The sequence below is a fragment of the Cyprinus carpio genome, chromosome B20 (genome assembly GCF_018340385.1).
Source record: "Cyprinus carpio isolate SPL01 chromosome B20, ASM1834038v1, whole genome shotgun sequence".
NCBI lineage: Eukaryota > Metazoa > Chordata > Actinopteri > Cypriniformes > Cyprinidae > Cyprinus > Cyprinus carpio.
This window is the reverse complement of record NC_056616.1, coordinates 28122881-28250318: the sequence shown is the minus strand read 5'-3', so window position 1 is coordinate 28250318 and position 127438 is coordinate 28122881. Positions and strand designations below refer to the sequence as shown.

General features: G+C 35.8%; 6 protein-coding genes, 1 long non-coding RNA gene and 2 pseudogenes across 9 annotated transcripts in view; 3 read left to right on the top strand and 6 right to left on the bottom strand.

Moving 5' to 3' along the window:
* Positions 1-22851: 22851 nt before the first annotated feature.
* On the bottom strand, positions 22852-26186 carry LOC109113609 (gap junction alpha-1 protein). 3 transcript variants are annotated; one of them, XM_019126424.2, is made up of 2 exons: positions 26034-26186; positions 22852-24066 (listed from the first exon to the last, which is right to left on the bottom strand). In XM_019126424.2, the coding sequence occupies exon 2, from the start codon at positions 24048-24050 to the stop codon at positions 22908-22910; it is 1143 nt and encodes a 380-aa protein (XP_018981969.2). In that variant the 5' UTR covers positions 24051-24066; positions 26034-26186; the 3' UTR covers positions 22852-22907. The 3 variants fall into 3 exon arrangements, with proteins under 3 accessions (XP_018981969.2, XP_018981970.2, XP_018981971.2); XM_019126425.2 differs by having other exon boundaries at positions 22852-24062; positions 26034-26183; XM_019126426.2 differs by having other exon boundaries at positions 26075-26180.
* Positions 26187-26756: 570 nt separating this feature from the next.
* On the bottom strand, positions 26757-29096 carry LOC109113610 (gap junction Cx32.2 protein-like). The gene is made up of 3 exons (XM_019126427.2): positions 28849-29096; positions 28287-28344; positions 26757-27914 (listed from the first exon to the last, which is right to left on the bottom strand). The coding sequence occupies exon 3, from the start codon at positions 27883-27885 to the stop codon at positions 27049-27051; it is 837 nt and encodes a 278-aa protein (XP_018981972.1). The 5' UTR covers positions 27886-27914; positions 28287-28344; positions 28849-29096; the 3' UTR covers positions 26757-27048.
* A 3185-nt stretch (positions 29097-32281) lies between these two features.
* LOC109113614 (gap junction Cx32.2 protein-like) lies at positions 32282-35663 on the top strand. Its single transcript, XM_042747091.1, has 2 exons — positions 32282-32487; positions 34069-35663. The coding sequence occupies exon 2, from the start codon at positions 34075-34077 to the stop codon at positions 34810-34812; it is 738 nt and encodes a 245-aa protein (XP_042603025.1). The 5' UTR covers positions 32282-32487; positions 34069-34074; the 3' UTR covers positions 34813-35663.
* Positions 35664-36816: 1153 nt separating this feature from the next.
* On the bottom strand, positions 36817-39902 carry LOC109113613 (gap junction Cx32.2 protein-like). The gene is made up of 2 exons (XM_019126432.2): positions 39766-39902; positions 36817-38243 (listed from the first exon to the last, which is right to left on the bottom strand). The coding sequence occupies exon 2, from the start codon at positions 38207-38209 to the stop codon at positions 37472-37474; it is 738 nt and encodes a 245-aa protein (XP_018981977.1). The 5' UTR covers positions 38210-38243; positions 39766-39902; the 3' UTR covers positions 36817-37471.
* Positions 39903-40721: 819 nt separating this feature from the next.
* On the bottom strand, positions 40722-42958 carry LOC109113615 (gap junction Cx32.2 protein-like). The gene is made up of 2 exons (XM_042747000.1): positions 42814-42958; positions 40722-42066 (listed from the first exon to the last, which is right to left on the bottom strand). The coding sequence occupies exon 2, from the start codon at positions 42042-42044 to the stop codon at positions 41178-41180; it is 867 nt and encodes a 288-aa protein (XP_042602934.1). The 5' UTR covers positions 42045-42066; positions 42814-42958; the 3' UTR covers positions 40722-41177.
* Positions 42959-43643: 685 nt separating this feature from the next.
* LOC109113616 lies at positions 43644-45227 on the bottom strand (annotated as a pseudogene).
* Positions 45228-47327: 2100 nt separating this feature from the next.
* LOC109113617 (inactive hydroxysteroid dehydrogenase-like protein 1) lies at positions 47328-49565 on the bottom strand. The gene is made up of 4 exons (XM_019126436.2): positions 49174-49565; positions 48597-49042; positions 47677-47895; positions 47328-47589 (listed from the first exon to the last, which is right to left on the bottom strand). The coding sequence occupies exons 1-4, from the start codon at positions 49391-49393 to the stop codon at positions 47518-47520; spliced, it is 957 nt and encodes a 318-aa protein (XP_018981981.1). The 5' UTR covers positions 49394-49565; the 3' UTR covers positions 47328-47517.
* A 36-nt stretch (positions 49566-49601) lies between these two features.
* Positions 49602-87042, top strand: LOC109044947 (annotated as a pseudogene).
* A 31352-nt stretch (positions 87043-118394) lies between these two features.
* Positions 118395-127438, top strand: part of LOC109075926 — a 9084-nt gene continuing 40 nt past the window's right edge. Inside the window, exons 1-4 of the long non-coding RNA XR_002015296.2 lie at positions 118395-118677; positions 118943-119062; positions 122967-123110; positions 126047-127438. The exon at positions 126047-127438 is cut by the window's right edge and continues 40 nt beyond it. This is a non-coding gene — a long non-coding RNA (uncharacterized LOC109075926). The remainder of the gene's footprint in view (positions 118678-118942; positions 119063-122966; positions 123111-126046) is intronic.

Below are 127438 nucleotides of genomic sequence, written 5' to 3'. Positions count from 1 at the left end.
CAGTTGAGAGTGGACACCAGCCGGCTGGGAACAATCAGCCCAAGCGGTCACCAGCACGTTTTTTTTTTTTTTTTTTTTTTTTTTTTTTCTGGGAATAATTGCCAAAGGTTAGTGTCCAGTGTGTATTGTGGTTGTTCAAGGGGCTTGACCCCTCAACCACAACAGAAAAATCTCAACCACAACAGCTGTTCGCCTCAAATGGCCCTTCATTCCTCCATTCCATAGCGAATGTACACAAGCACCAACATCAATGTTCTGCATTTCAGGATAGACAGATCATCTTTTTATCCTAAGTACAAGAAAAATGTTGAGCTTTCTCTCACCTTTTTCGAAAATACAAAGCTGTAGAATGGGCTTTTCAAAAGAGTTTTGAGGAATAACATGCACATTTTCCACTTACAGTTCTTTGTATCCTTGTCCTGTAAACATGGCAAAAATAAGCCTTTGATTTTAGGTTCAAAGTGAGAGCCGTACTGGACAAAGTCTCTCAGCACCCACCTCAAGCCCACAAGCCTTGGCATTGACTATAAAGGGAATCTACTCATAGCTATAAAGTTCAAATTTAAAATTTTACAGTAAAAGAGAACAGAAATACACAATCTGACATTCCCAATTGGATCACATGTTAATTAGTTTGGATTTGCTTAACTTCAAATGAACTTCGGCTCTCTTTCTGTGTTTCAGTTCAAAAAAGCTTGTGAGGAGTTCTTTAAAGAACAGAAGATTTAGTGTCAGTTCATTTCTGAGGATTAAAGCACCTCCTTCTGTACTCCCATCCCCCTCAGATACACTTTCAGACCGGCCGAGTGTCCACTGAACTGTTTCTTTTAAGAGGACAGAAGTGGCTTCTATTGCATGCATGGAAAAATACAGCAGCATGCCTGAAGCATTGATTGTTTAAAACTAATAAGCCTATAGAAAAGACAATATTTGTGTGAACCAAATCAGTTGATAATATGTTTATTGCTGAACTGTTTTGAACACTGAATGAGACATGATGAGTTTTTGAGAGGAAATATGTTTGGTGCTTAAGAAAGGTTAATTTTTTTAAACTATTATTATCAGTGTTGAAGACAGTTGTACTGCTTAATATGAATTTGGATACCATTATGCATTTTATTTTATTTTTTAATGAATAGAATGTTCAAAGGAACAGCATTGTAAAATTATTGTGAAAATGAAAAGTCTTTGCTGTCATTATCATTTTAATGCATCCTTGCCAAACAAGTGTATTAATTTATTTAAAAAAAAGCCACTTTACAGTACTTAAAGCCTTTATAATAGTATAATTCATTATAAAGGGTTATTAAAGGGTATAATGCATTATAATTATTCATAATGCCTATTGTAATACATTAAATCTTGTCGTGAATAATTAACCAAATTTAAAATGCATAGTGTAACAATGAATTGACAAGTGTTATAATGTATTATCTGTGATTACGATTATTCATGAGATTGTACAATGCATTATAAGGCGCATTACAAGTCATAATTAATGCATTAAAACTACTTTTATAATTCATTATATATAAAGGCTTTAAGTAAAGTGTTGCTAAAAAAACAAAAAAAAACAAAAAAAAACCTTTGAATGCTAGTTGAATGCTAATTTTATTACTTATCTCATATTATATTCATATTTAATAGTGGAATATGTACAAACCAAATTATACAGCATTTAGATCCATTAGTCCTATTAGCATTTCAAGAATACTGTCAAATATAAGAATACTGTCACTGTCAAAGTGATTAATCAATCTGATTCACTGAGAAAGAAACGGCATTTATGAGCATGCCGTTTAACAAAAACATTGATTCTGGAATCAAACCAGTGACTGTAATTGATGTAGTTGTTTTTGTTGAGTGAGTCATTAAATGACTGACTTTATGGAAATTTTCTTTTTTTTCTTCTTTTTTTTTTTTTTTTTTTTTTTTTTTTTTTTTTTTTTTTTTTTTTGTTGAAAACAGTGATTCATTTAGGAACAAAACATTACCATAAAAGTTCTGCTGTGTTTATGCGTGGAACTATTCTCAACGTCACAGCATAAAGAGACAAAGTAACTGTTGATACCTTGTCTAAAAAGTCACTCAGTATTAACTTATTTAATGAACTGTTCTCTAAAAGCAATATCACATACCAAATAATCACACACCTAACAGAAATATTTGATTATCATTGGTCAGTCACAGCATTCTGTGGTCAAATATTTTTGTGATGATGTTTTTAACGTGACCAATTTCCTAGTCACTTTGAATGGTCCTAAACACCCTGTCTATGACTTTACATTTTCTCTCCCATATTTGTAACCCAACAAGACCAAAAAATGCTGCGTTTGGATGATTCAGCAGCCAGAACTTTAAAGGTTTCATAGCTAACATGATACTCCTCAGGATGTCAACATTTAGCCCTCTCTCCCTCTTTTTTCTTCTCTTTTTTTTCTCTCTTTCAAGCACAGAACCACTAGAAGGAGGATCACAGCCAATCCAAATTCTTTTTTTTCTGCTTGAACCACTGCCTCCTGTTTTTTGTGACCAATTTCATCAAGGCTGGATCAGCACATGTCCAATTTGGCACCCGCTTGCTTGGTCTCGCATGTGAGGACATACTGAACAAACACGACTCTATGCCCAATTATAAGGCCACCTTTATTAAAGGATGCTTCTGAATGGTATGAGAAAAGACCTTTAAAACCCCACTTATGTCATCATCTGGGACCCTGGAGGTTTTTTGAAGTATGCATTTGGAGTTGTGAGTAGTGAAGTCATGAGGAAGGGTACTTTTAATTGTTCGTGGTCATTCACCACAGTCACAGCCAGGCCTGTTAGCCGTCCTCTTTTTATTGTGCAGAAACGCTGGCCTATTGTTTGTCTCCAAGCTCTGGAAATTTCTGATCAGTTTAGATGAATAAGCACCGAGCAGCTCTCGTTCCCTATTGATTGTCGCATAAGCCAAAGGCAGTTAAAAAGAAATCCCTGGTGAACCAAATGAGGTGCAATTTGTTTGTTTCTCTTGAAGCTTGTAAAGTGGAACCATGTGAAACAGACTTATATCTCTGAAGACTTTGCAAATAATTGGAAGTCTCAATTCCTGGTTACCACGTTTCAAACATAATTACAAGTTGCAGGCATAGTTTGTTTTGTCTGATGTGGTTCTTTCATTTGCTTGCTGCTGTTTTCAGCCCCAAAATCAGCATCAATAAATTCAGTTTTTCATGTTTTATTTATTTACCCAACGTAGTGCTATGGCATAAAACTAAAGACCAAACAAAAGCAATCTTTACTAGCTCACATAGCTTACAACACACTCTTGAAATGCATGATTGCACTTTAGTATATGGTTCGCCAAAGAGTCTTTTGGTTGCCTGCATTCATACCGTGAGAACCATTAGAGAGTGAAATGCTGCACACAGAATTGCTTTCTGATTTGGTGTTTGAGCAGAAAATAGTGTGATCAGGTGGTCAGTGCTGACAGCAGTTGGGATGTAATGATGCAGAAGACCTGGGGTGGATGTTCTCCTCTTGACATGAACGCTGTCCAACAACACACACTAACCCACACAGACAATGTGATCCTTACTAAATCATCCAATGCTCCAGATGTATTTATCTGTATGACTGCATTTGGACAACACAGTCTTAATCAAATTATGGATTATGGATAGACATCTGATTCATAAAAAGAAGTAAATTGATAGAATAGAATATAATATAATAGAATAGAATAGAATAGAATAGAATACTGAATGGTAAATAAAACTGCAACTTTGCAATAGAATAGAATAATGGTTAATACATGAAACGTCATAATACAATAGAAAACAATAATAGTATTTTATTATTAATGTTGAATGTATGATGTCTAGCGGTTAAAGGGGTCATATGATGCAATTTCAAGTTTTCCTTTCTCTTTGGAGTGTTAAAAGCTGCTCATGCATAGATAAGATCCATAAAGTTGCAAAGACTAAAGTCTTGAACCTAAAGAGATATTCTTTATAAAAGTTAAGACTCATCCACACCCTCCTAAAACGCCTTGTTTAAACACGCCCCACATGTCTACGTCACTGTGTGGGAAGATTTGCATAACACCACTGAAATGTACGTGCAAAGAAAGAAGGCGTAACTTTGATTCTCGCTTTAGTATTGTTGCCGCTGCCGCCATGTTGTGGAGATGCAATGTTTCATTGCGAAAGCGAAACTACTTTGTTTGGCCTTCCAAAAGAGGACACAGCTAGAAATCAGTGGTTAGGTTGTATCTACAACACTCTTCCAGAACAGTTCAAGGAAAAAATTAGGATTTGTTGGTTGAGTTTTATTTAGGACTGTTTCCTGAACCTGTGAGAGTAGCCTACAATGCCGGCTGTTCTGACTCACATCCTGTAAGTACTTTTTCATATTTAAAGAATTTGCCACTGACAATTCAAATGCTAGTTTTGAGCACTGTAGCGTAGCACTTGTTGTTTTTCGTTTCTCCAATCACAAATGCAGACATGGTTTTATGTTTATAAGGCACGATCCAACGCAGCATGTAAAAAGACAGTATAAGTCGTTATAATCAGTAATTATGTTCCCACTGGATGCAACAAATGCCTGGTTTGTCATGTGTTTTTATTGTTTTTGTCTCGTTGCGCAACGCCGGGACACGGCATCACACTATGGTAAGGGGTGTAACATTTCCGTCACACGCTTGAGGTATTTGGCCAATCACAACGCACTGGTTAGCTGGCCAATCAGCGTACACCTCGCTTTTCAGAACAATGAGCTTTTTAAAAAAACGACGTGTTTCAGAAAGCCGGGGCATAGAGGAGAAACAATAATGTACAGTATGTGGAAAATAATGTTTTTTAACTTTAAACCGCAAAAACACATTTCATTACACCAAATACACAAAATAATGCTCTTTTTTAGCAACGTCATGTGACCCCTTTAAAGAGATTCAACCAAAATTTTGTCGTCATTTACTCACCCTCAAGTTGTTACAAACCTGCATGAGTTTCTTTCTTCTGTTGAACACAATAGAAGATATTTTTAAGAATGTTGGTAACTAAACAGTTGATGGTAGCTATAGAGTTCCATAGTATATATTTCCATACTATGGCAGTCAATGGCTATGAAATTTTGCCTTGGTAGCTAGTTAATATAAAATAAGTTTTTTGTATTTTATTTCAATTAATGTTTATTTCAAATAACAAAAATAATTTTTTTTATGGTTTTAGTAAACTATAATGACCCTATTATATATAATATTAGTGTATATATATATATATATATATATATATATATATATATATATATATATATATATATATATATTTATGTATATATAAAATACCCCCCTTTATGTCAGAATCAGTAAAAATGCATAGTTACTTGTAGCAACAGTAGCTGGTTAGTGAAATATCATCATTCCTTAGCAATAATGCTAAAGAATTCAAATTAATGCTATTTAAGGTTCTAAAAATGTTCATCAGCATTCACCAGGTGACTGCAGGCTTAAGATAAACGCCCCTGACAGGCTGATGGATGGTGTCTTTTTTCCTAAGAGGTCTCCCTCAACACAGGAAGAGGGTAATGGTGTGTGCAGCAGCCAGCAGCACTTACTGAAACTGATTATTTTCTTTGTTTCAGCTCCATAATGACTGCATGCAGGACAAACAGAGATCAGCTCTATTAAACAACCTCAAGACCTTTTAGGAAGGTGTTCTGCATGAAACTCTGAAACACAGCGATAGGCATCGGCCACAGCAGGCGCCGAAACATTATCCATCTCTGTCCTGAAACTGGTGGCTTACTGGATATCTCAGATCTGTACACTCAAAAGAGCTCGCTAAGAACAAGAACAGCTTTACCTGGCTCCTTCTAGGAGTTCTTTAAATCAGCTCACTGGGGACAAAGCAAAGATATTGGGATTTTTCTGTTGTCTGCAACATTAGCAGAGATTGCGTGTAATAAGGCCATGGATGGCTCTGACAATCAGGGCCTGATTGCTTTGGCTGGTCATAAGAGTGCCAGCGCTGTTTGATGTGCTGACCAAAAAGGCCAGGGCTGCTCTCTGATGCCTTGCCTCATCACGATATGAGCGTTCAGCAATGTAGAAGTAATGGGGAGCTCTTGTCTACCAGGCCTCCAAAAGATAGAAACCAAAAAAAAAAAAACACAACAGGAAAAAGTGACTTCTACATAATTTTTAGCTGCATTTTTATGTTGTTGTTGAAGGCATTTAGGCATGTCTTCTGAGAAACTGTATGAGAGAAAGATCTTACTGGTGCATACAACTAATTAAAAGTGTCAGGCTATATAGAGAAAATGTTTATTTCCTTTATGTAAATAAGGGATATTGGGGATATTGGAATGAAAGAAATGGAGCTTGAGGAGATTGAGGTAAATGTGTAACTGAAAACAGATATTTTTCTCTGTGGCATCAATCAAACGGTCTGCACATATCCATGAGAATAGAATAGAATAGAATAGAATAGAATAGAATAGAATAGAATAGAATTCTATAAAATTTCAGGGTAACATTTTACAATAAGGTCTTATTTGTTATTTTTGCTCTTAAAAACTTATTACCAAAAATTTAAATAAGGAATACTGTAGTTCACCCAAAAATGAAAATTTGCTGAAGGTTTACTCACTCTCAGGCCATCCAAGATGTAGATGAGTTTGTTTCTTCTTTTGAATAGATTTGGAGAAAATAAGCATTACATCACTTAAAACAAATAAACAAGACATTTTTTTTTTCACTGGATAAAGCAATATTATGGATATTTTGGATTACTTGTAGATTATTGTGATGTTTTTTATTAGCGGTTTGGACTCTCATTCTGACAGCACAATAAAAAGAGAAGTAATGCTAAATTTCTCTCAGTTTCCTGCTACTTCTTTTATTATAATGTTTTTGTTATGTAAATTTGTATTAGAAATTTTTAATTTACTGTAATTTTTTGTTTATATATTTGTATATATTTATAAGAAAATTGTTAATATAATGTTTATTTAATATTTTCTTAACACACACACACACATACACACATACACACACACATATGGCATGATATTATCATCATATATTGAGAAGTTGCAGTAAAACAGTTTTACAGTACAAAGTGAGTGTCGTCTCATGGGCTCCCGAGTGTCTATGGTTTCCAAGAAGAATGTCTACAACAAGCAGAAATGGCCCCTCAAAACACATAGTTCTTATTTAAAGGGCAGATCTCTTAGAATCACAAGGAAATGTATGTGTGCTGGCCCCAGTCCAGTTTACTTGAGTATCAAACATATTTAGAGTATAAATCTTTGAGAAAGTCTTTGTATCTTTGTGTGTGTTGATGGATTGTGAGAGACTTAGACTGCACTTTTTTTTTTTTTTAAATCAAGTGTCTCTCAAGCTTATTGTGTTGTGTTTCGAACAGACATGTCCTCACTCTCTGCTGACCACTAATTCACAACCACATAAATAATGCCTGTAACGTTTAATCAAGCACAAAACAACTGCATTTAAACAAAAGGCAAACTCACCCCATATATTTTGTAAGGATCCACTATTATAGCTGATTAACACATAGGCTTTTTCTGGCATATGTAACTATAGAGAGGCTGTTGTCGGGGGGTGTTTAGATTTAGTCATTAGTCATGTTCTTGACATCATAGTGCATAATATGCTATTATCCTGTATTGCATAATTATATGTTAGTATAGAAGCCAAACCAGGTAGACGTTACGATAACAGCTTTTAACTGTTTGTCTGGTGCCTCTGACTGCCCTGATTACCTGAATAACAGATGGGAGTGTAGGGGAGTGAGGTAAGCTGTGCCACTTTTTTTACATAAGTTCTCCTCTAGACAAAAAGAAAGCTGCCATGTCAAGGGAACAGCTGTGTTATATGTAAATAATTTTCATCTAATTCATCTAAAATACAAAAATGAACATAAATGAGTTCATGCCAAAACTATCCCAGTCGAACGTGTAATTTGGCTAGACATTATTTGCCTTTCCTTAAATGTTCCCAAACCAGCCAGGAAATGTTTTAAAATTCCAAAATGCGGTTACCGAAGAACATATTGGTTTTTGCAAACATAAAATCTTATGTAATTGTAACTTTATGTGTCCTGATTCTTAGAAAACAAATTAAGAATACAAATTTAGAGTTTTACTGGATTCAAACTAAGGTGCTATTTTTTCCACATTCTCACCAACAACGTTAAAGGGAAAAATGAAATGTTGATCCCTGTTTGCATTTCCCCCAACTGAGTGTGTCAATATATAATTTTGTGGGAAAAACATCCTTGGTTATTTTCTTTGAAAGTTGATTATTTTCTTTGAAAGGTGGGACTCTCTTCATCTGCTTATTTTTTTTTGGTACTTCAAAGTGATTAGGATTCAGTTTCAAGTTTTTTCAACGACACCCTTGTAATAGTAGCCACTGACACATTTTACCCAGATGCAGCTTTGACACCCTTTAGAAAAAAGAGAGAAAAAAAATTCATATGCAAGAAATTAGATTTTTCTTTATATATATATATATTGTGTGTGTGTGTGTGTGTGTGTGTGTGTGTGTGTGTGTGTGTGTGTGTGTGTGTGTGTGTGTGTGTGTGTGTGTGTATATATATATATATATATATGCACACACATACACAATTAGGATTTTTATGATCTGGAGTCTCTGTTGATTTTGAGATATGAACACAACCAATATTTATGTATAGATGGATTTGTTTTAGCAATTGTTTTAGCCACTGTTTACTTGCACATAAGCATTGTATTCTGTGTTTAAATTTTAGTTTTGAAACCCATTTCCTTTCACATAAATAACACGTGCAGACAATAGCATGCAAGACCACCGTTTTTAACAACCATCCGGTTTGCAAATGGTTTAGATTTTTCAAGTTACCAGTTGAACTTTCAGCCGTTCGCAGCTTTCTCTCCAGTTGATATTAATTTTACATTTCACACTTTATAGCCATTTTATGCAGGCTAATTCTGCAACAGCTGCACAGTTAACTGTTCAATCATTCGTGCTGTTCGGTGCAATAAAAAGAGCTGTGAGGTGAGACGCGCCTGAGGGTGACACACGGGAAGACCCACTGTGGGCTGACGGAGTGGCTTTCAGTGCTCCCAGGCTTGTTTCTGGCTGGCCGCTTTTCCAAAGCCCAGCTTTCCCAGCAGGTGATTTGGGTAGCTACTGTTTATTAAGCTGTTTTGTGGGCAGTAAAATGCAAGAAGTGGCCTATTAGGCCCTGTCCATGTCTGACAGACTGTGGCCAAGCAGTTCACTAATTACTGCTTATAAACGATTTAATTTCATTACTTATCGCTGAGCCCAGCAAAAAGGAAAGACATTATTTGTTCAAATCGACCAATACCAGTCATGTAAATCACAGATTACTCTCCTTCCATTTGTCCAATTAGGTGCTTCTGGCTTGTGCTCAAATGACAAGCTCAGATGCACGTTTGCCTGCTAACCTGTGTTAACTCGCAAAACTAAATGAAAGTCCCATTCTTTCATAAAGATTTCTTTTCCATGATGTGATAGCATGAGGCATCAACTGTTATTTTTAGTAAATGCATGGGAACAGCCAGCTGACATGCTAATGCATGTGTATGCCTTTAGACCCATTTAAATGTGTTTTCGTCAAAACACGGAACACCCAGAAAGTCACATATCATATAATTTAGGAATTATAACTCATTTAATTTTGTCTGGGTTTAAGTGATTTCACTTATTTTTTATAATTATAGCACAATAGCACATTACTATAAATCAGAAGCAAATGATGTGGTTATTTGAGGGTTAGACATCAGCAAATCTCCAGAACCCGCAAGGTTTCATATGGCATATTATATTCCAATTATTACTGTTGAAGTGTGAGGAACTTAATCTCCTTTGTGTGCCAGACTGTTCTTGGTTGACTGAAACCAGATCATGCTTCAAACTGGTTTCCTTTCATTTTCATATTTATTGGGTTGCGGTTCAAACCATAACCACAATTTTTTTGACTGACAAAGTCATATTAACCACATTTTATGATGTAGAAGGGAATTCATGAAATTAATCATAATTATTCTGTTCAAACTGACAGTCATGGTTATTAGTGGTATAGAAAAATCACATTTAATATTTTTCTCACACAGTATAACTGGGACTTCATACATGGTCATATTGTTTTCATTAGATTTTAGGAAATTGTATGTCATCGCATAATATTAAAAGCAAACTATTGAAATTCTCTGCAGTCATATGCAAGATTGCACCTTTGTAAAAAAAAAAAAAACATGGATACAGGAAACATGAATGTAGCGGTGGTTTAGATTTTCAGACCGATATACAACGTTGGATTGAACGGAAACGAATGTTATAAAATCCCTGAAGCCTGCTATTGACCAATCAGAGTTAAGTATTATGGAGCAGTGTAATAAGAGCATGCGAAAATGTTTTCTGAATGTACGAAAAGTCATACTGAAAAATTCGACAATGATGTGAATTACTTAAAATACTTATATAAAGCTTATTTAATATCTGGTTAAGCTGCAATGTTCTGGTTATGCTGCAGATTTTTGCCTATTTCATATGCCATAAAATAAGTGTGTAATATGGTCCTATGGTGATTTGTCAAACCAAAAAAGACAAACTGGTGTCCAGATTTCCAAATACAGAATGTCATATAAAAGTATTTGACTTTGAAGAGATCCACACAAAGATTTTTACAGACAGGAAGGAAGGAAATAACATTGGAAGTAAAGGAAGAGCCAAATTAAACACTTGTCTGGTGCTGTTGGATTTTGCTATGGTAACGATTCCAATGGCTTTGGGACCATATCCACAAAAATGGGAGCTTTATTAGCAAAAGAGAAACTGTACACAGTACATTCAGACTTAACTCAGACAATAAGCGTGTTTCTTCATGGGAATCTGTTTATCCAGCCCTGTAGACCAGGGTTATTCAAATCTTACCCTCGAAGGCCAGTGCACTGCAGAGTTTAGCTCCAACCCTGATCAAACACACCTGAGCATGCTAATCAGTGTCTTTAGGATCATTAGAAAATCACAGGTAGGTGAGTTTGATCAGGGTTGGAGCTAAACTCTGCAGTGCACTGGCCCTCAAGGGTAAGATTTGAATAACCCTGCTGTAGACCATCATCTCATTGGAGGTTCTTCATTATTAAAAACATTCTCCCAGGTGAGCTCATGGCTTCAAATGATCATGACTCAAACACAACACTTCAGGCATCGGCAATTAAATGATGTCAGCTTCATCTGAACATCGAGCAAACTTCATTGCTTCTGGGTTGCCTGTCTAATAGCCTCTTTAGCAGAAATAATTGCAATACAAATAGGCTGTGCTGATGAAATACATACTTTTGCATTTAAAGGTGTTTCTTTTAAAGGTTTCATAAAAGCATCCAGAGCTTGGCACTCCGTTTAAGTACGTGTCAAACTCTTTGTTGCCAGTATTAGAGAGCCAGACTCAGAGACGTGCAAAGCAGAATTGGGTTGCATAGGAACTGAATTCCTCCCACGGACTCATGTGGTGAAAATTTGAAAAAGCGTTTAGTTGTGTGGGTTGGAGAGCGTGTCTTTTTGATGTTTTTCTCTTTGTCTTGTGTTGTGCAGCATTTAAAATGGGAACACTGTGTATATGCTCGCGATATAGACACATTTCATTTGTCTACTAGAACCTTTTTAAATTTGCTGCTTTCTCCAAATGCACAAGTTCACCACCAGAACAGTGACTCCAGTTTAGCTTGTATAGTTTGATTATTGGAGGTTTATCACTATTGCTCTCATTCAGGCACATATGAGATTTTAGACATTCATTATGGGCTATGAACCTTGTGATCAAATGAGGGGGCAGTTGAGGGCAGCGCTGTACTGAAGGATTTTTCTTTCAGCTGTTTGAGCCCATTACCCTGTCCTCGACACAACCCCGTGCAAGCATTTGCATCAAACCTTAATCCAATGTGTGCTGCTCGAGAAGCTAAGAGTGCTTCAAATAGCACCTCTTTTCTGCTATTTTAGGTGGGAAAAATGTTGGAATTATCTGTTCTGGCTTGGATCATTAGCTTAGCATTCATCTTAACATTTTTTTGCGCTTTTTGTTGGTTAGAAGCTCTTAAACGTTGTGGGAATTGCAGATTAAAAACAAAAAGCTGTGGGGATATCAAAGTCCGCTCCGCTTAGCTCGATGTTGTGCCATGTCCAAGCTCCTACTAAGAGCAGATCGTTCCGCTGTGAGCTGATTGCTAATTAGCACCCTGTTCATTTTGTTTGTTGTTTTTGCTTGGCATGGTTACTGTGAGTTCTTTCTGCTTTGATGATGCAGAAACTTTTCCCAAATTCTCGTTTGATTGCACTTAAATGTTTAAATGTAGTCTGTGTATATAACATTTTTGCATCCTTCTCATCATTTTCAATTTGAAATTGTGTTAAGGGATTTTTGTACATGGGGCTTCCAGGAACTGATAAGTTTAACAACCCGAGGCACCTTTTTTGTTGACTTGGACAAAACCAATCCAGACTCTATATTGTGAAATAATTCCATTCATAACTGACTTTCTTTTTCATTTCCTCAGTGATACATATCTTTTATCAATCTCTTTTTTTATCCCCTGTCTTTAATGTAGAAGCCCCTCTTCTTTTTTCCTCCCCTGTATAAGTTGGCATTTGGCCCAAATTTTTGCAATCATGTTAAAAAATAAATAAATAAATAATAATAAAAAAATTTATTAAATTAATTTAAAATAATACATACATAAATTAAAGAACATGTAGTCAATTTATCATCATTTGATTTAACTGAACCTTAATTCAAATTTGAGATTATACGTTCTGTTGAGTCAGTTTACTTTACCAGGGTCCCTGGAGGTCTTTAAACTCAGGTCTTAAATTCAGTTCAGCTCAATCAAGATCAAATTTAAGGCCATACATGTATTAAATATCTTTTATTTAATACTTTTGGGAACCAAAATCACAATATCAAAGTCAAAACATGGATTTGTTGGTTATTGCATTTCTTTAAACGTAAATATTGTCAACCTTTAATTTTTATGCATTGATGTATTAGCACATAAACCAATTTCAATACTGTAATGTATATACTGAATAAAAATATATCTTGAGCATTTTAAACTTGCAGTTACCCTTTCATCTTTATATTAAGTGTCCCTAATACCTGTTTACTTACACAGTAACGAGATGTGTACGTAGGATGTAAGTACACATTGGTACATAGTATCTAGAGCTGTAATATTTCTGTAACTACATATATAACTACATTTTGTAACAACAATATGTATAAGATTAATTAGAACAATTTGATCCAGGGCGTGGAGATGGGTAGGATTAGGGATATGTAAAGTAGGAGGAGCTGAATCTCAAGTTGGTGGATTTGGTGCACCACAGTAATACCAGTGTACTTACATGGTAACTCCTCAGGAACTGTCCACTTAATATAAAGTGTAAAATTCTGGACACCAACACAATTTATATGTAAAGCCTAACTTACTGGCCACTGTTTACACTTGTTTCTCTGCAAACAATTACAGTTTTTAATCAGCGATTCTGAAAAGTAGCAGCAGTGCCATCTGAGATTTGAATCAGTTTATCATTTCTTTTTTGATTCAGTTCATTTACATGAACAGTTCAAATGAACTGATTCGCTATGCTAATCAGGCTAGCCCATGCTACATATAAGAGTATTCTGGAACAGCATGCTCAATTTTTGTGATGTGATAAGAACATTCAAATATAGTAGGTAAGTTTGTTTAGAGATCAGCTTCTGAATCAGGAGAAAAGGGAAACTATTTCCTCTCAGGTGAGCAACAGTGGCCCCTGCCTAAAGACAATCTGTAAATCTGAAGAAGAGCAATGTGATCTGCAGATGGAGCAAATGTGCACCTGTGTACAGAGACAGTTTGGATGTGAGATTACACAGACGTTTAGAAGACATCCGAGGAAACTGTGATTAATAATGAGCTTAGCAAGCTGCTGTGTTACATAAATGAGGAAACTCTCTGTCAGTGAATTGCAACCATCCTCTGTGCTCAAACAGCCATTCATCAAAGCCATTTTATATTACAATGCACATTTTGATATATAATCAAATGCACAGTCAACATTGTCTGTTTTTACAATCACACTGGTTTGAGAACCTTGTATGCACTAGCAGGGAAAATTAAACGAGAACAGTTTAGGACGTTTGTGGATATGTACTTACGTTTGTTTGTTGAATGTGTCTATAGCAGTTAAACGAGTGCTATGTCATCCTCCCCAAGTACTATTTTTTTTTCTGTCTTCGCATCCGCATAGGCCTGAGGAACACGCATTTCTGCTGATTTGCAATTCTGCTGAGTTCCTCAGCATCCGAGAGCCACTACTGCCTTGCCAAGTGTGCAGCCAGCAAAAGCGAACATACAAAGCCTTGTTTTTAACAAGGTTATTAGCTGCTTTAGCATTCCTGATGCGATTGTAAACATGCTTGTGAATTTTTCTGGAGATGGAAACCCAGTGCAGTGGAGGTACAGTATGATCGAAGGCCATATAGCTTAGAAGGAAACCCCAAAAGAGATAGATTCTCACAGGGCTCAAATGTCCTGAACATAGTGCAGCATGTCAGATAACAAGAATAACATTATTCTGAGTCCTTAAGTTTTCACAAATAAGAGGGAAGATCCCTCATGTGTGCATGGTCTAAATTTTAAGTGCAGTTTGAATTTCGTTATATTTTGAAAATTCTCAATTTGCATTAGCATAACAAATTTGGCATGGAGCAAATTTTTCAACACTACTGTATGTTCAGATTAGAATACTACCAACAAAGCTCTGCATAAAAAAATAGACTACATTGGAACTTAAAATTTTTTTTTTTTAATAAATCAATATTATTTGGATTTTCATTCCACTTTTAGTTAAAATATTTTTTTATTTTGCATTTATATTCCAATTTGTAATACAATTACAAAATTATTAAAATTTAAATAAAACCGTGAAGTAATAATATAAATTATTTTATTTATATAAATAAAAAAATTAATACTTCATTAAAGTTATGGGAAAAGGTTGGGTTTAGTCTGTCTAAATAAGAAGTTGTACAAGAGCTGTTCTGTAGCTCAAACAGTAGAGCATCGTGAGTTCATTTTCTAGGGAGTGAGCACTGATACTTTAAAATGCACTTTGAAGAAAAAAAAAGTGTCTAGAAATGCATAAATTATGAACATTCTTGGTTGATATAACTTTAATTTATTGTGTCACTCCAGAAATGGAAGGTTTAGTTGAGCACATTGGCAGAAACTTTTGCATTTGCACATTTATGCATTTGGCAGACATTTTTATCTAGCACAACTTATATTGCATTCAAGGTGTACTATTTTTTCAGTTCATGCATTCCCTGAGAATCATAACTAGTGCAAAACAGTTTCTCAATAGTAATAATATTAATATTAATAATAATAAATTCATTCATTATCCAGTAATGTAGATTATTATGAAAATGCTATAAAATAAATATATGTAAAAAGACATAAAAAATGTGAGAGACAAAATAATGATGATAACAACAATAAAAAATGAAAATTAATTCATTACTTTTTAATGCAGATTATTATGAACAAGCAATAAAATATAGTTTTGTTGTTGTTTTTTGTTATTTTAGCATACACAGATTCTCATTGCTAAGGGTTAATGCTATTAATGGCATTTTATGGAGAGGTCTGCTTTAGCCTGACCCACTGACTCCTGTAAATCCCCCTTGTTGCAGATGCTCAGATGTTACACTATGTTCTTTCTCGCTTAGCAGCTGTTTAAGCATCTACAGCCCTCTAAAAATTATAGCTATGGCAAATGCATATTGCCAAAAGAGCAGCGCTGAAAGTGATTCAGACTGCTGCATTCTTTGAATAGATGCTGGTTACTGTCAGGCGAATGAAATATATCTTATTCCCCATTCTTAGAATACTCCTGGCTTGATTTTCCCGATTTGGACCTCTCAGTGGAAAACCGGGGCGCATCTGGCTAAATTTAGAGTAATGATCATAGTCGACATATTGGACGTTTTGCCGTAAGTGAGAGCTGGTGTGGAAGTGAGGGGAAAAAACGCAGAGCGCTGTTTCGGGGTGAAGCATGGAAATATTTTGCTTATGCCAGTCAACCCGCTATTGACTTTGGATGCGGGCTGCATAGTTTCTTCTCTCCTGACCTCTCCGTAACCGATGACAAGTCTCGTAATCTTAGCTTCGTTATGGACCCAGCGAGCCCTTCTTTCCAAACCCCATCCACCTCAATTAGAGGGATCTTGCAGAGTCCCGGTGAACTTTGAAGTCTCTCGTTGAGTCTCGCAGGAGCCGGCCACATTAACAATTTAATGGCCTTGACACTTGGACGGGGGAGCCATAGTGCTAGTGCTATCAAAACAAAGGTGGCGCTGAGTGGACAGTGGCTGGACCGCCGCATAATGCATCCCACATGGCCGACATCCTGCTCCAACAGCGACACACAAGGCAGAACCTCATGTTCCTTAAAAAAGAGACTCTGTATCCGTTCTTTCATCAAGGTCTTTGCTGATTCACTCCGGACAGACAGGAATATGCTGCATGTGCGCATACGTCATGCAATATTGTTGCTCTTTCCTGCTGCTCATGTTCTGGATTTGCACTTCTTTCTTCCTAATTCTCTTCATCTGCCTCATTTAATTTGCATGCATTCCAGTGCACATTTGTCTGCTTTCTGAAGTCGTGCTCTGTTCTAGATATCTTTACTGAGAATATCAGCTACTCTTCTGTGTGTCTGATATTTAGTGCTTGTGCTCATTTCCTGTCTTCCATTTCCTTTTGTGTTTCTGTCTGTTTTGAGTCAGTCTCTGGTCTTTTCCTCTGTCTGTGCTATTGAGGGAGCTGAGTCTGTCTCTCTCTGACTTTAAATGTCTGCAAGACAGCTTTTAACAATAAGCGGTTTATGCGCCCTGAAATGAAGGAACATAAAATTATGGCTCTCTCTGTGTGTGTGTGTGTGTGTGTGTGTGTGTGTGTGTGTGTGTGTGTGTGTGTGTGTGTGTGTGTTGAGTGAGAGCAAAAGTATACAGATGAAATATGGCCTGTTGGAGAACCAAATTGCTTGCAAGCAATCAGCAGTCAGTATTTATATACTGTTATTTATTTATTTATTATTATTATTATTATTAAATTTTCTGAAGACGATAGAAACTGTGAACAGCTGTGGGTGGTTGTTTAGGTGTTCAGCTTGTTGCTATGTGAGTGGTTGCTAGGGATTTAAGGGTCAGTACCAGGGTATTGCTGTGTGGTTTATAAGGTGTTCTAAGAGATGTTTAGTGTGTTGCTGTAGAATTGTCAGTGTGTTCTGGGTGGTTGCTAGGGTGTTGCTGTGGTGTTTGTGTGCCAATGCATTGCTATGTGATTGCTAAGGTGTCCTAACTGGTTTTAGTGCTGGTTTTAGTGTTCTGCAGTTGCTCAGGTGTTTTCTTAACATGTTGCTGTGTGGTTGTTAGGGTGTTCTGAGTGGTTGCTAGGGCGTTGCTAGGGTTTTTGTGTGGTTGCCAGGACATTTCTATGTGGTTGCTAAGGTGTCCTAATTGGTTTAGTGCTATACAGTTTCAGAGTGTTCTGCAGTTGCTCAGTATTTTCTCAAAATAATGCTGTGTGGTCATTAGAGTGTTCTGAATGGTTGCTAGGGTGTTGGTAGTGAGTTTGGGTGGTTGTCAGTGCATTGCTATGTGGTTGCTAAGGTGTCCTTACTCCTTTTAGTGCTATACACTGTCAGAGTGTTATGCAGTTGCTCCGTGTTTTTTTTTTTACATGTTGCTGTGTTTAGGTGGTTTCCAGGGCATTTCTATGCAGTTGCTAAGGTGTTCTTATTGGTTTAGGTGCTGTACAGTTTCAGAGTGTTCTGCAGTTGTTTAGTCTTTCTTAACATGTTGTTGTGCAGTTTTTAGGGTGTTCTGAGCGGTTGCTAGGGTGTTGCTATGGTGTTTAGGTGGTTGCCAGGACATTTCTATGTTGTTGCTAAGCTGTTCTAACTATTTTAGTGCTATACAGTTTCAGGGTGTTCTGGGTGGCTGCTAGGGTGTTGCTAGGGTGTTAATTGGTTCCCAGGACATTGCTTTATGGTTGCTAAGGTGTTCTAATACGTTTTTAGCACATTGCCAGATAGTTGTCATGGTGTTCCAAATGGTTTCTAGGCTCCTGTGGATAATTGCCTGGACATTACTTTATAGTTACTAAGGTTTTCTAAATGCATTGCTGTAAAGATGTCAGGATGTTCTGTGTGGCTGCTAGGATGTTTATTTATTTGCCAGGGCATTGCTTGTGGTTTCTAAGTTATTCTAAATAATTTTAGCATGCTGTTATGTGGTTATCAAGGGGTTCTAGGTGGTTGCCAGGGATTTGAGTGTTTGTAGCACATTATTATGAAGTTACCAGGATGTTCTTGGTGATTGCTAACTGACCCAAGTCAGAAGTCTCTATAATATTTTACTGCCATTTTACAGGTCATAATTGTAATTCTAACAGCTTAGAAGAGTAAACATCTCTCCTCAATAAGTCACATGATATTTTAGCAAGATAATTTAGCAAACTCTAAAAATTATATAATATATTATACATATATATATATACGTTCTTATAGTGCTTGCATATCAGAAACTCATGGTAAAACTGTAAGCTTTAATACTTTGCATTGTTTTGCATTTAAGGAAATGGCAAAGCCTGGGGTCACATGCCTCAGGTCTTCCTGCAGACTTCCTGTTAGTACTACAGAGGCCTAACCTAGCAGGGAGGAGCTCACATGGGCCTACGGGAAACATGAATTCACTAGGAGAGAGTTAAATCCTCTTGCTGACAGAGAGAGTCTATTAGTGCTGAGTTCCTCTGACTCCGTGCATGTTCTCCAGCTTATTAGACATGTTTGGGAGCTGCTCTTCCATGTTTAATAAAACCACAGCTTTTCTCTCAGCAGTCTCGGTCCATCCAGCAGTGGAAAATTTCAAAGAAAAATGCGATGAGGACGAATCCAATTTCTAACCGCATGGAAAGCTGAGACACCATTTGGGATTGGCAGCTCTCGCCATTGTAAAATTGGAAGCATCCTATTGTTTTGCTTTGCTTATGCTTATATAAACAGCAGGGAATGGGCAGATCTCTCAGGAAACATGACTGTGCATGATATCCACTGCCTGGAGGTGCAACACGGACAGTCCGTGACTGTTGACCAGCTACAAAGTATTGCACATTTTTCACACCCTGTGCGTTTGATAGCCAGCATTCCATCGCTCTAGCTGAGCTCCAGGAAGACCTGGACCATTTGCGGGAATCACATGTGATGTTTTCATATACCTATACTCAAAACTGCTGCCATATAGCAGCAGGAGAGAGATGCATGCAGATATTTCATCAAAATGCTTTCAGGAATATAATCATCACAGAAAATATGCCTTTTAGAATTACGGCTAAAATTCACCATAATATTTATTGCAAATTTGCTCTGCATGGCTATAGAGGGGGAAATGGTTTATTTCAGATTGTGAAAGACGTGTCATTAAAAATAAAGTCAGGCGGGTTTCCAATTTAAGATGTTACAAGAGAAGCACAGCAGCTGTTTTTATCAAACATGGCCGACGTCATATTAAAACGTCCAATGGCCATTTTTAGTCAAACTTAGCAGCTTTAACATGGATTCCCAGCACCACCCAGGAGTTGTGGTCTGGGTGGCAGTATGCGCACAGGAAATGTAACTCACACATCGAGGTTTCTAGTAGTCTGTGGGCACAGGCCTGCTGTATGTGGATTTTGACTCTCTTTACTTACGTCCCCATCTTCCTCTATGAAAACAAAAAACAAAAACTGTACCTCAGACATGTTTACCCATCCCTTGAGCGGTTTCTCTGACGTCCATTCTGTTTTTATTGTTGAAATATTTTGTGGTACTAATGGTGACTCAGCATAAATTGTGTAAATGGAAAAAAAAAGAATATATATATATATATATATATATATATATATATATATATATATATATATATAGGGGATATATATATATATATATATATATATAGTTCTTGAAAAAAGAATATATATATATATAACAAAAAAAAAAGAATATACACACACACACACACACACACACATATAAGCTACCATTAATAAAAAAATGGGATCAGCAAGAATTTATTAATTCATTTAAATTAATACTTTTATTCAGCAAAGATGTATTACACTGATCAAAAGTAAAAGTAAAGGCATTTATAACATTACAAAAGTAATTTTAATTTTAAATAAATGCTGTTTGAACTTTCTATTCAATAAAGATTTTTTTTTTTTTTTTTTTTTTTTTTTTTTAATTATGGTGTCCACAAAAGTATTAAGCAGCACAGCTGTTTTCAACATAGATAATGATAAGATTAGAATGATTTCTGAAGAATCATATGACACTGAAGACTGGAGTATTGATGCTGGAAATTCAGCATTGCCATCACAGTAATAAATTACATTTTAAAATATATTAAAATACAAAACTGTTATTTAAAATTGTAATAATATATTTTACAATATTGCTATAATTTTTTAATAGTAATATATGTGTTTATAAGACACTGGGCTTATTTTTTTGCATCAGCTGATATTTTCTTTTATCTTGTCTTGATGAAAAACTGCAGAATTTATCAGTTCAGCCTCTGGTATATGCAAAAGCATTGTGTGATAAATCTGGTTTAAAAAGATCTGCATTAATTAGCACTAGATCAAAGTCTCCTGCTTTTTTTACGTTCTTCTGCTCTAGCCACATGTGGTCCACAGACTCGGCCCAGGCATATGGTTCTATTTAGCTTTGTGGAAAGGTTAAATAGGAAACTTGGATAAGAGAAAAGGCACTGAATCTTTTTATATGATGAAATTTTTAAAGTTTCTGGGGCATTTTAAAACATACATGTAAAAACTTATCAGTTTTTTGGTTTGCAAGTTGGTCTTGGCGTAGACGGATCTTGGCCGTTACACTGCGTTTGTCTCTATTGGCTGTTTAAACACGGTGGTTTGTGTAGGGCTAATTCTCTTGAACAAAAAGCCTGCACCAGACTCCTTTAGATACTGGCACCAGACAAATTGCAGTGCAGTTTTTTTGTTTTTTGTTTTTTTGATTATGAGCCTCTCGCTGGGTGTAAACAAAAATACTGAAATGAGTAAGTAGAAGTGTAAATGAAACAAAGTTTGAGGATTAAAAGGGATTGACTGAGACACACCAATACAAAATGACAAAGAAAAAAATCTTTATTGGTTAAATTGCTTTTTTTCACAGATTTTGATTAATGTCCGTTTTTGTTTGATTGCTCGGTTTTTTCCACTGTCATACGCAACATACAACAGCGGACTCCCATGGAATGACATTACATCAGTTTTGTTCTGATTTTAAAACCCAATTTGCACTATTTACCGGATGCAAAATCTTGCCTTAGCCACTCAACATCCCAAACCCAAGGATTCTGTGAGAGCACTGTTTGAGTGTAGTGATTTTACGCCTCGTAGTGTGTTGTAAAATAAATTAGTTACGTGCATAACAGAGAACTTTTCGTCATTTTTGCATCAAATAACACCCTAGCCAAAAATCTCAGTGCAAACACCATCGTAGCTGAAAAATCCATGAGCCTCTGCAAATGAGTACCAATATACTATGATGCACAATTTGAAAAATCAAAAGAAAGAATGTCCATAATGAAATTTTATCTACTATTGTCTGGTAGTTGTGGAGCTACGCTGGCATATATCTCTTAATATAACTGACTAAATATTAGTCCAGCTCTAAAAAGCAGTCTTCTACAAAAAAAAAACCTCACATTTGTGACATGGTTAGCTTGATTTACAGTACTAAAACTCTAAAAATCTCTCAAGCAGCAATGATTACATTGAGTTAGAAAGGTCATTCACTCCAAAGTTAAGACATTAATTCTACTCATTCTAATTCAAAACTAGTTCATTCCGTCTGCCCTCCAAAAAGAAACAAAAAGGAACTTAAAATGGCATTTAAAAAAAAAAAGAGAACAAAGCCTTTCTCTTGCACACTTTTAAAGACAATTTCAGTAAAAATCAAAATGCAGAAAAGAAAATGAAGCTGTGTAACAGTGGGTACAGCAGCTCAGTCCACAAATAGACATTTCTGTTTCATACCACCACCCAAAAAATCAACAAATATCATCAACTAACTAAAACCAACACCACATAAATTCAAAGTTTATCAGGAAAATGACAGTCCACTATGAGTATAAAAAAAAAAAAAAATTTCCTAATCTTTGCTGATGTGAAATTTGGATTATTGTCAATAAATATGCACTTGGATGGTATTAATTATGTAGACATGACCTTGAGTAGTAGTCAATCTTCATCTAGTGGTGGATATCCTGTTAATGGTTATGAATAAATAAATATTAATTCATGACTGCGAACACTCTGTTGGACAATGTGGATTTGAGGTCATGTGATGTAATACCTGGGATCGACTGTAGGGGGGTTAAAACACACAATCTACACCTACTGTAAGAGTGCAACTTGTTTAAAATGGAATCGTTGTGTGGCATTTTAATAAACCCAATACTAACAAGCACAACAAAATCAATTACATCACCCAAGGCATATTCTGGTGGGCAGAATTGAGAGATGCGCCAGGTTTGGCCCAGTTTGTGCCCCTTTGAGTCCCCCCTGGCTGTTCGGTTGTTAGGACATGTTAGCTCTGCTAGTTTCAATATCATTATTATTAATGAATAGTACCTCCAGCAGTGTGAGTAATTTTATGTCTCTGTATCGACTAGAGTCTAGAGTGAGGAACTTGTGCAGATGAAGCCCCACCCCCTCAGTACAGGAAATGCATGTTTCATTGCCTGGGTCAGTCCTCTAGTGTCGTGATGTGGCACCAAGTTGCACAGCTAGACGTCCAGGTCATCAGGCCTCGCTCGACTGCTCATTCGGCTGCTGGCACGGCTGCACGGCCGAGCGTCTATCAACGCCAGCGGCTGCAGCTCGTGGCCCGGTGTCAGTTTCTTGTGCTCGTGAGTGTCGTCAGGGTAGTCGAAGGCCTGAGCGTGCGAATTGGAGATGGTGCTGCCGTTCTGGCCCAGACGGTTCTGTTCCGTGCTGTAGTTGGCCCAGTTCTGCTCGTTGGCCTGCTTGTTGTAATTGCGACAAGAGTTGGTTCGCTCGCCGGTGGCTAGCTTGTAGCCCGGAGGCGACATTGGCGAGAGCGGCGCGGTCGGCGAGGAGCAGCCATTGTAGTAGGCATATTTGGTTGTGGACAGTTCCTTTGGCGTGGGGCTCAGGGTGCCGGTGGGGAACTGGTTTTGGCGGCCTTTCACGCGGTCCTTGATCCGTTTGAAGAGCACGTAGACGAGCTCGATGATGTTGAGCAAAAGTGACACGAGCGAAACCACCAGCATGAAGACAATGAAGATGGTCTTCTCCGTGGGGCGGGAGAGGAAACAGTCCACCCGATGTGGGCAAGGCGAACGCTCGCACGTGTACACGGCGGACAGGCTGAAGCCGTAGATGTACCACTGGAGCAACAGGAAGCCCACCTCAAAGATGGACTTGAAAAGGATGCTGACGATGTAGGTGCGCAGCAGGGCACCCTTCATCTTCACCTTGCCGTGCTCCTCCAGGCCATGCTTGAACTTCTTGAGCTCGATCTTCTTGAGATGGAGCTCGACGTCACCCCCGTCATTCTGCACAGCCTTCAGCTCCTCCTCCCTGCGGTTGAGCTTCTCCTCCTTGCGCATCAGATAGAAAACGTGCGCCAGGTACAGGAGCGTAGGCGTGGACACAAAGATGATCTGAAGCACCCAGAAGCGCACGTGCGAGATGGGGAACGATTTGTCGTAGCAGACATTCTCGCAACCGGGTTGCTGGGTATTGCACTTGAAAGCTGACTGCTCGTCACCCCAGGCCGACTCCACTGCCGTGCCCAGAACTAGGATCCGGAAGATGAAGAGCACGGAGAGCCAGATTTTCCCTCCGGCCGTGGAGTAGGCCTGCACCTTGTCAAGAAGTCTTCCCAACGCACTCCAGTCACCCATCTTGAGGGAGTTCTAGCTGAAAATAGAAAGCTGAGATGTAATAAAATGTATTAAGACACTTTTGGACACTTCAGTGACTCTTATGTGTCTGAAAATCATTGCATTAGATGCAAAATGCCAAAGTGACATGTCTGAACGGATAATACTTCACTTTGAATTTTTTGTCTGTCAGTTTTAATCAAACAGTTCATCACTTTTATTGGATGTCATATTAATATATACACACACACATTTGTTTCTGTGAATTAGGTGGACTTTCCATAGACTTCTTTTACTTTTATACTCACCAAACAATATTTTTTATCCACTAACCCTAAACCTACCACTTATAGAAAACATGTTTGCATTGCTGCACTTTCAGAGAAACATCATTTACTATTTTTAATCATTTTAGATAAACATTATTTACTATTAGTAGGCCGGTCCCCACAATGTCAAAAATTTCAGGTTTTACTATCCTTGTGGGGATATCTACATCCATTTGGTCCCCATAATGTAGCATAAACAAGTACACACACACACCTACATATAGTTATGTAAAGCAAAGCAATTTTGAAGTGTGGCTCAAGTGGCCACATGTAGTGTATTTTTCTGTACATAAAGCACATGATGAAAGTATTAGTTTCAGCACCTGCTGAGGATGTTATTATGAAAATAATCATGAAAGTGACCTCAAGATTATCATAATATAAACTACACCTGGTCTCAGATAGCTCAGATAACAAACATGTGGCTCACACACATAGGGGTTCGGTTTGGGGTTGTAAAGATAACTGCCAGGACATGCTGTCTTTTGCTTTGTGAAGTACAATTTCTCAAGCAAAGGCTACCATGACAAAAAGTGACTGCTGATTAAAACGCCTTAAATGCCATGAAGAAAACTTGACAAAGCAGCTAGGACAATGGAGAATATAAAGATCCTTGTTTATTTAGCAAGATGTCTGTCCTTCCAGTCACATCAGAGATGTTTAAATAATGAACAATAGCATTCACTTGAAATCTGAATAGAATTGGGCTTCAAGTCTTTGATTCAATCCTCTGCACAGCATGGAAAATCAAATATCATAAGGAACTGTTTAAAAAGTTCTAAAGAACTGCCTGATTCATGTGGTGCAGGCATGAAGCAGAGCATCCCTTCAATATCCTGGACAATTTGTGGCTCTCGTGGCACTAATAAAAAGTTTAAATGGGGTATGTGGACTGTAGGCTATATTATGACAGTGTTAAAAGTCCATAAAGACTTTAATTTGTGTCTGTAATAGCTCAATGTTGCATTCTACTGAATTTTTGATCGTTATATAGTACATAGAACAATAACCGTTTGTTGCATTTGTTTAAACATATAAAAATCAAACTTGTCATTACTTTGATTGCACAAAATAATGGAGGAATGTTTGGGAATTACAGGTTAAAGTCCTGCCACAGTCAAGCCGCTAAACATTGTATTGAGGGACTGAACAGCGCCCCCTACTCGGCGCTATTCTCGACGCAGGCAAAACAGGTCGGTTTTTTCACCAGAAAGTCGTATTAGAGTTCTAAAAACAAAGGAGCGCCCCCTACTCGGCGCTATTCTCGACGCAGGCAAAACAGGTCGGTTTTTTCACCATTCTTCAAATTAAAACTTTTTTTTCCAGACACAGTTTTTTTTTTAAATGTCTGTTATTTAATTTTTGTTTAAATTACTGAAATGCCTATTAAATGACATATTTTTCACCGATCGTGAACAAAATGGGAAAATATGATATATTGAACCTTGTGACTGTAATATATTTTCATAAGATTTCGATAATTTCATGAACTCCTAAACTCATTCAAATGTTAAGTTCAAATGTAACAAGACAAGAGGCATTTAAAACGTTACAATTATTTTAAAAGTAACTTTCCATTGTGTTTCTCAGTTCTGAATATCAGTGCCGCTATGAAAAAATAAATAAATAAATAAAAAAGTTTTGAAAAGTTGTAAGACTTTCTGTAAAAACTAACCTGGAGAGAAGTAAAGAGAGGAGAGCCCTGCAGGGACTTACTCCGTCACTCCGAAGATCAGTCACCAAATCCAAGTAAGCGACTATGGAGAAACTGAGGCACACTTGTCAAAACTTTGCCTGCTTATAAGAGACTCGGGAAGAAAGTGGAAAGCAGACGCACAAAGTTTGGCTACGTCACATGACTGGCTACGTCACAAGAAAGAGTTTTTGGGTCCTCCTCACGCACTCTTTCGCTTGGTGAGCTTCTTCAACTCGAACAAATGTTTCTCTTGAAAACTTGTTTTATTAACAATAACTGACAATCTTAATAAAAATAAATTGCATATTAATAAATATAACATAATATAATGCCATTTCTAACGTGATTGTACGTGCGTTATCTGTAAAGCAGTAGCTGTCATGAAGTTTTTATGATTATCCGAATAGAATAGTCCCTAAAATGAACGTTTGTTATCTTGAGGTATAGAATATAAATCTAAAAATTGTATTAATATCCTTATTTACCGCGGTTTTAATTTAACATATTCACTAAATATTAAAAGTCATTTTAGTGTTGAAATATTATAAATATTTAATATATAATATTATATTATAAATAAACTTATAGTGTTAAATGTTATAAAATCATGTGCGTGTGTATTTGCAGATTTTTTTTTTTTATTAATAATTTAATATCTTTGTCCCTGATGTCCCTTCTATATAAGAAAACAACGGATACATATTTATTTAATTATTTAGTTATGTTTATTCTTAGTGCACAAAAAGAAAAAGTTGGTTAAACACATGTCGGGTTGCATTGCTAAAATAACATTAAAAAGGAAAAACTGGCCTTGTAGTGACAGAAGTTAGGGGTTAGTGAGTACAAATCAAGAAGTTAACAGCGCCATCTAGTGTTCTTTTAAAATAAGTTACAATCAACTTTTTTTTTTTTTTTCCTCCATTGGCTGTGTTGATTACATAAAGTTGAATATATTAGTTATGTGCATTTCATGTTACCAAAATGACTTATTGCCCTATGGCTCAGGTTTGGCTTCATCAAGGCTGCCTTTGCTCTGAACCCATCTGTTCTGAAAGGCCATGTTTAACTCATTGTGTCTCATTCCATGAGCAGAATCAAGTTCCATTGGAAAAGGTGAAGGATAACGGGAATCGCCAGCATACATTACATTCCTATATTTCTTATTTCTTCCACTAATCCTCTTACAAAGCAAATAGAAGACTTCTAGAACATTTAAGGCCAGAGACACACATGCCACCACCAACATGAAGATAATGAAGATGGTTTTCTCTGTGGGTCTAGACACGAAACACTCTGTCACCACCGTACATGGCAACTGCTGACAGTGGAACTTACGCTCCATGATAAATCCAAACAGATAATACTGTCCAACGATGAAAGCCACCTCAAAAATGATTTTAATAAACAGCTGGGTCAAGTAACTACCCAGCATGCTTCCTTTGATTTCAACCTTCCCTTTTTCGTTTGTATATTTTGGAGACTTTGACATCGGGTTTATTTTCAGCTCCTCTCTCAGTTTGTTCTCTTTGTGGATGATGTGCACCACGTGGCCCAGATACACCAAAGTTGGAGTGGAAACGAAGATGATCTGCATAACCCAGAAGCGAATATGAGAGATGGGGAACTTCCAGTCATAGCACACGTTATCGCAACCAGGCGTGTTGGTGTTGCACACTAAGTTGGATCGCTCATCACCCCACACATTCTCAGCTCCTGCTCCCAGCACCAGGATCCTGAAGATGAAGAGGACGCTCATCCATATCTTGCCGATGACGGTGGAGTGGGACTGTACTTTGTCCAGTAAAGCTGAGAGGAATCCCCAATCTCCCATGATTGGTTGCTCAGTTGCTCAGGGCTTCCCTGGAGGATAAACAGGAGATTTACACTGAAGTGTCCACAATTGCTTTCTATATGAAACCATGGAGATCAAAAATATTTGGAGGAGGTCTTTTTTCCCAACTTTTTTAATGCCACGTTATGAGCGAACCAGGTTCTTGTTATAGTCAAAAAGACAAAGGAATATGGAAATTGTCACCTTAAGGCCACCATGAACATTACAGAGCAAAACAACAATACAAGCCTGATCAAATCTAGAAAAGCAGTTACAGAGATTTTTTTAATGGACTACTGCACAAGGAACATTTTGCTTGTGCTTTCACTTCCCAAATACATTTCTAGTTTATTGAAAGAGCTTGCACAGCATCTTATCTGCTATACAAGTTTCATACTCACCAAAAAATTTTATGGAGAAAAAATGCTGTCTTGTAATCTCAGAGTATTTGTTGCCACCCTATAAAAATATAAAATCATAATCACGGTTTAGAACAAAATCTCTCCGGATTCTTCTGAAATCAAAGTTTTGTGGTGTTTTGGTTTATTGACTGACTGAATGAACCTGACATCTTTGAAGAAAGTTACTTTTTAGTGATTCGTTTCTAAAATGTTTTCTGTAAGATTTGATAAAGATAAGATGGAGACTCCAGAAAAAAATAAATAAATAAAAACTCATTCCATTTAAGATATTAAAATAGTTTTAACTGTAAAATATTTTAAATATATTTAATTTAATAAAAAATAATTTTGTCTCAATTATTTAAATACATTTGATATATAAGACTCAATAATCTGAAGAAAAGTTACTTTTGAGTGATGTTTCTAAAATGTTTTATGTAAGCTTTAAAGATATAAAAGAATGCATATCTATATTCTTCTAAATTTATATAAAAATATATTTAAAGAATTTAAAGATAAGATTGGGACTGCAGTTAAAAAAAAAATCACAAAATATTCTTACCTGAACAAATAGATCCGAATGGTAATTTCCCGTAATGCTACAACTACTACTAATGATCCTAAAATTTATTTTAACATTATTCATAAGCATGTATTTAAATAAATATATTTCCTTATTCAGCTTCCTGAAATTTAAAGTCAACTCTAAAACAAAACTTTTCTATTGTTAAAATGTGAAATATCTCTCGGTTTCAATGAGGTCACAGACTCTCAGACAAGACTTGACCGTTTCAATCAATCAATCTTTTCTCCGTGAAATGTTATTTACCTAAATGTGAAGGGTCACTGAATGCTCCACCCATCTGTATGATAAGAAAACCAGTTAAAGCCAGACATTTCACTTCTCTATTTTTGTTCTTGTTCGAAGCAGGCAATTAGTCACTTCATGAGCCATGTTGCAGCACACTTTCACACACTTATGAAATTCAGCTAATTCAGCGGCTTTATGTCGCTAAGTGGAAGCAGCGTCTCTATGTGATGGTGCTGTGGTGTAATGGTTACAGATCAGGCCTGGTAAGGTTGCTGGGTTTGAGCCCCATGAGAAACAATCACTGTGGCCTTGAGAAGACACTTAACCAAAGTTTTTTTTTTTTTTTTTTTTTTTTTTTTTTTTCTCGGAGGGACTGTCCTGAAAAAAAGAAGTAAGGTTTCTGCTAAATTAATACAAATGAACAATATGTTCACACTTTTAAATTGACATGCTTGATTGAAAATTATGCAAAAGAAATTATACCTTGATTTTCTTAAGCTCTTCATTGACACTATTGACTCCTTGGGAAGTCGTGGCCTAATGTCTAGAGAGTTTGACTCCTAACCGTAAGGTTGTGGGTTTGAGTCTCAGGCCGGCAATACCACTACTGAGGTGCCCTTGAGCAAGGCACCAAACCCCCAACTGCTCCCCGGGTGCCGCAGCATAAATGGCTGCCCACTGCTCCGTGTGTGTGTGTGTGTGTGTGTGTGTGTGTGTGTGTGTGTGTTTTCACTGCTGTGTGTGTGCAATTTGGATGGGTTAAATGCAGAGCACAAATTCTGAGTATGGGTCACCATACTTGGCTGTATGTCACGTCACTTTATAAATATGTACACTGATTTTTTTCATTGTAAAAAAATTAATTAAAAAAAAAATAAGGTGATTTGACTTTTGAGAAAATCTGTGCCAAAATTGGTAATTGTGGTGAAACTGGAGTTACAACTGAGTAAGAGTCATAATTTGTGAAATATATATTTCACACAAACACACACACACAAGTGAACTGTTGTTCATCGGTTTGATCATTATAGCTTTAAATGACATATTTTATAAGGAAACCTTTAAATCTATTAGTTTTAATTAAATAATAATAACAATAATAATAATAATAATAATAATAAATCAACCTAACATTTAAAAGGCTTTTTTAATAAAAAGCACCAGTCATATTACTTTCCCTAATTTGAAACAAGCCTTTATGAATCCCAACATTTAATACATGAAATATGAAGGAAAACATATATTTATAATTTTCTGCACAAACCACTTGACCCTGACAACCTCTTTCAAGTAACAACTGTTTCAAGTAAATCCTTGTGTAATCTCCCAGTAAAAAGGAGTTTTATTTATCAAGAATTGGACTTCTTGTTTAATTTTGTGTAATTGTAGATGTGCAGATAGTCATCCTCACAATGAACTTTTAGCCTGTCTTGAGTCTCTGACTAATCTTATAAAACACTGACGTGAGATCCAGGGGACAACGAAGGGACATAACATATTTTTACACTCATGATCAAAAAAATCCATCCTAATTTGCCAATTTTGTCTGACAAACAAACCAGACCAGAGAGATTAATGTCAGTGAACTTGAAAAATGGTGTTTATTGACGTCTTTCTACAGTTAGATACCTTCTTATGTTCATTCATGTTTATTTCATGTTACAACTAGTATAGAGGAAGAGATGATCACTTCACGTGCTGCTTGAACTGAGGCGTGATCTATCACAACACATTAAATAGCCACAAAATGCCATTTATTGTTTGAATTTCTTAAAAAAAAATTACAAAATTTGAAAGCAGACACTTTGTTTGATACCAAGGCAACATTACTGTTTTTAATGTCACACTGCAGTCTGCATCAATGCCGAGCGGGTTGAAGTAATCACACACTCTCTGTATGCACTACTGGAAAGTCTGATTCATTCCAATGAATTGGTTCCTCTTTCTCTCTCGCTGGAAAGTAGGCCTAATTGAGTAGAGTCTAATTTATCGGTTCATCCGAAAAGGCCCACGCTCTTATATATGTAGTCTGATTCATTCTCTTGAATTGTTTCATTCTGACTTTTCTAACTATTTGTATTCTATTTGTATTCCCCACATATAAATGTATAATCTCAATTTATGTATAAATTAAGCATTATTCTAATATTTCCTTTACATTTAGCCTATTTAATGTAAATGTAGGATATTTATTTAAGTTTGAAGTTGTCACTAAATCATGAGTAGCTGGACTGACAAGTTACAGGTTCAAAGTAGCTTCTCCAACACATGGTTCTTTCAGAGGCACAGACTTTAGCAGTCAAAAATGGACGACAACAACAAAAGACACCTCTCATTTGAAATTAAAATCCCTGTAACCCATTCACAGTGACCATAGAGAAACATATAACCTCCGTGGAAAATTATGTGATTGTCTTCTTCAGTCTTCTTTTAGTAGTTTGCATCATAAGACTCCACTTGAGCAGGACAAGCAGTCGTTCAGTTATGATATTAAAGATGATCTGGGTGACCTATAAATGGGTGGTGAGGATGAGGAAATTGTTAGCACAAAATTTGTCTTTTCATGTGGTGTTTGTGTGTTTTTTCATTCAGTGGGAACAACCATATCTACACTGTACAACACCACTTTATAGAACTTCAAGAAAAAAATCTTGTCTTCCCATTTTCTCCCATAATTATGGTTTCTGTGGAGAAGGTAGGAAATAGTTGTGGTGTAACTGTACATGATAACTGGATAAAGTTCAGATGTGCATGTTACTTACATGTTTACAGTTGCATTTTACAGATGCTTTTGTATCACAGACACTTATATTAAAATGAATACTACAGAAATGTCATATCTGCGTATTTTTGAAACAGTACAATTGTATGACCCTATAACTGTACAAAGCAAAACCAGCATAACACATTGTAATGATCATGGGCTTGGAGTGCATCTTGAATGCTTTGTATTACATAAGATATTTTTACAAATAAACTTAGCAAAATGCAAACTGTCTCTCCCTGTAACACTGAGTTTATGTGTTTTCAGAAGGCACTTTCTATGGAAAGTGTTTCATCACATATTCTCATGATCATGTGGGAGGTGACTTTTAACAGTTCTTGGTTTCGTATATTGCAACATCTTGAGTCAAAGCTGGACAATGTAAAGGGTGGTGTGATGTAAATCTGTTTGCGTGATTTTGGACAGGGTGTGAGTACGTGCTCAATGACCTGAAGTGAAATGCAGAATTTTTTTTTTTGTGGGTGGACACTAAATTAAAGCTACACTTATAAAAATTACAAAACTCATTGAAGGTCAGATCTTGATAGACTGAAAGCTCTGATATAATCTTTTCATCTGCACACAAATAAAGAACAAGTGTCACTGGACCTGTCCTCATATAAAAGGTAGGTTAACTTTAAATATGGAATTACTTAAACTGTTTTGTTTATTGTGTATTGGAATTATTTTTTTATGACACAACAATTTGCTTTTAACTGATATATGTCAGATATTTTAATTATCCTGATGTTGTGCCATTTTTGTATCATATTGTATATTACTAGTAAAACCCATACATTTCCCATACAAGAGTAAAAGCTCATTTGCTTTTACTCTTAACTCAATTTTACATTTTAACGTATGAAATTATCAAAAAAAAAACAACAACAAAAAAACAACACAACAACAACAACAGTAAATCTTCAGCAGATTAAATCAAGATAATATGTTTTGTGTGTGTGTGTGTGTGTGTGTGTGTGTGTGTGTGTGTGTGTGTGTGTGTGTGTGTGTGTGTGTGACATGTGTGTGTGTGTGTGTGTGTGTGTGTGTGTGTGTGTGTGTGTGTGTGTGTTTGTGTGTATCAATGTAATGTATCTTAAAATATTAATTTCTTTCAAAAAAGAAAGAAAAAAATTACTGTCTCTACTCTTTTGAATGGAGGTATATATATATATATATTGTTACAGAAGATTTATATTTTAAATAAAAGCTGTGCTTTTTAATGTTTTATTCATCAAATCCTGAAAAAAAGTATCACAGGTCCCAAATAAAATAATAATAATAATAATAAGCAGGACAACTGTTTCCAGCATTGATGATAATCAGCATATTAGAATGATTTCTGAAGGATCATGTAACACTGAAAACTAGAGTAATGACTGATGAAAATTTAGCTTTGCATCACAGGATTAAATTACATTTTAATGTATATTTAAAAAAAAAAACATTATTTTAAATCACAATATTAGTGTTTTTTTTTTCTGTATTTCTGATTAAATAAATGTAGTCTTGAAGATCATCAGAGACTTATTTAAAAAGCACTATAAACCTTATTATCCCAAAATTTTAAATGGCAGTGTGTGTGTGTGTGTGTGTGTGTGTGTGTGTGTGTGTGTGTGTGTGTGTGTGTGTGTGTGTGTGTGTGTGTGTGTGTGTGTGTGTGTGTGTGTGTGTGTGTGTGTGTGTGTGCATATATAGTACATATATTTGGGGGAAGTTGTGGCCTAGTGTTTAGAGAGTTTGACTCCTAACCCTAAGGTTGTGGGTTCGAGTCTCAGGCCGGCATTACCACGACTGAGGTGCCCTTGAGCAAGGCACCGAACCCCCAACTGCTCCCCGGGTGCCGCAGCATAAATGGCTGCCCACTGCTCCGGGTGTGTGTTCACGGTGTGTGTGTGTTCACTGCTGTGTGTGTGCACTTTGGATGGTTTAAATGCAGAGCACCAATTCTGTGTATGGGACACCATACTTGGCTGTATGTCATGTCACGTCACTTATATAGTAATTCAAAATTTTAAATATAGAAATATTAAAAATTAGAAAATCAATATTTATATGGCTATATTTATGGTGTATATTTAAATAAATATATATTTAAGTTTTTTTTTTTTTTTTTTTTTCTATTTTCTATTTTACTAATTCTTAATATTCATGTAACTCCTGTTCTCCCATGTTATAGTTTTCTTTAAAAGTCTTTTCATTTCCAGATCAGCATGGGCGACTGGGGATTCCTCTCCAAGCTTTTAGACAAAGTGCAGTCTAACTCAACCAGTATTGGGAAAGTGTGGCTGACGGTTCTTCTGATCTTCAGAATAATGGTTCTTGGAGCTGGACTGGATAAAGTCTGGGGAGATGAACAGTCCAGTATGGTCTGCAACATCAAAACTCCTGGTTGCTTGAACGCGTGCTACGACCATGTCTTCCCCATTTCCCACATGCGATTCTGGGTGCTCCAAATCATCTTTGTGGCCACGCCAAATCTGGTCTACCTTGGCTATGTTCTGCACGTCATCCACAAGGAAAACAAACTGAGGCAGCATTTACAAAACCAGGAAGAGAAACGTGGGGTAAAACTGCCCAAATACACTGATGACAAAGGGAAGATTTATTACAAAGGGAGCCTGCTTTGTTGCTATATGTTGAGTCTCATTGTCACCATTTTGTTTGAAGCAGGGTTCATTGTGGCCCAGTACTATTTAATCGGCCTTTGGATGCCTGCACAGCTAGAATGTAAGGTAGATCCTTGCCCTGCAGTCGGTCTGCATTGTTTTACATCCCGCCCAACTGAAAAGACCGTCTTCATTGTCTTCATGCTTGTTGTGGCGTGTGTGTCTTTAGCTTTAAATCTAGGAGAGATATTCTATCTGATGGGTCGTAGAGGCGAACACAAGAGGAGGACATCTGCAGTGGCTGAGATGCAGAAATCAACCCCCACTGAGATATTTTGTTGAATGTAACTGTATGAAATGACATATATCCCTTAAAGCTTACTGTATCTACTAACTTTGCATTGTCAGCACTTTTTACTTGTTTAATAAACCATCATTTTATTTAAGTTTAAGGAAACAAATGATGCAAATGATTTTCTCTAATCCAATTTTATGTTTACATCTACTATAAAAATTATGCATATGTTTATACCTATAATACCAGGGGTTGTAGCAATTAATATAAACCCACACAAATACAAATTGCCACACATTCTGAGAGATTATTACTTTTCAAAGACCCCCGGATGTCTTCAGTCCCACTGTAACTGCAGGGTGGTACCTTTTCAGAAGGTAGGCTACACCTTTTTTTTTTTACCATATTATGCTATAAAATTCTATATTCTACCATATTTATCCATAAAGAGTGTGTTAAATGTTCATATTAGTATCTACACTCTTAAAAAATAAAGGTGCTTAAAAGGTTCTTAACATCGAGGCCATAGAAAGAACCATTCCGTCAAAGGCTTTTTAAAGAACCATCTCTTTCTTACCTTTTTATAATCTGAAGAACCTTCTTTCGCAAACAAAAAACCTTTTGTGAAACACAAAGGTTCTTCAGATGGTAAAGGTTCTTTATGGAACCATTTAGACAAAAAGGTTCTTCTATGGCATTGTGTAGCACCTTTACTTTTAAGAGTGTAAATGGTACGTTTTAGTACCTAAATGGTTCAGTATACCTTTTATAAGGTAGGCCTACCACCCAGTGACAGATTTTGTACTTTTTTTAATGAGAGGGCAGCAATTCAGCCATTATTGTAAACATATTTACTGTGAACATGTCGTGTGCAAATATAAATAAAACATCAACCAAACGTGTTGTTTATAAGGTGCAAGAGAATTTACATTTCCAAATAGTGCAAGTTGGGTAAATTGTCCTATAATAAACAGGAAAAGTCTTTCCATCTTTCCATCACAGGAGGGCGTATGAGGATTACAAATATTTTAAAACTCATGAAACTCAGACACCAGTGCATTTTCAAGGTTGTGGCTAGAAGGGACACAGCTCTGACTGGAAATCTTTCTACCTATAAGATTGTGTTTTATTAACATCTACACCTACCCCAACCCTAAACCTAAACGTAATTATTGTTGTACAGTTTGACAAAAATTACACTGTATTAATGTGTGCATGCCCAGTAGAGCCATATCCCGCATAAAACATAACACTACAGACAGATTAATAAAACATTTATAGCCGTGAAAAACTGTTGTGCCTAAAAAAACAAAGAAAAAAAAGACTTTATAACAATATATATTTTTTTTCAATTAAAAATATTTTTAGATAAATGTAATAATAAATAAATACTTAAAAGTGTAGCTACTCGATATAATGTGTTTTCATAGTTACAGTGCATTTTATTGATTCAAGTATCCCCATCAAGGAATAGTCCTTCAAAAAAAAAAAAAAAAAAAAAATATGTATATATATATATATATATATATATAATGAATAATACAACAATAACTAAAATAAATAAATAAATAAATAAAATAAAAAAACTGGTCATCAACATTAATATGGGTGCTGCCATATTTGCATATTTGTGAGTTAAAACCTTAAAATCGTGGCCTAATGGTTAGAGAGTTTGATTCCTAATCCTAGGGTTGTGGGTTTGAGTCTCGGGCCGGCAATACCACGACTGAGGTTTCCTTGAGCAAGGCACCGATCCCCCAACTGCTCCCCGGGCGCCGCAGCATAAATGGCTGCCCACTGCTCCGGGTGTGTGTTCACGGTGTGTGTATGTTCACTGCTGTGTGTGTGCACTTTGGATGGGTTAAATAAGAGCACAAATTCTGAGTATGGGTCACCATACTTGGCTGTATGTCATGTCAGAAATATGCGCATATTCAAATAGAACAAATTAGATTTCAACAGCACATGAGATGTGTGAAGTACGTGTATGATACCTTAATATCGTCGTTTCTGGAGGTGTGGATCAATGTATGAGTAAATGAGACAATTGATATGTTTGGATGCTCCTTTAATTTTTTGCTGAAATTAAGGAAACTAACAATTCCTGACCTACATGCCTATCCGCACATCATTAGCTGAGCAATACTTTAATATACCCTAACAAGAAAAAGCAAAGTAACGTTATTTACAAAGGTTTTAATACATTAGTTTTAACAAATGAAAACAGTTCATGATTAAAGCACAATGTGTAATTGCTAAAATTAGCATGATCTATGCTTTATGAAACAAATAATGTCATATACTAACACTGCTCTCATAAAGTTACATGTGGTTTGCTTTAACCAAACAGAGAGAGGAAAATATGAAAATGTGTAATGTTACAAAATGAACTAATTCTACTGTAAAACAAACAGAGCATCACAAATGTATATAAGAAGAGATAAATGATAAGTCATATGACAAGACATTACTTTAATAAAGGTTAAAGTTAAATAAAGTCCATATAAAATTACCTGAATTGCCCCGCAGATGTTCATCAACATTCATTCTGGTGCAAGCATTGTTCAAAATACATATAATCATTTCACATCAAAAAAAAAAAATGATCCCAATGAATTTGAATACCCAGACCCTACATTCATTTAGCTATGGACAAGCTTACAACATCAAACATGATATTTTCAGCCTTAAGGTAAACTTTAAAGTTCATGTAATGTACATCTTAGATCCGTTTAAACCTTGCGAGAACGTGCTCTTCTTTGTGCCACGATGTCTCTTTGACCTGCGGCATATCAGGTAGAACATCTCGATCACGTTCAGAAGCAGAGAGATACACGACACTACCAGCATGAAGATGATAAAGATGGTTTTCTCTGTGGGACGAGACATGTAACACTCAACCGTGTGAGGGCAAGGAGATTGGGAGCATTCTATCTTGGGGATCATTATGAAACCGTAAATATAATACTGGCCTGCGATAAACGCAGCCTCAAGCAAGATCTTAGCAAACAAGCTGGTTAGGTAACTACCTAACAACTGGCCCTTGATTATAACTTTGCCATGATCGTCAGTGTATTTGGGATGTTTGAGGCCTTGCTTTTCCTCATGGCTTTCAATCTTCTGTCTCAGTTTCTTTTCTTTGTGGAGGATATGCAGAACGTGGCCGAAGTATAGAAGCGTTGGCGTCGACACAAAGATAATCTGAAGTACCCAGAAGCGAATGTGGGAGATTGGAAAGGTGTGATCGTAACACACGTTCGTACAACCAGGTTGCTTAGTGTTGCAGATCATTTTTGATTGTTCGTCGCTCCACACCTTTTCAGCCCCGGCTCCGAGAACCATGATCCTGAAGACAAAGAGGACAGTGAGCCACACCTTCCCAATGACCGTGGAGTGAGACTGCACTTTGTCCAGCAGCTTGGAGAGAAAGCCCCACTCTCCCATGCTTGTGCCTTTAGTATCTTCTCTGCCTGGAAAACTAGGGGAGAAAGACAGCATTTTGAGTGGCTGGGTTTTGATCTTTTTGAAAAAAAAATAAAAAAAAATCAATTTGACCTAAAACTGGATTTATTATTTATTCACCATCAAACCCCATATGCAGTGCAAAAAAAATAATTTCTTATTCAGTATGTTCGTCTTGTTTTTCAGTACAACTGTCTAAACTTTCTTAAATTTAAACAAGAAAAGCAAAATGGCTTAAGATATTAAGTCTTATATTCAAGAAATTAAAATTAAGTCAGTTTATGCTTAAAAGAAGAAGAAAAAAAGATTGTCAATAGGTTAAGCGAAAATAAAGATTTTCTTAACCCATTTATATATATTTTTTTCTTGTTTCAAGCGTAAACATTTTTTTATTATTATTTTATTTTTCATTTTTAGACAAGTAAAGTAAATATATCTTAATTTAACAATTTTTAGATATTTGTAATGAAAAACAAGACAAAAATACTAAGAAAAAATGTCAAATTTTAGCAATGTATTAGTTTTCAGTAGATTGTTTTAATTTTTATTATTAGTTTTTATAAATTTTCGAGTAGAATTTTTATGCATTACACAACTCCAAAAAGGAGGGGGGAAAAACACCAAAAATGCTTGACACCACCATTTCAAACTTAAAAAATGTACTACACATAATGTGTTTTTATAGTCACATTGCATTTTGTTATTTTTTATGTATGTGGTTCAAGTATTCCTATCAGGATACCCATCAAGGAATAGGCTAGTTCAACAAAATTGAAATGTTTTCTTAACAGTGCATGGTTTTCTATTTTCTATAGGTGAAATTTTAGTGATTATTCAATGACCAATGCTTGCTGATTGCAATCAGTTACGTCACTAACTCAATAAAGTCATAAATATTTTTGAATCTGCAAACGGCCCACAGAGTTTCGGTATAAGGGCAAGATTATCAGAGAATAATTAGATAATTATGTAAACCCAAAAAAAAAAAAAAATCCCCCGAGTACATTTGTGGGCTGTGACAGCTATCTAATGTTCAGATGATAAGAGCGTTCAAGGTACGGTGTTACAATCTTAAATCACATTAAGCAAATAAAATATGAATTTGAATTGAACATCAAAACATTTACTTAGAAAGAAATTTGCACTTCAGTTGACAAAACCAAAACACAGCATTGATTGTTGTATATATTTATCCTCAAGGGGTCTTTGACAATAAACAGTTCTAGGCATTAAAGTAATTAAATTTGTGTTTTAATGACAAAAAAGAAAAGAATATAGAACTAATTAGCAAGCAGATGTTTCAACATCAGCTCTCAAGATACACAATGTTTTAACAATGTGAATGACTGACTTTTTCAATAGCATTCAGTTTGAAAGAGTAAATGGTTTACATTCAGCAATCACCAAAATCCGTCTGTATATCAGTACAGTTTAACATGATTAGACTATAATCAGTTTTGGTACCTATTTAAAATACACAAGATCACATATAAAAGAAACACAGAAGAATTTTAAATATGTAAATTGCATATTTTTACCTGTGACAACTTGCGCTTCAGTGCGGAGCTGATTGACTGTGTTGCTCAATGATTAAATGGGTTGTGTCAGGTGTAAAGATTGAACTTCAGTGCACTGGATTTCACAATGTCTTTTTTTTTTTTTTTTTTTTTTTTTTGGCTGCCACCTTCCTCCTAACGTCTGATTAAAGTTCCATGGCCATATTTAGGATAACAGGATGAAATTGAGCCCAAAGTTAATTATTAATCTTGTTAGAGAATCTAAGAGAAATACATACATGTGAGACAAGATCCTTGTACCTTTGTATTATCATGTACTCATGCGTATAAATAGATAAATATACAAGTGCAATTCATTCACAAGAGCTTGATTTGTCATCATTGTGATCCATGACATTACTGAAATTTCTGAACACAATGAAAACTGTGAAGTAAAAACTGCTCTGTATTGAATGTTTCATCATGAGAAAAGAGAACAAATATTCTCTTGGCATTCACAAGAGGAGCTTATATAACATAAAGAATCCTTGAGTTTTAGTGCTTTAGGGTATTAATCTTCTAACCTGTAGTTATTCTATGCTGAAGAACAGTGATAAAAATCAGCAGCGTGGTCATATTTGAGATATGCGAGAAAAACATATATCAACATAAAGATAATGCAACTTGCAGTGCAATACAAAGAGAAGAACTAAAAAAAAAAAAATGCCTTTTATGTGCATTTATATATGATTTTATACATGATTCTTAAATAAATGCACCAGCACTGCATTCATTGCTTGAATTTGTACAGAAATCTTAAAACATTATGTCTTTAAGGCAAAGAGCAATTACTAAGACAGTTATTAGATGTTAGCAATCTTTAATTATTCCAATTATTAGTCTAATTATGAAATTGTTATTTCCTAAATATTGTTATTTTCCACCACAAGGCAAAGATTTTTAAACAGGAGAAGATATTTTGCAGAAAAAAAGGAAACTTCTGTTGATTTAAAAATTTTATTTCAAAGAAGGACATTGTCATTATGCTCTCTAAACATCACTGACACCAGTTTACATTCAGAATACACATTTACACAAATTAGTTTCTTTGTAACGAAAAAATATGGCCAAATAAAATGACAACATCACACAAACAGACAGTGCTCAAGTCACTTACTGACTCTTAATACATATATTTACACACAATATATATATATACAATCATATAACAGTAAGTATTTATATCAAAACTATCCAATTAAAAGTCAAACATGCATTGTGCACAAAATTATCATAAAATAATTAAATAACACACTCCGTTTGAGGTGTATCAAACCAATACTTTCTTTTTCAAGTGTGTAAATAATGGATCATAAGCTAAGGGGTATGGAAATCAAATTGAAGATATGTTTCTCTAAAAACTTGGCAGATTGGAGAAATTTCAGAGATAAAGTCTAAATCGAATGGTCTTCCATCAATTGTTTTTCTTCTTTCGCCCCATCCAGGCTTCCTCCAAGACTCTGCCCGCTCTCGTACTGTTGGTTCATTTTGTTTTGCTTCAGCGCAACTTCAGAAGACATCCAGGATGATGGCAAACTTGCGGGGTTTTTAGCTGAAGTGATATTATGTGTCCGTGTCTTGCTGCTCCGGCATCCGACCCTGGTGCACAGCAGGTAAAACACCTCTATGACATTCAGTAGCAGAGACACACAGGCTACCACTAGCATAAAGATGATGAAGATGGTCTTCTCTGTTGGACGAGACATGAAACATTCTACAGTGTAAGGGCAAGGGGATTGGGAACATGAAAACTTGGCAATCATTACAAAGCCGTATAAATAATACTGTCCGACAATGAACGCAATCTCCAAAATGATTTTAAAAAACAACTGGGTTAGATAGCTGCCGAGCAGGTTTCCTTTAATTTTGATGTGACCACTTTCATCTGTGTATTTGGGGGCCTTCAACTTGTGGCCCTCGCCGAGTCTTTGTATCTTCTCCCTGAGTTTTTTCTCTTGGTGAATGACTTGCACTGCATGGCCCAGGTACAGCAAAGTAGGAGTGGATACAAATATGATCTGCAAGACCCAGAAGCGGATATGAGAGATGGGGAACTGCCAGTCGTAGCACACGTTCTCGCAACCGGGTTGCATCGTGTTGCAAACCAAATTAGATTGCTCATCACCCCAAACGCTCTCCGCCGCTGCTCCCAGCACCAAGATCCTGAAGATGAAAAGGACGCTCATCCATATCTTGCCGATGACGGTGGAGTGAGACTGTACTTTGTCTAATAATGCCGAGAGAAATCCCCAGTCTCCCATGTTTGCTGATGCTCAGACTTTCCTGTAAAAAAAAGACATAAGAAAGAAAAGGAAGATGAAATACAAAGTCCACTTTAGGCGTAACTTAATAAATAAGCCTTTAAATGATGGTCTACATTAATGGTATGCTCTTAATAGATTAATATACTTAATAAGTAATAATGCCTTCAAACAAGTTCAGTTACTGTGCCCATAAAGAAAAATTTTTATACAGGTAAAAGAGGTTTTATTAATAAATTGAATAAATTAATAATAATAATAAAAAAACTTCAAATAAAGTATATATTTTATGAAACTATATAAGTTGCATTAATGATTGTAATATGGTGCAGGCAACTAAATGTACAACAAATTTAATTTACAGAGGTTTTTACTGGATCACAGGGAAATAACTTATTAATAACTATTTCTGAATCTTATTCATTGACTAAACATCTGTGGCTACTGGTAAATCTAAAATACTTAAAAACTGATTTACATTAAATACATGCTCAAATCATCCTCTAAAACTTTACTCTGTCTTTAAAACATTTACTGTATTAAAAAATGCAATGTTTTTAAGGTAAAGAACAATTACTAAGATAACTAATTAGATATTAGTAATTAAGCGCTTAGCCTGATTAGTTGGATTCGAATGATCTGTATTTAATTCATTCTTAAATATTGTCTTTTCACTCCACAAGGCAAACAGCTTTTTTTATATGCTACCTTTAACAATCTATACTTGAACAAAAATGTACAAACAATGTAATATTGATTTCACACTTACCTTTAGTGAGTTGTACCTCTTCCTATTAGAATCTAAGCCGCATACCAAGTGATAGCTGACAATAGTTGAACCTTGATTTTTGGGCTTTGCTAAGATTGCGTAATAGCTGAAAGTGGCCTGCTGTCACGTTGTCCAACGGTAAAAGAACAAGATCTTGAATGCAAGTACGCAGGAGTGCCACATTAATGATTGAAAGGCTTTTGAATGATAAAATGTAATACTTAAGTCTCTAACCCACACAACTAATATTATACTGTATTCTAATTAAAAAAGTATCTATTCGTTATGTATATATTACTTTAATAAGTACTTTTATTCAGCAAGGATGCATTGAATTGATCAAAAGTTACATTAAAGACATTATATAATGTTACAAAACAGTTATATTTCAAATAAATGCTGAACGTTTGAACTTCCTATTTATCAAAGAATCCTGAAAGAAATCATGATTTCCACAAAAATATTAAGCAGCACAACTATTTTTAATATTGATAGTAATCAGAAATGTTTTTTGAGCACCAAAGCAGCATAATAAAATGATTTCTGAAGGATCATGTGACACTGAAGACTGGAGTAATGCCTACTAAATATTCAGGAATAAATCTTTATTTTTTAAGCCTTAAAAAAAACTTTTTTTCCCCCTAAATACAGAAACTGAGCAGAAAAAAAAATAAACAATGACACAGTTTGAAGCTTTACTTTTATTGAACCTTTCTACACAGTACAATTTCAGATTTAAATGAGAAAAAATAAGAAATAAAAAAACAGATAAGAATTTTTAGCAAAACATTATTGATTTGTTAAAGAGAGAGAGTCATAGCGTGCTTGAAGTTGGGGGTCTCGACCATGCACGAGTCACTTGGATCAGTGGCTGTTTGCTTAAGTTGACCGTGTGAAAGCCTTTGTGTACAGAGACCTGTTGATCAGATATGGACCTCTTGCATGTCAGCACTGTGGTTCTCTGAAGCCATGCTCTTGGTTGCCTCATTGCCAAGTTTTCTCCTCTGAAGCTCCAGCTCACCACCAGCTTGAACCAAATGACGATGGTTTTCTCAGTAGGCCTCGACAAGAAACAGTCAACCTTGTGAGGACATGGAAATCGGACACAGACGTATTGGGGATGAAGAGTGAAGCCATAAAGGTAGTACTGGCCTAAGATGAATCTCTAAAAGTATCTTGCAATGCAAACTCAGAATGTAGCTTCTCAAGAGACGCCCCTGAAGGTTGACCTTCCCATTGTCCCTGCTGTACTTGGGAAATTTGTAGCCTTTTATGAGAAACAGCTCATTCCGAAGCTCTTTCTTCATCATCTCTCTTACTTTCTTTTCGACATGGATGACATGGCCCAGGTAGGCTAGAGTAGGTGTGGACACCGAGATGATCTGCAGTACCCAGAAGTGGATGTGTGAGATGGGGAATGCCTGGTCTGTGTTGCAGATGAAGTCTGACTGCTCGTCCACCCACACTATCATGGCACAAGCGCAGAGGACTAGAAGCCTAAACACAAACAGGACAGTGAGCCAGATTTTTCCCACCATCGTTGAGTGCGCCTGTACTCTATCCAGCAGTCTTATGAGAAAGTCCCAATCACCCATCTTAAATGGTAATTAAATTCCTGATAGAAATGACAATATCGTTAATTGGACATAGCAGTTCGAATGCAATTTATATGCAGCTATGCTCATAATTAGTTTTCACATATTTTATGCAAGCACTATTTATGAATTGAGAACCCCCCCCCCCTTTTTTTGGGGGGAGGTGAAAGGTATGCATTTTCTTTTTTCATATGCATCTTTTTCTTCTTTTTGTTTTAATCATTTTTGCCATTCAAAGGTTTGGGGTTTAAACTCTTTCATGTTAGTGAAATAAGTCTTATAGTAACCAAGGCTGAATTTATCTGGTCAAGAATGCATTAAAACAGTAATACTATGAATATTGTAAGAATCTGAAATTACTGTTTTTCTAGATTTATATATTTTATAATTTATTTTTATATATTTAATAATTTATTTTATTTCTGTGATGGCAAAGATGAATTTTCAGCATTATTACTCCAGTCTTACATCTCACATGATCCTTCAGAAATCATGCTGATTTTCTGCTCAAGAAACTGACTATTATCCATGTTTAATTTTTTTTTTTCAGGATTCAGAATTGATTTAAAATAGAAATTTATTTGTGACATTATAAATGACTTTTCATTCAGAAAACCTGACCCAAACTTCTGAACAGTAGTGGAAACAAATAAAGAGAGAATATCATTAAGTAGGCATCAGTGATAAATAAATAATACTCTTTTCGCTTACCAAGTTTAAGAAGATGGAGATGAAGTTTCACCTGCTTAGTGAAGGCTCTGGGGAGATGTGTGTAACAGGTTTTCTCAAACCCTCCCTTTCATGAAGAGGCAGCTTTTGAAACAAAATAAAGATTATGACATTATCAGTGTGTCTACTCCTACCTTGTTTCAGCCTTGACATTTGGAATTGGAAGATTATGTTAGAGTATGTTCGAATAGGTTTCGTATGCAAGTTTATATGACATGCATTATATAATAGCTCTTGTTTTATATATTGTACTATGCGTCTTTACATTTCTGCACTACTCCAATCTGAATATAGAAAATATTTGTTTTCAAAAAGGTTTCCTAATCATACTCCATTGCTCGCCTAGTCTTTTCTGCCCCATGCAAGCTCAGGCCACTGGTTGCGAGTTGGGTATGTTTAGCTGTGAAAAGTGATTTTTAGATACACCTTTAATTCCGCCTATTTCTAAAATAATTTTATTCTCCATACCGTTCTTCAGTTTTGACTATTGTAAAAATCCATTGCTGAAAAAAACTCCTATTCATGGTGGTAATGGTAATTGTTGAATTTTTTTTAATGACCACTGAGAGTGTGTTGACCAATGGATTGTATAAACTCTAGTCATGCTGATAGCATATATAAATCTTGGACCTTTTATTTATTACAAAATAATTTGACAACATTGATTTGATCTATTACAAAATAATTTAACATTAAAAATCAAACACTTTCATGCAGTATTAAACTGCATTTCAGTTAATGAAGACTATATCAGAATCTTTAAATAAATAAAAAAATCGTCTTTTTGTAAACATTGGAGCTTTTTATTGATAAGTTCTTAGTTTGAACAACTAAATGAGATACACTGCAGGAACCAAACACTGGCTATACAATGATGCAGTGAAGATCTACTGTATTGAGTATAGCCAGTATACTCTCAAAAAAATTTGGATTAAAAATTAATTATTTATTTTAAAAAACTTTTTTTTTTTTTATAATTTTTTGATTTTGACTTTTGAAAATTGATTAAGAATCGATTAAAGAAAAAAGCAGTAGTAAATAAATATTATAGATTTGTTATCATGTTCCAACCATTCAAACAACTTGTACAGGTGCATCTCAATAAATTAGAATGTCAAAAGTTAATTACAGTAATTCAACTCAAATTGTGAACCTGGTGTATTAAATTCATTCAATGCACACAGACTGAAGTAGTTTAAGTCTTTGGTTATTTTAATTGTGATGATTTTGGCTCACATTTAACAAAAACCCACAAATTCACTATATAAGAATATGGTGACATGTCAATCAGCTAATCAACTCAAAACACCTGAAAAGGTTTCCTGAGCCTTCAAAATGGTCTCTCAGTTTGGTTCATTAGGCTACACAATCATGGGGAAGACTGCTGAACTGACAGTTGTCCTGAAGACAATCATTGACACCCTTCACAAGAAGGGTAAGCCACAAACATTCATTGCCAAAGAAGCTGGCTGTTCACAGAGTGCTGTATCCAAGCATGTTAACAGAAATTTGAGTGGAAGGAAAAACTGTGGAAGAAAAAGATGCACAACCAACCGAGAGAACCGCAGCCTTATGAGGATTGTCAAGCAAAATCGATTTAAGAATTTGAGTGAACTTCACAAGGAATGGACTGAGGCTGGGGTCAAGGCATCAAGATCCACCACACACAGGCGTGTCAAGGAATTTGGCTACAGTTGTCGTATTCCTCGTTAAGCCACTCCTGAACCACAGACAACGTCAGAGGCATCTTACCTGGGCTAAGGAGAAGAAGAACTGGACTGTTGCCCAGTGGTCCAAAGTCCTCTTTTCAAATGAGAGCAAGTTTTGTATTTCATTTGGAAACCAAGGTCCTAGAGCACCAAAAAGTTGGTTATATGACCATGGTGTTGGTGTGCTTGACTGGCCAGCAAACTCACCAGATCTGAACCCCATAGAGAATCTGTGGGGCATTGTCAAGAGGAAAATGAGAAACAAGAGACCAAAAAATGCAGATGAACTGAAGGCCACTGTCAAAGAAACCTGGGCTTCCATACCACCTCAGCAGTGCCACAAACTGATCACTCCCATGCCACGCTGAATTGAAGCAGTAATTTAAGCAAAAGGAGCCCCTACCAAGTATTGAGTACACGTACAGTAAATGAACATACTTTCCAGAAGGCCAACAATTCACTAAAAAAAAAAAGTTTTTTTTTCTATTGGTCTTATGAAGTATTCTAATTTGTTGAGATACTGAATTGGTGGGTTTTTGTTAAATGTGAGCCAAAATCATCACAATTAAAAGAACCAAAGACTTAAACTACTTCAGTTAGTTTGGTCAAAATAAACTCTGCAACATCAATTTCAAGAACTAGGTCTTTCACATGGATGGGAAACATCCCTGTCAGGTGGCCCTCGTGAATATACGTGATCTCAGCATCCATACCCACTCTGGCATGCACTGCGCCAGTCGAAACTAGAAAAATAAAAGCATAGAAATACTAAATTCACACATACCTTGTTTTATTTATATATATAAAAAATACAATGATTGATTGACTACCTGTATGGCATGAGGCCAGTATCCCGTGGTTCGGTGAGAAATGCCTAGAGTTGAAAGAGCATGGCTGGCATACACTTGTGGGCTTGGCACCAGCCAGCCAACAGGACCATAACCCTCGGATCCTTGAGATGAGACTCTAAAAGGCAGCAAACTCTGCACAAAGACTCCTCGATGACCATATTCATAGTGCAGAGAGCGACTGAAGTTATCAAGAAAAGCCTGTGGGGAATTTAAAACACGAGAGAATCATAAGACAAATTAAAACACTGCATAGTATATTAAGTGCTGCAGGGATGACATTTTTGTAGGCCAAACCCCAAAAACGAGTTTGCATTTTAGCACTTCTGCTTCCATTGCCCTGAAGTAATTTATTTATTTATTTTAATGGTTAAATGCCCAAAAATAAGGTCTGTGTTTAACCCAAGCTCAAGACATTTTAATGTTTTATTGGCTAAATGAACAACACAGGTTGTCAGACATTAAACGTCATCATGCCAAACTGGTAAACTCATCTACAGTACTCACTAGTCCACTTTTACAGTCTCACTCCTTCAAACTATTCCAACTTAAACTTTCAGAGAAAAGAGTTGTTGGATACTTAAAGGTGATGATGTTGAAGTCATGTGACCATGGTGTAGTTCTGTAGTTTAACTTCTGTCGATTGTATTTGTAGGCTTCATAATTCATAAAAGTTGTGTTCATTTGTGAAGATTATCATGATTATCCAAACATGAAGAATCATAAACTTTTTTGGTCACAGGGTGTTTTTTTTTTTTTTTTGCAAGAATCCAAAATCCAATCGTAAAATCCTGTTGGGGTGTTGTCAAGAGAACCATGGTAATGCTCACTTCCTGATTGGTCTACAAAAATACATCATCATGGCAGCACTCTAACTGATCGAAAACGAGTAGAGATCTAACCGTAGATGCAGAAAGAGCAGCCTTTCTGGAAGTCGGACACAAGCAGAGCCCATCAGAAATGTTGACCACTGCTCCTTTTCCCCTGTCCACCATATTGGGCAGTACCAGACGGGTGACAAGAGTGGCAGCTACTATATTTCTATTGATAGTGTCCCACACTATAGATTCAGAGAGGTCCTTAAAGCCTTGAGAGAGGTCCAGAGACCCATCCAGACTGTTAACAATGAATCCAATATCTTTACTGCTTATGGCATCTTTAATGGGCTTGCAGGCTGAGGGGCCCTGGCTGAAATCTGCTTCTATTAAAATGGCCTCTACCCCGTAAGTGTCTGAAATGGCTTTGGCAGTGTCACCTAAGTTACTGATGTCACTGCTGATCAGAATCACACAGATGCCATGTCTGGCCAGTTCCTCTGCATATGCTTTTGCTATGGCCTCTGAAGCACCTATTGGAAAAAGGAAGGGGTCATTTTTGTCCATTTAGGTTTGGTACATATCAGTATGTATTATTATAACACAACAGTTCAATGCATGAATTAGATAATCAAATATGATGATTATTCGCTTTTAAACCTACCACATATAAGAGCCCATTGTCCATACTGCTGACTAAGATCTCTATGGGAGACAAGACGAGGAATAAAGTGAAGCCTTATCAGACTATAGCAGTCCCTCATAAATATCACAGCCTTGCTGGCTGTGTAACACGCACCCACGAGCGCCAGCGTTTCCACATAACAACTGCACGATCTGGCAATTTCTCTATACAAAAGCTGGAAGCTGTCAACAGCGGCCATTATAAGCTGAAATCCGTACAATTATTTACTGTAAATGAGCTGCTAATGAAAAAAATATAATCTTTTACATTCAACGAATTAGTGTGCACTCAACTAGCGTGACTACGTTTGTTAATACGAGTACTATTTCACCAGCTTCTCCTCTTCGGTTTTGTCACACAACGTGAATCAGGAAACCCGGAACATTTAAAAGTCACGTGATACACTCGCGTCACGTGATCAACACTGGCGTCTTCAGTCAGCGTCAAACATGCAAACATCACCTTTATTCGTATTTCTGCGGTTTTGTCGTATTTATTTTTGCAGTATTCGCTAACGTAAACGTTTAGACACCGGATATATGCCTATGGTTGTGCCGTGAAGGTTATTTTTTGCAAATAACGGGTGTTTTATTGCGGATGATTTAGCTCAGCTGGGCTTGTTTCCATAGAAACGGGTAGTGCTAACGGCTGCTAAGCTGATTTATACACAGCTTTGTGCTTTATGAAACGACTGATTATGAAATATTTTTAATGTTAAGGAAGCGACGTAGCTCATCTGTTTGGACATGATAAGAAAGTGTTGCAGGTAACATTAATGTTTAAAACTGTGAGCTGTATGCGTAATGTATATTTGTTAATGAGAAAATATAAGCTTAATACCAACGCTTGAATTCTGAACATCTCAAGTTTAAGTACGTACATAATATTTAATGACATGTAGGGATGGGATATGATGTAGCCTAAATGTTATCCCTGTTTAATATTTTTAGGGATATTAGTTAGACTTGTGTAATGTAGATAAACCAATCAAATTTGAGCAAACTTGACATGATTCTATGTGTCTTATGATTTGGCGATGGCTCTAATGTTTGAAATTAGTTTTATAGACAAATACAATTTGTGGATACATATTAATTTCATTTTAAAAATGCATTGTTTGTTTTACTGTATAATGGATTGAGTCGGATACTGAAGAAAAAGCAGCAAACAAGTGTCCAGCATACATGGAAACTCCTTCAAAATCATTCCAGGAATCTAAACTTTGTGGGAATATGTACCACATAGATTGTCTATACTTCTCACCATTGTTACTACAGGTCAAACACACCTTACTTAGCACCTTGTTTCTCTAAGTAGGAGAGACCCCCTGTAGAGAAGAGCTAATCACACCCCTGAGAAGCGATGTCTCAGTTCTCCAGCGAGGATGAGGCAGAGCTCCAGAGCCTGCTGCGAGAGCTCCTAAAAAGTGTCAAAGACAGAATCTCCGGAGCACCATCGGTAGAATGTGCTGAGGAGATTTTGCTTCATTTGGAGGAAACTGACAAGAACTTTCACAAGTCAGAGACCTTTCTCTTCCAGTACCTGTTAAACTTGATTGTGATTACTGTTTGTTTGATCTGTTTTCATGCCCTCCCTCTGTTTTTCAGCTATGAGTTTGTGAAGTACCTGCGGGAGTATGTAGAGAGCAGTTTGGGAACTGTTATTGAAGAAGAGACTGAGAATTTCACCAGAGGTGACGGTCATGCTATTGGTCCAGGACAGGACACCCTGGTCCATGCTGTTACGAAGAGGACTAGGGAGTCCACACAGTATGTGTTTTTATGATTCCTGTTACCAAGTGTTTCTTTTTATGATAAGATGCTTTTGTGGATGTTTGCTCACTGCATGATGCAAACATATCTGAATCAATGCAATGGAGAAAGTAAATATTGTCAGGAATCTTTTGAAAATGAAATCAATGATGTAATGCAATGATGAAAGGGAAAGTACCGTGTGTTTTCCGATGTAACTAATAAGATGTTTTATTAAACGCTTCGCTTTCTCATTGCATGATGCAAAAATATAAGCACAAATGTAATTTTGAAAGTAGTTTGATATGGAATATTTTCAGATAAATTCAGTTTCAGCAGCTGTTTTCACATTAACTTTCTCCATAAATATTTTCAAAATTCTTTCAATAAAAAGTTCTACGCCATGAAACAAACCAGCCATCTTCAGAATAAATAACAACACTACAGTCACTGATTTTAAGCAAAACACATGCTCAAGACTGTGTAAGTAATGTCTTATAGGATCAAATGAACTATGTATCCCATAAAGCATTGCAAATTGCATAAATGAATCAGAGCCAACAAGAGGATATAAAACTATGTTTTTTAACATATACACAATATATCGCAAAATACAATAAAGTTAGGGGTAGGTAAGATTTAAAAAATGTTTTTGAATTTTCTTGTGCTCGCCAATCATTTATTTAATAAAAAAAGGAGTCTGCGCCAATAGCCTTATGGCATATCGCTGTTGTGCTTTGGCGTCCCGAGTTCGAGTCACAGCTCATGAATATTTCCTGATACTGTCCCCCTCTCTCTCTCCCACTTGCTTCCTGGCGGTGAGTACTGTCGTAATAAAGGCAAGAAAAATATACAGTATATGAATGATACATCTGAATTTTCAAAATCATTACTCCATTCTTCAGTGTCACATGATCCTTCAGAAATCATTGTAATATGCTGATTTAAAAAAATATATATATATATATATATAATTATTGTATTTGGAAACAGTTGCGCTGCTTAATGTTTTTGTGGAAACTGATACAGTAGTAATGTTTTCATATTTATTCAAACCAGATGTGGACAAAGTACACAACTTCAAAGTACAGATACTGCTGGTAATATAAATGAAAGTTGTCAAGACAGATTTTTACTTAAGTAAAAGTGCAGAAGTACTTGCTCTTAAGTACTTAAGTACCAGAAGGTTTTTTTTTTTTTATGTCAATGCACTGTTTATTTATTGCTGTATGTAATACTTGCAATGCCTTATGCCTCTGAAGCAACTTGCAATGCATTATGCCTAGTGAATACACTGACTAGTATGTAGTATCTTTGGAATGAAGAGCTTTTAGCATGTTAAAAACCTATAGAAATGAAACAAGTGATCTCATTTATCTACCTGTAGCCATTCATCCACAATTGAACTGAGTGGACAGTGAATTGCTGTAAATACAGACTAAGGAAAAAACCTACTTTAAAACCCATCAACACAATAGTAGCTGTGTAAGTCACATTTTAGAGAAGACAAAAATCACCCACTGACTTTCAAAGCTGTTACATAGTAACGACTATCTACTTATCTACTGTGGGAAGTCATGGCCTAATGGTTAGAGAGTTGGACTCTCGGGCCGGCAGGAATTGTGGGTGAGGGGAGTGCATGTACAGTTCTCTCTCCACCTTCAATACCATGACTGAGTATAAGAATGGCTGCCCACTGCTCCGGGTGTGTGTTCACAGTGTGTGTGTGTGTTCACTGCTCTGTGTGTGTGTGCACTTTGGATGGGTTAAATGCAGACCACGAATTCTGAGTATGGGCCACCATACTTGGCTGAATGTCACGTCACTTTCACTTTCACTTCGAGGACCTTGATAGAAATCTAGTGGAGTGAAAAGTATGATATTTGTCTTTCAAATGTAAAGTGGTTAAAGTCTTAAGTTTCCAGAAAAAAATATACAGATACTTAAGAAATGAACATAAGTACAATACTCAAGTAAATGTACTTCATTACTGTCGTAAATTGATTATGGTATTATCAGTGATTCATGGGAGTGATTTCTGTTTTTATTGTTTCAGCGATATCTCCGAGTATGGGTAGTTTAGTACATCGTGTGTGTGTGTGTGTGTTTAATCTGTAGGTATAAACAGATGATGCAGACTCTGAAACAGACCATGATGGTGGTTGTGGAATCACTGATCAATAAATTTGAGGAAGATCAGCTGAAGAAAGAGGAAATGGACAGGAAGAGCCAACATGAGCAGTCAAGCAGTCATTACACTGAAAACTGCTCTGACAGTGACTCTTCATTTAATCAGGTTATTGTATAAGTTCAGATAAGTTACAGAGGCTCCTATTGTTTCTTGGACAAGCATATCATTGTGGTTATCTCAACCTTTCTTATTCTATGACTGTACATTCATACCATAGACTGAATCATTAACTTCTTTGATTTCAACATGCAGAGCTATGCATTCATCAAGCATGAACAACTTCAAGTCATCGCTGAGAAGCTTGACCCCGGTAGACCACGAGAGGTGAAATCTCGTCTTGATACACCCACTTCCCATAGTTTTCAATTGTAGAAAGAGAGAACTGTCATTCTGATTCAGAGATGAAGTGGTCATCCTGAACTGTTTAATTGCAGGTTCGCATGGAAGCTTTGCAGTCTTTGTGCTATGCCCCTCCCTCTGATGTCCTGAGCTGTGAAAGCTGGACTGGCCTGCGCCGAAACCTCTCTGCTGTGCTCACTGACCCTGACCCTGAGCTCAGTGTAAGAGATAAGTGCTAAATAAGGACTGACCTTAGCCATGGCCTCAACAACAAAATAGTTTCCTTAGCAGCTTAATGTAGAAATACAAGGGCCATCATTTTCAAGCAGTTTACAGAGAAGAGGTGTCATGTGAAATGGGAGGCCATGACCTGTTTCACTAACAGCGTTGAATCGCACAATAGGTGGGAGTTTATTATATGTATTATGAACCAGGGTTGTTATAATCAACTAAAACTAAAAACATAAAAAAATCATTACCTGAAGTAAAATAAAACTTATTAAAAAAACCTAAACATTTAATTTTTGTTTAAATTGCTGTACTCCAGTAACTAAAACTAAAAGTGAAATATAAACTATATAAATTTTATTAATAATATAAACTATATATAAAGAAATAAAAAATGAGAAAAACATACAAACGAATCATTAAAACATAATAAAATGTAATAAAAAAAATCCTAATTGAGAATATTAATGAAAACAGTATCATAGTATCACGATGATACTAAAATAACACTGTTGTTAACATGTTTTGCTTTCACAGGATAAAGTCCTTCAGTTTTTTTGCAAAAAAAACATTTTCGTCTTCTCCATTAAATGTGACTAAGGATATCTACAGTACCATAGGTAATAGCTTAAGCTTATTTTAGCAGTATGAAGTATCTTTTAATATTCGGTATATACGTGCATGTCAGTCCGTCAGTGTCAACAGTGTCAACATCTCTCTTCAGCGAAAAGCTTGGAGGCTCATTTCCTCTACCATAAGTTGAGTTTTCCCAGCGGCTCTACAAGTATTGATGCGAACAGACCAGATATGGCCCGTCTCCTCAAACAAGTATGTGACATTTCCTTCCTCCTATGAATGAAGATAAGTAAAGTTTAGCTGGCTTGGATAAAAATATGAATAAAGTTTTGCTTGCTTGTATAAAGATGAGTTTCTTTCTTTCTGGTCATTCTAGATGAGATTAATAAATGACTTTCAGAAGGAAGTGACAACATTTTGGATACGACATCCTGAGAAGTGAGCTTTCATGTTTCAAACACATTTCCCAAATATTTTATGCTATATATTGATTGTGTCAGATTGGCTTGAATATAAATGATTTTTTATTTTTTTTCCCTGTGCCTTTCCTCTAGGTACATGGAGGAAATCATTGAGAACACCCTCTCTCTTCTCGCTCTGCATTCTGAACAGGGCATGAGCAGTCCCGGCTCAGAAAAATCCCTAGAGCCTATACACTTAATCTCTCTGCTAGATATCAAAGCCACCTGGTTTAAGAAATGGATGGTGAGCCAAGGTTTTATCAAAGAATAAACAAAACCAAAAAAAAAAAAAAACACACAAACCATTTTCTAAATTAATATTTTGGAATTTTAACTTTACTTTCCAGTAAAAAAAAAAAAAGGAACATGGCATGTATATATATCTTAAGTTGATTTTTCTTAAAATAATTACTACATTAGCCATAATGTTTTGTTTATTGTAAGCACATACTTAATTTATGTTTTGTGAATATAAATACTGCACATCTTTTATATTTAGTAAGGGTTGTTATTGCCTGTCAATTTTATCGTTATAGTTTGGATTTTTAAAATTTTGAGTTTAGTTATTGTTATTGGTACGAACAAATCTTTTAGACTTAAAAGAGGAAAACTTTCAGTTTTGCTTCTCAAGTAAATTTATCCTCTTTTCAGGATGTTTTAGGTATGTAAATGACAAATACTGATTAGAAAAATGTGTTTTTAAATGTATACAGTATGTGATACTGTTAAAAGTGATGTCAAAATATTGTCTTCTAGCATGGCTACTACAGCAGAACTGTTGTCTTAAGACTTCTTGAGAGGAAATACAAGTCTTTGGTGAGTAGTTATACCATGTAGTTATACCATGCAGTATAAAACAGTATAATAGACATTTCAAAAATATTATGCTACATTTGTTGTCACATGATTTTATGAGCATGATTTTAATGGTTTGCATCTAAAATAAGCATACTGAAGCACAGTATTCATTCTGTACATTGTAGAAATTATAGGATATTTTGTTGTATGATAATATTCTAATCCAAACATAATCAACATTCACTGGCTAGTTTAAAATGAAATGGGTTAAAAATGGACAGTTTTTTCAGTGCTAATGATAGAATGTATTCAGGTAATTAATTCTGGATTTTATGGATCCTTTTCCCCAGATTGTTAATGCTCTGCAGCAGTGCATTTATTACTTCGATTCCTGTGATTCAGTTAGAGAAGAAACTTTGGAAATTATCCACAGTCTTGAACATCAGCAGATTGGTACGGCTGAACTTTTACCCACAATGTGCACATGTAGTATGTAGTTTTCCCCTGTATGCTGCTACAGACTGTCCTCACATGGTCAACTAGCTAGATTATCATTGCCAGAGATAATTCCAAGGGTTTGAGGATTGTGAGCTTTACCAGAATTCTGATTCTGTTTTGTAGCTGGAAGATTCACATGGAAAAAAAACCCACCAAAACATGCACACAATATTGACTTGATCTTCTGCTGTATTCACAAGCCATAGCAATCAGACTTTCAAAACCACCCACAGCTGTAAAACATTCATAACACATCAGTGGTATTCAAAAAAAATACTTATCTACTGTAGTTTCTGTGATCAGGGCCAGTTTATGTTGTTTCACAGAATAGTTCACTTTGGTTACTTGTATAGTATTACAACAGATTTCAGATGTCATATTTCAGTGGAATCAATCTACCTTATCTTACAAGGTCAAAACACTTGTAAAATCTCTAACTGGTCAGTATCATAGAAACATACAGCTGACATTTTAAAATAAGAAAAGGAAAAAAGATAATGCTTGAAATATGTTTTTTAAATGTATATTACATTGTATTCCATCATTTTAATGGCAATTCAGCACATTTCCATCCACAAATTCTCAGTAGTTTAACGTATACAGACATTTTACTGCTGCTTGTTTAAATTTATATTTGATATTCATAATGAGGATTCTGATTAGATGATTGCAGTGTATTTTGTTTTAATCAGCATAAATTAAACAAGGTATACCACCATATATCAATGCTCAAAATGAATAATAAATTCTATCATAATTACAGTATTGAGAATTACTTTTTTGCATTATGGGAATCATTGGAGGAAATGTACTTGATTTGTCATGAGAATTATTTTTATTTAAAAATACAGATTTAAAAAAAAAAATTGTTTAAATTTAAATTGAAATTAAAGGGATACTATAACCATTCACACAGTATCAAAAATGAAAAATTTTGTCATTAATCACTTATCCCCAATGTCAATCCAAACCCATAAAAGCTCGGAACACAATTTAAGATATTTTGGATGAAAACCTGGAGGCCTGTGACTGCCCCATAGACTGCCAAATAGAAGGTCCATAAAAGGTATGAAAGTCGTTGTCAGAAAACAACTTCCTTGTGGCGCGGATGATACAGAAGAGCATACACAGCATACGGTAATATGGAGAGACACAGAGGAGACTGTTGACAAAGGAATTGTTGAAAAAAGTTGTTATTTTTCTTTTTTCATTTACAAAAGTGTTCCCGTCGCTTCATATAACCCAGATTGCACGTCTGATGGCAGAAGGAGTTTTCTGACGACGGATTTCATACCTTTTATGGACCTTGACACTGTTATTTACTTGGCAGTTTATGGGACAGTCACAGGCCTCCAGATTTTCATCCAAAATGTCTTAAATTGTGTTCAGAAGACGAACGTAGCTTTTGCGGGTTTGGAACGACATGGGGGCAAGTGATTAATGACAAAATTTTCATTTTGGGGTGGGGTATCCCTTTAAAATAATATTTATCTTCATGCTTTTCTATATAAAAAATATTATTTAATTGGTTTAGAAATTTGAAGCAGTATATAATTTCATTCTTTTTTTCTGATTATGGAATCCAGAAAATAATCCTAACCACTCCCACTTCTTCTCTAATGCTTTTTAAATATTCAACCTTTCTGCACTCAGGTTTTTTAAAGATTTAAATTTGTATAATGCTAATTTAGAAACAGGAGGTCACATGCAAATGACTGAATCCATTTAGAGCATGCTCTGCGAATGAGATGTTCTTGTGTTTTGCCCCTCAGGCCCTGCTCGGAGAACTCTCTACACTTCTAAAGAGCTGGAGTTTGTTTACTTCGTTCCCACTTCTCACTCGCTGTGTGTGCTCGGGAGGCTTGTGATGTACACTAATGGAAGGAAACTTTTTCCCATTAAAGTGAAGAAGCGGAGAGGTAGGTTAAGAGGGGAGGAAACAAGCCCAGCTTGTGGATAATGTTTGAGAAGAACAAGTCTGACTCACTAAACTATCTCTACATTTGTCACCTGTTTCAGATCCGGTAACTTTGACCGATTTAGTTGTGATTCTGATCAATATCATGTACCAACACCCAAACACCTTCCTGCGGTCAGATGACACATGCAGGTGCGTTATAAGAGTAATAGAGTAATAAACTCTGATTGACTCTACCTCAGAAACTCAACCACGCCTGTGTTTTAAAGTCGAAGCATGTGATTTTTATGACTTTTTATGTAGATGTTAGTGCTAATATGGGTGTGCCAAATCATCCATCTCACAGTGACATTACTGTATTACTGCCAGGATAAGCTTCTGTTATATCTTCTTCTGGTTAATGAACTTAAAATAAATGACTCTTATCAAGAAAACTTAGTATATTATTATGTTGGACTGATTATACATTTTTCACAAAAAATGAAAAATCTGTCATTGTTTACTCAATCTTGTCATTCCAAGCCTATATGACTTTATGTCTAGCATGGAACATAAAATGAAATGTGAATTTTCTTAAGAATATTCATGTCCCTTTTAATGTTTGAAACCTTCAATCCCCATCTATTGTAATTGCATCGAAAACATTGACCCTTAGATTATTCAACATTTCTCATTTTGGGTTCCACAGTGGAAAGAAAGTCTTGCAAATTTGGTGCATATGATGACAGAATTCTCATTTTCAGGTGAACCAGGCTTTAACCAGCTAGCATAAAAGCACAAATCACATATTGAAGCACATAACATTTTTTTTTTTAAAAAAGAGGTAGGCTATGGTTTCCGTGTTCTTTTTTTTTTTTCTTCCTCATTGGGTAGTTTGTGCTGCACTTTAAATCATTCATTAAATGAGCTCTGCAGTAACATTTAAGGCCGATAACAAACATGGTGTCCTGAAGCTCCTAACAAGTTATCACAGAGGTGTTTATGTGTGTTTGTTTACGTGTATTCTCTAGACTCCCTGTCCCCCACTAATCTTGTGATGGAGGTGTTAAGGACCCTGTGTGACCGCACTGAGTGTGCTGTGGAGTGTCTCTACCAAATCCCTGTTATAGAAACTCTGCTGGCTCCTGTTATCACCCTGCTCAAAGGAAAGCTGGTCAGCACAACGTGAACACTCCCATCAGCACGTAATCAAGAGTCTAGACATGATTAGGAAATCATTCTATACTAGGCCCTATTCTGCCGTTTCATCTAATTTAAAGTTTTTCGTTTGGCAATCTTGACAAATACTGTAGTTCACACTTTCGCAAAAAGAAAAGTTGCTGAATACTGCATAAGCATTGAAAAACTAACACAGGAAGAATTTATGTTAATGTGACATCAATTCCATTGGATTTTATTCATTTATTTTAACATTAAAACATAACAACATACTGTGTAGCTACAGTATATATATTTCATTCAGTATATACATATTAGGGTGCAGCTATAACATTTTTTTATTATTGATTGTTGAAAACAGTCTTTACTGTCACATTAGATTAATTCAATGCATCCTTGTTGAATTTCTTTAAAAAATAGAACAAAACAATGTATTATTATATGTATTATTTATATTGTAAAATAACGCATGATGGATTCTTAACTAACTTTGTGACAGCACATATAAGAAAGGAACTGATGCAATTTTCATGATGTATCTTCAAGGAAAACATAAACAGAATATTTTAGTTTAGTTATAGCACTACAGAAGAAGCCTGTTAATTTAAATCTTGAAATAAAACGGTAACCTTATATATAACATCTAATCAGAGACCTCATCTGCAGCCTTTTATATGCATTATACTGTTCACCCCAAGCATTTTCAATTTGTCTTTTGTTGCAGCCCAAATTAAATTCCCTAGAGAGTGCCTTGACTCACATAGCAGACATGCTGGCGAGGATCGCTAACCACTGAACGAGGTTTATCACTCCTGCTTTATGACAGAAATCTCGTCTCGGCCGAGGGTGAAAGGTAAAGTAAATCTAATTTTGCTCTCAGGTTACATTCATTATTTCTTCTTCCTGCTAGTGTCATCTTGAGCTAGTCGGCACTTGTGCCATATATATCATCAGCATGCATAGATGAAAGAATGAGTTTCTTAATAAAAGAAAGGAACCTTTGACACCTGTGTCTTCAGTGAGATGAGTTGTAGCATACCTTGTGAAAGAAACAAATGTTAATGTGAATAGAATAGAATAGAATAGAATAGCCCAGGTTGTCAACAACTACAGTTGTGCCACCATTAATTTGGCCATACAAGTCCAGCAGTTAAAAGTGCAGTTTTAAAAATATTCAGAGATCCAAGTACTTTGATATGGTATTATATTACTGTGTTGTTATTTTCACAGTATTTCAGCAGCACATGTGGTGGTACAGTTTACCCAGAGGCTGTTGGCAAAAGAGCTGCATGTGTTCAGCGAGCTGGAAATTCCTCCTGCTGTGAGCGGGGCCTTCATCTTTGTCTGTCGGCAGATGTACAACACCTGCGAGGGGCTGCAAGTTCTACGGCCATACAGCCTGCATGAGTGCATCGCTAAAGCCTGGAGAACGGTGACCTTTTACACACACTAGCCTCACTAATTCAGTTATTACCAGTTTACTCTGTAGTTGACGGTTTATTCCAAACTTTATTAAGCAATTCTTTAACCATAAAGTAACTTGTGTAGTCTGTCCTTGATGTTGTCATGTTTAACACTGACTGGAACACATAATTTACTGAATTGTCTCATGATTTTTTTGTCTTGGAATCTGACCACTCCCTGTCTCATATTGACAAATACACTTTTTTTTTTTTAAATGACTTTAAAAGTCTGTTATGTTCACCAAGGCTGCATTTATTAAATAAAAATACAGCTTAATTTTCGGCATCATTACTCCACTATTCAGTATCACACGAACCTTCAGAAATTATTCTAATATGCTGATTTGGTGCTCAGGAGACATGATTATTAGGTTGAAAACAGTTGTGCTCAGTATTTTTGTGGAAACAAAAATAAATACTAAATAAATGGTTCAAAATAACAACATTTATTTGAAATAGAAATCTTTTGTAGCATTATAAGTGCCTTTACTGTCACTTTTGACAAATGGAATGTATGCGTTTTGAATATGAAATTATTTTTCTTTCTTTCTTTCTTTCTTTCTTTCTTTTAAAAAATAAAATGAATAAATAATAATGGAATAATGGAAAAAATTAAGGCAAAAACTTGCTGACCATCAGTAGTGTATCTCTTTGCATAGATTCAGCTTAAAAGCTTAACTTAATTTGTGTGTTTAAAAGAAAGTTTTCACATTTTTTCACATTTTTTTTTTAGTGAGACACTGTAACAAAACATGAAAATTCTGCCTATTGAAAATGTATATTTTGTTATTATCAGTCATCTCACAGCCAAAATAAAGCCTCCATTTTTCAGCTTAGTCTGGACAGCAGCTTTACCTCCTACAGTGTATGTTTCCCCAAGCAAAACGGTATTCATTTTGGAAGAACTGCTGAACGTCCGTTCTGTGGGCTGTGTGAAGAGGATTTTTGTGAAATACAGAAGCAGCAGTAAAGTGCTGCGCCGTCAGTAATGAAACCTCCCGGGGTTCCCCTTCCTTCATAAGGGCAAGTTGGAGCGGCGTGAGGAATCAACATTGCATTCAACGTGTCGTCTCATTATTTAGGCGAAGGGTATTTTTTAAATGCAGTGTAGCAGTCCAGCCTGACAGTGAATTCTCTTCCCCCGCAGACAAGCTCCGTGTCGGAGAGAGTTCCTACTCCTGTTCCTGGAGCTCCCCCGTGATCACTTCCCAGGAGCTGCAGAGCGTGTGAGAATGCTCCATCACGCCTCCAGTGTTCTCTTGTTCCTACACAAGCTGTTTGTTTCTGTGCTAAACTTGAGCTTGGCCTGCCAGCGCTGTTCTGTGGAAATAAAATCAACAAGAACAAGAATAATTAGCATTCATGCTGAATCTTTTGTCTTGGTTCTGGCAGGGTGGCCTGGGAAGAGAGATGTTGTTGGACAATCTGCTCAATTTTGCTGCCACACCAAAAGGGCTGCTACTCCTCCAACAGACTGGAGCCATCAATGAGTGTGTCACCTACATGTTCTCAAGATTTACCAAAAAAACTACAGGTATTAAAATCAGATGCCACTTTCAAAAAGTGCTTTATTCTGATATTCATATTAGTGGCTAGTGATACTTGCAGTAAAGGGATAGTCCACCCAAAAAAGACAATTCTGGGATCATTTACTCACCCTCAAGTCATTCAGTTTTCTTCTAAAAGAAGATTTTTGAAGAATGTTAGTTTCATCATCCCATTGACTTTCATTGTATGAACAAAAAATGCATTGGAAGTCAATTTGGAACCAAAATTGGTTACCAACATTCTTCAAGATGTCTTCCAAAAAATCCGTAGAGGTTTGCAATAACATGAAAGCAAGTAAATAATGACAGAATTTTATATAAAATAAACATTTTTCCCTGTGATAACAATAAATATTTTTGTTTATCTATATTTTGCTGTTGGATCTGATGATGATCATGTGATCTCAGTGTGGTGGTCAACATATTGTTTTATCTTATAATATATGTAGCAACACCTCAAAGTGCCCCAGTATAGTGGTAATGAGTTTTGCATGTGCATGCATTACTTATGTTTTCATTAGGAAAATAAAAATCTGGTTTAATTTTTTATAAATGATTTGAAGCAAGCAGTTGTTTTTATTGCTGGCGTATTTCAAGACTCAGAAAGGTAACCTATTACTGTATATTTCCTCCATTCTTTCTCTAATCTCAGGTCAGCAGGTGTGAGAAGTTTGGTTACGGTGTGATGGTGACCCAGGTGGCCGCTACAGCCCCAGGCATCGCGGCCTTACAAAGCTCAGGTAGCTAGAAGACCCATTTATGACCAATTTAATGTACATCTTGAGAGTTAAGAGCAGCATCTTCTATATTTTCTCCTCATAGCTTCAGACATTAAAGGTCATGTTAAAATTTTCCTGAATGTATTGTGTACATTGTTGTGTTTCTACAATCATTACATTTCCTGTTACTATATTGATTTAGGGCTTGTACATGAGGTTACTTACTGAGACAGCGTTGTTCAATATAGAGGCTAATGTTTTTTAACATGGAAATTAGGATCTGAGGCTGTTAAACTAGTTAAACTTTGAGCGGATTTACAGGATTTGTCCAGACGATTGTGGTGGAGCTGTGGTCAGCCTTGGAATGTGGTCGAGAGGATGTAAGGGTGGTCCATCCAAAATCTACTCCAATGGACCCTATCGACAGGAGCTGCCTCAAGGTTATGACTCCCCCATTATTTACCTTGCAATAAATATTCAGTAATGCTGTTGCTATTTTACAGTTATTTAGAAGCAAAGGCTATGCTTCAATTGAGATTTTATGGATTTAAATAAGGCTTCGATTTCCAATTTCCACAGTGTGCCTGTAAAAGCTACACTGAGTAATGATTTTAGGAGAAGTGCACACAATCAACCACCGACAACTTGAAAGTCAACATGAAATTACATTCACAACTCATTTTACTTGATTAACATTACCCAGTGGCAAATTAATAAATTTTGTTAAAGGAGCCATGTGTAATGTCTGGCAAAAAAATCAAGTCATACTCCACATTCCATACCAGATGGGGGCAGTATGCCTCAATAAAGTGAATTGGTCTACTCTAGAGTAACAAACGAGAAACGCCTAGTCTCTATGCTCCGCCCCTACCTTCACAACAACCCTGGCCTAGAGCCATAGCCGAAGCCTAAAGGACGTTTTGCCTCCAGAGGAACGTTGGGTGATGTCAAGTGATTTTGAAACATGACATCTTCAAGCTACTCCCCTTCACCTTTACCAGTGAATATGTTCATATTACATTTTTTGAGTTGTATATACACATTATTTGAATTAAATTAATTTGACAGACAGCATCTGTCAACATCCATTGGTCAACATCAGACAGCGGATGTTGACCAAGCTAGCGCCAACCAACGTAACCAGAGCTGCCAACTCTCAAGCATTCATTCCCGTGAGACACACGCAATTGACTCTTTTCACACACGCTTTCAAAAACTTGACCGCTCGGTGTATAGTGCAGGTGAGTGAAGCGCGCCGCGCGGCCGGGGCGCTCTCTCCCTCTCTCTCTCTTCCTCTCTCTCTCTCTCTCTCTCTCTCTCTCTCGGGTTTCATTAATCATCAAGCTTTCTTAGGTAATGTTACATTTTAGCATCAGCTTGGTAGAGACGGGCGGGCTTTGGTAGATAACAGGTGAAAACCGGATCGGATCTGTGGGTAAGTTATAGCTAACAGTTAGCTAATTATCAAACGCAGCTACGGTTAGCCAGCGCTAACATTAGCACGTTTATCGAACAGCCTTCGATACATTTCTATGTTATAACTTCCCGAAACAAAGATACGCAAACATAGAAAACAAACTTCTAGCGAAATACTAACAGCATCTTACTTACCAATCCAAAAGAAATGTTGCAAGTTCGGAGTCGAAGCTCATTTCTTTCAAGTCCATCAGTTGTCTCAAGCGATGGAAAGCAGTGCCGATGTTTACTCTGTTTCGGCTCCTTTTCTTATCGGATTTGATTTGTGATTCCGAGCGCGGTTGCTTGACATCAGCTTCAAGTACGCCCAGGACAAGCCGTGCGAGTTATTCGTGTATTGCAGGGTGGCTGGTGCTGGTATGGAGGCTGACTAACGCCTTGCCTCCCACCCCCCCTCTGCAGTGAATTTCTGCATACCGAAACCTCCCATGGCCGAAACTGGTATTACGACACCTGTCGGGCCGTGGTCTAGTAATGCTTATGCTAATTAAGGTTGATATCTCTGCAGCACTATAACTTGACATTTTTTTAATGACATCATCGCCCCTTATTTCTTCTCATGGGAGAGTTTTTGATGCGTGTGAGGTCATCTTTTTGGATATGGTTTTTTACCCTCAATTTTTACACATGGCACCTTTAAAGGTTATAAGCCTTAAAAAAAACAAAACAAAAAATTAAATACCTCTTACATTATTTGGCCCAAAATATAATATATAAATATTTTTTGAATGTCTAGTTTCAAAGTAATTTCCTTTGTAAATACATATATGATATATATATATTTATATATATATATACTATATATATATATATTATATATATATATTAGATATATATATATTATATATATATAAATATATACATATACATACATAATATACAATACAGTACAGGTCAAAAAGTTTGGAAACATTACTATTGTTATGTTTTTTGAAAGAAGTTTCTTCTGCTCATCAAGCCTGCATTTTATTTGATCAAAAATACAGAAAAAAATATATTGTGGTAATATGTGATATATTATTACAATTTAAATAATAATTTTTTAAATTTATTATACTTTTAAATTATCATTTATTTCTGTGATGCAAAGCTGAATTTTTAGGGTCTTATCACATCCTTTAGAAATCATCTAATAGGATGATTCATTATCAAGTTGGAAACAGTTCTGCTGCTTAATATTTTTTCAGAACATGTGATACTTTTTTTAGGATAACTTTTGATGAATAAAAAGTAAAAAAAAAAAAAAAAAGCTATGTTTTTAAAATATAAATATTTTGTAATAACAATATACACTACTGGTCATAATTTGGGATCATATGATTTTTTTTTTTTCTTTCTTTTTTTTAAAATAAAATCAATACTTTTATTCAGCAAGGATGTGTTAAATTGATAAAAAGTGATAGTAAAAGAAAATATATTATTAGAATATATTAATAGAATTTTTTTTTTTTTTTTTTGAAATAAATGCAGTTCTTTTTAACCCTTTTATTCATCAAATGTATTAGACAGCAGAGACTGTTTCCAACACTCATAATAAATCAGAATATTAGAATGATTTCTAAAGGATCATGTGATAGACTGGATGTTACATATGACACTGAAGGCTGGAGTAATGATGCTGAAAATTCAGCTTTGCATCACAGGAATAAATTATTTTTTTTAAGTATATTCAAATAGAAAACTATCTATTTAAGTTGGTAATAATATTTCACAATATTACTGGTTTTTTCTGTGTCTTTTTGATCAAATAAATGCAGGCTTGATGAGCAGAAGAGACTTCTTTCAAAAACAGTAAAAACAGTAATGTTTTTCCAAACTTTTGACCTGTACTGTAATACATATATATATATATATATATACCTAGATATAATGAATACTGAGGTGTCTAAATATGAGGTGAACTGTCGTGCTTTTTATGTGCGGGTAATATGTTTTAGAATGGTTTGATGAGTTATCTCTTTGATTAAAAAATATCAATCTGAATTTTTGTGTGTGGTGCACAGTCCTTCCTCTCTCTAGTGAATCTGCTTTTCTTCCCCTCACGCTATGAAAGGGGAGCTGCTGGGACATCGAGCGCTTCCTAACAGAACGAGTATAATCTAAGAGAGATGGCCACATCAGTTTTAGTAAGTACAATAGACTGGCGACAGCCCTGCGTCTCAAACCAATACTGGCCTATACATGTCTAGTCTGAACCCACAATCATGACCCGTCCACAGAATCTGTTCACTGACCTTGTCGTGTAATTGAGTGATTTCTCAATACAAAACGACTAAAGGTAGAAAGTGTATCCATGAAGAGTAGATACACTACAATTCAAAAAAAAGTTTTTATTCAGAATACAGGGAATACTTTTATTTCAGCAAAGAATGCATTAAACCGATCAAAAGTGGCGAGTACAGACTTTTGTATTGTTACAATAAAATCTGCTTCCTATAAATTCTATTCTGGGGTTTGAACTTTCTATTTATTAAAGAAATCCTAGAAAAATTTATCACTGTTTCTACAAAAAAATATTAAGCAGCACTACTGTTTTCAAGTGTAATTATAAAAAGAAATGTTTCTTGAGCACCAAACCAGCATATTAGAATGATTTCTAAAGGATCATGTGACACTGAAGAATGGAATAATGGCAGCTAAAATTCAGCTTTGCCATTACAAGAATAAATCATGTTTTAAAATATATTAATAATTAATAATTAATGAATGTGATGTTTAATCTCAGATTTTCATTATTTGCAGTTCAATCATGACCGTTTGAGGGCAGACTTTGACCGATGATGTACCGCACATCCCGCACTAGCTGTGGTCTTTTGCATATAACTTTTTTGAAAGTCTGATTTTTGACCATTTTTGCAATCAATCACTCACTCACTCTTTCCCTTTCAGGACCTGATGGGACCGCCTCATTCATTATTAACTCTGACGCAAAGAATTCACTCCCTCTTCAACTATGATACAGTCCCACACGTTTTGGCCTGAGGTATGATCAATAGTTCAGTCCTCTCTACCAGTAAATGGACAGGAAGGGGCACAGAACTGATAGAGGGTCCTTATAGAGCTTCATTATCTGATTACCTTTTTCCTCCATTCAATTCTTCTCTGGGGATCAATGGCTGATTGATTCAGCCTTTTGTGTTCTCTGTGCTATGATTATCCTGAATAATGCCAGACAGGGTGATACCAAGATATGAATTAGTTCTGAAGCTCTCAAAGGAAGTAGAATTGAAAGACTGGTGTAATCTACCTACTCATTTAAAAGGAGAACCATTTTGATGCAGTCGGTCAACACGTATCAGGGAATTACCATATGTTTTTAAAAAATAAATTCTGTTTTTATAAGAAAACAGAATGGGGTTAGCTCTTTAGATCACTTACTGCAGGCTGAGATCACATTTACATAGATTAAATAGTGGATGTGGCGATTATTTCCCCCCTACCACGTGGTATTTAGATTAAAAAGGATTATGTCAATATTATCATTATGATTATAACATACCATAGCCCTCCACATTTCATAAAGAACCTTTTTTAGAAACCTGAATCTAGGGCTCTAAAAAGAAAAATAATTTGAGTATAAGGAAAAAGAAGTGATTAAAAATAATGTTATTAATATGAACCATGAACAACCCAACCCAACAAGATAATTTATTACATTAAGAACCTGAATTTTATACAGGCTCCTTTTTTTTTTACTGATTTACTATTTTTTCAATCCTGTGTTTGTGTTTTTGAACAACTTCATCCAGACTTTCAGTGCGTGGTTCTGCTTCATGCTCGGGTTTCACATTAAAAAATAACAATCAAATCTCGATTTTATCATTGGGGTTTTAGTATTTGTCTCGTGATAGTTTTATTGGGCTTTTTCATGGATCGGAGAGAGATGCCAAGGCAACCGGCTAATCTGGCTAATTAGGCTAGTAGCCAAAATACTGTAGAGGGCAATTCGATGTATGGCCTTTGACAGTAGAAGGATTAGGTTTGTGTTTCAGTCATTGTTGTTTTCCCTGTTGAGAAACACTGAGGTTGGAGGTACAGCAGGTGTTTTTCAATCGCCAAAGATTAGGTTAAGTGTAAAAATGTTATGGATAGAGAAAAGGTGTCTTTTTTGAATATTTCAAACATTTTAATCCACACTGTGGGAGCATGACTGCTGAGATCTTACGATTGATAAGGTCCTCGAATTTTGATTGCGAGATTTTAAAGAAACATTCCTGTGTGTTTCTTCTGAGCGGGTGTTTGTGTTATTCCGCCTTGAGAATCCTAAATCTTATATATGGCATGTTCGCCTCATGCAGAGGAAGTTGCCTCTGGCAATCTAAAGATCGATTGCGGTTATGAAACTGAGTGCTGTTTATTTGTTGCTGTCATGTCTAGGTTTTGTTGTCGTTCCCCCTAATAAGTTCATGATGTTTAGTTTGTGGCATAGACCAGAGTGCAGATCCTCAGGCATATTCTGCTATTAAAATATATATAGTTAATGTATCATTTTCATAATTATCTAGCTTATCTGGAACAGTTCATAATAATGGGTTTAGTAGAAACATTGTTTATACACTCAAAAGTTAGTGAGACGTTAAATAAAGGAGAATAATACAGAGAAATAAAGATGAAGTATCAATTACTAACTTGATTTCTGAAGAAAAGTGTGTGTGGGTGAATTAATAATTTTGTTATGGCATTTGAAATCCACATGACCAACTTGAATATGTTGCGAAATCTGCACTGGGAAAAGTCCATTTACTAATAAGTAATATTACCACTCCCCAGCAACCTTCCAGTTATCTGCCCACATCCACTAGGTTACACCATCCCAGAGGAAGGGTAAGACTAAGAAAACAGCCACACAGTGTTTGATCAGCACATAATGCAAGCTTACCAAACAAACTCTTAAACCAACAACCAGAAATGAGTCAAGGTTCATTCTTTTGAATTCTTGAAGTAACGGTAAACTGTGATTTCCACTAACAAGATTAAATGGATGACATTCCTTGGAGTATGTTAACAACAGCCAGAGAGTGCAATAATCTGTGAGTTTAATACAATTACTCATTAATATATATCTTTTCTTTCTTTTCTTTCTTTCTTTCTTTCTTTCTTTCTTTCTAAAGCACATTTAATAGTCCACATAACTACCGATGATCCATAGTGCTGTACAATACAGCTAAAATAAAACAAATAGTAAACCATATAACAGCAAAACACAATATAACAATACAATTGACATGGCCTAGATAAAAGCTATTGACAAAAGATGTTTTTAAGCAGGTATTTAATACTGGCAAAGAGGGCACAGCTCTACTAGAAGTTTGTAATGTGTTCCATAGACTAGGACCGGCAACAGCGAAGGTTCGATCACCTCTGCAATGGAACCTCGATCTAGGAATAGAGATAGTGAGACCAAGTTTACTGGATTTTAAGGGACCTATTTGGTTTTTATGAATAGAGATTGCCACAGAGATATCTGGCTGTTGGGATGGCAGGGAACAAGAGGTGAACAGGCACATAAAGCAACATGAGTTCTTGGGCATGGGTCTGTGGGAAATGACAAAACTGTGACTGTTTTGTCTATGGAAAGACCCACATGCTATATGAACCAATGCCACACTCTTATGTTTGTGGAACATGGTCTGTTTGTGAAATATCAGCATGCAGTTCACAGCCCTCAGTTACTCCGTGTGTAATCGCCCCCTTGTGTCAGATTTGAGACTATGCAATATAAAAATAAATGTGGTTAACCGGTATTGTTAGTTATGTATCTGACCTGTAAAGTTGTTTGATTGTTGAAATGTAAATATGATGTAGTAATTAAGTAATGGCTGCTGATAAATTTGGCTTTGCCATCACAGGAATATATATATAATATTATATATAATATATATATAATATTATATATATAATAATAATAATAATATATATATAATTAAATATAAAATATATTTCAATAGAAACTTTATCACACACACACTATATATATACACACATACATATACAGTGCCACTTGAAAGTTTGTGAACCCCTTGCAGAATCTTTGAAAATGTGAGTAATTTTAATAAAATAAGAGAGATCATACAAAATGCATGTTATTTTTTATTTAGTACTGTCCTGAGTAAGATATTTTACATAAAATATTTTTTCTTCACTGATGCTCCTGAAGGAAACATGATGCATTAAGAGCCGGGGGGTGAAAACTTTTTTGAATTTGAAGATCAAGGTAAATTGCACTTAATGTGTTTTTCCGGGAAACAAGCAAGTATCTTCTGTTGCTTCCAAAGGGCAGTACTAAAATGGAAAAAAAAAATTCCAAAAAATAAGCAAAATTTGGACATCATTCTTTTCAAAAGTTTTCAACCCCCTGGCTTAATGCATCGTGGCTCACATTTTGCTATGGAAACTTTTTTTTCTAAAGGCACTATTGTGCCTTTAATGCACTGTGATTGTCCTCAGTGTAAAAAGATGGATCTCAAAATCATAGTCACTGCTGGAAAGGGTTAAAATATTCAAAAGATGTTGGAAAACTGAAGATTCCGCAGGACAATGGAGGATTTCTGAAGAACAGTTCTCAGTTAACCTGTTCAGAACAAATAAAGGACTCATGAAACAACCATCGCAAAACAAAATACAGTCGTGGGTCATCCAGGTGACCACACAAAGTATTAAGAACCAAGGGTTCACAAACATTTGAATGGGGTTATTTTAATAATTTAAAATGTGGACTAAATGTGAACATCTTTTATGTAAAATATCTTACTCAGGAAAGTACTAAATAAAAAAATAACATGCATTTTGTCTCTCTTATTTTGTTAAAATTACATTTTCACAGATTCTACAAGGGGTTCACAAACTTTCAGGTGGCACTATATATGATGTACAAATGTTTACATTTTAGGCTTATCACACTGCTGATGTATTTCTGACACATAATAGATTATCAAAATCCCTTTCTCTTGCAATTGTGAATCTAATCTAAAATCTTCTGCCCTTTGTGTTGCATCACACAATCTTTCATCAGTGCAACGTAAATACATCTAGCATAGCCTAGACTTTGAAGAGCTGAGTGCTGTTAGGATTATCAGTATCCAAACATCTGACAGTTATTATGCTTTGGACAGTTCACTCATCCTTGTGATCACAGTCGCTGTCCATTAGCAGAGAATAGACTGCGTCCAGAGCTAAGGCTTCATCTAAGCTAAGGCACATCTATAGTTAACTGGTTTTCAGCAGGCAATATAACATCATGTCTAATGATCGAGAACAAATTCAAGGTGAGCTTTAGACAGAGATAATGTCTACTAATGAGTCATGACGTATTTGAATTAATCTACTCCTTTCAACATGCCATTTTTACTCTTTTCGCCTACCTGCAAATGGTTTATAGTTGGCTCTGCATTTTTAAGCTGAGATAGGAGAATTTAAACTTAAAAGTGATTTATGATTATGAATTTTAAGGTACTTTAGGAAGGTTATAAAACAGTTGCATACAGTCTTAGTGGGGTAGTATGCTAAATTGCTAATACTTGAACACTTACTGCATGCTCAGTATTTATTTTCCGAGGTGCATCCTTTTGGGTATAGTATGGTATGCAAATAGGCACAACAGCTAGAGTCTCTACCTTCACAGTAGATGGAGTTTGTAGTAAGAAAATGTAGATTGAAAAGTGTTATAGTTTTTAGCTGCAAACGAAGCGCTGATGCTGCACTGATTCAACCTCCGTCACAGTACAGTGCCATTTAATGGCTGCATTGAAAACCCTCTACAATCAGCTTTGCTCAGCTGCATTGAATCACATCATTAGAAACCATTAGAGAGGAAAATCTGTGTCACCTCACCTTTCTAGCAAGCTCAGTCCCTCTGGCTTCTTCAGAACTGATATGTGTCACTATACTGTTCTCCACTCATACAGAATATCTTCATCTCATCAGTCCAGTGCAGGATTTCATGATTTATTGCTCTCACAGCTTCCATGCTAATTTCCCTGGTAATACGTCATGGAGTTAAAATGTAATATTCTCCAATAGTGTACACACAACTACTGCTGGCTGTTTGAAAGACTAAACCTCTTGATCAGAAATGACACAAATGATGCTCCACACCTGATTTTAAAGGCAAATGTCATAGTTTTTTGCTACTGTCATGATGATGGATTGCTAAATATTGTTGGGAGATGATAAACCAGCATTTTTCACTGTTCAGCTATGTAAAATTGAAGTAATGTTGCCTGTTAGTTGTTTTCCTGTAAACACTTCTTTATTCCATCTGTGCTCATTCAGGCTTTTGGGCGTGCTGTGCTGTAACCTGGATTCTTTTCTTTTGCTGGAGTCTCAGTATAACGTCTCTGAGTTACTGCTGCAGGGTCAGAGGGACAATGTGACAGAGCCGCCCTCAGGTGAAGGGTGAGTGACCGTCTCTCACTTTCCTGTATTCCCTTGAATGTAGTTCAGCACGACACACTAATTCAGAGTCAACCAAACAGTCACTTTCCAAAAGTAATAGATTTAAAAAACTTTTATTTTTTTCCATAGGCTTAGATAATTTGAATTAACAATGTGAGCATACTGTAGATACAGTATATATTGATTCTGTATATTGTTTGTTCTTCAGGGAATTCATCATTGATGGACTGTCTGTGGAAAGAAACCATATCCTTGTTCGAATCGGTACAGTTGGTGGCCCATCTGAGAGGAGACTTCCTCCCAGAGCCCTGCAGAAAGTGAGAGCATCTCCTTTTTCCTTCCTTATCTATTGTATGTGTAGTACAATAAACTGTTTTGAGTTGATAATGTTGTAGATATAATACCACGGAAGCAAAGTGTCACCAGATGTAATTTGGTTGCAATACACATTATTTTTTTTATTTTTTTTTACCATTTAAAAGCAGTTTTGTATTGGATATTCAGTTTGGAAAAGGTATGTGAAGTCAGATTTAATCTGTTATTGAATGCAGGATGCTTTTCACAATTTTGTGGTCATTGTAACAGTGCCCAGTCAATATTCTAGTTTTAGATGCCTTATCTACATCCCATGTTTTGAATATAAAAAACATAAATAGGGTCTAATATATCAGTATTCATATATCAACATAATCTCTATGGAGGGGTTTACTGCTGTGCTCTGGCAGTTGCTTATGTAAATTGTATTTTAGATGTCTCAGGAAAAATGCGAGGAAACAAATATTATGTTTCTAAAAAGAGCTTTGCAGATAAAGCCTATGTTGTAATGTAAAGAGATTTGTAAACAAGGCAGTAGATGCATATGTGACAGTTTGAATGATGGCAGAATTTGACATTCATGACATAGGATGAGGCTCTGGATGATGACTCAACACATCTTTAGGTGATTGCAATGACTGGAACTAAAAAATAAACCTGCACACTTTTGTGTTTGACAAACTAGGTCCTGTTACTCCTTTGTTTTTCATTTGTTTTATACCGAAATTAGACTCTTGATTTGAAACGGCAATAAATATTTATTATTGTAGCAATGGAAAAATGTGGTTTTGGCACAGTGAAAGGGGATGCTTTTAGAAAACAAATCGACATTAGGTGGCCAGACTGAATTCCTTGAGTAAGCTGTCATTCAGTACTAGTGTCTGGCTTGTTTTGGGCCAAAGGTTTGGTGTGTGAAGATAAATGTATTTTCCCATACATTAGAAAAATGTTTATGTGGTAACAGTGTTGTGCTCACAATTATAATACAGCTACTGTGAGTATCATGTTTTAGCAAATTAAAATGAGAAAATAATTTAAAATACACTACAGTTACTATACTACTGTTTTTTTGTTGTTGTTTTTTTTTTTATACACTACTGATTATTTTGATGTTTTTGAAAGTTTCTTAAGCTCACGAAGGTTGCATTTATTTGAACATGAACAGTAAAACTCTAATTACTGTTTTTTAGAAATATAATTTATTTCTGTGATGGGAAAGCAGAATTTTAAGCATCATTAATCTAGTCTTTATTATCACATAATTCCTTCAAAAATCATTCTTATATTTTAATTTGGTTTCTTATGGTCAGTGTTGAAAACAGCTGCTTAACTATTTCTGCAATGCATTAAATATCAGTTCAACATAATATGCCAAAATTACATTGTACAGGGTTATGTTATATACATTAATAGCTTAACAGTTAATAAAGACATGAGATTTTGCCTCCTGTAGCTTAAAAAATAATAATTGGAAACCACAGTATACCATATTTATGGAAAGTGCCCCATCTGTTGCCTTAGGGAATGACCCTTACCCATGGCCAATGGTGTCTACATACCCCCTGCCTAAATATTACATCCTTGACGTGCCCAAGACTCTCCGCACTAAACAGGGTAAGAACAATCTGTTTAAAGCATTAGATCCTACTGTATATATGTGTTATGTGATATTTTCGTAATTTATGAAAGCAATTCTCTTATTTAACCATTAGTTTAATTCAGTGGTTCTACTCTGTAGTAACTTCAAGGACACATTTCTCTGGTTATGACAGACTCATTTCTCTTCTTTAATGTTACAGCCATACATCTTAATTTCTATGTGACTGATTTTTTCCAGCTCAATAAATTAACGCCTAAAAACACTCTTCCTTTCGGAAGGAAGAAGCATCAGTATGTGGATGAAAGCCTACTCAGTGCCTCAGTGGTGTTTATTTCAGCCTGTCTTTAAATGTTAGGGTTAAGACAGTATATTGTTTTGAAAGCCAAGAAGTTATATAGTTAGTAGTTACAAGTCAAAGTCACAGATTGCCATAGGACATGTAATAAGAAAATAAATTTGTTGTGTACTGTGTTCAAATGTTTTTGCCAGAAGACAATCATTTTGACTGTTAAAAATGAACACTGTGCCTGTTTCTTCTCAGAGTCAGAGATCAGTGCTTTCTTGGCCTCGTCTAAAGAAACAGAGAGAGATGCTAGCTGGATGGATGACTGCAGGAGACAGTTCTGCAAGATCATGGCTACAAAGTCAAACACTCTCACTGGATACGGTATGACCCACATTCAGCTCTGTCTGAAATTCACAGCAAGATGCCCAGCTTCTCTAATCTTATACTGAAGTTTTACTACATTTAAAGGGGTCAAAATGAGAAATTAGATATCTGTTTAAAATGATATGTTTGCCCAGTCACTGTGAGGGAATAAGGATAAAGAAGGATAACTCAGACCATAACTCAGATCATGAGCAGAAACCTTTTTATTTGGGTATGTCATTTCTGTCTCCATGCCAAAAATGGGGGGTGACTGGTAAGGGGTTAACGCCAGAAGAATGAACAATATCCCATCCTTTTCAGCAGCTATCCTATCCTACTACAATCCTATTCTTTTCAGCAGCAAATTTCAGAGCAAATTGTTTCGTGATCCTGTCATAATGTACTGCAGGCTTTGCAAAGAGGCTGTTGTTGAAGGACGGGGAAGCACAAACTATATTGAGTTTGACAGCAAAGCAGCAGCTAGTGAGTCAGTGTTGTTACTCATTTCACATGCAAACAGGGCATTTACATAGAGGACCTAAAGGCACAACAGCACAAAACGGCCTGTTTAATTTTAAGGGTCAGAGAGATAGTGGAAAAATAGTCATAAAAAACTAAATTATGACTGCTGGAGGAAAAACAAATAAAATGATAAAAAAATGTGTGATATGACCCTTTTAAATTCAAAACAGCTCTGTTGCATTATATGTTCCAAACTTTTATTTATTTAGGAAAAGAAAACGTATAAATGTATGTATTCAGGATCTCGTTTACAATATGAAGCACACTTGGTTTTTTAGAACAAAGTTATTTGCATTTATTTACAATGTTCCTTGATGTCTGTTTCCGTCTATGTCTTTTTCCTTGAAATTTACCTTCTGTTTTCCACAGAAATGAAAGACTTTTTTTTTTCAGTATATTAATAATAAAGCTGTAAAACCCTTTGTGTGTGTGTGTGTTTTCTGGATTAAAATAGTAAAATATTTCAAGGACTTTGTTCTATTGTGAATGTTTACCATTGGCCAGTGTCTTAGTACATGCCGTTACTGTATGCCTGCCAATGTCTGATTCAGTGTAACACTGTGTTAGGCTTTTCTGTCTTAATTAAAGTGATATTCAAGTATCAGTCACTCAGCATATTGTCTAGCTGTGCTGCCTGAGTTTTAAGCATTGTTGGAGTTATGCATTTCAACAAAAAGGAAAATACATGCAACACTAAAGAAATTAGATTACAAGTAAACTTTTCATGAAAGATCTGTATTTAAACTCGGTGTACTGTAGCTTAAGACATACTTTGATTTCTCTAACATCCACTCCTTATATGAAATAGGCTCTTTTGCTGGAGATGTGAGGTTTGATTCAAAGGAAATTGCCTTGACGGTTCACATATCTTTTCTCTCACAGTTCTTGCGGATTTGTTGGAGAGGGTCGTCGTGCTGCATCTCTCGTCTTCATCCACCGACTGCTTCTTTCCACCGGCAGAATATAAAGGTCAGTCAACAGCACTTTAATGTTTAATGAATGGAATTTTTTTTTTTATATATATATATGTGACCAACTTGCAGACAGCTAACAGAGACATCATTCACTTCAGAGGGCGTATATGGAATAAAAAACACACAAGGGTATATATGAATATACCTTTGTGTATCATAGTCCTGCTTCTCATAACTATACATTAAACATGAAATATTTTCTGATTGGAGGTGATTGTGATAAAAAGAAAAAATAGCTTTCTGCTTGAAACTTTCTGTCCCACCTGGTTAGGACATGCTGTTAGTTCACTATGGTATGCTCAGTGTAAAAATCCATCTGGATGAGATTTGTCAGCTTTCCATTCGCACAAGCAAAATTATTTAGAAAATGGGCAAATAGTTGAGGCTCTGTGGTGTTTTCATTTATTAAACATAATGGTTCTCAGAAATAATATTGGTCATGCTCTTTTTTTTTTTTTTTTTAAAATCCCAGCCGCAAGGAATATCTTCTCGCTTGCACTTGTGTAGTGTGACCACTTCAAAAGAATGATTTGACAAAATTCACACCCCTCTCAACCTATTATTGTTTTAATATTTATAATAAACCTTGAAATTTATGATTGCTTTGTATTTGACTCCATGACATCAATTAAACATCTTTCAAAATGTCTACCTTCTCAAAACATCACATTTTGTATTCAGTGTCAGAGAGAAAAGTTTTTATACTTTGAAAGTCTTTGATAACTCTTTAAGTATGATGAGGTTCAGGGGTCAGTTAACTCTGGAGATTATTAGTGGTTTGGGTTATGGTAAGCTTGTGAACTTTTAATTTAATGACAGTGCTGAGTCGGAGACTACGAGTGAAAATGTTTCTCTTTTTTTAAATACTTTAGTAAATATTGAGTTTACTATAGAAAGAAGACATAACTTTACCCAGAAACTGCATTTTTTGAATGATAGATTAATTTATGAGAATTACATAAGGAATCAGACTTCTCAATCCCCAAAACTTCCCAAATAGGATATATGGGTATATGTATGGATGCCTGACATGGCAAGTGTTATTGTGTCATGTTAATTTAGCATTCGTTTTTTCCCTCCTTTCGTCTGCCTCTAGGTCTGTATCCTCCCCTCTCATTTAGCAGAGGAGTAGTGGTGACTTGTCACACTTCATCTCACTTAGCTGTTCATGTCGTAATCGCTGACTGATGTGAGCAGCAGGAAGTATGATTTGTCATTCCGCCCAAACCCTTCTCTCCTATTGGTTCATTTGCCAGCCAGTCAAGATCAGTCACTTCACTAGGTGCACATGTTTCTGCATTATGTCATCATTACAATCCTGACATTGTTGTTATATTAATGAGGATGGAGGAATGGCCCCATAATTATATCAGTGGGCCCATTTCCGTCTCACCAAGGGCATTCACTCAGTTAAGGCCATTCTTAAGCATGATGAATGAAGATCACGCAGCTGATGTTGATTTGTGGGTAAGCCGATGCTGAAATGAAAATGGATTATTTAACAGCACATTTTGTGCTCCATTTGCTGAAATTAAATGTGTATTTGAAAAGGTGGTGCAAATGGGATGTCATTTCTTTTTTTTCTTTTTTTTTGGTTTCAGTGGTGGACCACAGTGTAAAGACTCGAAGCCTGTCATCTGTGGAGCAGTTAGGTGTGGGGATATCCCTCAGGTAATATGCCATATCCAGGCTAAAACTTAATGCTAGATTTGCTAAACTTTGAAGTCCTTTGTTAAAACACTAATGTATACTTAAAAAAAAAAAAATTACATATGTATTATTACAATTATTACAATAGAAAATGTATTATTATATATTGTATACAGGTCTTAAAAAGTCTTAAATTCTCCTTTTCACAAATGAAGGCCTTAAAAAGGTCTTGCATCGAAGCAGAAAGTCTTGAATTCATAGTCATGGCATTAAATGTTGCATGCATGCACTGTAAAAAATTATCATATGAACATAATGAAGTGATGCTTGAAACAAGAACAAACATCTGTCAATGAGGTATGAAAACTTGTTTTACTTTTTAATTATGTATTAGCCCAGGACAAATATGGAGGAAGAACAGCACTTCTTAAACTGTGATCAGAATGTACAGTAAAAGTTATTTTCATATTGTTTTTTTTTTTTTTTTTTGGGGTAAAATGATTTAAAAGAGTAATTTAAAACCTGTTTAAAAAAACATTCTTAAATTTGCCTTCATAAAACATTATATTACAGAAATATATTATATACAGAAATATTACATTTATTTTATTATTATTATTATCATCATGAAAGTAAAACAATGTAATTGTTATTGATAAACACATGTATTTTGCTTTAAAAATTTTCATATATTTGTACTGGTATGTAGACAGGACAAAACTACTGCTTAGGAAAGTGATTTTTGCAGCGTGAATATTCAGAAATGATTTCAGCTTCACTGAAAGCCACTGGCATTCTGCGGTATGTCAGCACACTAGTTAAACTCAATATGAACCCATTTAGATATTTTGTCTTAAGGCAATCCACAATGACTGTAATCAGGCAATGCATTCTAGTGCTCAGCACATTGGGATAATTGTAACTCTCTGTTAACCTTCATTTGGTGCTGTTTCTCAGGGAGAGACTGTACATGCGTGATAAAACTGAATTTAATTCGGTTGTGAAATTTGTTCTTATTAGTCAAGAAATATTGCCTTGAGAAATTTCTAATTATGTAAAATGTCCGTAAGTTGGTGTTTGGAGGAGAACATTTTAAACAATGTCTTTTCATCTTTGTTTAGCAAGGTCTTATTGAATGGGGTATTAATGAAGCTGCTATGTAAACATGGTGTGTGTGTGTGTGTGTGTGTGTGTGTGTGTGTGTTGGTATGGCAAGTTCCTAAAGCTATTGAGAGAAGATTCAGAGCAGGATCTGTGTCTTCTGCTCAAAGCACTGTCAGGAGTTCCTCTCTCAACAACGAGTCCGTGTCACTTCTGAGCTCTGTATCCTTCTCATTACACTTTATAATATTAATCAAGCGAAAATTCAGATGTTACATTTGACTGTGCACAATATTCTAATTTGCTGTAGACCACGTATTGACTTATGTTAATGTGGATGAATCATTAATCATAATGATAAGCTGAATGCTATTTTTAATTTCTTCGTGCTGTTTTCCTTTACAGATAAAAGTTTAGCATCAGGTATGCATTAGTCAAATAGAAGCTCCAAAATCTACCACCATCCATTGATTGGACATTTTCTGTGTTTCAGTCATTTTTCTGGAATTAATTTTCAATAATTAGCCCCCAAAACATAATTGGATAAGCAAGCCATTTTTAAAAAAAAGTATTACTGTCTTTACATTATATAACAAATTATTAAACCAAATAGCATTCATTTATATAAATATATGATCATAAATATAGCCCAAGTGCACCTTTGAAGGGTTTTCATGAGGTTTTAAATGATAAAATAATACATAGACTGCCGTTCAGATGTTTGGGGTTTAGAATTTTTTTATGTTTTTAAAAAAATATATGTATATATATGCACACCAAGGCTGCATTTATGTGATCAAAATTAATTGATCAAGTTATAGTTAAACATTTGCGGACACATGATCTTTCATGATCTGCTAGGACACTTCTAGACTTTATCTACTAAATATCACCTTGAGATCACTCACTCACTTGAGATCAATGGACTTTAGTGTTTAAATACTTTTGGGCCACTATTTTGGCATTGTAGCTGTTGGAGAAAATAGGTCAGCCTCTAAAATGTATTGAAGATTCCTTGACCCGACTGTCAGCCTGTTTTCAGGGTGGTTATCCTGGTCACGATTGGTTTGCCGCCTCAGTTTTTCTGCTCATGCATGGCGACGTGGGTCGTTCTCTGAGTCTGCTCTTGCGTTTCTCCCGTCTGCTGCCGTCTGCCTTCCTGTGGCCCCCAAGACTGCACAGCTCTGTGAGTTAAAGCCTGTTTCATTTCTCTCTTTGTTCTCATTCATGTCAACCCTTTAGTACATGCTGGGGCAGCTGTCATCAAGAACGGAGCAACAAATTGTACACACACAACAAATTAAAGTAGTAGGTTGGCACAAAAAAATATAATTAAGTCATTTAAATTAATACCTGTATTCAGCAAGCATGCATTAAATGAAAAAAAAAAAAAAGAGACATGGTTTTACATAGTTACAATTAATTTCTATTTCAAATAAATATCTTTTTGAAAATTTCTATTCATCAAAGACCCTGGAAAAAAATCATCACAACAGTTTTAAACATTTCTATTAATAACTGATGTTTCTTGAGCAGCAGATCCTTCTTTCTGAAGGATCATGTCACACTGAAGTCTTAATAAGTTGGTTTAAATTGTAATAATATTTCACAATATTGTTGTTTTTACTATATTTTTGATTAAAAAAAAGCAGTCTTGCTTTTTTTTGGGTGAACTATTCCTTTAAATGTCTTAAGCTTGGCCCAGGTTGCAATTTTGTACTACTAATAACAGCTGCATCTTTCTCATGTTTAGTAATGTTCTGAATTTATATTATGTATATGCTTGCGTTGCTTTCATATCCATGTGGCCGTAAACAAAACTCAGCATTTTGACCTGCATTATCATTCTAATCTCCATTTGCATAGGAAAAGTTAATACTGGGAGGAAATGCTGGATATCATGATATTACTGGGGGAATAGTCATTACAGTGGTTCCCATAAAATTTGGATGGAGCAATCTCTCTCTCTCTCACTCACCACTCACTTCACTCACTCACTCACTCACTCTCTCTCTCTCTCTCTCTCTCTCTCTCGTTTCTCTTTATTTTTCTCTCTCTCTCAGAACAGCGGATAGTGAACAGAGCTCAGTTAATAGAGTTTCAGCTGTAAAAATATGTGCAGGATATGATAATGCTCCACACACACACACGAGTTTTGTCTGATTACAGTTCCATATTTCTTGAGCTGTCAGAGTGGCCATGCCATGTAAATCATTTAGCTGAGAGACAATGATGGACAATCAGGAAAAAGACACAGCCCTCACATTTGTCACAGACCTCTCTAAACAGGAAGTTGAAGAGGCAGCTAATAAAGCTTGGTCGATTCATTAGCATGTGCGGTGTTCTGTTGTTTTCTGTGGTGGCCAGAACTCTTAAAGGAACAGTTCTGTCATTATTTACTCACCTTCTTGCCGTTGTAATACACTTTTTTTTTCTCCAGGAGAACACAAAAGGGGATATTTTCTATTATTTTGCATAATGTTTCTATTTTTAAGAATTTAAAAAAGGGGATTTTCACTTAAGAAATGGGGGGAAAGCATCAGAAAATTGGTTTTGTGTTTATTTACGAGTCTTCTCTCTCTTTGCAGAGTTCTCAAATTTCATTTGCACTTCATTATCAGTCATGACACGTAAGAACTAATGCAGCTTAGGATCATAAGGTCACTGCACCTTGCGCAATGCATCTTCATACTTTTATTGATTGATATTTTTCGTGTTTTTTAGGGTACATCTCCCTATAGAGATCGCTCAGTCGGGCATTCATCCCATCTACTCTTGCACCGCTCATTATGTTGAAATGTTGCTCAAGGCCGAGGTTCCTCTGGTTTTTCTGCCTTCAGGATGTCTGGCTTCACTCCCTCTCAGGTGCTGTGTTTTAAGTACTTCATTTTTAATTACTTCACACCAATCATCTCTGTTGGTAAACAACCAATCAGACTTGCCAATGCCAACCTGTACGCATTTTGTGTAGCAGATCTGGTATTTTTAGTGTTCCAGAACAGCACCCATCTTCCCAAATTTGTAAGGAGAATTGTTTATCAATCTATTGTCAACAAAAAAGAAGCTTTAAGGTTTCCATTTAATGAAAGCCATTGTCAAAAAAGACAAACAATGTCCAACAGGGATGTCCTGTATTTAAGCTCATCATATGTTACTTCATCACAAATCCCCAGTGGGAGTTAAACCACTGACGGTGTGAATCGTGATCGCTGGGTGAATGAGTGTAACACTGCCAGGGAAGAAATATAAAGACGTCTTGCTATATAAATATAAAGGACATTCTGCTATGACCTGAATGACTGGCAATCTTCATAGACAAATTCAGTGATTACTCAACGCTGTGCTCTCTCTGGCGTTTAATATGCATGATCTCAAAGATCTGCCTCAAGTCTTCTGTCAGACTGAGTCAGATATGCTCCTTTTTCTAGCAGTCAAGGACAAATATATTGAATAGTAACTGTGTTTTCTGCTTTTAGTTTTTTTTTTTTTTTTATTCTTTATCCTTTGAACACTTTCAATAGGCCATCATCGGTGTGGGAACTTTTACACAGCAGTATAATGCAAAAAACCCTCTGCAGTTGCTACAAAAATACCCAAAGTTCTAAAACTTATAACTAGTTTTGAATGGACAGAAACTGAAGGAAAGAAGATTTTCTGTTTTAAATTGAGTGTCACCTCCATCATAGAGGGCGTCCGTGTCCGTGCACTCGGGGAGAGTGTTTCGAAATCTAGACAAAGCAGGAAGAGTGTCTGAAAGAGAGACACAGATGCTGTATAAATTGCCTCCCAGAGTGGTCTGAATGTACAGGAGGCATGTACGCGTAGCAGAACTGGAACCCCATCTACGATACCACAGAATAATTGAACAGCTTCTAAGGGAGGATTATATGACCTGAACTTAGTTCACTGCCACAGTAACAAAACAGAAATGCATCAAGCCTGGAGATGAAAGGGATTTTCTGCATATTATGACTTTAAGAGACTTGATATTTTTTTTTGTCTGAGCTCAAGAAAACATTTTTCCTGTTATTCATACAAAGTATTTTTTTTTTACTTGTTTTTCCAGTGAAAATACTAATATAAGCATAAACCACATAGTTTTGTTAGATTTATATTTAAAACAAGATGTAAGTCAAAAATAAACTCTGGTGCTGTTCAAAGGTTTGTGGTCAGTCAAATTTTCATCAATCAAATTTGATCAAAATACAGTAATGACATTAATATTATTACAATTTAAAATAGCTGTCTTTTCTAATTTAATATATTTTAAATGTTACTTATTCGTTTTTATGGGTAAAGCTGAATTTTCAGCTGCCATTATTCCAGGATCCTTCAGAAATCATTCTAATATGCTGATTTGCAGCTCATGGAAATATTGATTATTTTTACCATCAATTTTTTGATGCCCTACTGCTTTAGATGTTTTGTGGAAACTCTTTTATGTTTCATGTTTTATTTATACAATTTTATGCTCAGGATTCTGTGATAAGTAGAAAGTTCAAAAGAACAGCATTTATTTAAAATATAAATACTTTTGTATCAATATTAATGTCTTCATTGGCACTCAAATTGAATGCATCTTTGCTGAATAAAAGTATTAATTTCTTTCAAAAATAAATATCTTGCAGTTTCACTTCTCAAATAAATATAGATATATTTGCTGGAAAATAACAAAAAAGCTTATTAAGAAAGTGGTGTGATGATTTTGTTTCATGGTTAATTATGGACTCTTAACAGGTAATAGACTGCATCAGACCTTGAGGGCATCATGTTAGAATTCGATACTCAGAAGTTTTTGATCTCTCATTTATTTTTCCAGCATCTCATATCGAATTGATTTAACGAAACATTTATGGTGCAAACGTTGATTTTCTGAAAACTACTTTTCCTTGCTCTTACTCTGTTTGTCCTTCCACCTGTTATGCAGATCTGTATTCAGTGGCTTGGTCAGTGCTTCTGGAACTACCTGGACTGGTCTGAGATCTGTCACTATGTAGCCACATGTGTCATCATGGGACCAGATTACCAGGTGTACATGTGCATCTCTGCCCTCCGTCACCTGCAGCAGGATATTCTGCAGCACACACAGACGCAGGACCTGCAGGTCTTTCTTTTAAGGTGCAGTATAACTTTTTAAAATGAAAAAAATATAATGTTACTCATCCTCAGTCCAAACCAGTATGACTTTCTTCTGTGGAACACAAAGGAGATGTTTAGCTGAATGTTCACACTGCTCGTTTAATGAAAGCTCTAAAAAGGATAAAACGGCACCATATAAACTTATAAAAGTGCCCCACAGAGGAAAGAAAGTCTATTCGAAAAAAGTAAATGATAGAATTTTCATTTTTGACTGAACTAGTCCTTTAAGGTGAGAAAATCCTGAGCCAGTGTTGTTTTAACGGATGCACAGAGGTTTACAGTGTACAAGATTAAACACACTCTTGTCCTTGTTTCACCCTTGAAAGTTTAAAACTTTTCAGTCTTTGTGTGTGCATCCGGTGTACCCTGTACAATAGAGAAAGTGTTTCAGACAATTCCTGAAAGGTTTCTGAGGATTTGTACATATCCAAGATTACCAAACTTATCTATATTTAATCTAAATTAAAGATCTGGATGGAAAATGACTCATAACAATCCCTCCTGATGTCACTCTGAAGCTGAATGCCAGAGTAAATGTACAATGAATCCATTTTGGATGATTCAACATTGGAGAAATCAAATCCTACTAAAGTCATTCTTTGTTTGCAGGATTCAAAAAGCAATTGTCTGTCACCTGCCAAATACATCCAACACTTTGAAAACCATTTACACAGTCTGGCTAGTGAGTTCAAAGCACTACTGCAGAGCCATTTTAGGCCTTTTTTCTTTGTTTTTATCAGTAACCATAGGCAGCGGAATAGTTTTAATGTCTTTAGATAATGGGTACTTTTAATTAAAATGTAATTTTTTGTGTTTCATTTTAAACACACCAGCGTGCAGCCATTGTCTAGTTTTGAATGGCTTTGTGGGTAAAAGCTTTAGGGAAACATCTGGACTTTCACAATTGTTCTTCCTAATGGGCTCTGTGGTTATATGTAGTTGTTTTTGCTACTCCCCAGCTGTAATTAATGGTGTGTGAAAAAGCCCCCCCCCCCCATGTCATTTCAAATCTCAGTTTTGTTCTTCTACACATTACAAAATTAGATATTTAGCAGAATCTCCAAGCTGCTTTTTGACATACAACAAAAGCCCAAAATTTTATATTCAAACTTCATTACACCAGGTTTGACATTAGTGATGCTAAGCACCTCTAATTTTGTGTTCCATGAAAGTAAGTTTGGACTGGCTTGAAGGTGTATAAATTTTTTGGTGAAGAATTCCTGCAAGTTCATCATAGAGTTTATTAGATGTTATAATAGGTCATGTTACAGTAGGTCATATGAAATCTAATTCTATGTGAAATTGTGATTGAGAAGACCAGGGTTCTGTCTTTCATATTCTCCAGATCATGATCTTTATGTTTTCTTTAGTTTACTTTTTCACTCATTGTCAGTTATTATCTGACTCTATTCAGTTGTATATCAAGATGCTCTGTATTAAAATGTATGGCTTTATCTAGCTTTCATCAGCAGTGGATGAAAGTGTTTATCATTTGTTTTGTAATAGACTATTCCAGTCATTAGTTTTTTGTTTGCTCTTATCTATTTTGTTTGTTATTGCCATACCAACTTGCTGTGGTCTGCAGTTATTATCACAAAACTTCTTACACTGCAGGCATATTTTATTTAATGCAGCAAAACTCATAAAGATTTATTATCCTTTCTCTCATTTTCATCCATTCACCATGAACCGAAGTGTCCTTCTGTAACTTGAGGCACAGCTTTAGGACTTGCATTCGCTGACTCATCGTAAACAAAATGTAATTCATTTGGCTTTGTCTAAACAATATTATTTATCCCCAGCTAAATGTCAGAGTATATTAGGCGGTGCATTGTTTATTTAGTACCAGAATGTGTAGCCCCATCTCACATAGTGACCTCTTGTTTCATTAATATATGCCATTTGTTACTATAGGCAGTGAGATTTGGCACAATATTTATAATGGGTAAAATCTTGCATGATTTCATTCAGCAGTACACAACTTTCTGGGTGATTTTAGCCAATCTGTGTGCAGGATAATCAGGATCTGCTCAGACTGGAACAAGGATATCAAAACTCTTATCGAAACTGATTGAGCGCAATCTATTCTAAAGCTGTGTTATAAAACCCGTTCTACCTCTTTTTCCACAAACCGGCTCTCTCAAGCACTGCTCATCAAATCTCTGCTTCTTTTGCCCACTTGCAGGAGGAACCAATCCACGGCTTCAGGGTGAGTAATTACCTGGAGTACATGGAGGGGCTGGAACGCAACTACAGATCCATGGTGCTCTCGGACATGAGGAGCATTTTACCAAGGAGCAGCTAGAAGGAAATAGACCACTGAAGATCAGCAGGGACTGAAAGTGCTTGTGGTACAGAATAATACTGAAAATGTTGCAATGATTTTTTTATAACACAAACATGCTCGATATGTGAAGAGGATACTTGTTTTATCAAACACATTGTGAATATATCCCACTTGCATTTACTCCCTTTGATTTGTTGGGATCTTATACTGAAGTAGTCTCACTCAGGGAATCATAAATATAAGAACACAAACTCTTCAAAGCCATATCGCCACTCAGTGGGATGTATAAAGCATAGTAAATAAATAAGCGCAGTAAATCGGTCAAAAGTGATGTGCAAAAAGGATGATAAAGCAAACCTTTCTACATACCGTGAGCATGATCAAACTTCCCCTCACCAAACAATTTACATTTTCTTGAACAGAATTCTGTAATACATAATTGATTTCAATTGCAGCTGTAATTATTTTGCTAAATTATTCTATATATTAGGCTTATATGTGGGTTCATATACAGTATAATTTCAGATTTATCACTGTTCTAGTCTGCTTTTCCTTTTAGCCTTTTGTGCCTAAAGTACAATTTTCCCTTCCTAGGCTAATTACTGGACTCAAAGAATTTAATTGTTTATTAATCTTTTCCTCGAACAAACTTCTGACAGCGTATGTAATTTTGTATCTACAGTCCTGTTTGTCACTTCATTGTTGCTTGTCAGTAATGATGTTGGAATTTGACACAATTGTGTCAATGCTATTAATCATTGTAAAAGCTTTATGATGTATAGTCTGAAATAAGACCACCGATGTCAAAAAAATTTTTTTTTCTTTTACCCAAGATCTCAGTGGGCTTATATTGTAAAGTCTGAAAAAGTAGCATTCATAGAGGGCAGAAAACATTTAGGCTTTGTTCTGTGCATTTTCACTTGCAAAAACCAGTCATTTTAATAGGAATTCGATGTGATCGGGTATTTTACATGTGGGCAAAGAGATTTCCAGATGGGTTCAAGATGGTTACATGAGTCTGCAATGACCAACAGACTTCTGTATGAGCTGTGCTTCATACACTGATTCAAAAGATAACCCCAAATGTAGGTGCACAAGTTGTTTTCCAGTCTCAGCCAGTTATATGACATCAGTAAATAAGAAAAATTCTAAGCTTTTGATGCTTGATTGTTGTCATGATGGACAATCAAACATGAAGTATGTGTGACGTCAACACTTGAGTATACTATGACTCACAGGCCGTTGACGCAGTCTTGTTGTGTATTGTGTGTTGGATTTTTTTTTTTTAAAGGCATATATTAACATCTGTAGTCTCTTATTCCCATCCTAAGGAATTTGTATAGAGAGGCGGTATCACATTTTGACAGGCCGTCATTAGCACATAGATGCAATCTCTCACCCTCGCCATCTGTAACTCACACAGTGAATAATGAATTAGATCATTAGAGAGGTGTCTTTCTCCTTCACAAGAACTGCTAAATATTGCATACTGTTTACTCAGTAGGAGGCAGAAGCAGTTATAATTTTAAGCTGTAAAAAGTTCCCTCAGAGTGCATATTTTTTACTTACTTTCTCCATTGCATTAAAAAATAAAAGAGGATCACCCTTAAACTTGTGTATATGCTCAGATAAAAAAATCAGTTGTGCATCATCAGTTGATTTCATCTTTGTGTAATCATAACGAGCAGTACACGGTAATCAGGTTAATGATTTAATGAATGATTGTTGGCCGACAGTCATTTGGAAAGCAGTGTGTGTCTTGTGTTGGCTCATTGTAAATTGACAATACAAGGCTTTTGTGACATGGATGTTGATGATGTATCTGCAGACCAAAATGGTAGGATAATTAGAAAAGGATAATTATGGGTAATTAAACTGATTAACTGATAATTAAGACCCATCTGTCTCTGTATTAGGCTTGAGGAGTTGCATTAACTTGATTTCTCTCTGGTAAATATGCTTTCTTATTCTCCTTCACATTAATTATCCCCCTTGTGACTGCCAAAACCCATCTTTGTGAAGAATCTGCTTGATGAATGGGAGAAAGTCATTCGAAAGTGAGCATCACTGCCCCTTACTTACTCTGAAGAGCACTTGAAACAAGCAATATGAAGCGTGCAGGGTATTAAGGGCTGTTCACACCAAGGACAAAAACTAAAGTTTTAATAATTGTTCTCATTCTGTAATAACAGTCTATACCACAGAAAATGACAAAGAACTACATCATTGGAATCAATTTCGGAACAATTTTTTCTGATGAATGATAAAAACATTGACAGACACTCAGCTCTAGCATTTAAAGTGGCAATGACATAACTTCAGTGTACGCTTATAATAAACAATGTTATTGTGCATCAGCATTGACACTAACAACTAACTCACACCAAGGATGATAACTATAAAGATAGCGATAAAGATAGATAGATAAATTATCAATATCAAAGAATAGTGAAGCCCACACCACAGCTATAACGATAAAGGCACAGAGAAAACAATATCATTCCGAATCACTTTCAGAACGATTTTTTCCAGCTGATGAACGATAAAAACTTTGACACCCAATCAGAATCCATCCTGCTATAACGCGCTCGAGAATTTAAAGCAGCAGACGAGTGACGCTAATATATTTAAAGCAGTATTCTTTTTTGTTATTGTTATTGGTGTGTGTTGGGGTTAAATGTTGTGTTAAAGATAAAGTTCTAAAAATCGTTCAGAATATTTAAGAATAGCAGAGGTCCACACCACAGCTATAACGATAAAGGCACAGAGAAAACGATATCGTTTGGAATCACATTCAGAATGATTTTTTCCAGTGATAAAATATTACAAATATTGACGCCTACTCAGAATCCATCTTGCTATAATGAGCTCAAATTCAAAGCGGCAGAAGAGCATGCACTAAACATAAACAGACAATATCGTTCGCTGTTTTGGATAGTAATATTGTTATCTTTATAGTTATCATTCTTGGTGTGAACGGGGCTTAGGATTTTAAATTGATTTAAAACTGTATTTACTGACTGGTTGTTTGTATTGCAACAGACAGTTAAAAGATGCAGTTTTTGTCAGTAGTATTTTATAGAAATAAATGTTAGTCATACTTTTTGCTGTACTTTTTTGGTAACAGTCCAGTTTTGAATTAAGTCCCTGTTATTTAGGTGAAGCTCATGAGGGTTGTTCTTTAGCACTGATGTTCAAAGTGTCAGTCCACTGGATAATCTACTTACTGTGTATTGATGGACACACAATCAATCTGAGGGTCTTTGAAGAAGATATCACAAGCATTATCCATCTCTATTAAACTCCAGAATCTCAAGGGGTGAGGGGATGAATCCATTTTCTCTCTGTATCAATTCTAATCTGGACTGATTAGCGTGTGATTAGAATGAATGACTTTTAACTCTCCTTGTCCGCTAATGCAATGCCAAGTAGAATCAACGATAGGTCAGCTTCTACAGCAAACAGATGAGATGGTAGAAGTCAAATTCTAGTTCCTTTTGGGATAGAATAGGCTTATGGATCAGGCTCACAAACTAAGAGAGTTAAAATCTACAGACTTTGTGCAAAAAGTAAAACTCTTTTATGTTCAAAGTAGGCACTGAAGAAAGGAAGCGAAGAGGAGGAGACGAGAGGCAGAAGAAGATTACCACACAAGCGTAACCCATCCATTCCCTGTCAGAAGAAGCCAATAATTTATAACACACATTATGTATTGTACACACACTTCCTCAGTCAAGCTGGAGCGCTGCTTTCATCACACACCATCAATACCACCCTTTTGAATCGTATCACTGTTCTGCAGTAGCATAACATTGTCCTCTGGCTCCTTGTCCTGATGTATTTGTAGACTTTTCTTTTCAGATATTCTCTTTTCGCTGCGATCTAACCCATAATGACACCATCAGCACAAATTTCCCCTCAGGCCCACCGACGAGACCATCGGGTTAATTGCAAAAAGTCTCATTAGCGTTATCATACTGGCAGCCCTTTGAATTACCAGAAACACAATACTTACCAGAGCACAGGGAGGGAGTCCAATGAATCGAATATGAGAGCGTGATCAGCTAGTGCAGAGTAACCCAGGGCAACAAAAAACAAAAAACGGCATTATTCTTGAATGTCTCTGTCTTTTCGAACCACAGGAACAGAGATTGCAGATAGTGTTTGAGTGAAGCGATCACAGCAGAAGTGCATGTCAGAGCCAAAGAGGTGAGGGAGTTTCATTCTGTTTGCTGTCACACTCTTTACCATTCAATTCTATATCTATATCATCTATATCTATCTATCTATCTATCTATCTATCTATCTTGTCTGTCTGTCTCGGTCTGTCTGTCTGTCTGTCTGTCTGTCTGTCTGTCTGTCTGTCTGTCTGTCTAGTCGTCTGGTCTGTCTGTCTCTGTCTGTCTGTCTGTCTGTCTGTCTGTGTTGTCTGTCTGTTCTGGTCTGTCTGTCAGTTCAATCTTCCTTAATGAAGGAGTGAGAGTCCAGTAGAATCTATCAAGGTGGTCCAACTGGCCCACATTAATTATTTTAAGAATATTAGATACTGTAATTTCTGCTATTTTGGATCCATCATCGGAAACCAAAAAGCAGTTCTAGCATCTGGGTTTTCATCTGTCTTTATGATATTCTGCTATTTTGTTTGATCCCTTTAGACACATTTTTCTTTTCAGTTAGCTTGAAGTTAAACTGGTATCCCACTACTTAACTGTGAAAAAGGAAATAACAAAATCAATTTCAGTACAAAGAACAAGCCAAATGGAATTGTGGGTGTTGATTGGGAAAAAAAACTGGACTGTCACATTGCGTGGACAGCTGAGAGATTTTTTTTTTCATTGTCTCCTGCCTCCTTTTACATGTGAAAATGCCTATATTGGCTTTGATTTTACATAATGTATTGACATCTGTGCAGTGCATATAAACGTGGCACAAAAAAACTGATGAGAGGCCATTTAATGGTGATGTGATAGTTGGCATCTTTCCTGGCAAACGTTTATTTCGTTCCTGCAGATGGGGAGTTCAGTCAAAACACGCTCCAGGTGTTACTGATGTGTGTTTTGCAGTAAAATTGATCTGTTGACTGATTGCTTTTTGCCTAGAATAACCCGGTGCATACAAAATACACAGAATAACTTTCTGGTCTACAAAACAGGAAAAATGTGACTGGCACTTCCTGCCACAATGCGAATGATGCTTGGAAGGTGTGGTTTCTAGATGATTGCTTATTGGCCCCTATCAAAAGAGCCCACCCCCAAGACCCTTCACATAAAACCAATATATAGTTCTAAATAAGTGCTTACAGACAGCATACAAGGAAAGATAAGTGATGGGTTGTAAATTGGTATGCCAGCAGCTTCTGTGGCTTCCTCCACTGAGCAGATGAAACAAGATTCTGCTTAATGCTTTTCATTTATCAATACAGCACCATCTGCAGACAAGCAAACAGTCTCAACGGTGAGCTTGAGCTCTGAAACATTAATGACAGGCGTCACGCAAAAAGGTCCTGGAGTCATGGCAGAGCTGCTAACGGAGATCTTAGGGATCAGACTGACAATTAACCCTGGTAACTGCACACACATCCAACACTCCAGTAGTCATTTCAGTCTTCTGACAATCACCGGGACAAAATCTTCTTGGGTTGGATTTTAAGTTCAGTTTAAAGCATTTAACCACTATCACGCAGGCACTGATTCTATAATATTTTCTAATGTTTATATATCCATACATTAAAAACAAGTTGAACAATTAAATACAGGAATACAGTAACAATATTTTCTGTCTGCACTTCATTACCACTAACTGTTGTTCGGCTATTATTATGAATAGTCAACTCCTTTTCAGATCATTAGTCAGCAAATTTGCCTGTAAGCAGCAGGGCAGGTGTCATGATGGTCAGAAGCATTATAGATCTCACTAAGCTGAGTCATCATCGCTAAAATCAGCTCAAGAGTTCTGTTCGTTTGGAATCTAAAGTCCATAATGTCAAGTGAGTTAGTTGTTTACTTTGTAATTGGTCAATTTTAACTGATTTGACATTTGGGCTGATTTGCAGATTGTTTTGAACATCCTAAGCTATTATTTTCTGCACACCGTTAGAATACTGTTAGATGTATAAACATGAACATTAAACTTTGGTGAGAGAGAGACAGCTGTTCCACTTTCTCAGAAGGATGTCTGTGGTGAAAATACACAAGCTGGGATTTAAGACATTTTTCACCGCAGCTCCTAAATTCTTACAAATGGCCTACTTGCTTATTTGTGACCGGCGTTGTTGTTTATTTCCTGTTGTTGGTGCCACGATACTAAATCATCGGCGGTTATGAAATCCTTGGGATATAATCATCAGAGCATTCTTTCAGATTAGAGCTATGACTCAAAGTGCAATTTACTCTTAGTAAAAACTAAAGTAGACCTATAGCCTTGTACTACAATACTGAAGCAGAAAAAGACTCGATGAGAAAAGATTGTGGGATATTAGCCGCCAGATGTGCTAACTATAAAACCTGAAATACATCAAATATGAAATTGTCATACATCTCTAAACTGATGCATCTTTTCATTTCCTCAGCAGTTGGATGTGATCATGGTTATGAGATTCAGAACTATGGTGCTTTCGGGGGACAATGACAGTTGTTCGGTAACTTTCAGGCACATGAGGCCTTATAAAGGAGTTTAAGAGTTTCAACACAAGTTTAACCCTATGAGACCCAAGTATTTATACTGATGATGTGTTTTCTTGTTTTAAAATTATGTTTATTGCATATTTTGTTTACGGGTAAATTATTAAAAAACAGTGCACAAAATAGCAAACCTGCATTTTTAAAGTTGCAAAATAGTGGCAAAACTAAGTATCCACTTACTGTACATATGCTTTGACTTATATCTTGAGGATATAATGAAATAATTATTCAAATAATAAATATTGTGATACATTTTTGATTATAAGAGGTATTTATATGTTGGTTAACCTGTATTTAGTTAAAAAATAGGTTTTAGTTAATAGCTTACAAATGTTTGTAATTATGCTTTGGTGGGGTCTTTAGAGGTTAATGGTTGTTTTGAGGAATATCTTCCATCCTGAACTGTAATGTGCACATGAGGCTTCCTGAGATTGCCTTGAGAATACATTCTGTGAGGCTGCTGCTTTAGAGATATTTTTGCATTAAACATGACTCCTTTAAACAGATCTGTTGTTGTCACCTGTGACACCAGACAGCGCTGACGTCTGACACTCAAAGAGTTTTTGGTTGTTGTTACTCCTTATGTTTTTGTGCTTTCCTCTGTCTGCACCATTGCCAGAGCTTTCCCCCCAAAAGTTGTTCTCATTTGTTATTCCAAGCATGCATTGCTTGTGGCCTCAAAAAGCATTTGGACACTGAAGCCACAAAATGTCTCATGCATTATTTTAAAAAGTTCAGAGAAAAGTTCTAGCATCTTATATTTGCCGAAAATCCACTTTGTTTGATATTTTCATATAACTCATATACTCTATATAATTCAGACATTTTGATGTGTGGCTTAAGTATTCAAATGCATTTTGGGGTCACTATATATCCTCAATAAAGAAGCCCTTTAAAGTTCACTAGACTCTTTTCTCATTGATCGTGAAGGGCTTACTTGGATAACAGAAGCCATTTCTAGCATTTTATGAATTATGGTCCAATATCCAAAAGCTCAGGATAAATGACCTAAAATGTAATCAAAGTCAAAATGTGCCCATCTCCAAAGGAAATACTAAGCAGGAATAGCCCTTCAAAGCACACCTTTCCTTTTGTCCTCTTAATCACATTTCATGAAACATAATCATCAGTCATTTCAGACAATACTTATTCATGGTGAAAATACATGAAATCTGAAATAATTGACATCAATTTTGGTGCCAGCAGCACAAAACCTTGGAAGGCCTGGAAAGGTCAGAGTGGGACACGGATTATTTCGGTGTTAATTAGTGACATGCCCCAGTGGCTGCACAGGCTGTGTTCAGGGTGTCAATGAGCTTTCATTAGCAACAGGAAATACACACTCACACATGCACATTCCACAGAGCAGGATTAAACCAGGCCTGTAGGAATCTGTGTCTGCGAAATTCTGCTCTGCTATGTTTTTGATGAATTTGACAATGCATTTTAATACTTAGTTACCATATTAAATATATTTTTTTTAAGTTATCATGCTTCCAGGTGTTGCTGGTTAGTTCCATACTAATCAACAACACCTGGAAGCATGATAACTTAAAAAACATTGTGGATTTAATGGATTTAAATATGGTAAAAGTATTAAAATGCATTGTCAAATTCAAATTCAGGTAGCCCCTGTTGGTAGATGCTGTAACTACACCATATGGGAGAAATAAGCATCTTTCTCCATTGATAACATCAAGCAGCAAGTTTTTTGTACAGCTAAAATAACTAGAAGTGGAATTTTAGTATAAAGTGTATATTAATATCGTTGTATTGATAATTTTTAATTAACTTTTATTTTTATATTTTCAGTTTTTTGTTTCAATTTTTAGTATTAGTAATTGTATGTGCTGTTGTCATTTTATTTCTATATAGCTGTTTTTATTTTAGTTTTAGTTTAATTTTTCAACTTTATATGACGTATTGAACTGACTTTCAATCTCTCGCAGCCTCATTTGTGTTTGCATCAAAGTAAATGTCGACTCTGAATAAAAGTGTATTGGAACTAACTTCAGTAAAAAGTGTTTTGTGTAGAAGCCCTTTTTATCATAGAATCCAGAAGTGATCTTCAAGTTTAACCTTAAAGGAAATAACACTGATGTCGATTTCAGAGAATTTCAGACTGCGACAGGGAAGCAAAATAGAACCTTTTGTAATTGGACTCATTTAAATAATGCATTCAATGCACAAATTTGCATTTGCACAATATGAGTAATTACTGAGAAACCTAGGTGTGTAGATCATAATTTCAGCCTTTCCTTCTGAATGTCACGCTCTCACCTCGAGGTGAAAAACACTCATCAAGACGCAAACCTGTCTAAGCACTCGTTTCGTACAGAGCTTTTCTTTATCTTGTTAGATCAATAATTATGCCTTAGCAGACACTTACACATTCATGGCTGAATTCTCAAGGTCTCAAGGTCTCAGTTGCACAGTAAATGCATATACGTTGGAGAGTGCCTAATGAGGGTCCTTTCAGTCATATTCTTCAATGTTCCACGCAATACGATGGTTGGCTGCAATCTGAAAAGCAATTACACTGCCGAGAGCCAGAAATATGTATTTGTGCAGAGACGGCTTGCTAAACTAAAAGTCAAAAATCGCTATTTGATATATTTAAATATGGTTCAATAAATCTTTGATTCAATAAATCAGAGATTGATTTACTTTGTTTCTCCGTTTCGGGATTTGAGAACTGGGCGTCACAAGCTTGGTTGAATGAATGTTGCTTTTCAGCTTTCTGTTTTCAGATGAGTTTTTCACTCCATCTGTGTATGTGTGTGAGTGCTGTGTGTGTGTAGGTGCAGTTTTTCCTCTGTTGAGGGATGAAGGCTGTACTTTCTGTGATGGATGTGTTTCTATCACACCAAGAGTCTTATTTTTCTCATCAGTCCTTACGGAGTTGAAACCGCAGGTCTTTATATTATGCTGAGAGAGTGGGTCAAGGCCGTCCGCTCAAACTGTGGAGGTATATCACTGCATTGTTTTTCTGCACTAAACCACGATTTCGCTGGTATTTGTATTTTTCTATTCCGTTGGATCTTCAAAGCAAGTCACCCTTATTTATACAGAGCTTTGAACAATAGAGATTTTTTCAAAGCAGCCTAACAGTATTAAACAGGGAAGTAACAGAATCAGTGATGTGAACTTCATCATATATAAGACGAATCCTGCTCTTAAGCAGCTTAAAACGACAATAGTGTAATTAATCAATTTCCGTCAATTCAGTATTGATTCAGTTTAGTTCAGTAACTCTTAAGTTTATCCATTATCAAATATTCAGTTCAGGTCCACTTAAGACAGTGTTGTTATTCAGCTTGAGTCAATTTAATGTTGATTCAGTTGAGTTCAATAACAGGGTCGATGTTGAAATAATTAGTCAATTATTAAACAAATTAAATTCAGCTATAAAGCAGCTTTACAGAAGACTATCAAGTCAGTTCAGTATTGATTTTGGTTCAGTTCAATATCTGTCTAAAGTATATCTATTCTAAAACAAGTTTCATTTTTTATTCATTCAGCAATAAACGGTTCAAATGAAGACAGTGACTTTATTCAGCTCGAGTCGGTTCAATGTTGATTTCACTTCAGTTCATTAACAGTGTTGATGATGCATAACTCATCAATTTATAAACAAAATTCGATTCAGCTATAAAGCACCTTTACAGAAGACAAATATCATTATTCAGCTCAAGTCAGTTCAGTGTTTTTTTTTTTCCCAGTGTCAGTTCATTTAATTAAATTGTTATAAAGTATATCAAGTAAAAACACAAGTTAAATTCAGTGATAAGCGGCTCAACTGAAGACAGTGTCTAATATTCATATACATGTCATATATATCTCGAGACAGTTTGATGATGATTCAATTTGGTTCAATAACAGTGTCAATATTGCAAAACTCATTAATTATAAACAAAATTTGATTAAACTATAAAGCTGCTTTACAAAAGACGATAGTGTAATTTATTTCAGCTCAAGTTAGTTGTTGATTCAGTTCATTTCAATACCTATAAATTATATTGATTACAAAACAAGTTCAATTTCTGTTTTATAATCGGCTCAAACTAAGGACATTAGTGTCATTATTCAGCTTGAGTCGATTCAATGTTGATTCAGTTTAGTTCAATGTGTCAGTGTTGGAAAAATTCATCAATTATGAAATAAATTCAAATTCAAAACCTCAACCAAGCAAGGTGTAAAGATTCAAAGCTCCATTTGGAGAAAGAAATGGAGAAAAAACTTTGGGGGATACCAGTTCTCCTCTGGTCAAATCACCAGCAAACTAAACTAGAACTCTCCCTTCATTAGTAAAGCTGTCTAAACTGCCAGTTCGTGATTTCGTTGATTATACCCCATGCTGGATAATGACTGGGCTGGTGGAGCCAATGTCCTGGACTGCCAAAGAAGGCATTAAGCGACGGTGATCGAGCGGAGCTCAGCTTTATGTGAGGATGTTTTTGATTACATCTGGAGTCTCCAGTCTTAAAATATTACTTGTGAGACGGATGTAGAAAAACAGGCTGACTGTCTTCTGGCTGTGATTATGGTGGTTGGGGAGAGGTCTCCATTACTACCATTAATCTGGCTGACACTGATATAACAATACAAGAGTCAGAAGAACGTCTGGCCAGCAGCAACACCGCTGAGATACGGCCATTAATTCAACACAACTGCAGGACCGCTGTCTGTAATCTTTCCACGTTCCTCTGTAGCTGTGTGAGGTGAAAGCAAAGCAAAGATGTAAACGTCTTCGGTTGCACGGCTTATTTTAAATTAAACATACATCACAGAGGTTATAGACAATTATTTTTGGACGCTTGGGCTGTGTGAGACTTATGGTGTTCTAAACAACCCCAGGCGAAGTTTCTGAAAGTTATTATCACTGGCAAATAAATAATGAATTGCGATTCTGCTTGGATAAAAAACTTCTCCACTACGGATTGGAGATGAATTGGTCTCTAAGTTGGGTGGATAGTTGTTAGTGCACCTGAAAAATGAAAACTTTTACGTTTCTCCAAACCTGTGTGATTGTTTCTTGCATGAAACATTTTTTGTGTCTAATTTTTCCAGTGTCAGTTTTTGATTGACAAAATCCCAGCAACTGGTAATGTTCTTTGACATTATTGTCTTATCTTATCGTTTAAACATGAATCAAATAAAGTTTTAATTATGTCCATTTATTTTTCAATTTAAAATTGATTAATTTATTTTAATACCTTATTTAAACTACATTTTAAAACATGAATTAAATCAACAGTTTTACGTCTATTAATTCATCTATTTTTAAAAAGCCATTGATTTTTGAAAAATTGATTACATTCCTTTCCTTCATTTTTTTTTTTTCACCGTTTTTTTTTTTTTTTTTTTGTATAGATATGCTTAAACGTACTGTAAACAGGGTCCATCATATGCAGACGTTGTGCTTTAAACGGTCAGCCTTCATTTAAGGGTTATTTAGATTCATTACTGGCATAACTAATTAGATGAGGGTGAATTTTGAAATTAGTTTTTGAGAAGTGTGCACAAGTTTAGGAGCCGGATTTGGGAAACTCAATGATTTTTTCATGTCATTTATGCATTAATCTAGATGTGAATGTTAGTAGTTTGACTGTTGTTTAAAACTACTTTATAATGATTAGACTGTAGCATGGAAAGCTTACAGATTCAAGTAGCATCCCCTGCCAGATTTTATTTTCATCACTTATCCAAATACTTCAGATAATCCTATCAAGTCTTCAAAAGTCCTCACTATAAAACGCTCTGTCCTTTCTTTCTTTTCCTTTCTTTTCTTGTCTTTCTTTCTTTCTTTCTTTCTTTCTTTCTTTCAGAAGTTGGAGTCTCAAGAGATCATCTCCAGGTACTGATCTAGGAACAGGAAGAGCAAAGCAGATCACCTTGTGTGAGCCAAAATAAGATGATTACTTTGAAAAAAATCCCAAGTGACCGACCTAATCAGTTTTTCCCCCTTTGAAGCATATGTTCAAAAATTAAATATTAATCCAGTATAGCTTAAACATGTTTTTAGGTCGTCTGCAGCACATTTGATCTGATATGTTGCCAAAAACCTGCATACATCCATATCAGCTCATGTACAGGAGCTTAAAAACTTTTGCAGCTTTACACATGAAAATAACTTCACCTCCTTTGAGAAAGAGTTTACTTCACACCGTTATTAAATTATATAAAGCACTGATGCAGAATAGCTGTGATTTGCACCCACTGATCACATAAATCCATCTATAACAGCAATTCGTGGACATCCAACAATACTCAGCTTTCAGCTATTTTATTAAGCAATCAATATGGCTGATTGCATGCTTGTAGTCTACTGTTTAAGCCTGGATCGTTTAGAATCTTGTCTTTTAGCTATTCAAGAGATTGTTAAATTTCTTTCTCTCCTCCATTTATAGACTTTGTGACCTTCAGTCTTTTTTTTGCCCTGCAGTGAATCATCTGCTTTTTGACCAGAGTCCAAAGTTTCCTTTTCCTCCACCCCTTCACTGTCTGAGGGTGATAAGAAGAATTAAAGCAGTGGACAGGGTCAGGATTTGATAGGTAGGGACTTGGAGAGCTGAAAAAATGATGACGAAAGTGGCCTCCATTGTTAAAAAGAATATATATATATATGGATATACATATGTTGTATATAAAGATCTATATATATATATATATACATATATAGAGATATATATATATTATATATATATAGATATATATATATATAAGAGATATATATAATATATATATATATATAACATATATATATATATATATAGATATATATATATATATAGATATCTACCTTATATATATATATACTAATATATATATATATATCTTATAATATATATATATATATATTATATCTATATATATCATGTTATCATAGTATATATATACAATACTCTATATATATATATATATATATATATATATATATATATATATAATCATAGTATATATATCTATATACTATATACATATTATATATAAATTAGAATTGCTAGTAATTTTCAAAACATTACGAAGAAACTGTGAGTAATATATTGAATTAAATGTGGTTTTTATTTACAAACTTTGTAAAATCATATTTTTACAGTGTGCACAAATCTCAGATGTTTGCTGTATTAAAAAAAAAAAAAAATTTAAACAATCAAATAATATTTTAATACAGAACTTCAAATTTGGATTTCAAGAAATTTGATTCTGGTCTGTGGGCTGGGATCACAAAGGAGAAAAAAAAAAAAAAGTACAAAGGAGAAAAAAAAAACACAATTAAGCAAAAAATGTTCTTAAACATAGGGCCCCCATAAATATCCTTATTTTACGGTATAAATGTGAAATAGTAAATTTCACATTCATAATGCTAGAACATTAAGATAAAAAAATAAAAAATCAGAAAGATTTAATCATAATTAGAAGTCTTTTTTGCTGCTTGTGTGTGTATGTTTAATATAGAAATTAGAAATTGCATTTTAAGAAATTGTAAGGATCTAGGGTTGGGATTCATCACAAATCTCAAAAATCGAAGTAAGGTTATTTTTAATACTATATCTATATATATATATATAGTGTATATACAATACTTATAGTATATATATAAATTATGATAATATAAAATAGAGTTGCGATTTACAATATTGATTTAATATATGCGAAAGATAGAGATTATTTTAAAAAATCTTTTTTTAGTTACACTTTCTTATAAACTTTATAATTCCATCCTAACAATTTTTTCTTTTTAAGGTTGTTTGTGACTTCACGAGAGCCCGAAGCCCTGATTACTCAATTGGGAAATGGGAGAGCGTTCAACACCCCTTTCATATAAACTTGGTAATATCTGTGCACATAAGAGATATTGCTCTCATTGGGAGTTTTCTCATTTCAGTAAATATGTGCTCTCCGGCCTCATTAAACTGGGACGACGCTCTTGCGGGGATGGGAGTTTGTTTGAGTGGGTGGTTGTAATATAGAAAAGCCCAGCATGAACAGAATGGAGGGAGTAAGGAAGGATGGGGGGCACACAGGGCATAAAGCGGTAGCTAGCTCATTCGGGCGATATTTATGAATGCGTGCCTTCCTCTTGGGTCTCCCCCCACAGCACTAAAGACCCATGCCAGGAAATAATGTGCACACACAGGTGACAGAACACATCGAGGTGGGAGACTACTGGTCGTATCTCCTTTCTAACTGTGGCAGCAACTCTTGATGGCCTGGACACAACGAGGGAAAAGCCCCACTAGTGCACTCGGAACTCTGACTCTGTGTATCCCAACATGCCGAAGGTGCAATCCCCAAGGGGAGTGACATCATTAATTATGTGCCTCTGACTTCCGAAAATGCCAGCTGAGGAGGGAGGCATACATTTTCATCCGCAGACTGTTCAAAAAAATTGTCTTTCAAGCCGGGCTGACAGGCATGCATTCCAATCACGAGCTCACCCCAGGTCTGAAATGCGGATAAGTTCACCAGCTTGTGAGGCGCTGGGTGAGTCTTAATGTGTGTTCGGTCGTGTAAGCTCACTGAGATAATGGTAGATTCAGTGACATGATATATGAGAGAAGGAATCTGTAATAATTTACAGGATTAAAATGGTTAAGCTCAGGGGCATATTGCGGTTCGAATGGATAGCAAAGTAGTCTTTTTTTGGTTCGAATGGAATAGATGCACCAAAGTAGCCAGAGTTTTTTTTTGTTGCATGAGGTTATTGACCACCTAATGAGTTTTTACATATTAAAGCAATAAGCCACACATGAGGCCATGGCACTGAAATGGATTTTTACCACAGTTAGGGGAGGTAGTTTATGCATGATTATGATTCCAGACCGCTGGTTACAAAAAGTGCGACAAACAAGTATGATCTCAACCTATATAATTGTAGATATTCATGTAATTATGCACATAAATTAGTTATATAATGCACTTACAGTCGAAAACATAACCATGTTTTACAAATATGTTTAGGATCATTTAGAATATTTGAAATTCAGTGGAATGGATAGATAGATTTTTGGGGGGTTAGATCATATGGGCATTAGTTAATTCAGATATTCAGTTATTTCGATGTTTTAATAAAAATGGTACAACTACTGGAAATTATTACTTTTATTCAGCAAGGGTTGCAATAAACACTGATTCAACAAAGGTACAGATTAAAAAATTGAAAAAAGATTTAAAAAAAAAATCTATTGAATGCAGTTTCTTGGTGAACTTTTCTATTCATCAAAGAATTCAGAAAAAAAGAAGGGGTGGATTTTCCATACATAAATATTTTAAGAGCAGACACAACTATTTTTTAACAATGGATGAAATATAAGAAAAGTTTCTTGAGCAGCAAATTTTTTCATCATATAGAAGGTTCATGTGGACCAATGTAAGACTGGAGTAATGGCCCGGGCTGAAAAATTCAACTTTCAATCACAGGAATAAATTACATTTTAAAAATATATTCAAATAGAAAAAGGAAAACAGCTGTTTTCCAAAATTGTAGTATTTTTTTTTACAATACGTTATTATTGATGGGAAGATGCATAATAAAGCTTCTTTCAGTAATAAAACTCCAAGATTACAGAATCTCAAGACACACTTGATCTTCTGTATATGGTACAATACACACATGTATTACAAACATACAGACATCTTTTTTCAACATTATCACCGAGAGAGATGCGGAGAGAAGTCCCTTCTCCACATAATTCCACCTTCCTTTCACTCACTTTTCCCTCTCTACACCCATGCTCCTGCTCCTTCTATTGTTCCAGTCGAAAACACAGGGACTATCTGCAGAGGATCACCGAAACCACGTTTCTTAAATCAGAGTTTAAAGACATCACAACTGTTCCAGTGTATGCTTGATGTCATCTTGCCAGAAGGTCTCTGTGTATCTTAGTAGTAAAAACGTGTTTCTCATTCTTTCAGTTACAACCAAGGAGGACAGACAGCCATCAAAATTGGAAAAAAGGTAACTACCAGATCCCCGCTAAAAAAAAGAGGAGAGTTTACTGAGATACAAGGGCCTACTCAATTTAATGTAATTCTAAGGCAACATGGTCTTAACAGGTGCACGGGCGCAAAGTGCACTTGAGGGCATTTCTGAATCCACTTTTGCTAGTATACAGGATGGGAAAAAAATGGACCGGCCACGGCACTCGGAGTGGTCTAAAAAGGGTTGTTCCTATTCTCTTAACTGAGTAATGAGGTGTGTTTTTGTGGCCATTTACGTGCAATTAAACCAATCAGAGTCTCATCTCCCATTTCCCTTTAAGAATCCTGATGGTTGAAGATTCGCTATTTTAAAACCGGTGGAATTTTAAGGAGCTACGGGGGACTGATACGTTGAGTCTCCAGAGAGCAAATGGATGCTGCTCATGCGGCGAGCAAAATAGGTTTTAGGCTAATTTCGATACGCAGTGACTATCCATTATGACAGTATGGACCATTTTTATATTAATGGTAGTCTTGACACAATCACTATCCTCTTTACACTGTAATCCTTTCTTTTTTAACTATTGGTTTCTATTGTTGTTGTGCTGCGTGCCGTCCCTGTGTGTATAAGCAACGTGAACACATGTTGTGGACCTGCCCAGAGGTGCATTTTCTACTGACGCCGCTCTTTTAAATAACAAAAAAATAACCAATAATAAAAAATTGCACCAATTGACTTAGGACTTTCGGACCCAGGCTCGAGCCTGGTGTCTTGATAGGGCCCCTAGTTGATTACTGTAGAGGGCTGTGCCCATTTTCCACAGTGTCCTTCATGCAAATTACCTTTTCTGTCCCAAAAGATGTTTAACTCGGGATCTTGATCAGTGCAAATTCAAAATTGTTTATTTTTTAAGGTGTCTCCATTTTTGCAAAAGAATGGCCCCCCCCACGCTCTCATCGCCGCCAGAATGAGCCCATAGGTATCAAAGTCGTGTGTCCACACACTTCATTTTACTATGTATTTTTCTAAAAGTTCAGGAGTATTGCAATGCTTACTGTTAGATTCCTTCTTTGAGACATCCAAGTGGTCGTGTTTTTGATTGGATATCTTTGAATAAGGACTATTGTAATTGGCATAATACATATTTACTTGCGGGATACTAAAATTGTTTTCAATTTGATTTTCTTACGACTGTTACTCTGAAATATTCTAATTATATCTATGGCAAGTAGATAAGTGTTACGGCGTTATGATACCGTAAATCTGCGAAACCAGGGTTAGTACAAAAAATATCAGGTTAGGAGGCGGCATGGGGGCAAATCAAGTGAGATTATAGAGTTATGACAATCTGCTTGACTTTCGTTTAAACTATGGTGGGGGCTAGGACAAAATACTTATGGGTCGTCCTCGCATTGGTTCAGGCATATTTCATAATGCACTACAAGCCCAAAACCTCGGGTTTATGTCTTACCTTTATTTAAGTTGGTCTCTGGTTAGGAAATAAACTCTAGGGCGTAGATATTAAAACACTGATGTAAGTCATTTAGCATTTATGTCTAAGCGTTATTCCAGGTGTTTATATAGTTAGGACCTAACTACCATGGGGCTAGAACAAAACACTATGGAAGTATTTTGCATAAATTTACATAGTGCTAGGGTCCATACCAACCTTGATTTTTGTTTGAGGCTTTAACTAAGTTGTTTACATAGGGGGGGACTGTGAGGGGGGCTAAACTAACCACTATTTAAAAGAATGGACAGCGCAATGAGGCGTGTCTAACCTTAAAGTGAGTTAGTTCATAGACCTCTGACTAAATGATCGGGGACTGGCAGGATTTGTGATCGTGGGGGTATCCGTAAGCCTACACTTGGCCAGCGTGATACACCCTGAGCGACCCATGATTCCTAAATGCAAAAGTTAAATGATCAAATTGTGATTTTAACTGTTGCATGTCAGGGGAGAAGGACGCGAAGTCACGAGCGTGAGTCTGCCGGCTGAATATGTGGCGCATAGATTTATCAGCGCAACAACCATAACATATACAGAAAGCGATCTCACCACGCACAAGATACACAAAAAACTTGGAGTATGTGTTGTTTCTTACTTGAATCCAACCCAGGCGCCAACGCGGGTCTAGCAATGATCGGTCAACAAGTCCTCAGGCCACTCTCTATGCCATTTCAGGCATCCGAGTGGCCCTTTGTTACGGTGCCCCCCCCACAAACCCACTGTAATAAAGAAGCAGGTGGAATGTCATTTGCCACTTAGGGAACCTTTACTTTTACACACCGACTCGTATACTGACTGCTCCCTCCAGACTTCACACCGCCGCGAAACCCATGCCCCCTCCGGCACACTAAAGTAATGAGTTAACTTAATCAAATGTCAGTTAAATACTGCATGAGGACACAAAAACAACCAGTTTGGCATTTCAAACTAAATGGGAAGAAAATGGGAGAAGCTGATTAGTCTACAGAAGAGACGGACGGACAGCGTGCAGTTTTTGCTTAATACGTTAGTTTCTAGGATCTGTTGTTTTAAGTTAAAGTTAATTGTTGCTGCAGGAAGCAAAAATTTTGTTTGTCCTACCCTATGTTCTACTTTGTATTTTTCGTTGTAGTTTGTATTTTTGATTGAACTTACGGGTAATTATAATAATTGCCATCCACTAAGAGAATCGCGCCTGTGTTATTGGCAATTGCTCTCTTCCTGCACTTAAGTGCGAAAACTGTAGTTTCAATTTGGTAGAATTTGCCCTGCTACTCGTCGACCAGGACTTAAGGCCAAAAAAGGAGACTGCTAATGGTCAAATTATTTTACAAAGTAAAAAGGCAACTTGTACTGAACCCGGGGGACTGTGGCGCCATCCGGATATTTTTACACGGATATAATTCTCTTCTTCGGAACAGAAAAAAAAAAAAAAGTTAAAAGCACCAAAAGGTGTGCGCTAATATTACGCAGGCATAGAATTAAGCAACCATATAACAGTAGCTTTATTAAGAAAGACAAATCCAATTCAAGTAATACCCCACCAGTGGAAGCAATGGCCTTTCAATTAGGGACCCTAAGAGTTTTTCCAACAACAAAAGGAGACTTCATACAATTCACGACATCGAGGAATGTTTAACAGGAAATAAAAAAAAAAGGAAGGCACAAACACACAAAAACAACAAACTCTACTACATGTGTTACATAGGACTGAGGGAAAATAAAAACTATGGACTCTGAATACGATGCCAACGTACTGTCTTCAACGAACCAAGGGACTCACCCTCCACACCCGCAAATCCGTGCTCCTAATGAAAAACACCAAACTCAGTGTTCAAACACTCACCACCAGTTGACCACCATGCAAATGGACAAGAGAAAAAACTCCCTGCCTGTAGCCCGCCAGTCTTTGGCAATTTTTAATAAACCGCTGAAAAAACTCATCTCTTTCGATGCTACTCTTGACCTTTATCCTAAACAACTATATAAAAAAAAACTATAATAAGAAATTAAATTTGGTCCTTTCTCTTTAAATTTTTCCTCTTCCATCTTTTAGGAGCTTGTAACTTAGCTGAAACAAAGGCCTGAAAAACTGTGGTTATTACTTAGGCGTTAGCTGTGTCTGTTTGTCTCTTAAACACGAATCGCCTTCATGTATTCCCCCAATTGGTTAAGTTTTGCTTTTGGATAAAAATCATCAGCCAAATGGGGACTAAAATGGTAATGTAGAGGTAAATTCGAGACGTCATGAGTAAAATAGAATTAGATCATTAAAATGGGAGTTAGAATTACATTTAAACTTAAAAAACACCTTAATAACACCTGCGCACTGAAAAGTCATGGGACCTAGTAGTTGTAGACACTTCTAAAGATAACTTTTACCAGAAAAAAATGGACTCCACCAACACTATACAGTTATTTTACAATATTAGGACTAACATTGTGGTAGATACAGATACATTCGTAAAATAAATATAATGTATAAAAGTTTTTTGTGTTATTTGTACAGCAGTGCATAGTGTAATACTTTATACATTTTTTTAGATGCTGGACATTATAACCAACTTTGTAAGTTTTCAGAGCACATGCATATACTGTACAAAAAAGTTGTAGAAGTTCACACAACAAAATATACCTATTAATTTGAAACATTTGTAGGATGGAGCAAAAGTTGTTCCTAGACTCAAAAAATGACTTTCGTACATCAAGTAATACTGAGCCCAGAGCCCAGATGCTGTGCCAGTTTGTAGTCTTAAAAACCTGAAAAAATTGAGGCCATTTTGATTCCATGGGTGCCCTCCAGAGTTGTCAAAAGGGTTTTTGAAATAGTGTTTTGAGATTTCACTAATAAACCTGTCGTCTGATACAAATTACTTGAAGGGTGAACGTTTGAACGTTTTTAAAACGTAAGGGGGACATAAGGCATTTTTTCAAGGATGGGAAGTTGGCATGCTTGATGAGTCGACACAATCGTTGTTGTTGTAGTTCCTTACTGCAGCAATATATTTTTTTAACAGGGAAAAATATGACGGTACACTTAAGGTGAACACTCACTATGCAGAGTATAGAAAAGGAATTAAATACTACTGTAAAGCCCTATGGATTTCATTATCTTCCCTGTGGGCAATGATCCTAAAATAGAGGTTCTTTTCATGCAGGTTACTTCCAATCTCTTAAATTACCGGATTAGTATTTTTGGATCCACCCTCCCTGATAAATCTCACAGGAATTCTTCGCTTCTGTTTGTGTATGTGTTCATCAATCAGTTTGGATTAGAGCCCGTTGCATTAATAAATGAAATAATAAGCCCGTGAAAAAATGGTTTCTGCAAGTGATCCATGTGGGTTGCCTCCATTGCCGTGAATTGCGAATAATGCCTCTTTCTTTCATGCACAGTGCGGATTGCTTAGATTTCTTACATGCTTATTTAATTATTGAAAAAAAACAGTTTCCTCAATATAGTTAATGAATTCTTGTGCAGTTGGTTGTGAGCACTCAACTAAACTCATGGATGTCTCTCAGGTCCCACCCATTTTCTTCCAGGGCTAATGTAAAAGCTTCAAAACTAATCTTCACGCATGAAAAAACAACCCTGGATGTTGAGAAGCTTAAATAAAAAGTGATACGTTTGCTATGAGGATTCCTTCGGGTCCTTTCTTCTTTACTCTCATAGGTTTTCATTGCATACGACAGCCAAAAGAGACAGGCTGGCAAAAATTTCTCATTTTTTGCCAATCTAAAGAAATGGCGGTTGGATAAAATTTGCATTGTCCGTCATTAAATTCACGTGCATGACTTTTTGCAGGGGCTTAGCAGAAAATGTTAATGATTTACCAGATACCTCCACCTACGCTCCGCTTGCGAAATGAATTTGAAAGGTTGACCATGTTGAGAGAGATGCCTAACCGAGGGCATTCCGCTGTGTAACACCGCTAGGAATCAAGACTGTCAATAGACCCAAAAACAGGCCCGATTCACCTTCAAGGGCGGTCTGAAATCTCTATCGACCCTATCTCGGTGGATTTATTGAGTTTCTCTCCTGTGCGCTCGTTCCCATAGTGAATTTGCTTTCCAACAGTGAAAGGCTCAAGATGGTCAGCGTGATGGGGGGGGGGGGCCCGGCAGTTGCGGGCATTGTGCAAACCACTGATCCTGATCTGATGGGACTCGGCTTTCTATCTGGTAGTGTAGTCAATTGGAGGTGACATAACGTGGGCCAGGGTGGGGTGAGGCAAGACGTATAAGGGAGGGGGATCTGTCCATTCCAACTGGTGTCTTTACCCTCGCCCGGGGTTTCTGTGTGCACATCTTGTCCTAGGGGTATGTATGATTATACTTGCAAAGGGGGGGGGGGGGGGGGGGGGGGACCTAAGAATTCATTTAATTTTTATTATTTATTATATTAAAAATATTAAAATGTGGAAAATAGCATAATGTAAATGCTGAATAGCATAAATTACTTAGTCAAACACAATTTCTTTGACGAAATGCAGGCATAGGATGCAGAGTTTTATGAGCAACAATAATTCAATTATTCGCTTGTATTGTAATTGCTTTTTGCAGGAGATGTCTTCACTGACAATCAATGATAAAATCAAAGTATATATATTCTAAATATTATTTACTTGACCCATTTTTATTTACCACGTTTGTAAATTAGGTTTTTTATAACAGTCATTATCACTTCAATTGATTGGTTCGTTATTTCCTTGTTGAGTGTCAAAATAGATTTTATGATTTTTTTTCTGAATTTCTGAGCAAATTTTTTTGGAATTCTAAATTTAATTATTTCAATACAAATTTTATAATAAATAATCCTTATTATTTTCTCCTAATTGTTTATAACACAACACTGTGTACCTTTAATTATTATTTCATAAATAATCACCGCTCTCTTTCCTTTGTAATTAACAGGATCTCACTGCACAGTTGGATTGATTGTGATGGCACATCCCGAAACATTCCATCTGTGGTCGAGCTTTATTTGAGATACACAGTCTCATGTTGACACAAATCACACCTCTAAACAACGGTTGAGTCCCATCATCAATTAGTATTTATACTCTCCTCTGACAACACACTTCATCAAGTGGTCTTGTCCTCATCAGACTCGAGGAGCCCGGACCCTCGCCGTGGGGCAGCATCTTCAATAAATCTCACTTGCTGTTATTTTTCTCAAAGCTGCATACATGTTTTTGCACTAAAATTACATTCGTAGTCGTGGGGAGGGATGAATCCTAATCTGGGATCTCTCAGGGAAGAAACGAGAGAAGTTACAAATAAATTAAAACCACAATTAATGAAAGCAGCCTTTTTTTATTTGAGATCTTCACTCCATTGTCATTTTAAATGATGGCTTGAATATATAATTCCTCGTTAACCCTGATAATGCAGAGTAAGCACTCAGAAATAAAGTTGCTGCTTGTTTGCTGAACTAAACTTAACATATATCAGCATGTACCTTCTGATGCCTGTTGTGTTGCAACTTAATTGAGTTGCATGAAAAAAAATATTTCAATTTCCTTTTGCATTGACTTGACTTCAATTGAATAATTTTCATTCATTTGAGCATGGGATTCCAAGTTCCCAGCATATGCTCTGCATGGGATTCTGGATGAGAAGAGTAAATGTAATTCTACCTATGTGTTTAAAAAGGCAGACGAGAAAATGGTTGAAAGGTTTTGGGCAATGTGTTCTGCAGTGAATGTGGATTTTACACGTAGATGAATTTCTGCTTTTAAAAGGTTTGCCCAGTGTAAGGTTAAGAGTGCGAGCTTTCGGTTGCAAACAGGCTAATGTAAGTGAAATGAATTATATAAGAGTATATAACATTTTTCTTCTTCCTTGTGCTTCTGCACTTCACTTGATTGCTTTGCTGAATGTTGTTGTTAGTAGTTTGAACATGTACTTTATTAATTGCTATTACCAATTCAGTTTATGTTTCAATTACACACGGAATATGAAAAAAAGTTTAAATTTAATGTTAAAGAATTTATTTTAACATTAAAGAGTTAACCTAAAGATTTGATGTGATATATCTTCCCAGTTCTTTATCACAAAGGATCCTTCATTTCTTCTGGTTTTGTCTCACCTGCATGTTATTGTGAATTGGTCAGTTTTGTGCATGCTGGGGTTTGACTGACCGTGAGTTCATTTGTGATTAAAGCCTGCCCTGTGCGTTTTACCGAAATGTTAAATACCGGATAAAAACACAATAACAGCTTTAGAGCATAAAAGACTCTACGCTTAATTTGGTAGATTCTTTAAAAAGTTTCATCCTAACGTAGGAAACTCAAAAGCAGGAGGTGGAATAGACACAAGCACACTCTTAAACCTGCCTAAAACCCCAGTGGCTTTTACTGTGATATATGAGCCTGCAAGAATCACTTTTCATTGTGATATTAAATTACACAACCTAGTAGGGACCTTAATTTTCATTGTGGAGAACCTAAATTGTGGGAGATGGCTGAATACATCAAGCTGGTACTGATTAGCATAACAACAGTATCGTAAGATTTATTTGCTCTCATTACTTTGTAGACAACAACAGAAAACAATTTTTTTAAAAAGGTTTGGAGAAGGAAAAAAAAAAAACGGGGGCCACTTGTGTTGCTCAGTTCACACTCATCTCGGGAATAGCATGTCGCTTCTTCTTTTAACAGTACTAAATAACAATTTTAAGTTCAGGATCACACAGTGCCCCACAGGATGCAGAGCACGGCTGACGGTCACCAGTTTAAGGATGTCTCTCCTCAGACATTCTAAGACCAGATGAATGCATATTTAATACATTCAGTTGGAGTGTTGTTGGGTTGTGTTATGTCTAATAAACAAGTGTGCTGATCAACAACCAACAGATGCCAAAGGGGTAACGCACTGATTCCTACACAAACCCAACGAACATGTCTTTGCTGATTGTCTGCGTCAGTCCTTGCACTCTGAACTGGCCGTTAGAGTAAATGCCAGACAAATCGAGAAGCAAATAGTCATGCTCGGTAGTTGATATTTTATGTAATGGAGTTATGTTTACACATATTGCTTTGTCTCAGATGTTTCTTCTTCTAAATTTTCTATAAAAGATATATATATACACAAGTAAGAATATTTTAACAAAATAAGAAAGGAGCATTGATATGAATGTAGATGCATTGTTCATATGATTTTTGTTTTAAAAGAATTTTATGAGAATTTTTCAGTCTAATAATATTTGTTGAGATCTCTGAAACTAAAGGAGAAGTGAGATTAAACTATGGGGATATTTGTGATAAGTAGATAGATGGATGGATGGAATAGATGATAGAATGATGTATGGATGAATGGAACTATAGATGGAACAATGGAAAGATAAATGAAACAACAGACGATGGATAGATGAATGGAACTGTGTATGGAACGATGGATGCATGAGTGAAACTATGGATGGAACAATGGAAGGATAAATGAAACAACAGAACGATGGATAGATGAATGGAACTGTATGGAACGATGGATGCATGAGTGAAACTATGGATGGAACAATGAAGGATAAATGGAATGATGAATGGAGCTATGGCTGGATAAATGAAACGATGGATGGATAAATGAATGGATGATGGATGGATAGATGAATGGAACGATAAATGGAAGAATGGATAATTGGAATGGTGGGATGGATGAATGGATCAACGGATGGAACAGTGGATCGATGAGTGGAACTATGGATGGAACAATGGAAGGATAAATGAAAAGGATGGATGGATAAATGGAACGATGGATGGATGAATGGAACTTAAGATGGGATAAATGAAAAAATGGATGGATAGATAAATGAATGATTGATGGGTAACTGGAAACGATAGATGGATGAATGGATGGTTGGAATGATGGATAGATAATGGGTAAATGAAACTTGGATGGATAACTAGAAATGGATTGAACGATTGATGGATATCTGGAAACGATGGATGTGCGATTTATGGATGAATTAATGGAACAATGGATGGATGAATGGAACTATGGAAGGAATGATAAATGGACAAATTGAATGATGGATAAATTGGAAAGATTGGTAGAAAACTAAATGATAGTATGATGGATGGACAGAACAATGGATAGATGAAGTGAATGATGGAACAGTATATGGTTGGATGGATGGAACGATTGATGGATAACTGGAACAGATAGATAGATAGATAGATAGATAGATAGATAGATAGATAGATAGATAGATAGATAGATAGATAGATAGATAGATAGATAGATAGATCCTGTTGTTCTGAATCTACTAGACTATGAGCTGGATTATTGTTCTAATGCAGGCACCAGCTGTGAAATAATTGCTGCCCCATGCAACCATCCCAGGAGTCCCTCATTCTATCCGATACACACTACAATGTCTTTATATTGCGATCCTTGTTTTTTAATTTGTGGTTAAATCATCCTATGCACGCATGCCTTCCCTTTTGTGTGTTTTTGCTTGTCTGCCTATGTCTCAAACATATAACTGGTGACAAGTGAATCTGGTTTGAAGGTGGGAGGTTATTGTCATATGCGATTGGGGAGAGACAGAAAGATGATTACAACAGATGCAACAGTGCCAAAGGGCTTTCAGGTTCCCTTCCCTGATCTCTCATCCTCATTAACAGTGTAAGTCACTCCATCTCGACACCATCAGACTGCCACCTCAGTGTACTGACACAACTCTCACTTTACAAAACCCTCAGGAGTTTTCTCTCCTCGTGCTAAAATGTAGGGCAGAGCATTGGGGAAGTTAGACATTCACAACTTTGCACTTCTAATTACATCTCCAGTAAACTAGTTCTTCTTGCTTAGTTTCTGACAGCTGAGCTGATGCCAGGGTCATGTGCCAGGAGTAATAGGCATTAGGGGGCAGTGACATACTGTGCCCACCCCAAAATGACTTGCCAAGTATGAGGAGAAAATGAATAGGACAACAAAAAAATCCTCAGGAGATTTTGCTAGAATTAGCTCACTCGATTGCTTGATGAAGCTGCCTATAACTGCTGCTGGTCTAGGATCAGGTTTCTCCTATCAAAAGCTAAACTTTACAATTGTCTGTGATGGGGCAAGCTGATGGTAGATGAATGAGCTTCAGGTAGTACCCAAAAATTATTTGCTCTGTGTATACCTGACTACATTGTTTAAACATTTTTTGTCTGTTCTTAAACCAAAACATTTATATGCAGTATATTTTGTTTAAAAAAAATGTGTATTTTATTTAAAAATGTATTTATATAAATACAGTATACAATATATTTATTAATTTTTATTATTTGCAGTATTGTGCATTATATCATACTAATAAATAAACAAATGGTTCAGTTAAACTTGAAATCTCACATCTAAAGAACTGCTACTGTATATACTGCTTTTCTATAACAGTAATCCAGAGCACGTATGCACTTAAAAGGCATGTCACAAATTGAATGTGAGCAGGACATGCATATGAATATAAATGTGATGAATATGCATTTCTCAAATCTTTTTTGATTTGCATTTAGCAGCTGTCACAGTGTGAATTTCACAAAGTAGCTGCTGATTATATACTATTCAAAGCTTTAGCCCCCCCTATCACATAAGAGGCCACATATCATATTTTTTCTTCTGCTTTGAATAATAGATGTAACATGCTATGGATTCATCCACCGAGATGAACAGCTTATTAGGGATGAATTTGCATTGGTTATGTTTATTTATACAACAAAAATAGTAAATAGTTCCAATCAGCACAAATAATGCACTTGTTTTTCACTCTTAAAAATATAAATACGGCAAAACTAGAGTAGAGCCCTTTCCAAAGCATACTGCCTAGCACATAGTACTAATTTTAAATCTGTTAGTATCTGGATCAAGGAAAAGAAAATGCTGCGCATCACTCTGCCTGGTCAGAAAGCAGCCAAGTTTTATTTGTATGACTCACTTTGATTCCTCTTTGACAGATGTCAGTCAGAAAGCCCATGCATTCAGTTGGACAAATTGGCGACAGTTTGAACTGATTATTGGACAAAATTTGTTGAGGATTTAAAGACTACAATCTCAAATTTATTATTTTAGAAAATGTAATTACTTTGCTTAAATTCTTGTGGATTTTATTATGAACCCCAGCCTAAGATTAAGAAACTGTCAGCACTGAACTGCACAGCAGGAAATATAAAAAAAAAAACTTATTTATGAATGCAATCTTTTGCCAAGTAGGCTTTTATGAAGCAACCAATCTAAAACATCTTACAAACCTCTAGTCTCAATATCTTATGCAGTGTTGCTTTTCAAGGAAATGTATCTTATTTCAAAGACTTTGGATACTTTTTACTGAAAAACTATTTAAAACCCCCAACTAATTAAAACAGATTATTAAGCTCTTTTGGCAGTGCAAGAATTATTAATTATATGGACTGAAAGACCTTTCAGTACAAGAGAACGGGAGCTGATGAACATTCAAGATCAGTCAACAAAAAATGGCAGTTTGAATGGACAACATTGTCATAACCAGTGAGTACATTTCATTGTAGACAATAAAATAATATATGAATATAAGTGGTGCAAACAAGTCAAGTAGTGTATAACTGTATAAAACAAAGATTTGAAACTCTTGCTGTCCTTAGTCCTTTTTCCTGTCCGTCCCGCTCCTGCCTTTAAAAAGCAGATATCCGAACAGCTGAATGTATTTTGTATGGGGTGAAGTCTCTGAAGCCCTTTACCCCACTGATTCATTCAAACTAATTAATCTCTCTGCAAGTTTTGTTACCCAGGGCCATGCACTACATGAAAGATCACTAGAGAAAAAAAGTACCGGGCTGGAGTGAGAGAAACACTAATTATGGTGAACGCTGTCGAAAGATGAATGATTTTTAAGTCTGATTCTTAGAAAAAGAGAAACCATGGGGAGAATTAACTAGGAATGAACTGTGCCAAGTGATAGTACTGTTTATTTGTACACTGGTGATTTTGTTTTAGTGCCCAGTGCTGTGAAGGAATTATGCAAACACTCCCAAAAATACGTGCTGTGCACAATTTAAATAGCAGCATTCCCCGTCTTGGAGATCTTTCGGGATTTTTGGAAGTCTGTACAGTTTCCAGACCTTAAAAAGCATTTTAACTCAATGTTTCAAGTAAAGCATCAAGGAATTAGTTCAGAAATGTTGCTGAAAATGTACTCACCTTCAGGCCAATCAGTTGTAGATGACTTGTTTGTTTCACCAAAGTATCCTCTGCAGTTAATTGGATAAAAGAGTCATCAGAGAGCCATCAGAATGAGAGTCCAAACAGCTGTTAAAAACATCACAATAATCAACAAGCAATCCACACAACACCAGTCCATCAGTTAACATCTTGTGAAGTGATAAGCATGTTTGTAAAAAACCAAATCCATCACTAACACTGTCACTTCAGGCCAGAATACTAGTCCATAATCCATAACACTTCTTCCAGTGGAACAATTCCATGCCCTGTTGTCCTCTCACATCAAAATCCACTCCCATATTTGTTTAGAATGGTTTTTGCCTGTAAATGGTGCTTTATACAGTATGTGCATATTTCTCTCCTGAGTCAGATGAGACTACTTTTTTTTATTGGAGAAAGCAATATTATAGATAGATGACTCATATTTTAGCTGGAAGCGATGGATTGAAGTTAAAAATGTCTTTATGATGAACTTCTTCATTATAAACATGCAGCTTGTGTTTGTCTTGCATGTGGATTATGACGGCACCCATTCACTGCGGAGGATTCATTGGTGAGTAAGTGATGTAATACAAAATTTTTCCAAATGTTCTGATAAAGAAACAAACTCATCTACAGCTTGGATGGCCTGTAACGTGAGAATATTTTCAATTTTGGGTCATCTACACCTTTAATATAATTTAAAGCACAAAGTGCATTTTTGTTTTAGCCTGACTACCAGACCTGACCAACATCTGAGCCGACTCGGTTATCAGGATTCACAGCGGCCCTAACTTTCAATCACAATACTCTTCACAATCCTCGGCGAATCCTCGCTGATATGTTCTACAGCTTCATCTCACAGTTCTGGGACTTTGAAATTCATCATCAAGCTCGCTTTTCATTATGAATACCTGACAGACTTGGGAAATGGCTTTTAGAGAGTCAGAAGGAATAGATTTAGAAATATATCGCTTTTTTATAGTATCTGTCTGTGTTCAAATCGAGTGCACAGATGGTGGTTGCAAAGTGGGAAGAACCTGACCTCACAGCACAAAAGGTGCAGGTTTTAAAACATCTACTGAATTTCAAATAACAGTCAGTTTCTTTCAAGATAATCTCACACAGTAAGAAAGAAAATAGTCATTGAAATTCCACAACAACAGGACAGACGACCAGTCACAGATTCTAGGAAATCTGATTTTGTGGTATAGCTACCACCCAAAAGGGAAGCCAGTGGTATTGGAGCTGTGTTTAGTGCACATCCTGCAGATATATTGTGCTTTGGTACTACTCCCTTTAGGAGCCTGAGGATTGAATCTGGCTTGAGTGGCATCCTCATCTGCTCCATAAGTTTGTGACCCCGCTCTGCTGTCTCTTAAAAATGGAAGTTTCAAAACATTTTATGACATGTAAATGAAGCAATAAGTGATTAAATTATTTTTATTATTTATTTATTATTATTATTATTATAAATTATAAATAACTAATTATATATAAATTATCTTTATAAATTAAATTATAAAGATTTCTACCAAGTAGTGCACAATTTAAATAATAGTGTTTGTTTCTGTTATGATTGTAATATTTTAAATTCAGTTAAATTTTAAATGTTTTTACCAAGTAGTGCACAATCTAAATAATAGTGTTTGTTTCTGTTATTAAAAATTACTACCATTATAGTTTTAACTAAAATGAAAATTGTTGCAAATATTTTAAGATTGAAATAAAACTGAAATAAAAAAAGTATATAAATATTAGATGAAAAACTAATTTATTAGAAATGTTGCCTTGGCAAATAAATAAGTTCAAGTACTAAAATTATTCAAACTAAAACTTAAAAAAAAAATAATATAAAATCTGAAAAAAATATAAAACTAAAAAGCTATTTCAAATATTAATACATAATATAATAATAAAAATGTAAAGGCCTGTTCACAACAAGGACCATAACTAACAATAGAGAAATCATTCTAAACATCATTCTAAATGAAAGCAATGCAGAGTGGAATTGAGGAATGATATTTTTGAGATCACTTTCAGTACATTTTTTTTTTCCAGCTGATGAAAGATAAAAACATTGACAGCCAATCAAAATCCATCCTACTTTAAAGAGCTCAAGCAGTTAAAGTAGGAGACAAAAAAACTGCAGCATGCACTTATGATAAACAGAATGTTATTGTGCACTGGTGTGGATGCTAATACAGTTATCATTATCATTATCTCTAAAGTTATTGTTCTTAGTGTGAACAGGTCTTAACACTATATGATGACTACATGTATTTTTGTTTGTCCTTTATGAAATGTCAGCAACATTATGTGGGGGTGCCCAACGACTTGAGATATTAACATTATGCAAATGAGCAGTGATGCAGTTCGGTGACTACCAATAGAATTGCAGACGCTGGAGCTGATGTGATCCCTCTCCTGTGAGATATTGCATTCGAGCATCAGCCAGATGGAGAAGTTCATGTTGCTGTGAGTGAATTCACTGTTCTATATGATTTGTCTCTCCCCACATGCCGGGATATAATACAAAAACCAATAAAATGCCAGCCAGAAATTGTTAAGAATCTGCGTGAGTTTGACTCTTGCATTGATAATCATCTTGTTTGTGATATGATACACAATCTACTGTATATACAAATGCTTCCCCCTGCAGAGTATTTATTTTAGCTGCAAGGAAATGAACTGACATAATGACATCTTGTTTTCACTAGCATTATGTTTTATTTGTGATCAGGTTTTCAAAAGCTTTGGCCAGTTGCTCATCCAGTGGCAGGAACACCTACAGCCCAGCGACCTGCAGCTTCCAGCAATAAAACTGCTGTCATAGAGAACGCTGCTTAAATTTGTGTCACAGGTACATCATTTTTACAGCATTTGCAGTGTCACACACAGGTAAATCTGGGTGGTTTGGCCTGTTGAATGTGTTTCCATAAATGCGGGTGAAGTACACAGCATGCTTTCATATTTTATGGACTCCTCTGGCCCTGATGCTTTTATCATCCTCTCACATGGACAATGACTGCATCACTATAAACACAGCATGGGGCCAGCTGTCCCCCGAGAGCACAGTTGCTCTGTAATTTGGTTTTGATTTATTTTCCCTTTCGGATATCAAATGGAAGAAGGTCACTTGTCAGGGTTATTGATGTGTTTATATGTCCATAATTAGATGTGCAAGGGAATTTGTAATGGATACAGGAAGATGTATGATAAATAATACATACACCTCATTGGTAAGGACAGTTTTTCAGAGCCTACCAACTCCATTGCCATTGTTCATAACTATGTACAGCTGTTGATTTCTACTGGATTCAGTGACAAATGAAAATAGGGAAAAAAGGTGGGGAAAAAACAATGAATTTAATTATTGCTTGCATGTTAAATTTTGATATCTATAGCCAAGTTAGCAATGAACTAAACTCAACACAAGCTGAGGGTTTACTGTGACCAAATGACGGTAAAGTAGTGCCAAAGAACAAAACATAAAATTAGCAATTAAATTCAGGGATGCAAACTTGTCACCTTTTGGCTAAATTCACTGTTTTGAAGTCAGAATGTGTCATTTGTGTAATTCGTGTAGAATCAGTGAGTTTTAAATTTAGTGAATTCCCACTTGTAGTCAACTGCTTTTAAACGCTCCTGTGTGTGTTTTTGCGTGCACGCTCTGGTTTCGAATTACAAAACCACACATTTTAACAACGTATTTTTGCAGCATTGAGTATAGCCAATCACAGGCATCTCTGTTGAAAGCAAGGGCCAGTCAGAGGTGTTTTCTGTAGGTTAGTCAGAATTCCCTCTGAACTAATATTTGTTTTCGCAAGTTTACGGAGTTCTACACACTTGCAGAACGACCTATTATAACGAGAGAAAAAAAGCATACACACCATGTAAATAAGAGATTGATTGTTTAGTTAGTCATTGATTATATTTGAAGTTATCACATGAGTAAGCTCACTTAGTTGCGCAATAAGAGGAGCTGTTTGCTCAGTTTCTCTTAAAAAAGTTTTGTTTGTGCTTAAGAGGACTGAATGTCCACGGAAACTGTTTCACGAGTGACGAACGCAAGTGTAAAAAATTACACAAGCGAACCCGCTAAATTGTTCCGCAAATCATTGCTATGATTGACAGCGATAATAACTGTAGCGCTGGGCCGAACAAACTATAATCTGACAAGCCGATGTCAACAATAGAGCTGTGCATCAAGTGATGCAGAGTAAATTCAGAGTAACAAAACTACAACAGAATATATTTAGTAGCTTCTACAGTTGAAGATAAAACTTAAAGCATTCTTTCTGATGTGTCCCGTGCAAGGCAATTTTTAAATTAAATCTAAAAATATTTCAAAATATTGAATGCATTATTAATTAATTGTACTTGCTATACTACATCAGTACAGTACTAAAATTTTAGTAACATTTTATAATAAAGACGTGAAAACTAGGGAGTGGAAATGGCAGCTGAGCTAATGAGTGATCCTCTGCTGCCATCTTCCAGATATAATGGTAATTTCATGTAATTTTCATCTTAAAAGTATGTTTTCCACCTGGATTTATGGCACATTATTTCATGTCATCTCCATGAATAAAATGTGAATCCTTAAAGTGAATTGTACAGCACAACTGTATAGTTAAAAAAATTATAAACTCTTTGAAATATTGAATATAGATAAAAATATTGAATAATTTAATTTACAATTTTTACAATTAAATATATTTATATTCATATGAATTATATGAATATAAATATATACATGTACAGTATATACATATTATACTGTTTTATGTTTCATCTTTTTTATATATATTTACTTTTATATAAGTAAAAGCAATAATGCATCAAATTTATGAAAAGTGACAGTAAAGACATACATTTTTTTTACTACAGATTTATATTTAAAATAAATTCTGTTGTTAACCTTTCTACTTATCAATAAATACTTCACAAAAATATTAAGAAATGAAATAAATGTTTTTAGAAATCAGCATTTAATTCTGAAGGATTACGTGACACTGGAGTAATGATGTTGAAAATTGAGCTTTACAATCACAGGAGTAAATTAGAATTTAAAATATATCAAAATAGGAAACAGTTATTTTAAATTTTAACAATAATTCACAATATATCTGTTTTATTGTGTTTTTGATCCAGTTCTTCTTTCAAATCTTATCAACCCATATTTATCATCAACAGGCATCTGCATTCAGTGCAGTCCGCTGGTGATTCAGCTAACAGAAGGCAGAGGCCTGTTGTCAAACAATCACAAAGAATGATGAAGTGTTCACACAAAGCTGCTCATCCCTTCTTGGAGCTGTTTGCAAATGAAGAAAATGATGAATTCCATTAGGATTTTTAAATAGCTTTTCCGCAGGCTCAATGTGTGTGAACGTCAATGCACATTCACAGCTTTTAATTAAAGTCAGTGATTATGTCCCAGAATCAGCCAATACTGAAACATTTAGAAGCCTTTATTGGAAATCCGAAAGTGGCCTAATGGAAGACTGGTCACAGCAGAGTTTCCTTTTAAATTCGGTCACACTTAAATGGCTTCAGCATGAAACGATCTCATAAGAGGACCATGCTATGCAATCCGGCTCGTTTCTGGCCAAAAGGAGCATAGCGGCCCTTATATTCTTGAACTGAAATTTCATGGTTTTATTTGGAGTTTGAGTGCTGTGGCACTAATTATGTGCAGGAGAGGTAGCTAAGGGCAACAAAGGCCACCGTATTAAAATGTCATTATAAAAACGGTGAACTTTGAATATGTATATCAAGCAGTCGATGAAGGCATAGCATAGTTCTTCCAAAAATAACATCTCTGCCATCAATATACTCGCCCTCATGTCATTCCAAACCTGCAGGACTTTTTTCAGCAGAATCTCAGATATTTTGAAGAAATTTCTTTGCCCATACAATGAAAGTCAGTCAAACCCACATTTGGATATAACTTTCATTGTACGGACAAAACAATATGAATTATATTTTGGCATGAATGCAGTACATTAATTTGATATTAGATTTCGTTTACATGTTTTTCTTCCAGTGCATGAATAATTTTTGTAAATCAGTTCATTCAGACACTTTTACATGAACTAGAACAAAAAATAATTAACTGATTTTTGTGAGTCCCTGTTTTTATATCTCCTTTTTATTCAAAATAATGAGGTACTATATTCACATCATGCCATTTTTTATTCTGTGTTTATAAATGTTATTATTTCACCTTTATTTATTTTAATAATACATCCTCTTCCAACACTGCTTCAATGATTTATTGTGCTCTTTTGGGGTTTTTATAAACTTTTTAGAAGCCTGACAGGCCTAGTGACAACATTTTAGTTTTATGAAAAAGAGCAATATTGTAAAAGAAAAAAAGTATGTTTTACAAAATACTATTTCACTACTGTTTCTATTTCTTCTCTCTACAGATTTCACATTTAGCTTCTGTAGTTTCTTTGTGATTCTTTGTGAAATTTACTAGAAATCCTAAACCCTACACCAGTTTTTTAATGTTATGCCAGTAACATTAAAATAAACATAACATTTTTAAGTAAAAAAAAAAAAAAAGAAAAATCCCCTGTTTTTACATTGAAGGTGACATGACTTGATGTGGCTCTAAAGGCATCATTCTTTGATCTCCAATGTTATTATCTGGGTTGAAACCCTCTTTCTAGGAGTTCTCAGGTATGGCAGTATTTGAAGAAATGGCTTTAGCCTCACGTTTGACTCTGCTGCTCTAATCTATGTCCTTTATTCAGCAGAAAACGGAAGACCTCTCCAACATTGTGTTGTTACTCAGAAGGCAATGCCTCACCATCAAACTGTCTCGTCACCTCATCTCCTCCTGGAATGGCTTACCTTCTGACACAAAGCACCATCAGGGCAGAGCATGAATGACTCTGGAGGTGATTGGCACAGGAAGAATGTGTATGACAGAAATGAAATTTCATTTGAGATGACGCTCTTTTCATGGTGAGAGTGCCGTATTCAGAACACAAACAAACAAGCTGACCTCGAGTGACTTGTGTGTGATCTTTGCAAGGTTGTCTCCAGCTGTCACTCAATATTTACTCTGCATACTGGTTCTTTAATCTAGCATGCAGTATTTGATCTTCAGTATTAACTAGAGTGACTTAAATTTGGATGTTTCTTAAAGGCACAGTAGCAAAAAAACAACAACAACAACAAAGATAGACCTTTTAAATCTGAAGCTCAGAGAGTTGGCGAGAAACTGTCATGAAAAGGTTTAACATGTAAAAGGTAGAACAGGGTTAAATCCTATTCATTTTTAGTGAATGGAAAATAGTCATGCAGAACTACATTACTTTTTGGTACAACAAACCTTAAGGTGCATGTTTTAATGTGGCTGAATATGAATTGTTAGAATATGCTACAAAAGTGTAGAAAATGGCTCCTTTAAGAAAGAAAAACACAGCATTTGCAAGTGCACTCCGAGGATGGATAATTAAGAATACATTTATTTTTCAGACAAACTTTCCTCCATTTATTCTCTTTAAACTGCAGAGCCAAACAGGGAGGAGGATTTAATTTGAAGCCTGTGAAATGATGGCGATGACAAAGGAAACAATAGTTTCATTTCTCGCCCAGCACAGTGCACAGTTCCAGGAGGAAATAAACTGCCTTATTATTTCACTCATACAACTTTTTTGTTTTGCACAGATTTGTCCTATTTACATTTAAATTCAGGGGCTTATATAAATTCTTCCCTGCTGTTCCCAACATATATCATTCTTTTGATCAGATTAGATTAGATTTATTATATTTCCTCAAGAACTAGAAAAAACCTTGCATGCATCTGTGCAACCATCCTAAGGAAACAGACTCACTAAAATGCCTCACAAAATGGATGTAATTACAATGACAACCCTCATTAAGAAGCCAAAATTGTCATAATGACAAAGATTAGTATATTTAATTGTAATTCAATTATTCAGGGTATTTGTGATGGTTTGATTGTGTCATGAGCATCTGCATTCATTGTTTTTTTTTAACCTTCTTCACCCTGATTCTCATCGGAGGCCGATGTGAAAGACAGTGTAAAAGTTAATGAATTTGCATTCCCTGAAATCAAAACTCTGTAAGTCTATTAAGACTGTCTGAAATTTGCCATTATCTGCTGCTCCCGAGTCCAACCGGCCGAGCCCGACTCAAATTAAGCAAAAAAAGATTAAGAATGTATCGGTGGCTCATTTGCAAAATCCAGTGTGTCAGCAGCTCTCCCTCGCCAGCGCAATGAAGATAAGATGTGTGCCACTCATTCCTGTCTGTCAGTCATAATCCAGCCTAGAAATTACATTCACTCTTCAGTCACACTGTGAATACAGAGCAGACACATCAGCTAGTAATAGTCAGTATGACATAGGAATGGCAATCCTAAGGCGTTCCTGAACGATTCCATTAGGAATTTGTTTTTTTTTTGCAATTTTTGAGGCCATAGTAAAAGTATTTAAGACTAAAAATAATAAATTTGTGTTGTTATTCTTTTGCAGTGTTCATGTTGTTAGGCCAGTCATTTTCTAAAGTGTTTTTTCTTTAATTATATGATTATAGGTGGGATAACGGTCATCATGACCATTATTTGAATTCATTTGTTCAGTAAATTGAAAGCATATGCATAAAAAGTTAGTATAAGTGTAACTTGGCTTGAACCTGACAAGCCCTGATTTAAAGAGGCTTATTTAGAGATCAGCGTATGAACCGTGTGTTCATATTTCATTCATGAATTCGCTGTAATACTTTAAGCAGACACAACCGCAGATGGCAGAGCATGTGTTAGTAGCAACAAAAAACATCTGTGTAATTTTCTCACAGATTTACGCATGAATTAGAGTGTGCATGACATTCTTTCCAGAAAAGAAGCTGCGGAGAATTTAAATAAGGTCGAAAGGCACACAAAGACGACAGCAGCCATTTTTAGAACAGGCCTGTCCATTATTCTAGGCTTATTTTTCACTCAAGGGACGACTGTCTTTGGGATTATTACATTATTGGATTATTTGGTGTTTAATTTCCACTCTGCATGTTGCTGGAATGTTAATCGTAGCTACCCGTAATATTTCTTGCTAAAATCATCTCAATGTCACATTCCAGTGTAAATCTTTAAGCTTAGGGGCTTGAAATGTCTTACAAGTACAAGACACAAAATCACAAAAATATATATTATTCTAATATTACAGGTACCTTAATGAATATCCATTAAAGTAGTCTAATATTAGAATAATACATTTGTACACATAACTCCATGCCAATTAATATTATATGTAATATATTTTATGGTATTTAAATGATGTAATAAATTGTTATTTAACAGTTATAAAACATGGGAGTTAAAAATATAACACAGACCTTTGTGTACCTTAATTTTTTAATGTATCTGACTCAGTTATGTCATTGATGTTTATTTATTTATTGATTGTACTATTATTTTCTAATATGCTAATGTGTGAGGCAAAATTTTAAAGGTTTATGCCAAACATTTTCTGACAAAAAAAAGTAGTAACAATAGTGTCCCCTCTCTCCCACAAAGCTGAAAGCAAAAAAAATAAAACTGTCTATAATTGAAGTATTATTGCCTTTAATGTATGTCGGAATGTGATATATTTTACAGCTTTTAAATACTATAAATTATTCTTCCATAATGGCATGTGAGTTAAAAATGTAAAAGCAACCTTGAATCTTTAAAAATATCTCACTCAGTTAAGATATTAACATTTATTTTAAGGTAAAAATTAAATTGGCATGGGAAATCAATGCTCTTATGGTTATGCCATTTTTTTTAAGAGCAAAATGCAATAACAGTTGTCTCTGCTCTCCCCTGCAGCGCTGAAAGAAAGCCAATGACACCCTGTCCTCAAAACAAAGGACGTGATTTCAGCGGTTGCATCATGTTGGTTGAATCTCCTACTCTTGATGAGGCCTGAGATCATTATCTGAAGCAGATTCAGGCCGGCTCTTAGAGAAATGCCCTGCAGCTTTTTTTGTATTACGATCTAAAGAGGCCCACAATGTGCACTGACTTTTGCCAGCTATTGGAGTTCAGATATGCTCCAAGCTTTTAACAACCTCTACCGTCGACCCCCGCATGAACGCCACTGCTCAGTTTGCTGCGTAAATGTGTCTCACCTAACGAACAGTGTGCCGTTTTGTGTTAATGAAGATGGCCTCTCTTCCGCTGGGTGGAGCGTGAATGATCTGCAGCACGTTCTTGCTGACTGATAATGGAATTGATTGTGACAGCATTTCTTCTGTCAGGATAATTACAAGGCTCGGTGCGCAGTGACTGTATGTTGCTCAGAGGTCTGGCCAATACTCACTCGCCAATGAGCCTCATGCTTTCAAAATACACTGAATGTGATAGTATTGGGACAGTAGAAAATGCTCTGATGCAAACTGGGGTCTTCTGCACCAAATCAGCATATTAGAATGATGTCTAAAGAATCATGTAACACTAAAACTTCACGGCTGCTGAAAATTCAGCTTTACCATCACAGGAATAAATGACATTTTAAAATAGAAAATAGTTGTTTTAATTGTAATAATGCTTCACAATATTAATGCTTTTACTGTGGATTATTGTGATGTTTTTATACACACTTTGGACTCTGATGGCACCAATTCACTGCATTGTTGAGCAAGTGATGTAATGCTATGATCTGATGAAGAAACAAACTCATCTACATCTAGGATGGCATGAGGGAGAGTAAATTTTCATTTCTCACTGATCTGACAGTTATTGATCCTTTGAATCGACGCTGGAAAGGAGAGATCCCTTGTTGGGCTTGTTTGTAGCTCCAGTCTCTTTCTCATTCCCTGTGGAGGTTCTGCCTTCCCACAAACACCCCGTACTCTTCCACAGTGTCTAGACTGTCATTATAGTGTTCATCCTGTCAGGGTGTCAGAGGGAATAAGCCACTCACAGGTTTTCATGACAGATGAAACCGTTCTTGCAGCTTGCTTGGAGTGAAACAAACTTCAAGTCAAGAACAGACAAATAACATTGACAGGAAGTTGCTGGAAAAGTTTCTTGTTGAAAGACAATTATGAACAACCCTCTTTTTTATGATGTTAACATAACAGGTTGTATCTTTAAAGAAATAACTGTTAACATTGGTCTGGGTAGTTAAGCCACATGGCAGTGTTTGGAATGTAATGCTAACATTATAATATATATATTATATATATATAATTTTTATATTTATAGAATGTAGTATGA

Excerpts from the sequence above, each read along its gene's own strand:
- LOC109113609 (XM_019126424.2), bottom strand. The coding sequence starts at position 24,050 with ATGGGTGACTGGAGTGCGTTGGGAAGACTTCTTGACAAGGTGCAGGCC.
- LOC109113610 (XM_019126427.2), bottom strand. The coding sequence starts at position 27,885 with ATGGGAGATTGGGGATTCCTCTCAGCTTTACTGGACAAAGTACAGTCC.
- LOC109113614 (XM_042747091.1), top strand. The coding sequence starts at position 34,075 with ATGGGCGACTGGGGATTCCTCTCCAAGCTTTTAGACAAAGTGCAGTCT.
- LOC109113613 (XM_019126432.2), bottom strand. The coding sequence starts at position 38,209 with ATGGGAGAGTGGGGCTTTCTCTCCAAGCTGCTGGACAAAGTGCAGTCT.
- LOC109113615 (XM_042747000.1), bottom strand. The coding sequence starts at position 42,044 with ATGGGAGACTGGGGATTTCTCTCGGCATTATTAGACAAAGTACAGTCT.
- LOC109113617 (XM_019126436.2), bottom strand. The coding sequence starts at position 49,393 with ATGGCCGCTGTTGACAGCTTCCAGCTTTTGTATAGAGAAATTGCCAGA. Across the intron at positions 49,043-49,173 it reads ACAATGGGCTCTTATATGTG|GTGCTTCAGAGGCCATAGCA; the intron begins GTAGGTTTAAAA and ends TTTTTCCAATAG. Across the intron at positions 47,590-47,676 it reads ACTGGCCTCATGCCATACAG|TTTCGACTGGCGCAGTGCAT; the intron begins GTAGTCAATCAA and ends TTATTTTTCTAG.